General features: G+C 38.4%; 22 protein-coding genes, 1 non-coding gene and 1 pseudogene across 33 annotated transcripts; 8 read left to right on the top strand and 16 right to left on the bottom strand.

Annotated features, from left to right (window-relative positions):
* Positions 1 to 4,403: 4,403 nt before the first annotated feature.
* LOC137707820 (28 kDa ribonucleoprotein, chloroplastic-like) lies at positions 4,404 to 6,176 on the bottom strand. The gene is made up of 4 exons (XM_068446734.1): positions 5,664 to 6,176; positions 5,470 to 5,571; positions 4,946 to 5,227; positions 4,404 to 4,691 (listed from the first exon to the last, which is right to left on the bottom strand). The coding sequence occupies exons 1-4, from the start codon at positions 6,111 to 6,113 to the stop codon at positions 4,626 to 4,628; spliced, it is 900 nt and encodes a 299-aa protein (XP_068302835.1). The 5' UTR covers positions 6,114 to 6,176; the 3' UTR covers positions 4,404 to 4,625.
* Positions 6,177 to 6,807: 631 nt separating this feature from the next.
* LOC137749541 (proteasome subunit beta type-7-B-like) lies at positions 6,808 to 9,999 on the top strand. Its single transcript, XM_068489648.1, has 9 exons — positions 6,808 to 6,951; positions 8,007 to 8,178; positions 8,258 to 8,399; positions 8,482 to 8,578; positions 8,678 to 8,747; positions 8,851 to 8,955; positions 9,148 to 9,246; positions 9,350 to 9,437; positions 9,729 to 9,999. Exons 2-9 carry the CDS (start codon positions 8,038 to 8,040, stop codon positions 9,803 to 9,805), a joined length of 819 nt encoding a protein of 272 aa, XP_068345749.1. The 5' UTR covers positions 6,808 to 6,951; positions 8,007 to 8,037; the 3' UTR covers positions 9,806 to 9,999.
* Positions 10,000 to 13,752: 3,753 nt separating this feature from the next.
* On the top strand, positions 13,753 to 15,994 carry LOC137707430 (ras-related protein RABB1b). The gene is made up of 6 exons (XM_068446296.1): positions 13,753 to 13,874; positions 13,991 to 14,130; positions 14,682 to 14,764; positions 15,093 to 15,297; positions 15,414 to 15,482; positions 15,697 to 15,994. Exons 1-6 carry the CDS (start codon positions 13,829 to 13,831, stop codon positions 15,784 to 15,786), a joined length of 633 nt encoding a protein of 210 aa, XP_068302397.1. The 5' UTR covers positions 13,753 to 13,828; the 3' UTR covers positions 15,787 to 15,994.
* A 223-nt stretch (positions 15,995 to 16,217) lies between these two features.
* LOC137749594 (pre-rRNA-processing protein ESF2) lies at positions 16,218 to 17,854 on the bottom strand. The gene is made up of 6 exons (XM_068446295.1): positions 17,480 to 17,854; positions 17,313 to 17,380; positions 17,109 to 17,198; positions 16,891 to 17,021; positions 16,576 to 16,728; positions 16,218 to 16,428 (listed from the first exon to the last, which is right to left on the bottom strand). Exons 1-6 carry the CDS (start codon positions 17,713 to 17,715, stop codon positions 16,411 to 16,413), a joined length of 696 nt encoding a protein of 231 aa, XP_068302396.1. The 5' UTR covers positions 17,716 to 17,854; the 3' UTR covers positions 16,218 to 16,410.
* A 368-nt stretch (positions 17,855 to 18,222) lies between these two features.
* LOC137708344 (pentatricopeptide repeat-containing protein At4g35850, mitochondrial-like) lies at positions 18,223 to 21,820 on the bottom strand. Its single transcript, XM_068447401.1, has 12 exons — positions 21,625 to 21,820; positions 21,253 to 21,554; positions 21,095 to 21,160; positions 20,738 to 20,835; positions 20,519 to 20,636; positions 20,222 to 20,428; positions 19,693 to 19,769; positions 19,458 to 19,551; positions 19,124 to 19,189; positions 18,941 to 19,018; positions 18,703 to 18,804; positions 18,223 to 18,567 (listed from the first exon to the last, which is right to left on the bottom strand). Exons 1-12 carry the CDS (start codon positions 21,647 to 21,649, stop codon positions 18,469 to 18,471), a joined length of 1,332 nt encoding a protein of 443 aa, XP_068303502.1. The 5' UTR covers positions 21,650 to 21,820; the 3' UTR covers positions 18,223 to 18,468.
* Positions 21,821 to 26,346: 4,526 nt separating this feature from the next.
* LOC137749578 (E3 ubiquitin-protein ligase RGLG2) lies at positions 26,347 to 30,572 on the bottom strand. 3 transcript variants are annotated; one of them, XM_068489698.1, is made up of 12 exons: positions 30,189 to 30,572; positions 29,175 to 29,605; positions 28,975 to 29,059; positions 28,743 to 28,883; positions 28,540 to 28,650; positions 28,349 to 28,446; positions 27,810 to 27,889; positions 27,610 to 27,715; positions 27,375 to 27,502; positions 27,055 to 27,277; positions 26,907 to 26,963; positions 26,347 to 26,821 (listed from the first exon to the last, which is right to left on the bottom strand). In XM_068489698.1, the coding sequence occupies exons 2-12, from the start codon at positions 29,454 to 29,456 to the stop codon at positions 26,741 to 26,743; spliced, it is 1,392 nt and encodes a 463-aa protein (XP_068345799.1). In that variant the 5' UTR covers positions 29,457 to 29,605; positions 30,189 to 30,572; the 3' UTR covers positions 26,347 to 26,740. The 3 variants fall into 3 exon arrangements, with proteins under 3 accessions (XP_068345799.1, XP_068345801.1, XP_068345800.1); XM_068489700.1 differs by having other exon boundaries at positions 29,175 to 29,548; XM_068489699.1 differs by having other exon boundaries at positions 29,175 to 30,572.
* A 4,400-nt stretch (positions 30,573 to 34,972) lies between these two features.
* On the top strand, positions 34,973 to 38,539 carry LOC137707886 (probable methyltransferase PMT9). The gene is made up of 8 exons (XM_068446819.1): positions 34,973 to 35,371; positions 35,832 to 35,996; positions 36,081 to 36,263; positions 36,560 to 37,154; positions 37,246 to 37,358; positions 37,456 to 37,676; positions 37,784 to 38,117; positions 38,272 to 38,539. The coding sequence occupies exons 1-7, from the start codon at positions 35,111 to 35,113 to the stop codon at positions 38,097 to 38,099; spliced, it is 1,854 nt and encodes a 617-aa protein (XP_068302920.1). The 5' UTR covers positions 34,973 to 35,110; the 3' UTR covers positions 38,100 to 38,117; positions 38,272 to 38,539.
* Positions 38,540 to 39,060: 521 nt separating this feature from the next.
* On the bottom strand, positions 39,061 to 40,824 carry LOC137709361 (uncharacterized). Its single transcript, XM_068448451.1, has 5 exons — positions 40,542 to 40,824; positions 40,030 to 40,127; positions 39,617 to 39,931; positions 39,451 to 39,505; positions 39,061 to 39,341 (listed from the first exon to the last, which is right to left on the bottom strand). The coding sequence occupies exons 1-5, from the start codon at positions 40,781 to 40,783 to the stop codon at positions 39,254 to 39,256; spliced, it is 798 nt and encodes a 265-aa protein (XP_068304552.1). The 5' UTR covers positions 40,784 to 40,824; the 3' UTR covers positions 39,061 to 39,253.
* Positions 40,825 to 41,927: 1,103 nt separating this feature from the next.
* LOC137707610 (GDSL esterase/lipase At5g14450-like) lies at positions 41,928 to 43,755 on the top strand. Its single transcript, XM_068446517.1, has 5 exons — positions 41,928 to 42,285; positions 42,492 to 42,701; positions 42,787 to 42,959; positions 43,118 to 43,391; positions 43,467 to 43,755. The coding sequence occupies exons 1-5, from the start codon at positions 42,045 to 42,047 to the stop codon at positions 43,715 to 43,717; spliced, it is 1,149 nt and encodes a 382-aa protein (XP_068302618.1). The 5' UTR covers positions 41,928 to 42,044; the 3' UTR covers positions 43,718 to 43,755.
* A 1,495-nt stretch (positions 43,756 to 45,250) lies between these two features.
* LOC137709302 (elongation factor Tu, chloroplastic-like) lies at positions 45,251 to 46,510 on the bottom strand (annotated as a pseudogene).
* A 39-nt stretch (positions 46,511 to 46,549) lies between these two features.
* LOC137708564 (SAGA-associated factor 29 homolog A-like) lies at positions 46,550 to 49,566 on the bottom strand. 2 transcript variants are annotated; one of them, XM_068447671.1, is made up of 10 exons: positions 49,413 to 49,566; positions 48,722 to 48,892; positions 48,442 to 48,535; positions 48,139 to 48,215; positions 47,789 to 47,898; positions 47,591 to 47,682; positions 47,411 to 47,464; positions 47,081 to 47,234; positions 46,931 to 46,944; positions 46,550 to 46,832 (listed from the first exon to the last, which is right to left on the bottom strand). In XM_068447671.1, exons 2-10 carry the CDS (start codon positions 48,837 to 48,839, stop codon positions 46,730 to 46,732), a joined length of 816 nt encoding a protein of 271 aa, XP_068303772.1. In that variant the 5' UTR covers positions 48,840 to 48,892; positions 49,413 to 49,566; the 3' UTR covers positions 46,550 to 46,729. The 2 variants fall into 2 exon arrangements, with proteins under 2 accessions (XP_068303772.1, XP_068303773.1); XM_068447672.1 differs by having other exon boundaries at positions 48,722 to 48,883; positions 49,413 to 49,565.
* A 1,377-nt stretch (positions 49,567 to 50,943) lies between these two features.
* On the top strand, positions 50,944 to 54,583 carry LOC137708467 (uncharacterized). Of its 3 annotated transcripts, none has more exons than XM_068447550.1 (14): positions 50,944 to 51,134; positions 51,557 to 51,692; positions 51,813 to 51,924; positions 52,042 to 52,194; positions 52,490 to 52,594; positions 52,828 to 52,911; positions 52,982 to 53,097; positions 53,218 to 53,319; positions 53,409 to 53,522; positions 53,659 to 53,715; positions 53,808 to 53,874; positions 53,968 to 54,021; positions 54,122 to 54,196; positions 54,279 to 54,583. In XM_068447550.1, the coding sequence occupies exons 2-14, from the start codon at positions 51,673 to 51,675 to the stop codon at positions 54,426 to 54,428; spliced, it is 1,209 nt and encodes a 402-aa protein (XP_068303651.1). In that variant the 5' UTR covers positions 50,944 to 51,134; positions 51,557 to 51,672; the 3' UTR covers positions 54,429 to 54,583. The 3 variants fall into 3 exon arrangements, with proteins under 3 accessions (XP_068303651.1, XP_068303652.1, XP_068303653.1); XM_068447551.1 differs by having other exon boundaries at positions 51,521 to 51,692; XM_068447552.1 differs by having other exon boundaries at positions 50,944 to 51,138; positions 51,561 to 51,692.
* Positions 54,584 to 54,718: 135 nt separating this feature from the next.
* On the bottom strand, positions 54,719 to 58,133 carry LOC137708466 (uncharacterized). The gene is made up of 9 exons (XM_068447548.1): positions 57,146 to 58,133; positions 56,959 to 57,014; positions 56,800 to 56,882; positions 56,610 to 56,688; positions 56,242 to 56,352; positions 55,744 to 55,853; positions 55,401 to 55,484; positions 55,254 to 55,291; positions 54,719 to 54,982 (listed from the first exon to the last, which is right to left on the bottom strand). Exons 1-9 carry the CDS (start codon positions 58,098 to 58,100, stop codon positions 54,912 to 54,914), a joined length of 1,587 nt encoding a protein of 528 aa, XP_068303649.1. The 5' UTR covers positions 58,101 to 58,133; the 3' UTR covers positions 54,719 to 54,911.
* Positions 58,134 to 58,687: 554 nt separating this feature from the next.
* On the top strand, positions 58,688 to 60,078 carry LOC137708028 (uncharacterized). The gene is made up of 2 exons (XM_068446989.1): positions 58,688 to 59,193; positions 59,630 to 60,078. The coding sequence occupies exons 1-2, from the start codon at positions 58,759 to 58,761 to the stop codon at positions 59,783 to 59,785; spliced, it is 591 nt and encodes a 196-aa protein (XP_068303090.1). The 5' UTR covers positions 58,688 to 58,758; the 3' UTR covers positions 59,786 to 60,078.
* A 70-nt stretch (positions 60,079 to 60,148) lies between these two features.
* On the bottom strand, positions 60,149 to 62,171 carry LOC137708027 (glucuronokinase 1-like). Its single transcript, XM_068446988.1, has 6 exons — positions 61,796 to 62,171; positions 61,477 to 61,626; positions 61,180 to 61,368; positions 60,983 to 61,099; positions 60,728 to 60,888; positions 60,149 to 60,518 (listed from the first exon to the last, which is right to left on the bottom strand). The coding sequence occupies exons 1-6, from the start codon at positions 62,024 to 62,026 to the stop codon at positions 60,275 to 60,277; spliced, it is 1,092 nt and encodes a 363-aa protein (XP_068303089.1). The 5' UTR covers positions 62,027 to 62,171; the 3' UTR covers positions 60,149 to 60,274.
* Positions 62,172 to 75,474: 13,303 nt separating this feature from the next.
* On the bottom strand, positions 75,475 to 81,690 carry LOC137708580 (golgin candidate 6-like). 2 transcript variants are annotated; one of them, XM_068447694.1, is made up of 20 exons: positions 81,511 to 81,690; positions 81,362 to 81,426; positions 81,204 to 81,259; positions 80,935 to 81,062; positions 80,786 to 80,838; positions 80,342 to 80,488; positions 80,122 to 80,195; positions 79,964 to 80,033; positions 79,818 to 79,871; positions 79,464 to 79,559; positions 78,983 to 79,033; positions 78,804 to 78,890; positions 78,583 to 78,696; positions 78,425 to 78,496; positions 77,868 to 78,050; positions 77,643 to 77,746; positions 77,409 to 77,457; positions 77,262 to 77,327; positions 76,407 to 77,159; positions 75,475 to 76,275 (listed from the first exon to the last, which is right to left on the bottom strand). In XM_068447694.1, the coding sequence occupies exons 2-20, from the start codon at positions 81,383 to 81,385 to the stop codon at positions 75,730 to 75,732; spliced, it is 2,727 nt and encodes a 908-aa protein (XP_068303795.1). In that variant the 5' UTR covers positions 81,386 to 81,426; positions 81,511 to 81,690; the 3' UTR covers positions 75,475 to 75,729. The 2 variants fall into 2 exon arrangements, with proteins under 2 accessions (XP_068303795.1, XP_068303794.1); XM_068447693.1 differs by lacking the exon at positions 81,511 to 81,690 and having other exon boundaries at positions 81,362 to 81,503.
* A 6,205-nt stretch (positions 81,691 to 87,895) lies between these two features.
* On the top strand, positions 87,896 to 90,408 carry LOC137708406 (uncharacterized). Of its 2 annotated transcripts, none has more exons than XM_068447471.1 (2): positions 87,896 to 88,266; positions 88,722 to 90,408. In XM_068447471.1, exons 1-2 carry the CDS (start codon positions 88,204 to 88,206, stop codon positions 89,820 to 89,822), a joined length of 1,164 nt encoding a protein of 387 aa, XP_068303572.1. In that variant the 5' UTR covers positions 87,896 to 88,203; the 3' UTR covers positions 89,823 to 90,408. The 2 variants fall into 2 exon arrangements, with proteins under 2 accessions (XP_068303572.1, XP_068303573.1); XM_068447472.1 differs by having other exon boundaries at positions 87,897 to 88,266; positions 88,725 to 90,408.
* Positions 90,409 to 93,259: 2,851 nt separating this feature from the next.
* On the bottom strand, positions 93,260 to 96,634 carry LOC137708540 (CRM-domain containing factor CFM9, mitochondrial-like). The gene is made up of 4 exons (XM_068447641.1): positions 96,241 to 96,634; positions 95,574 to 95,859; positions 94,769 to 95,170; positions 93,260 to 94,663 (listed from the first exon to the last, which is right to left on the bottom strand). The coding sequence occupies exons 1-4, from the start codon at positions 96,312 to 96,314 to the stop codon at positions 93,404 to 93,406; spliced, it is 2,022 nt and encodes a 673-aa protein (XP_068303742.1). The 5' UTR covers positions 96,315 to 96,634; the 3' UTR covers positions 93,260 to 93,403.
* Positions 96,635 to 98,792: 2,158 nt separating this feature from the next.
* Positions 98,793 to 101,453, bottom strand: LOC137709301 (SUPPRESSOR OF GAMMA RESPONSE 1-like). Its single transcript, XM_068448387.1, has 6 exons — positions 101,446 to 101,453; positions 100,493 to 100,625; positions 100,178 to 100,364; positions 99,430 to 99,923; positions 98,934 to 99,221; positions 98,793 to 98,849 (listed from the first exon to the last, which is right to left on the bottom strand). The coding sequence occupies exons 1-6, from the start codon at positions 101,451 to 101,453 to the stop codon at positions 98,793 to 98,795; spliced, it is 1,167 nt and encodes a 388-aa protein (XP_068304488.1).
* A 605-nt stretch (positions 101,454 to 102,058) lies between these two features.
* TRNAD-GUC (transfer RNA aspartic acid (anticodon GUC)) lies at positions 102,059 to 102,130 on the top strand. Its single transcript has one exon. It is a non-coding gene; the product is annotated as a tRNA-Asp (tRNA).
* A 163-nt stretch (positions 102,131 to 102,293) lies between these two features.
* On the bottom strand, positions 102,294 to 105,079 carry LOC137708203 (serine/threonine-protein kinase STY13-like). The gene is made up of 6 exons (XM_068447224.1): positions 104,377 to 105,079; positions 103,935 to 104,067; positions 103,648 to 103,843; positions 103,202 to 103,326; positions 102,934 to 103,092; positions 102,294 to 102,844 (listed from the first exon to the last, which is right to left on the bottom strand). The coding sequence occupies exons 1-6, from the start codon at positions 104,505 to 104,507 to the stop codon at positions 102,527 to 102,529; spliced, it is 1,062 nt and encodes a 353-aa protein (XP_068303325.1). The 5' UTR covers positions 104,508 to 105,079; the 3' UTR covers positions 102,294 to 102,526.
* A 1,420-nt stretch (positions 105,080 to 106,499) lies between these two features.
* On the bottom strand, positions 106,500 to 107,744 carry LOC137709299 (F-box/kelch-repeat protein At3g23880-like). The gene has a single exon (XM_068448386.1). It carries the CDS (start codon positions 107,742 to 107,744, stop codon positions 106,500 to 106,502), a length of 1,245 nt encoding a protein of 414 aa, XP_068304487.1.
* Positions 107,745 to 108,712: 968 nt separating this feature from the next.
* LOC137708185 (ribosomal RNA-processing protein 8) lies at positions 108,713 to 111,451 on the bottom strand. 3 transcript variants are annotated; one of them, XM_068447200.1, is made up of 9 exons: positions 111,068 to 111,448; positions 110,921 to 110,982; positions 110,414 to 110,465; positions 110,179 to 110,293; positions 109,996 to 110,066; positions 109,618 to 109,724; positions 109,420 to 109,534; positions 109,291 to 109,335; positions 108,713 to 109,178 (listed from the first exon to the last, which is right to left on the bottom strand). In XM_068447200.1, exons 1-9 carry the CDS (start codon positions 111,287 to 111,289, stop codon positions 109,107 to 109,109), a joined length of 861 nt encoding a protein of 286 aa, XP_068303301.1. In that variant the 5' UTR covers positions 111,290 to 111,448; the 3' UTR covers positions 108,713 to 109,106. The 3 variants fall into 3 exon arrangements, with proteins under 3 accessions (XP_068303301.1, XP_068303300.1, XP_068303299.1); XM_068447199.1 differs by having other exon boundaries at positions 109,972 to 110,066; positions 111,068 to 111,447; XM_068447198.1 differs by having other exon boundaries at positions 109,291 to 109,534; positions 109,972 to 110,066; positions 111,068 to 111,451.
* Positions 111,452 to 111,544: 93 nt separating this feature from the next.
* LOC137708186 (putative glucose-6-phosphate 1-epimerase) lies at positions 111,545 to 119,691 on the bottom strand. Of its 2 annotated transcripts, XM_068447202.1 has the most exons (10): positions 119,527 to 119,691; positions 119,100 to 119,238; positions 118,716 to 118,790; positions 118,551 to 118,607; positions 118,293 to 118,450; positions 118,061 to 118,192; positions 117,626 to 117,728; positions 117,421 to 117,520; positions 117,070 to 117,310; positions 111,545 to 111,636 (listed from the first exon to the last, which is right to left on the bottom strand). In XM_068447202.1, exons 2-9 carry the CDS (start codon positions 119,175 to 119,177, stop codon positions 117,093 to 117,095), a joined length of 921 nt encoding a protein of 306 aa, XP_068303303.1. In that variant the 5' UTR covers positions 119,178 to 119,238; positions 119,527 to 119,691; the 3' UTR covers positions 111,545 to 111,636; positions 117,070 to 117,092. The 2 variants fall into 2 exon arrangements, with proteins under 2 accessions (XP_068303303.1, XP_068303302.1); XM_068447201.1 differs by lacking the exon at positions 111,545 to 111,636 and having other exon boundaries at positions 116,811 to 117,310; positions 119,527 to 119,690.
* Positions 119,692 to 121,896: the final 2,205 nt, after the last annotated feature.

The following is a 121,896-nucleotide window of genomic DNA, read 5'->3' as shown; positions in this document are numbered from 1 at the left end:
AATTTTCAAATTCTACTCCAAATTTGAGATTATGTATGGCAAGGTGGCCCAATAGTTTTTAGGGTGGTAATATTCAGACGTTCTTTTTACTTTCTACAGACATATTATTAATTTATATTATTTTGATTATTTTTCATCATTTGATCTGACAATAAAAAAATAAAAAGTATGAAAAGTAAAAAAGAGTTGTGGTTTGCACCACCCTAATTTAAAGCAGGTCTGATATGAGTCGATCAAAACCAAAGGAATGAGATCAACTTCAGATCTCTATGTCTAAAGCTCGCAGATCGAGAAATCCGGATCGTTCAAGTGTGAGAAAGAAGTATAAGCCATTGGGATGAGCTAATTGAGGCATGTAATTGAAATTGAGTGGTCTAGATCTTTTTATCAGCAGAGCTCGAACGCAAAAAATCGGAGTGGATCTAAATCCAACTTAGTAGACCCCAACAGTTGGAAGACATTTTGCCATTGGACCATATTAATAAGACATAATCGTCTTCAACCATACTAGATATTATTATATGATAATGTCCTTGTTTCGTGGAAAACATATATTCCAGATGAAGACCACACAAAAGAAAACATATATTATATTATTCCACACGAATAAAATATTCAATAAACCAATTCAGACATGCAAATTGAGATTTAGTGACAGTTTTTGCACTGGTTGGGAGCCAATATTTTGGACCACGTGAAATGTTTTGGGTGCCCAATTGGATAAAAATCTGAGCCCAATGGAACCCAATCAATTGTTGGCTTGGTTTGAATTGGGGACGAGCCTTTTTCTTTCATTTGGTGTGGTTTCTGTCTCTATTCAGTTGGCATTTGTTTGCTTTTGGTTTACGTTGCGAAAGGGCGGTGCTATCCAGCCTTTTCATTTTTTACACATTCTTCTTAATTTTTGATTGTTGGATCGAATGGATTAAAAAAAAAAATTAAAGGATGCAATTAACAAAGAATATGTGCGAGATAAAAAGGGTTGTGGATAGCACCGCCCTCTGTGAAAAATGTTGATAAAAAGTCGCACATCTATGGGAATCGTCACACAACCACAAACATATCAACATTGCTATTTACTTTTATTATAATGCGTTGATTAGTAATATTTTGTAGTAGTGTGACCGTAATAGTAAAAAATTTCTCCATAGAGAATAGCAACGTGACATAAAACCCAAGAGGTCAAAAGCTGTTGATGGCCGTGATACATAGAGATGGAGCACCAATCTCTTTCAGTTGCTTTTTAACCCTTCTAACGTTAAGAACTCCGAGAAGATTTTTAAAGGGTTGTGCTATTACACTTTTTATCTCTAACACACTTTATTGATTTTTGTGCATTGATTTTCTTTAATTATTTGATTCAACGATCGGAAATTGAGATAGATGCATGAGAGGTAAAAATATGCATGTGGATAGCACAACCCTAACAGAGCATTTTTGCTCACCACCATAAACTAAGGTATATGTTCACCATACACCTAATCAATTGACACGTGTCATTTCACTTAATCTTGGTCAAGTCATTATACCGAAGTTAACGCAACTTTTTGTGAGCCCGTCATTATTTAGGGACTAGATCCAAAGCAACTTTCTGAAGGCCCAGTCATTCAATATCCTTAAGTTGGAGCTAGCGCAACTTTTTGAAAGTCCAACTTAAGAAAGCGAATTCGAGCCCATTAAATCGGGCTTAGGACTTGTCGAAAAAATAGTTTGCCCTGATACCATAATAAACTTTGTAGCCCATGCAATTCCACCACCAACATCACCGATATTGTCCTAACTTAACCATTTATTATTAGGTGTTGGATTTTTATCATAAAAGGTCTCAATGATATTAAAAGTGGGAACTCCCATATATTGATTGTATATTATTTTATCATATGATTGATGTGGGATCTTATTCTTCTACGTTTATGTGTTCGCAATTTGTAAATGGTTGCATGTTAATTGCCTTACTTCTTGCGGTGCCTACTGCTACTATTTTGGAGAGAATTCTAACAAAAAAGAAAAGAAGAAATTCTTGAAAGCACGTCTGCAGGAAGTGCCTCTGCTAGAGGTGATTTTATTATAAACTAGTAAAAAAGTTTATTAAAAAAGTGCTTTGGAAGAGTACTTGGAAGTGCTTCTCCAGAAGACATTTTCTGTGGCACATAAGCACTTTCAATTTTTTTCCCACATGGTTTTTGGTTGTTAGAAAACAATTTTAGCTCCTCCAAAAACAGTCCCAAACAGGTCCCTAGTAAAGTTGGGAAAGTTTGAATAGTTAGTAGAGTTGTTTTTAAGATATCCTGATCAGTGTAATTTCCCACGCAGATATGAGTTGTTCGACTCAGAATCCTCGCATCTGAAAACCATCGTCGGAAATGGTGTGCACGCGTTGGTTACTTGTCGAAGAAGCAGATTTGCTCAAGAACAAGTGTTGGTTTGGCATAACTGGTAAGGAACTATGTCTGTCTTTTGAATTTTAAGCGTGTTTTGTTTCAGAATATGTCTCCATTTGACTAACGAGAGGGAAACAGTTTCATTAGCTCTTTTACCGACCAATGTTCTGATATATGTTGTATAAACGTAGTTTTTGTGTTGTGCAGCTGCAGTTTACTTTGGTTACTATACACGTTTAGTGACAGACCTGTTATCGAAGGAAGAAGATTTTCCGCCTTTTGCTTCTCAATCCTCGGGTCTATCTCAAAGCAGAAGTGTGGAGGTTAGAGGGAAAGATACGATTGAGCAAAGTTTTTGGTACTTCACTTGGTAACAGCGTAGGAACCGGGCTTTCAGATTTCAAAAAGGAAATATCGAAGTCGTTACTCAGGCAGGGTGTCAAGGTTCTTGCATGTTCACTTTTCGTAGGTATATATATTGCTATATTCAACATCTGTTGATTTGATTCCATGTGGTTTGCCTTTTGATGAATATGTTAGTCCAAGCCTGGGAAACGGAATCTGTACTTTGTTGTAACAGTATGTGTAAATGCATATGCTAGGACCTGTTGTAGGTATTAGCCGGTTAAAATCACAGCTGAAGAGCAAAAAACATCTATCGTCTGCTAGAGGTGCATCACCGGATGTTGATGCTAGGAATACTCCCTCTAAGAGACTAAAGAAATCTTCGTCGTTCTCTTCAACCAGCCTTCCTGCACTTTCTACTACTACCAATCCCGAGTCTAGCAGAGAGGTTATCATTGTTATCAGATTACAGATTTTCCATGCTGGTGTTCGTTTGTGTTGCAAAACTCAGGCTTTGCAGTCACTGGGTTTGTGCTGGTCCATGTCGTGTAGGAATTGATGGTTAAACTTTTCTAATGTTGTTTAGAACGGCGCTGAAGGCCACACAACAGAAACAGCTAGGTTTGTAGTTGGTGCTGAGGAGCCAAAGGTGACTAACATTCTCCTTATTGCCTTTCTATTCATTCTACCGTGTTACATTCACAAGTGTTTTGAGTGTCGTTTAGCGATATTTTCATGCTCTCTATAAGGCTCTGCAGACCCTTATAGAGAGCATAGCGGGCAGGTTGAGGAGACAGTGAAGAAATATTCTGATGAATTTTATGCAACGGTAATTATCTGAAATTCTTCCTTCTAGCACTGCAAAGCGTGATCAAACTCCCTTTTCTGAACTGAAGTGATGTCTGTTTTTCAGCTGGAGCACATGGAGCAGCAGCTCGAAAAACTTCTTGATACCGTGATGTCCTCGTGCGGTATTTTACAACATAACCCAAATTCCCATTTTGTTCCTTGAAATTGTGAAGAAGAACGAGAATTGGTTGGGGAAGTTATATGTTTACATGCAATTCCACATTCCGTCGAATTTACTGCAACTGTCAACTTGTTTTCCAGGCCTATGACCCTTGGTGGGAAACACAAGCTTGGAAAGCTGATTCAGAAGTTACCACCGAAAAATCTTTGACCAATGATCCTACATAGGAATGCAGATACATCATCCGATGAAAATCGTGTGGATCTTGAAAGACAGGTAACGCGATGCACAGTTATCTGGTTTACGACCTAATTGAAATCTCGACCTTTCTAAAGTTGTATATTTACTTGCAGAGTAATATAACACCTTGGAGAGTGTTATTATGTTGAAGCAGTCGGGAAAGTTAGAAAGCTCGCCAAGTACGAATCCAGTGGAAGAAGTTCACTGTATCAGGGCTGAATTTTTCGTTCGCTAAATGAAGATAGCAGTCATCACTTGGACTACGAAATTTTGGTAAAAGTACGCAGCATTTGCTCATATAACCTGCCCTGCGAGTATCGGTGACCATTTTTTTGTTTTTACAATTGTAATTGGCTTCATTTTCTGCACAGCTTAGGTAGGGCTCGTAGGTTGTACATATTTTACTGTATACTGACTAGAGAAAGTTATGAAATGTAGCAGACAAAGATATCCAGTAATCTTAATCAGATGAGAACGAGAATTGCATTGGATTGATAAGCGTGAGAACGATACAGGCAATACTGTTTTCGACATGAGAGAGATACAAAAGACAGAATGATAACCTATCTGTATAAACATCAACTCCCTAAAAAAAATTTCTCGTCAAAGAAGAAATACACACTGCCACAAGATCCTCTTCCGAAACTAAGCACCAATCTTGAAGAGCTTATATAATTATCTTCTTACATTTAAAACGAGCCACGCCTTGGTCGTTCTTCTGCAACGTTTACTCGGATTGATCTGCCATCCAAACTCTGCACAGCAAATGGAGAACGAAATCAGGGTCTTTGTTAACTAATCGAGAGGCATCACGATAACAAATACGCAATTAGTTGCAAGGTGACTTCATTTAAATCTATTTTATGAATTCCTAGGTCTGAGTAAACTCGGAATGCCCAATCAATCGCCTATTATCGTAACGTCCATGTAGTTCTCAGTTTCATGGTGTACTATACAATGGCGTAAACAGGAAATTTCAATACTCAATTAAACAGGGCAAGTCTATTACCTGTCCATCAAGGGCAGCAATGGCATCATCCACTTCTGTCTCGCTAGAGAATGTAACAAAACCAAACCCGCGTGAACGCCCTGATTCGCGGTCATAAACTACCCTGGCACTGACCACCTTTCCATGTTCACTGAAAACCTGCTCCAAACGAGAATCATCCACTTGCCATGGCAGATTACCAACATAGATTCTGAATGCAGGTTCATTCGTTCGAATAGGCCTTTCAGGGCGCGACCCTCTAGGCGCAGCCTTGTTTACAGTCAAAGCCCTCCCACCTATGTCCTGTGTATGAACAAATGAAAACAAGTTCATCCAGAATTATTTCAAAACTCATTCCTCGGCTTTATTTGCACGAAAACAAGTTTGATTACCGGGATTGAACCAATGTAATACCACTTTGTAATCGGAACCAAATATATCAACATACATGTTTTAGCTACATTTCTACTCTCTAAATTGAGCATTTTGAACATGATATAGTTCCTTTTCGATACACAAAACCGAAACAAAGATTTGGAACTTACGTAACGGTGGAACAACTCCACAGCCTTCTCAGCTTCTTCAACAGTGCTCATAGTCACAAACCCAAATCCTCTGCTCTGATCAGTTTCCCTATTGTAAATCACCTGGTCATTGCAACACAAGAAAACAGTAACTCTAATGGTGAAATTTTAACCGCGAAATCGCATAGAGAACGAAAAAAAGACACGAAATTTACCTCAGCAATCTCAACAACTCCAGCATCATTGAAAAGATTAGCAAGCTTTTCACTGTCAACATCATAAGGCAAATTACCCACATAGAGCTTGGCCTCCTCCGGCGGCTCGGGATAGTATTCCTCTTCGCCGACCGCCAAAACTCCGTCGCCGGAGCTCTCCTCTGCTCCCTCCTCCTCTGCGCTTTCAGCCTCTTCTTTTACTTCTTCCTCCTGAGCCCAGTCGGAGGTCTGAGCCACGCGGAGGAGAGTCAAAGACTTGTGCTTTAGAGAGAGAAACGAGGAGAGAGAGGGACTGAAGGAGCAGGAGATTTGTGCGAGCTTGGTGGGTTTTGAGAGGAAGGAGAGAACTGGGTATTGGTTTTTTTGCGCGAAGCGGGCGGGTGGCACGGCGGCGAGGCAGGTTTCTGAGATTGACAGTGGTTTCAGGAGAGCGGCGGTTGCAGAAGCCATGGCTAGAGAGAGAGAGGAGGGAGAGAAGAGAGAGAGAGGTGGAGGAGGGGATAAGGAATGAGAAAAAGGGTTGGTTTGCAGGTGAAGGTGGTTGCTTTATTTTTCTCGACGAAAACAAAGCCGCAAGGAAAGGGTTACGGAGAGAGGATTACTTTCCACCTAATCTACCGAGTATCGTTGAAATTTGATTTAATAACTACAAATAAAAGGTCTTTAAAAATGATAATAACTATAACAGTTTGATTAAATTTCAACAGCCCGGATCCCGATTTGCAGGTGAAGGTAGTTGATTTATTTTCTCGACGAAAACAAAGCTGTTAGGAAAGGGATCCGGAGAGGATTCATTTCCACCTAATCCACCTAGTTGGGATCTAAGCCGTTGAAATTTGATCTAACAATAACAAACAGAAGACCCTTTAAAGTGATAATAATTGTAACCATTTGATTAAATTTCAATGACTCAGATCTCAGACTAGGTGGATTAGGGATCCGGACCGTTGACCGAAATGTTTCAGTAGGTATTTACTGTTACTTTCACCAGCGAACGACATGTCGGTATATTCTCCCTCAAAATTAAGGCCCAATGGGCTACCTTCGAGTACCAAATGTTGGGCCGAATCACGAAAAAGGCCCAAAGTAATCACGACTTGTCGGACAAGTTTTCAGGTACCCCTTCTCTAAGGCGACCCACCTCACTTTCTTGCTTTCGCTTCGTTCCAATTTACAATTTCACAGTGCCAGTTCTTCTCCCACATAAACCCTTCGGATTCGAACCCCCAATTTTCTTCCCCATATTGCTTCTCTGCGGATCGAGAATTCAGCATCCGAACGCCATCAAGTAAGCAAAATTTCAAATTTATGGTTTTTTTTGGGTAAATTTTTTGCCCTTCTATTTTCCTATATATCGTAGAAGATTAGAGCTTTTTGGGAATTTCATGTGTTATTTAATCAAATGAGGAAGATCTGATTCTTTGAGGTATGTTTTTCTGTGGGTGTGGTGCTTGAAGGGGAGGTTTTGTTGAGAAAGTTTAGGGGTTCTGTTTGTGATGTTGCCTGCAATGTGTTTGATAAATGCGCGAGAGAAAGTGTTATGATTTGATTAGTTTGTGACTCGTAAAGGCGAAAGGAGGGTTTTTTGGTTTGATTCTGGATTTGGGTAGGATTTATAACCAACAACAACAAAGACTTATTTCACAATCTAGGTCCGCTGTATGAATCGTAGAACACTTTTTGCGCCAAGTCTTCTGTTAGCTACAAGCACTCTATGTCTTTTCTTAGAATCATTTTCCAAGTCTTCTAGGTCTTCCTTTACCCCTCTTGCCCTGAGCCTCTATCTCATAATTGCATCTTCTAATCAGAGCATCTATAGGTCTTTGGTTCACATATCCAAACCACCTTAACTGATTTTCTCTTATCTTATCTTCAATTGTGGGTAGGATTTGATTCTGAAAATTATGGGTTTTTTGTACTTTTATGAGTTGTTTGTTCGTCATTATCGTATTCTGCTGGTGCGTGGATTACATAGATTTGGTTCTCAATAGTTCAAAAAGTTAGGAATTGATTTGTTCTAGAGTCCTAACGTTGTATAAGACGTGTTTCTGTACATTTTTTTTCTCCCTCTCTTTGGGACGCATCTTCCTGTACCTAATGCAACAGATTTTGTGGAATCGGAGTCGTAATTTGCGTTATTGACAGGTTTTAAATTCTAAGTTCTGGTATGTGTTCTATCGTATGTGCTTTTCTCCATGAAATAATTTATGACTAGCCTTAGGGTGTGGAGCATTTGAACAGTTCTTTATTATTTTCTATGGGTAGATACATGTATATTAAGGAGAATTATAGAAATTGTAGGATAGTTTTAGAGTGAATTTTGATGTGATATTGATTTTTCAGGTTTAATTGGAACTAAAAAAGAAAACAGAAGATGTCTCAGGTGGCGGTAGATGTTCCCAAGGGGGGATTCAGTTTTGATCTTTGTCGAAGAAACGACATGCTTGCAAAGAAGGGAGTTCAGCAACCATCTTACAGGAAGACAGGAACCACCATTGTTGGTTTGATTTTTCAGGTACAAATGTTTTCCACTGTTTAATTAGCAATTGTTTCGCCACTTGTATAGTGGTTAATTTTTGTGATTCATTCTTTAGGATGGTGTCATTCTTGGAGCTGATACAAGGGCCACCGAAGGACCCATTGTTTGTGATAAGAACTGTGAAAAGATCCATTATATGGCACCCAATATCTACTGCTGCGGAGCTGGAACTGCTGCTGATACAGAGGCTGTAACAGGTAAAGTCAGGATTGTTGATTACTCTGGTAATGCTTGTGGCTGTCTGTGTTGTAGCTAATTTGTTGCTCTATTGAACTCTAGATATGGTGAGCTCACAGCTGCAACTGCATCGCTACCATACTGGTCGCGAATCCCGGGTTGTTACAGCCTTGACTTTGCTCAAGAAACACCTTTTCAAGTAAAGTGTTATCACTTCTCAGTTTAGAAATTGCAGGAATAACTTGTGTTCCTTAAATATAAGCATAGTTTAATTCTAACTCCCATCATTTTTATCCAGTTACCAAGGTCATGTGTCAGCTGCTTTGGTGCTTGGGGGGGTCGATGTCACTGGACCCCATCTGCACACTGTAAGTTCTTTCATTCTTCAGACTTTGGATGTGACAATGTATTTTTCATTTTTTTGGGCCTTGCATGGTGATTTGATGCCAACACCAATGCTTGAAATTGTAGATATATCCCCATGGATCGACCGATACACTGCCATTTGCTACAATGGGTTCTGGTTCTCTTGCTGCGATGGCCATGTTCGAGTCTAAATACAAGGAAGGCATGACTGTAAGTTAGCATCATATGAATTGAAAATTTAACTTCTTTGAATGTTACTATGAATCTGTGGATAGTGGACACAGATAATGGACAACCTTAATTACTGTTCACTCCTAATTAGTATTCTATTATACGATTAGTAGTAGCAAGTCATTGACATCCTCATTTGGATTTCTCGTTCATGTGTTTACTTTGATGCAGAGGGATGAAGGCATAAAGCTTGTAACTGAAGCAATATGCTCTGGAATTTTCAATGACTTGGGAAGTGGAAGCAATGTTGATGTTTGTGTGATAACTAAGGTTTGCTGTTTCTCATCAGTATTCACCATTTTCAATGGAAAAAAGGCAGAGAGTATTAATTTTGTATTAATACAAATTATTTGGTACATTTTTGTTGGCTCAGGGACACAAGGAATACCTGAGGAACCACTTGGTGCCCACCCCTCGTACCTATGTCAGTGCAGAAGGCTATAAGTTTACCAAGAAGACTGGTAAGAAACACACTTCTTTCACTTGGCTTTCTAATCATTCAACCACACATTGTCGCTCAGCGTTACACGATGCTTGTCTTGCATAACATAAACTTGGCATCATTCAATTTTTCTGTCATATATGAGAAATTTCATACCTCCATGAACAGTGCATTATAAAAGTTTTGGTTTGCAGCTGCTATGTGATGTGAGCGGGCCCGCACACACATACATAGATAATTATTTTTAGTCAATCTGCATATCAAGTGAGTGAAACGTTTTTTGAATCTGTCGTGTTTTCTTTTGTGACAGAGGTTCTCTTCACAAAGATCACTCCGTTGACCGAGAAGGTGGTAGTGTTAGAAGGAGGCGATGCAATGGAAGAATGAAACCACCACTTCACAAGGAGCATGTGAATGTTCATGTAGTATTCAGTTTCCAGGGTAACACCTACGTGACTTGATCCCAACTTGTTATATGTGGATTGATCTCGTTATACAGATTCAAATTATTGGCATTTTCGAGACTCTCAGATATTATAACTTCTCATGCTTTTAGCTTATCTTTGACGAGAAGAATGCAAGCAATTTTCTCGTTTGGACCTTCTCATTCCCTATTTCATTTCCTTTTACGGCCTTACTAGTTTTCTTGATTATCCGAACTGATTAAAAAGCCGGTATGAGAGAGTGGCATTGGTCCTAGGAAAAATCCGTTTACGTTTGAAGAAAATGTTTTCGTCTCAGAAGCCTTAATTAGAAGGGAGAAATCTAGGCACCATTTGTTTGAGGCATATTAAATTTCATACAACTCAAATGTGAATCTTTTTATGAAAGATGTTTGCACATAGTTCACAAAAGTTTCAGAATTGCATTTTTACACCTAAGATGCAATTTGGATGGAGTTCTGTCCCTCGTGAGACTCTCTCTGAGAGTCCCTTCTCACCGGTTGTGTGGGTGTACCCAATCTTGACCAATTCTCGAGCCGCCGTTCCTAGCTATGGCTGGGGGCGATGGCAGTCCCTTCCTCGTGCCCTTTGTCTCCTCTTTTCTTCCCTGATTTTGCTTTTTCCCTCTGCTCCTTTCCCTGATTTGGCTTGTCCCTCACACCACAATGGCGTTCGTCATCTTCGACCATCTCCACTTCGATTTGCAATCATTGCTTACCATGATCTGTTGCGGCTCCCTGGGAGAGTGTGTCAAGCTTCGATGTTCTCATCGGCTCAGGTGTTCCTAACACCACCACTTTCTCACTGGTAGCTGCCATTGTTGGCAGTGTTGCTTGGGTATTACCACAAGCTTCTTCTACTTTGTGATTTATTTTTTCCTTTGTGGCTACATTCGAAAAGTTGCTTGCAGCTGGCTGATGTGATTGGAGAGGCGTTTGTTGGTTGGAGGCGTGAAAGCTTGCAGATCGTGTTGGTTCCTTGTAGGAGAGGCAGTGGAAGCAAAAGACTAGGGTTTCTTTTGCTCTTTTGGGTTCTTTTTTCTTTTAACTTTCTTGGCCCGCTTATGCTTGTACTCAGTTGGCTTTGGGCTTTGGTTTGAGGTCTAATTTTGCTTTGTGTTAATCTTGTAACTGGGCCTTTTGTGTATTTGCTCTTTGTACTTTGTAGCTTTTATCTTAGAATATTATTTGCAGTTTACCAAAGTAAATAAATAAATCACAATTCCTAAACAAGTTGTGTCGAAATTTGTAGAGCTAGGATCCAAGTTCGACTAGGTATTCTTCAACTACTTAAAAATATTTTATATTCTAATAATTAAATTCTTAACAATTAAGAAATTTAATTCGTTTAGAAATAATATTTTAATTAAGACTTTTAACTTTGAAGAATCAAATTTGAAAATGGAAACAATTTTCTATAATTCATTTCTATTCAAAATAAGATTTTTTTTTAAATTTATTTAACTATTACATAAAATTAAGAAATCTAATATAATATGAAATTATATTCCAAATAGAACTCTAGTTCCAATTAAATTTATAATCTAATTGAAATCATAATTATTATTTTTTTCGAAAGAAAGATTTTATTAAATCCGAATAGAAACTTTACACCAGAAACCAAAGTGTTGAACAACTACTCTGCTCAAACGAATCCCACGTATGAAATCCTCCCATACTTAACACAAAAGACGCCACTAGATGTGCTCCTTGATTATAGACTTGGGGAGCAAAAATAAAAGCTACTGACCTCAATTGCATTTGTATACACTTAATATCAAATAAAAGATCTTCAATTACAACGTTTAGTTGAGCGATTCCGCTAATCATATGCAGAAGTTCATTTGAATCCGATTCCACCTGGAAACATCAAACCCTTAATCCACGCATGCCACCAATGCTGCTCGTAATGCCTCCGCTAAACTTACCCTCGGTCTTTTATGAAATTTTGGGTCCTTGCAATGGAATCCACTACTTCATAAGGCTTGATGACGAATTCGTTTTGGATCTTATTGCACTGGCAAATGTTTCACTCAGAGAATTCAAGGTTGTTTCAGACTTCTGCATCCTCACGCCCAACGCCAACGCGTCAATCAATGGGGATTTGGTTTTGGTCGTAAAACCAATGACTACAAGTTGGTTTTAATTCTCAGTTACGCAGACGGAGAAACGGGGATCGAATTCAATCATAAGACAGTGGCACCAATGTCAACGGGAATTCTCACTGGTTGGCCACTCCCAGGTTCGCCAACAATGATCTTCGTTATGCAGTTCTTTATTTTGACATGGTTGATGAAGTAATTCCGACTGATTTCCCTTCCAAAGTTACGGGATTTTGCGCCGGGCAGTGATACCTATGTCAATATGTTGTACAATGATTCTCTTTCCGTGGTTGTTCGTCCAAAGAGTTACATCCCTGACCAGACTCGTGAAGTATGGATTTTACAAGACTACAGTAACGATGAATCTTGGACTACTGGTTACGATAGGGACAATTGAAGGCATTGCAAGGTCATTGCATCTGTCGGGATTTTGGCCAAATGGCGAGCTTCTTTTCGGATATGGCCAAAAACAAGCCATCTCGTACAACCCAAACACTCAGAACATTACTCAGCAATTTCGAGTTTATGGACCATTGCGACCTTACTCAAGGGAGATTGGTTTCAATCATAGGAGATCAACGCGACGACCAAAGTACGTTGTTTGATATAGTTAAGGAAAGTGATGATCCAACTCTTCAACAACCTCTCATCTTCATGAGGATCGTTTAGTTCGTGTTCAAATTTATTGACTCGTTGATTTGTTTTGTTGTTAGGTTGCCGGATTGCCGGATTGCCAAAGAAATTGCAATACCTTCTTTTGTTTTGTTGATATAGAATTTGACTTGGGCTTTTTTTCAGCAGAATACTTGCTTGATATTTCGAATTATATGGTATGGTTCTTACCTACTGGGACCAAAACATTAGCATGTATTTTTATCTTTTAACTAATACAACGGTGTGTTTGCAATAAAGAGCATCGAATTTGAACTAGGAGACACAATAAACTTGGATAATAATTTAGTATCGAACTTACCTAATACATCTCACATGTTTCTTTGACTAAAACTTTTGATGCTTCAATCCATTTGCCTCGAACCTGAAATCTGATTCACACATCCTCATTGTTTTCTTCAAGTTTAAGAAATGCAAAAGTGATGTATTTTACTTTCTAATAAAGACATTGGTAATTCAATTAAAATGAGGGTTTTTGGCTAGTGGATATTAGAGCCGGCAAATCAATGTATTACGTTGTTAACGGGTGATCATTCACATTCAAATAATTTAATTTTACCATAATATGATAGTGACATTGGTAATGATGATGATGGACCGGTTTAATGTGGTAGCTCACCACCTCCCCTTTAGTGTAGATAATATCGTTTGTCCAAAAACAAAAAAAAAAAACATAAATTTAAAACAAGAACTCAATGACATCACATCATATGAATCAAAGAAGCCGATCATGGACTTAAGTCGATTAAATTGCGAGCCACGCAATTTAATCGAAAGGTCTATGCAGATGATTTTTTGTTAATTTTCCCATCTTCGGATAAAATTAAACAGCCATAAATTAAAAATCATCATGCATTCATCGCTAGCCCGATTGGGGCCGTGCCTTTCCTCCTCTTCGTTTTCTTGGGATCGCCTTCAAAGTCTTCCTTCTCCGCTAGCTATCCTAAACCTATGCATCATATTAAATCCAACGAAAAAGGGTTTCCGTTGGCGTGTGGGTGATTTATACGTTTCAAGCCCTCATTAAGTTATCTTAATTATAAAAATAAATAAATAATAATTTAGAAGAGTACAAAACAGTAATCAGGCGGGCGAAAACAGCAATACAAAGACAGCGAGGCCCCTTCTTCCACTTCTTCTCCTTCTTCTCCTTCTTCTTCCTCGTTCTCCCTCCGATACGACGTCGCTCTAACCATGTCGTACGACTACCTCTTCAAGTACATCATCATCGGCGACACAGGTCCCCCAATTCCTCCAATCCCTAACTTTCTGATTTTTTTTATTTTTTTATTTGTTTGTTTGAGAATTGAGGTTTTAGGACAATTGGGTTTTGGGTTTTTGATTTGGACTGTGTAGGTGTTGGAAAATCTTGCTTGCTGTTGCAATTCACGGATAAGAGGTTCCAGCCGGTGCATGATCTCACCATTGGTGTCGAGTTCGGAGCTCGGATGGTCACCATCGACGGTCGTCCTATCAAGCTCCAGATTTGGGACACCGTGAGTTTCTTTTACTTCCGGCCTTGTTTTCTGTTTGGTTGGTGGGAAAATTGAGAATTGGGTTTATGATTTTGCACTGCTCTTAATTGTTAATTTGCCATTTTGTAAGTTTTAGTTGTATATGCCTGTAACATGAGAACAAGTCGAAGATTTTGAATTTTCGATTGACCCGGTGTTATTCGTGTTTGTGATAATGGAAAAAGTTCCATCTTTTTACTGCTTTGGACATCAAAAGTAAATTTAGTTGATTCTGGCTTGTTGGGTAGGCATAGAACTGATGCTTTATGTATGTTTTCGGCTTTAGTTTTGTTGTTTGCATTATGTTGGTAATTCTCGGGTGAAGTTGTGTATTCTAAGACGTATTCGAGCAGTTGCGCTTAATGTATTTAATTCCAGACTTGGCGGAAAACCGAGTGCGTTCTAGGATTCATACAGCCAACCCAATTAATGGGATAAGGCTTGGTTGTTGTTGTTGTATTTGTTGCTGTTTCTTAGTAGTGCTATGAATATTCTTAACTTCTGAAGCAAGGATCCTTGATTTTGCATTTCAGGCTGGGCAAGAATCTTTCCGATCAATCACTAGGTCTTACTACAGAGGAGCAGCTGGAGCACTTCTGGTCTATGACATAACCAGGTGGGCGGGTGTAAATTGTGTGCGTTTGTAACTTATGTCAGAAATGCATGTGAATCACATACTGAACTTACGGTTGTTTCAGCTTGGTACCCAATATTTTGCATTGCGTCCTTTTTCTATTTAACGTTGTGCATACGATATTATGAAATTTGTGTGGTACATATTTATAAGTTGTTGCGAAGACATTTGGAAGTGACATTTTTTAAGCAACAGTTTGAAGCTCTGTTTAATGGGGAGCCCTGCGGATGCATGTGTCTATTTTCCACAATTCTGTATATATTACTCAACTAAAGACAGGAAAGCTAATAGAGTTTGTTTTGTTCTCCAGGAGAGAGACATTTAATCATCTTGCGAGCTGGCTAGAGGATGCCCGGCAGCATGCAAATCCTAATATGACAATCATGCTCATAGGGAACAAGTGTGATCTGTCTCACAGAAGGGCTGTCAGCAAAGAGGAAGGAGAGCAATTTGCAAAGGAGAATGGGCTTTTGTTCTTGGAGGCATCTGCAAGAACGGCACAAAACGTCGAGGAGGTGATGTACCCTCAACCAATTCAAACCAGTACTCTAATTCAGTGCATTGTATTTGTTACTTGTGATTGACATGCATAATTTAGAATGTTTAAGCTGATCAAGTAACATATTTTCAGGCCTTCATAAAGACTGCTGCAAAGATTCTTCAGAATATTCAGGAAGGCGTATTTGACGTATCTAATGAGGTAACTGTCCATTCATTTGTCGTGGGAAATTATAGGTTATGAGAGTTGGGACGTAATGCATAATTTTTCTTTTAATTACGTCCTGAGAAGGGATGAGTCTGCTTTCTTTGATCTCGTTAACCATAACCAACTTACTGTATCAATCGATCGTATAAATTTGACCTTGTAGCTTCCATCTAAAGCATGAAAATTAAGTTTTTAGTGATGTTTGCAGTCATCTGGCATCAAGGTTGGATATGGACGCCCCCAAGGTCAATCAGGCACGGGTGGAACGGTTGCTCAGGGAGGCGGATGTTGCAGCTGATTAGAACCGGCTCTGTATTATGTTCTTTGGACATACTCTCGCAACTGTCATGCTGCTACTTTGTGAAAACATTGAATGTACAGATCTAAGTGCTTGGATAGATTTCATCTTCTCTTCAGGGATTCAACCGTTTTAAATGTTGAAATATTTCCTAACAGTGGCAATCCCACGTTGGAAACATCGGTTAAAGTTGTGTAACTGTTCTTTCTTTGCCTGTCTAATTTCCATAAATGAACGTGATGGCGTGGTTTATTTTTCGTTATGATCCCCGATGTAATGCAATGTGAGGTCGCTGGAATGGCCGGAGGCAGTCGGTGCCGGTATTTGTACGTTAAAATTGCCTTGTTGATTCGTCGTTTCAACCTTGAAAAGATTTAGCTCCTAAAATGTTTGAAATGTTGAGGAGAGTTTTCCAACTTAAGGCTCATGCGCAAAAATAAACCGTATGTGTTGATCACGTAGAACTCGAAAAGTATCGATTTGAAACCTTACAATCCAAGAAACAATGCAAAGAGAACAAGATTCAACCATAAAAGGTCCGTTACATAATTTGACTCCAAATGTCGTCCTACAAGTTTACAGCTCCTCCAGTTGAGGTATGCCAATCCATGAAAATTTTGAGCACTATGAATCGCCAAATACCTGCAAACGGATCGTGAAATAACATACAGTAGTCAACCAACAAATAACATACGGTAATCAACCAGGAAATAACGTATTATACGGGCAAGTATTGAGTGACGGATCAAGAAATAACATACGGTCGTCAACCAACAAAACGATGCTTACCGCTGACAGTACATCTTTAGAGAGCTGAGGTTTGGTTTTGGCAGCATTATTTGCAACAGGTTTCTTCTGTCTAAACCGGCGAATTACCTCATGTTCCGGCTGGCTATTAGGGAGATCGGGATTGCCCCCTGAATCTTCTTCGACCCTTTGCCTCTGTTAGAGAAGATGAAACCGATTATGTGTAACGGACTAGCAATAGAGACTTAAGAGAGGAAGGCAAAATGTCAATACAAATTGGTAACAGCTGCACTAAAACATATTCCTCTCCTACTTTTTCCATCAAATGAACACTCTGCATAGAATATACGAAACTACCTTCTTCAATCTTTCATCTATGGCGCTCAAAGCACGGGACTTCTCGACTTTAGTGAGATAGAAATCACGCTCCTTCTTGGCAGCAGAAATTTCCAAGGCTAGTTTTTGCTCCCGAGTGGCTTTCTTGTAAGCTGCAATCAAACATTGCCGAATCAAGAACCAAGTAACGATAACGAAGCACAATGACAAACAAAAACCCAATCGTTAAGAGTCCGTACCGATCTCTTCAGTAAGATTATCCCACTTGAATTTACTCAAATACTTGATGTTCCAAAGATCGTAGTAGAAAGATGATCTCTTCTTCCCACCTAAACATAACAAAACAACCAGACAGTAGAAATCTTTCAGAGAAGAACAATGGGAACACGCGCATCGATTGAACAAGCTGTAAGAAGTACAATCCTCTGACGAAAGATAATTACCTATCTGTTCACCATTTAACATATTAGCAACTCTCTTAGCAACCCTTTTGTCAGAAAATTCAACCCACCTGCATTTGCAAACAATTAGAGATTCTACGACATACCCATCTGAAAAATCAGATTCTTAATCGATAAAGAAAACCAATTTAATGCTTTTGAAGACATACCCTTCTGAAAAATTTTGCCTCTGAAATTTACCAGCTTTGATTTGAACGTGACCAGAAGAATCTTGAGGTGCAAGATAAAGCCTCTGTATCTCTCCGTACTGAGAGAGCATCTGGCGAAGCGTCGACGGATCCATGCGCGGCGGAATCCGACCCAAGTAGCAAACCCCTCGCTGATTCTTATCCTTCCCGCCTTCCTTCATCGATTTCTTCCTCTTGTTCTTTCTCTCGATTTCCATTCCCAATTTCCAGCCCTAATTCTGTTCCCTTAAACCCTAAAACGCCGAAGAAGAGCGCGGCGATTCGACGGCGGTGGAGCTCTTGCTCTGCTGCTCGGTCTCTGGCACTGCAACTCTCTCACTATCTTCCAAAGACGGCTTCCTTCTTTACGAGTTTACACATGACACGCACCGTTTTGTTTCTCCTTTATTTGACTGGGCTTTTACTGTTTTCCCGAAGGGCCCAAACGATAAGGTCAGGCTTTGCTCAAGGGGCCCAAAACATAAGGTTGGGCCCGTGCTCAAGGGATGAAACCGTGTGCTTCTACGGGAAAACCATAACTCAATTTTACTAATTCACGTATTATAATATGAACAAAAGATTGTTGCTATGCTTTTCTACCCCCGATATGTTACAAAGCTAAAGTGTGGATAACATTAACATATAGATACATGTATTGTAACACATATAACTACTGGTAGTGCGGTCGCCACACCGACAAATAGCTCGAATTCGTAGTTTCAAAATTTCAAAGAGAATTGAGCTTAAGATTGCAGGAAGAAAAAATTTCATTATTCACACCACCCTTCATGCATCCAGAAAAAAAAATTAACAATTAAACTTCAAAACGCGATGTACCCCGGCGTTTGGTAACCCTGAGCGTTCGATACCAGGACAAAACGATGCCTCGTTTCCTTTGAAACAACAATAATGTCACTAAAACAGTGAAAGTCCACGAAATCACTACTCCTCGGAGCAACTTTCGTCATTGTTTATCTAATAGGTCGTCCAGGCCCCCTTCTGTCGCGAAGGTCATTGTAAGTCTTCGTAACATGTTGCAGTCGTGGATCGTCTTCAGGAATCTCACGTTTCTGCCATTTCAGTGACAGAAATGAAGGAAAAAATTGTCAAAAACACGACAAAGATGACGCATTGTGTCCAATTACTAGGATTTTTTTGTTAATCAGAGATGTACAAACTAATAAATCAGAAGACCAGAGACTCACTTTTAAGCCCTTGTAATATGCTTCTACGGAAAGAAATTGCGGAACTATTTTACGTGCATCCATCAGGTCCCATATATAGTTGGCAACGCTATAACCTCCGGTCTGCAAAAAAGAGCACGAAAGATTTATAGCAAGACAACCGAAACTAATGCAAAATACAGAGACCCAGAACAGATGAAGAATTCTGTCATTCTTTATAGCAATATAGCAACTAGAGATAACTCTTAAAGTTGTGCACCTCGTCACCAGCAGCTGCAAGGAGAAGATCACTCCCCATTTTCGGACTCAAGAAAAAGCTTCGGGAGTTCATATTCACCTGTGTTGGAACATGAAAATCATAAAATGATTTTAACTGAAGCCATGATCTGAAATATCAAAAACTTGATTTAAGAATTAGAAGTGTGCAATAGACCAACCATACCAGTGTTTCTTCGGCAATTTTCATTCCCTTGGGAGTATATCCAATCATGGCCCCCTCCACAAGCGTCTACAGAAACATAGTTTAGCGTAAATTAGGGTACACATCTGAATGATAAAAAGACTAAGAACACATTAAGTGAAAAATATATTAGTTTTGTTTGGCAGAAATGCTAAAACAAAACATCAGAACACGATAAGTTATGATAAGAAAAGACTAAGAACAAACAAAAGCTAGCCAGACAACACAAAATCAAAGGAACAGTGTCTATATATGAGGAAAGAAAGTGATGTTTCATGAGTCATGACACGAAAATTGTGTTTGTTGCCTAACGCACCGTATATAGTTCTACTACAGGAGGCTTTCCTGACTTCATATAGTCTTCAAAAGTTTGAACACCACGGTCAATGTCCCCTGAGTGTAGATAACACCTGAATAAAAAAAAATTAGCAGTGAAGACAAAACGGACACAGAATGAATTGAGGTTATATTAATGCACGAGCAAGACAATGCCATCTTACTAAAACATGTAGTGCATTCTGATCAAAATTTTGTAATAAAAAGCTACTTACCTCATTATTTGCAACACAATAAATAAATCAGGAACTTTTCCGTCCTTTGCTAGCATCTCCTGAAGAGCTTCCATCACCTAGCATAATTAACAGAAGTGAAGACATAAGAATAAACTTTTATGGCAAAGGGAAAAGAGAAGGGAATCTTATTAAGTAACTTAATTTATGATGGTATTTTTTATCTGGAAACTCAAAAATACTTGCAATAAGTGGATAAAAGAGGGTAGTTTCAAACCATACGGTATTTCTTCATATTTTGATTTGCTACATGATAAAAGAAGATAACTAAATAATGCTAGGAAGTATGAATCATGCGAGGCAACAAGCTTTGTCATAAAACTTAAAAACCATGTAGTGCAACATCCATGCATACAGTGTTATATCGCCAGGCATGGATATGGGTATTGCCCGATAACAAAAGAGCGAAAGTACAATATCAATAAACCAAGAAAAGAACCAGCAAGCAAACAAAATACACGTGGTTTCTTTAGTGGAGTTGAGCTGAGATAATCGAGATGTGAGATATTACCTCTACATTCCTGAGGTCTGCGCAAGCATGGAACGCAGCATGATACACGGTTAATTGCCTATTCAGAAACCCACCCCTATGAGAATATTCAGCAGTTGGCATATTATACAACTCTTCTTCCGTTACACCCATCATCACATTTTCAGCAGTCATACTTGATCCGTCAACTGATGACCACTCTTTTGACCGCTCAACAAACTCTACAATCTTTGTGCAAAAGGAGAATATAAGAGAACTTTGAACAGAAACAAAATGAAAGAATACTTCAAAGCAGAGGGAAAACGATTAAATATTTACTTTGGTGCCGAAATCATCTGGTAAAGGGGTCTTGTTCCTAAGTGCAGTTACAAGTCCAGCGTAGCAGAACCTGTTTAGCCCAAGACCAGCAGCAGTCATGTCACGGACAATTGCATACCTGCATCAACAACACAAAGCACATTAACCACATGAGGAAAAATCAACCATTGGAATAACGAAACAAGCACGGAAAACCAGAGCATAAAAGAAGAAGCATACACTCGATCTAATCTGCCAGTAGCTGCACACGCATTGAGCAGACACATGTAGGTCTGTACCTTGGGCGACACTTTATAGTTCTTCATGTCTTCCAAAATCTATTAAAATATATCACATCAAGACATACCCACATTCCCTTGTTAATGATCAGACAGGCTAATCAACAGCGAAAATCCTAAAGCACATCACTTTATGGCATACAATAAGCAAAAGGAAATCAATTTGACGATCAGATATTCGGTTAACAATCCAACAGAATTTAGCGGGTGGGATCTAAGCCGCTTAAAATGCAATGTATACTATGCATCGATGTACAATATAGCAGTAATCTTATAAGTAGGCAGTAAAAAGCCGTACCTGAATCGCTTGATCAGAGTGCTTGCACTTCCCACACAGTGTGATCAGAATGTTGTACATATTAACCTACGACAATCCAATCGAATCAACAACCAAACACTCGCATTTCCGATATAACAAAACGAAAACGCTGATACAAATTTAAACAAATGACATACATCAGGGGCCAAGCCCATGGATTTCATCTGGTCAGCGAAGAAGAAAGCGTCCTGCAAGCTCGAACCTTTGAGGGTGCCCAGTATGAGCGACCGGAAGGTGTCCTGATCGGGCTGGACGCCGTCGAGCATCATATCCTCATACGCATCCCTCAGCAGGAAATGCTTCCTCTGAGCGGTGAGGGAATTGAAGACGCTGTTATACTCCGACAAGTTGTTGGCGTAGTTCCTCTTCGCGTATTCCTCCGTCGTCGCCGCCGCCAAGTACCTCCGTCCCAGGGCTCGCAGCGCCGGGCGGCATTGACCTGCAGCAGCGTGATTTAGTATTAACATTCAAATCTTAAGGTCTCTGGCTATGGAGGAGATGGACTGTACCAGTAATGGATTGAAGGAGTCTCATGGTTTGCCGTTCTGACTCGCTGTGTGACTCGGTGAGTGAGTCAGCGAGCGAGCGAGTCGAGTTACTCTGTTTCTAAAACCCCCCAAATGCACAAACCCTCTGCCCTTTCTGCCTCCGTCGTTTCTTTCGGTCGCTGGCGTCAACAGCTAAACGCACCGTTTTTCAGCGACGTGGGATTCTTCTGGACTACATTGAAATGGGCCTGTGTATTAGAGCTCCTGATGTTATCGTGGTCTATGAAGCTCAAATTAGGCCCGTTTGGTAGTTGGGAAAGGACATAATTAGGGTTTGGTTCCGTCTAGTGCCTAAATCGTCAGTAATGACGTTTTTATACAACGATATATTTACATTAAATCATCGATAGTCATTTAATCAAACTGATAGTAACCAAATACCATTGGTTTAGATCTTAAACTACCTAACAGAGAATTTGAATTTTAGTGCAAAGTTTGAATCATGTGCTCATCTCATTAGCTCGCCTCACCAAAACATAGCCATTGAATGGCCAGATCTTTCTTTCTCTTGAATAATTAAAATTTTTGAATCCTTTGACTACGATGGAGAGATCCAGAAAAGATCTCAATTCATAATAGATATAGGTTTATGAATTGATTGATGAACTTCAACATTGTCATTACTCATTGCCCTACATAGTTAGCAATAAGCATATATTTATTTATAGGACATAACATGCAACTCCCTGCTGCCAAATCCCTTTCATATTTATTTGTGTTTGGTACAAACTCCAAACTATACAAACAGTGCATGTGCATGTGCATGATAAAATCTTGATTTTTTTATTCATTTAATCGAAGAGTTGGTTGTGATTAAATTCCAATTGCAAATTGCGACGTGCCAATGTCCCATCTTGTCGAGAAATTTTACAGTGTGCCCAAAAAAAAGGCTGGATACACCAACAAATTTCTTCATTTTGTCCTATAATATTAAGGGTAATATTAGCGAGATAAATTTTTTTTTTTAGTACAACAGTATATTTTACACTAAAGAGAGGGAGGAGTTCGGCTAAGCCACATAATGAACAATCTAATTTGGTATCGAATTCGCCACCTATGAAATTCGAACCTAAAACGTCTCACTTACAAGTGAAGAGGAATACCACCACGGAGACAAAAAAAAATGGAACCAATTTGTGTATATCAAATGATGTGGTTGTTGATGATTGTATTATTAATCAAGTGTTGATTAACGTGTTTATTTCTTATTTATGACATATCATTTTGTTTGCAAATTTGGTTTAAAAATTTGATATTCCTAACATTATTCTAATATTAAAAGAACTTACATAATCACTTGTTTAATGCATATTTGGTGTGATAATCTTTGTATTTAACCATTAATAGTGTACCGGAAATACAAGGCAGTACACAACTTGTTGTAATATAAGTAAAAGAGACATTGAAAAATATAACTATATCGCCTATAAAAATTTCTCATAAATTGTTGAGAGTCATTTCCCTTGGAGGACCCTCTAAAATTCAATTGACAATAAGCTTACAACTAAAATCCAAGTGATCAAATAAACACGATATTCTAAATTACGTAATACACGATTCAATCTTAAATAGAAGTAAAGGAGTGAGCACGCTCTTATGATTAGCTAGCATAACTCAAATCTGCACAATATGCAGGATTTTTTTATATATTATTATGTGCTTATGAACATTATACATATAAAAAAATAAAATAAAAACAAATATTAAAAAACAATGCCAGCCCTGAAGGAGTGCAGGTGGTGCCATTATCGGTCCTAAAGGATGAAGGTGGTCCCATCTCCGACCCTGAGGGGGAGAAGGTGGTGCCATCGTTGGACTCGAGGGGCGTGGATGGTGCCAACGCACAGACCTCGACCTACGCCCCAATTTTGATTTAAAGAACACAGATATAATCTAATAAGTACTCTTTGATGCAGGACCGAATGGATTAAGCAATGTTGTTGCTTGTGAGGGCATGGGGTTTGTTGAATTGAAGGGAGTGATGAGTAGGAGTGCCCTTGTTGTGAAGGGTCTTCAACGAGGAAGGGTTGATCTGCAAGAACAAATAGTTTCCAGCAAAAAGATCACCAAAGTGTGACTGCCCTTCTTTAAATCTCCTCACCACCTTTGCACACAGAGCAGAAACCACCTTCACCTTCCTCCTCAAGAACAACAACCTCCTCAGGCTCGGAACTTTGAGCTTGAACGATTTCCTCCGAATGTGAGCCCTTCTGAACGATCTGAACCTGCACCAACTAGTAGTAGTATTGTTTGTCCTTGATCTCACCACCACTCGGTTCTTTTCGAAATCGAACTCCTCGTCGTCGAGATCGTCGTCATGTCTGAGTCTTTGGTAAGCAGGGAGCTTGGTGGAAGAAGAAGATGAGATCATTGGAGAAAACTTCAAATGTTGTTTGGATTTGGATAGGAATTGTGAGGGATATGAGGTAATGGTGTTTGTGTTGAGTAGTTGGTTTTTTTCTTTGGGTTAGGGATAATAATGTGATGGACAAAGAAATAGGTGGTTCGAAGAATGCATTCAATGAAAAAACAAAGTGGCCAGTTATTTTGAATTTGCATCCTCTTCGGAATTGACTATCCGGAGCTTAAGAACCAGAAAATTTGGACTGTTCAAGAAAGAGAGATTCGAGGCCTTGGCTTGTGTGAGGTGAATTAGCGAAATAGTTAATGAAAACCGTCGAATACAATTTAAGTGGTCAGATTTCCTGCTTCTTAACCTCACGATAGTGAAATCCAGGGAGGATCTTTGGCCAATTATTTTTTGGTAACAAACAAGCAAAGCATTTGAGGTGGTGAGGTGAAGTTAATGCTTTAATCAAATACCAACCGTTTCATGTATTGGTATAGCAACTAGAGAATCGACCAGTTGGTTCACTCAACTTCAACCATCGCCACACGTTCTCCACATCTGAAAGGATTCAATGCCCAACAACTGACTCCTCCCGGAATTGCGTTACGATTTGAGCTGACCGGCTCATAAATGGTCGTCGTGTAATTGGTGCACATCATATCAAATTTACTTCCTAATTAATACCTCGTTCACTCATGTTATAACATTAATACTTATATTATAGTTTGTTACACATAAATTAGTAACAACAATAAAACGAGATATGATGATATAGAGATAAAGAGATAAAGACAACCTAACTTTAACAATACGAGTGTCACCGATTTGAAGAGACGTGACACCTCATCTACTCTTTCTCTTTCAAGCTTCAATCCACCACCGATGGAGAAAGAAAATGACCATACCAAACGCATGAACGGTGAACCCCTAATTTCCACAACTTAGTCATACGTGTCGACTACCTACAATCTGCCTTTTTTTTCCTTTATCTTTTATGAAAGAAAAAATAAAAGTGCCTCAAATAATTGTATAAAATCCTTGAGCCACGGGTATGTAAAACTATAAGGCCTCGTTTGGTAAGTTGATCTTTACAGAACTAGATTAGACATCGAGGATTGGGGCAAAGATCGAACTTTGAGTCATAGACCTTTTGACCCATGTCTAAGTTAATTCAATTTGCATTATCCAAGTCGATTCCGTGGGCCTAATCAGGAGATACCCAACGAGCCATTTGAAGGAAACCTCTCTTAAAAGTATAGCAACTAACCTATGCTGATTTTGACGGACTGTGCTCCACCATAGTGACCTCCTGTATTTTGGTCCTACTCAACGCCATAATAGTCCGACAAGTTTGAGAACTCTCCTAGTGATGCAACTGTCAGAAACACAGTTCAGTACATACAATTGGTTGAATCTTTTTTTTTTCAAGTTTCCAACCAATTGTTTTATTACACTTAGGTTAGGTTTGTGATTGCTTAATTTAAATAAATAAATTAAAAAAAAAAAGCTGCTATGAAAAAAAGCTAGAGTGTAAAATGTGTTCGGTAATAATATTAAATATAAATGGTAGACGTTTGGGACCAGGTTACTATTATTTCTTTTTCTGCTTTTGTGTCAAGTGTATTTATTTTTCTTAATAAATGATTTGCTACAAAAGGATTTTTTTTTGGTAAACGTGACAATTAATTACTCATATTTTTGTTTTTATTTATTTTTTGTAAAGACGAAGAAACAAATTCTATTTTCTCGCCTATCTACTACGGTGACGAAGAATCAAATTATCACTATATTTATTCCTTTTTCTACTTCTTCTTCCAAGTGCCCATGGATTAAGCAGCAGTTCAAAAGTTTAACCTATTCGGAAATCTCCAAATTTATGTTTATTTTCAACTCCCTGAAGCATTTCATCACTTACTACGTCCTTCCTCGTCCTTGGATGCTTAGGTATCCACCGTAAGCCTTTCCTCGTTTGAACCTCGCCTTAAGTGCTTTTTTTCAAATCTCGGGTCAAAATAAGCAGAAAAGTGGAAGCAGCAAAATGCGGCTTCCTAAAACCCGCTTTTTTTAAAAGCATCAGATGAACAGTAAATTTTAAAGAAAGTTTCTCAACCTAAATAATACCCTCTCCGTTTCTCCATCTCCCTCCCTCCAATCGCATCTGGGCTGATGCCGCATCAGATTGGGGGAGCCTAGAAGGGAAGATTGGGTGCTTCGAATCCCCATCACTGAAAGTGAACTTTTTAGCTTTGGTATAAAAAGAGATTGTGTAAAGTGGAAGCACAGCTACAGTTTTATTTTACAGCAGTTTATTCTTACAGCACATCAGAAACAACTTTTTCAAAAAAACACAGTAATACCAAACTAGCCCTTAATGTATCGAACTGTGTTCCCAACACATTGAAAATCTCTCATCCATCCACAAGAAAGTCCACCTCCATGAAAAAAAACTAAGACCGGCATCTACAGAGCAACAATCAAATTACAAAAATGTAGAGACGGCAGCACTTCACTTCGTTTTCATTTTTTTTTTTTTTAAAACAACCAAAAAAATCACCAGAGTATTCACTCACATCTGGATCATCATCATCATACGCTGGATTCGACCAACCAATTACCAAACCTACCAACCTCCTGACCACCTAAAGCAATGGATTACAAAGAATGTGATTGAAAAAATAAACAAATACACACAACGTCAGCCAACTCCGGCATGAAAGCACGTCGTCGTTAATACAGTTTTATCCGGGTTTGGATTGCGCTTCGGCATATTGGGCACGACTGAAGATCTTGTCCGCATTCGCAACATGTCTGCACCGAAAACATAACACTAAGAACACGGTACTAAAAATATGATCGTCTCAACTCATCTTGAAACTATAGTTCAAAAATGTACCTGATGCCCGCAACCAAAGGCCATGTCTTTCGGATTCGTAAGGCAAATGGGGCAAACCTGTTCAACACCATATAAAATGTTAACCTGCGAGAGTGCTACAAACGCATCAAAACAGGATTTAGAGGTGGCTGCTGAGAAGTTTGCATACCTGATTATCATAGGTAGAACTGGGAGCAGGTGGAGCTGTACCGACGGAACTGCTGTCTCCATAATAAGGAGGAACACTTGGCTCGTAACTGGTATGGGAAGGTTTCGTGAAAGATGGCGAACTGAAACTGGTAGCACGGGAAGCCTTTGAGCTGCTGAAAGATGACGCTCCATACACTGGAGGGGGGAGAGGAACCTTCTGGGGAATATTTCCCTTCCGACCACTGCCCATTTCAAGAAGAAGAAATTTTGTAAAAAAATTACGGAAACACAGGTTTTCGAAAAGGGTTTAGAGATGAGAAATAAGGACTGCATTGTTACCCCAATATATTGAGCTCTATTGTTGCTTTATACTGAGCAGGAATTTCCATCAAGGCTGCTAGAGCAAATTCAGTCTCTTTTCTTGACGGTGGCACATTCTTTGACATAATTTGCGTAAAATTCACAAACTACAAACAACAAAACAAATGTGCTTCGGTTAAGTATTTTCCAATAATCATAAACAAAGGATCATGAGTCACATAAACAAAATTGTATTATTATGCTGAGAACTTACTTGGAAATTATCAAATGCCCGAGCAGGAATATTGTCATCAAATTCCTTCATCATGTCCCATGGCCCATCTCCAACACCAACTAGAATAATTGATAGAGGGAGCTTACTGTGATAAAATAAGCGTAGAAGATAAGTAGGGGCCAGTCAAAAAACAACATATATTTAGAGAAAGAGGAAGGGGGGTTGGGGGAATATCACACCTTGCAGCAACAATGGCATTAACCGTGTTCTGTTCCTGAGGGCTCAGCCTGCCATTCTCAGTATCAACGCTTCTAGTTACCTAAGGCAAAACATCACAGTACGTCAAAAAAAAAAAAAAAAATAAATAAATAAATAAAATAAAAAAAAAGGGAAACTTGGGATTACAATAGAATATTTCCACTTGCAAGCCATCGTAAAACAAGAGAGCAGGGATAAGCAAAGCTCGTTACACAACTTATGATCTAAGAAGTAGCTAGTGCAGCCACCAGTAAAAGATCTAGAGAAGATGCTATTATTATTGCATAACCCGCATGTCTGACCGACCTCGTAACTGATAAAGTTTTTCATGATTCATTTAGAGCAGTGACCATTAGTGTGCTTTGAAACTAAAAATACAAAGCCCACTCCTGAACTGTGCTAGACTCTAAAACCAAAAGGCAAAGAATTTTGTGTAGATGAAACAAGATTATATCATGGGCGCATGTCTGACCCTCTAATTGCATACTTCACTAAGCACAACAAGAATAAGGCAAGTTACCTGGCCATCTGCAATTATCAACAGGACATGGTATTGGCCAGCACTCTCCTCAACAATGGTCATGGCCTGTTCAATTACAGGTGCAAATGAAGTCGGTCCTGCCAAACATAATGATAATAATGTAAGATGACTGATTAGACGATATAAATGACCACGTCAAGAAATAAGCACTTGGGAAGCAAGAGTTAAACCTGCAAGCCGTAGCTTGGGAACAATTTCCTTGTAGCGAGCCAATACTTCCTCAAATCCATTGCAATATCTATCATCATAGAAACTAAACACATCTTGATCATGAGTTGTCGCTGCAAAATGAAAAAGTAATGATTAATATTCCATGTTTGAAAGAACAAAATCTTAGACAAACAAATCGACATTATTATGAATAAAACCTTACCATCCCCAAAGCCGAAACAGGGAATGAGGTTATCCTCATCAAAAGCAGCCAAGGTTTTTCCAATAATGGATATCGCATGTTCGTAGGGATTTGGCCCGTTCCCAATGTGATGCAAGCTTTTTCGGTTAAATGACCTCGCACCTGTTTACACAACCAATTTCAGTATCCTCCACATCAACAACTACAACATACAATAAATTATTATATGAGATTAGATATTAAAGCGCTGAACCTGTCCATTCATTGCTCTTTGTGAAATCAATACCAACGATAAGATTGGAAGACTCGAGACCAGCACGCGCAAGAGCCTCTGTCACCTGAATACAAGTACAGTTGAGTCGACATAATTAAAAATCGTAGGCAATTAATAAAACTTTAACCAAAAACAGGGTAAGCTTGCAGAAGTTTCTGCCGCTGCAGCGATAATCTTACTTCCTCCAGGGAATGGTAATTATCAGCAATTCTGGAATATCTCCTATCAAACGTCTTCTCCTGAGCCCGAGGGGCCACAGGAGCACTGTACACGGGGGCATAGTAAGGCTGTGCTGATTGATAGGATTCCTGGGGTGGTGGTGGATAACTCTGACTTCCTTGACCATATGGAGGTTGAGCATATGACGTTGATTGACCTCCTGGATGCCCGCCCCATGAGGAGCTCGAACGAGAAGATGAATTTTGCCTATAGCTCCCCTCTTTTGAACTTCTCCCACCCATTTACTCAACTCGGAAGAAAACCCCAAAATCTAAAAGGAATCCTCTTTCCCTTCCTTCACAATGCAATCAACCAAACGACTCGAAATCCGCACCTACAAAGCAGCCACAACAAAACCCAGAAAACAAAAACTTGGAACTCCAATCAGCACCTACAAAGCAGCCAAGAAAACCCAGAAAAACGAAAACTTTGGATTCAAAATCCGCACTTGCAAGGCAGCCAAAACAAAACCCAGAAAACGAAAACTTTGAAATCAATCCTGGCAGGCGTATATATATACGCAGAAACAGAATTCGGAATAGGTAAGGATTGGGAAGTCTCTAAGAAAGTTCGTATCCAGTTTTGCAAATCTGAAGGGGGTTCTGGAAGGCTCCAGGAAACGAAGTTGGACACGACTCGTTCGCGCAAAATCGAATTCACAACCGACTCAAACGAAAGAAGCCCTACTCTGCTAAGTTTTCCACGTTTGCCGAAAATTAGGCGCCAAGTGTCGCCTTCCACCGCAAGCCACAAAAATGTCAAAAAGGAAAGACCTTGATTTCTCACCCACCAACCCAAAAACTCCCCAAATCAAAACGTATCGACTTCAATTACTTATCACAATCCAAAAACGGAAATTCATAAATTCTCAAAAATTAAATCTAAAATTCAAGAACAACAGGAAACACTGAACCGTCCCCAGGAGAATCAGAGCGACATTGTCGAACAGACTTAGAGATCTCGATCGTACGTACCTGAGGAAGAAGGAGGGCTCTGAAACATGGCGAGCAGTCGCCAATGGAAGACTTGCAGTGGTGAGAGAGAGAGAGACTGAGTTGGGTTTAATTAGTAGAATAATGGGGTGTTGGTGGATCTAATTATTGGATTATAAAATATGATTAGAAAAGTGGGAAGCTTTAACTCTACTTTTCTGGGTTCCCTTTTGAATATTTGAATATTCGAGAAATCGGAACCAGAGGAAAATCGGGGGATGGGCACATGGAAGTTTCGCCGAAGTGGGTACCGCAATAATGGCCGTTACTGTTTTTGGATTCCGTTTTTTGAAAACGGAAAATGGAAAGCCTTTCGGGTCCTGTTTTTGAAATAACTGTGATTTGAGTCCACGGAAGGGATGGGGATGATGATGAGATGCGTGGTTTTGTTTGGCTGCGACTGTGACCTCACAATCACGTCCACCGGACCCCCTACTCTCATCTTGTATTCTCAAAAGGATAATATTTTTTGTTTTGGTGTGTGTCGTGTTGTCTATTCAGTTGTGATTAACGTGTCTCGTTCCGCCTATTATGTCAAAATTGAAATCATTTTATATCGTATGTTTGTTCGAAAAAATGAATGATTGTGACAACAATTAACATATTTTAATAAATGAATCTTTATCGCAAATAGTTCTTGAAATTAACCTTCATCATCAAGATGATATTTGAAATTGAAAATTAATAAATGTAGTTCTTGAAAATAGGTGTCGCGAATCAATATGGTCATTTCGTCACAATTCTGTTAAATTTTTTTTTTTTAAGTGTTGATGTGCCACATAAATGGCCCTCATATATCTTTTTTTTATTTTTTTTTTATAAATGGTTCTTGAAATTGACCCACGACGTTAAAATGATCCCTAAAATTGAAAATTGATTAATGTAGTCCCGCAAGTAAGTGTCTCAAATCTATGTAATCATTCCGTCACAATTCTGTTAAGAATTCTGTTATATACTGATGTGACACATAAATGGGTCACACAAGTCTAATTAAATTTTAAAAATCACAAATAGGCTTAATAATTTAATAGTTAATAAAAAAATTGTCAATCTAAAAACTCAATCTTGCAATCACCTCCTATCTCAGTCTACATTTCTCTAGCTCATTCGCTCTCTATTCTCTAAAAAAATCTCAAATACACCTATCATTACACACTTCAACATCCTTCATCGAATTGAACCTAGATCGAGATCACCTTTGGTGAGGGCTTGGCCCATTAGCAACGACTATTGAGACATCACCATTAACATTTAGGCGATCAACATCCTCACAACCGTGTGTCCATTTTTGGTTGAAAACTATTTTCAAACCCTCTCTTAAGCCTTGGTTAAGCCTTGTGCCTTTAAGAATTTATGGAAGGGATCTATCTTTGGAGCAGACCCTACTATAAGAAAAAAAAAATTCCATTGTACAAAAAGGTATTTAGACAACTTTTTTAATTAATTATTAAACCACGCATCAGTACATAACAATTTTTTTTAATAGAATTGTGGCGGAATGATCGTATTGATTTGCGACACCTATTTTCAATGCTTACATTGATTGATTTTCAAATTCATAAACCATATTGATGGTGTGGGTCAATTCCAGAGACCATCTTAATGGTGTGGGTCAATTCCAGGGACTAGTTATGTGTCACATCAGTATTTAACAAAAATTTTAACAGAATTGTGACGGAATGACCAAATTTATTTGCAACACATATTTTTAGGAACTGCATTTATTGATTTTTAATTTCAGATATCATCTCAATGATGAGGGGCAATTTCAGAGACCATTTATGATAAAACATTCTAATAAATTAACTCAATTGAATAAGAACATAAACCGACTCAATTCTGTATTTATAACTTTCGAATACGTTAGTCATGGGTGGCTGGATAAGTAGATAAAACTATATTTGCATCTATCCATAGATGCACCTTCTTGTCCACACTCTTAACAATAACGTATTTTTAACGTACAAATTTTATAATCAAAATTGTTTATGTTCTTAATCGTCCTCAAAAGATTCTATGTGCGAAAAAACAAATCAGATAAATATAATATAGTTATCTGTGTGTACAAAATAAGTGGACACTTGTCATGTAAATGTTAGTTGCTACCAAAATAAACTAAATTTAACTTAATGGAATTTTTATACAAATAAATAAGAAATGATGATTAATAAATACGGTAATAAAATGCACGACTGCAATTATAAAATTTATATGAGAAAAATACATTAATCGCAAGTTGGTGGACAAGGTGGTCCATTCACGAGAAAGATTAACATGAAACAAGTTCATCGCTGCTAAAGAATTCCAGTTCATTAAGACGATATCATGTTTATAATTTTCTCTACATAATCAAGTATTTATACACCCAAGTTGTGACGATAGCCTATTTCATAAAAGTCTCTCTCATATGCCTTTAAAATAAAAGGAAAACTAATGAAAATAGTTTGAAAACTTTAAGTTTTAACGAAAATAACAAAAATATGTTGTAAGCGAATAATACCAGGACTGACTTTTTAGAGTAAAAATATGATTTTTCGTTAAAATGAATAGTACCGGAAGTGTTTCGTTAAAATTTCGTATAAATAAATGCAAATATTTTCAAATAAACGCACTCTAGACGTGGACACAAGTATTTTCTTAAATTTGTATCATTCCGTCAACACCATCCATTTCCTTTGGAACCCGAACGGAAAATCCTTCCATAAGATTTTTGTGCGTCAAGGACAGACACAGTCACGGCAAATTGTCAAAGACGGACGGCCACGGCAAATTGAGAAAGACTTAAATATTTATGTGGTGGGCATTTAAAAGGACTTTAACCATTTTCTTTTATTTTTTATGATAATATTTTATTTTACATGAAAATGACTTTTGCAATATTAATAATTTTAATTGTAATGACTTGTATAGTCGTATACGAATCGATGTTGATCGGAAATAACTTGCAAGAAGACATCATAGGATGCTGACACGAGGAAATGAATAAATGTGGCTGATTACTAGTTGTCCTCATTTTAAAATTAAATTAAAAAAAAAAAAAACACAACTTGTAACACTGAATAAAATTATAGTTGACTTTTATTGATTACTATCTTTTAACAATGTATTCAAAATCACATCTACTGGCTCATCAAATTTAAGTTAAAAAATAAATAAATAAAACATTAAAACATGAAACAATTTTCTTCAAATATTTATTTGATCCGCCAAATTTTTTTTATTTTTTTTAATTTGTTTTCAAATGATCTTTGTTAAATTGAATGTTAGATTTGGACGTCGTCAGGATTCGAACCCACACCGTGGTACAAAAGCAATACTCTTCTTCATCATTATGGAAGATGACTACTTGCATTGATCTAGCAGTTTAAAATTAAGAGAGTATATTTTACATTGTTGTATACACCGAGCTTATTGTCGTAGACGAATGAGGATTCTCTCCTGATCCTTTAATCATGTCCGTTCATTGTTCATCGTGCGATCATAAATTATTGTAAATTTTTTAATTTAAAATTGAATATAAACATTACTTGGCAAAAAACAGATCTCATCATACACGATAAATGAACGTGATTAGAGGATTATCGAGATTCTCATAAAAATGATCATGAGAGGATCCTCATACGTTGTGGACTTGAAATCTCCTGTAGGCTTTGGGCCATAGAATGGGCCTCACACAACACAACGTTCCAAATATGGCCGAAAAAACCAATGGACTTCTGAAGCAGGCCCATCCTATTGGCTGCACACAAGATACGATATTTTTTAATGTTTATAAAATACGGGTGATTCGACATATGTTATTACATAATTGAAATTTTTTTTTTTTTAAATATCTCCACTTATATAATTGTATATAACGTAAGTATCCGTATTACAACGATTGACAAATCTCTCGCTGCACCCGCAATTCACCTCAGTGGACCCTATAAACCCAAAATTCAATTACACCCAAGTCGCACATGATTCTCCCCTCAACCAAATGACCTTATTAACCCCAAAGATTCCCATCCAATTAGGAAAAGTTATAACATACCCCTGAATTATCGGTTTTGCTGTATTTGCCTTCGAGATTATTTTAAGTTTTCTTGAGTGAAATTCTAGATTTTTAATTTAGTTACGAGTTCCTTAACTTTTTATTTGTGCCGGTATTTGTTTTGATTCTATTTCACATTTATTCCACATTTATTTATTTTTTTCGGACTAATCGAAAATTGCATTTTATTTGTGATTACAATCAAACAAAATCACAAATTACAAAGTAACGAACCCAATATCTTCCATTTTTTCTTTAGCATCACGAGCTCAAACTTTATGGGCATAATTGAATTAAAAGTTGGGAATGCAAAGTAAACTAAGTTTAAAAGTTTAGACAATATTACTAATCTAAACTACATATTAATATAATTATTTTTATCAACCAAAATAAGATGAAAAAAACTATTCAGTTTTTCAGCACAACAAAAAAGTTAAGAACAATAACGTAATTTCACAAAACAAACTTTTGTTGTATTTTTTTGTTTAAGCCTCACGTGATTTTGACATCTCTAATTTAATAATAGAAAGAAAAAACCTCTCTCCCTCTCTCCTCACTCTTACGTTTTCTCTAATTCTCTTCCTCTCTCCTTCAATGAAAAAACAAAAATAAAAATTTTCAAGGACGTATACTCATTTTTTTAAATAAACAAATAGAAGGGTACTTTAGGTATATCAAAGTCATCTACTTGATGCTCACGTAGTCTCGACCGCACTCTAGCATCCCCATCCCTTTCTCTCTCCCGCGAAAAGGGCCGCGTGAATCTCCGCTACTTCTACGCCGCTGATCTCACTCTCTCACTCTCTCCGGAAGAACTCGAGTCGGACCCATCGGCCTTGACGGCGAGCCCGAACCCGAATAGCGTACGGAGATGAAGCACAAGAGCGAGCTCAGCTCTTTCCCCACGGCGAACAAGCTGCTGAAGTTCGCTCTGATCGGTCTCATTGGGTGCCTGGGCTTGCTCTGTTTGTACTACGGGTGGTCTTTCGGGCCGGGCTCCCGGAGATCCGACGAGGAGGCTTCTGGGTCCGATGGAGTCGACCCGCTTTTCGGCGGGTTCGTTCTCCATCACGATTTGGATGATTTGCATGACGACCAGGAGCACAACTCTGAGGTCCCCAAAAGCTTGCCTGTAAGTAACGCAGCAATTAATGGTTTATTTTTTTTGGTGATTAGTGTAATTGTTGCTAATTAATCAAAGATTAATGCATATTTCAATCCAGTTAACTCTTTGTAGCAGTTAAATTAAAACTGAATTACTTGTTAATTTGGTGTTGGTGCAACGGAAAGTTGCTCCTTTGTAACCAATTTGTGACCTAACGGTCACAAGTTCGAGTCGTGGAAACAGTCTCTTTGCAAAGCAAGAGCAAAGCAGCGTATGATAGACGTTTCTCCCTGATCCTCGCAAAGCAGGAGGGCTTGGGGTGGGCCTTTATTTGGGAAGAAGAAATTGCCCTTTTGTATAACCGATTGTTTTATCTGGATCTTGTCGAATGCTGTTATTTATAATTCATAAATATTAAACTTTTTGTTCCAAAATTAGTAGAATGTGCTCATTTTGCTCAAGTTGATGGCTTTTAGTGTTTTTGCAGATATGCGATTTACGGTTTTCGGAGTTGATACCTTGTCTGGATAGAAACCTTATTTACCAACTGAGATTAAAGCCGAATTTGACGTTAATGGAGCATTACGAACGGCACTGCCCGCCTCCAGAGCGGCGTTATAATTGCTTGATACCGCCCCCACTTGGTTATAAGGTAGGTTGTCATTGCTTCTGTGAGTTTTACTTTGCTTGATTTCGCCTAGTTTTGATTCCGACGAAATCGTTTCTAGAATTTCAGATACCTATAAGATGGCCGGCAAGTAGAGATGAAGTATGGAAGGCCAACATTCCCCACACCCATCTTGCTCAAGAGAAGTCAGATCAGAATTGGATGGTTGTGAATGGGGACAAGATCAATTTTCCGGGTGGTGGGACACATTTCCATGATGGAGCTGATAAGTACATTGTTGCTCTTTCCAGGGTACTTAAACCTTGACTCACTTCTCAATTCCTATTTATATTTGTCTAATAGTATATAAGGTATAGTAAGTAGAAAGGAAAAACGAAACCTTCGATATAGATATTTGGCTGAATTAGGCTTGCGCCAGTGAAGGTTGTTTCCTCCTGTTTCACATAATGGGATTTTTATATTGAAAATTTTAATTATGCTGTTTCTTTTCGTAGTTTCAATTGCTTCACTGGTGAATAATGCCCCATAGATTGAAATAGCATAGCTCTTTTCTTTCTTCTGTAATGGTATGCTTATTATTTGTGCAGATGCTTAAATTTCCTGGTGATAAATTCAATAATGGTGGAAATATCCGTAATGTTCTCGATGTGGGTTGTGGAGTTGCGAGTTTTGGGGCATATCTTCTTTCTCATGACGTCATAGCTCTGTCCCTTGCTCCAAATGATGTGCATGAGAATCAAATACAATTTGCACTAGAGAGGGGCATTCCCTCTACTCTTGGTATCTTGGGTACAAAAAGACTTACTTATCCAAGCAGATCATTTGAGCTGGCTCATTGCTCTCGGTGTCGAATAGATTGGCTTCAAAGAGATGGAATCCTGTTATTAGAGCTGGACAGATTACTAAGACCTGGAGGGTATTTTGTGTACACTTCTCCTGAAGCATATGCAAATGATCCGGAAAATCGGAGGATCTGGAATGCTATGTATGATCTTCTGAAAAGAATGTGCTGGAGAGTTGTAACAAAGAAAGAGCAGAGTGTTGTATGGGCCAAGCCACTGACTAATAGTTGTTACTTAAAGAGAGATTCTAGGACCCGGCCCCCTCTCTGCGATTCCAAGGATGACCCTGATGCAAGTTGGAATGTGAGCATGAAGGCGTGCATTTCTCGATACTCTTCAAGTAAGTAGCATTGCTATACTTTCATTGTTAATATTTTGGGCTTCCACCTCCTAATCTTATTATCTTATCATTTTCTAAAATTGTAAAACAGAGATGCACAAGGAAAGAGGAAGTGGGCTAGCTCCTTGGCCACGGAGGCTTACCGCTGCACCGCCTCGCCTGGAAGAAATTGGTGTCAGTCCTGAAGAATTCCAAGAGGACACTGTAAGTTTCCTGTTTACAAGCTAACTGTTCACATTGATGTTTGCCTACTAACCTATATTGTTCTATTTAATGAGAGACGGAAATCCATGTGATGCAGAGCATATGGCACTTCAGAGTGATTGAGTACTGGAAGCAGATGAAGTCTGTCATACAGAAAAATTCAATTAGAAATGTCATGGATATGAACTCATACCTTGGTGGATTTGCTGCTGCCCTGAATGAAAAAGACGTCTGGGTGATGAATGTTGCTCCTGTCCATGTATCTGCCAGACTCAAGATCATCTATGATCGGGGCTTAATTGGAACTGTTCATGACTGGTATGCATTTTGATCCAATTATTCTCAGCAGTTACAAATTATAATATCCTGATACATATTATTGGTTTATAGTCAGTTGAATATTCATACTCAATATATTTGTATAGGTGTGAAGCATTTTCTACGTATCCACGTACATATGACCTTCTACATGCGTGGGAAGTATTCTCAGAGATTGATGAGCGCGGGTGCAGTACAGAGGATCTATTGATTGAAATGGATAGGATACTCAGACCATATGGGTTTGTCATCATAAGAGACAAACCTGCCGTTATAAACCATATTCGAAAGTTTCTGACTGCCTTGAAATGGGATGGCTGGTTATCAGAAGTAGAACCACGGGTCGATGCTCTTTCCTCAAGGGATGAAAGAGTTTTGATTGCTAGAAAGAAGTTGTGGGACGAGGGGACTTCAGTAATGTGATTCTGCTTTGATTTTCAGGTATATGACCTAATTTATGTGAGTTCTTCATTTCTAGTTATTACTGCATTTACGTATATTGTACGAAGAGTTCCATATGTATTGATATTTACTTGTTAATTTGTGCAAACTCTCACTTTGCGGAAATTTGACGTTGTTTTTCTCCTCGTTCAAGATATGCTAGATGCGGTATTGGTGCATAGCCCTGCCAGGTCGAAGAGTGCATAGAAAGAGGAATTTCTTCAGTTACCGATCGAGGCCATGGTGCGCGTTGTTTCGTGAGAGTGAGACGGTAGCGGTACACAGGGATAGAGATATAGATATGTAGTTAGAAAATGTGTGAAGTTATGGTAGGAGAAGGGGGCAACCTCAATTGAAGAAAAACTTGAATAACTAGGAGCTGTTTTCTATTGGGATATATTATAGTAATTGGAAATTGGTTACATGAACTCAATAAATACACTCTTATGCTGCCTCTTATGCAAGTTTCCCAAACACTAGCATAACTTTGACGTACCGGTTACATTTAAGTTATTCTCGTATGTTTCATATCTTACATGAAACTAATACGCGAATGTGGGGTATTCAAAATCAATCACGCAATGATGTAGGGACAAGTTAAAACATATGGTTACATGTAAGTTATTCTCATATGTTTCTTAACTTGTATGCAACCAGGATGCTAAAGTGGTGGTCTCTAAAACCAATTACAGGATGACACCTAAACAAGTTCAAATACATGACAATGCTCTAATAGACTCGGGATACCGCCCATCTTTGACTTGGTATACAAGCCTACAACCTCGGCTTTTGTGGCCGAAAGGTTTAATTTTTTTTCCGGCGAGGTGGTCAGAATGTTCAAATTTTGCCGGCTAGGTGGTCGAAAGGTTGATTTTGATAATTACGAGCCTCAACGCCAACAAATGGGAATAATCCATTAACACATAACCCAGCTCAGTCGGTCAAACATCAATCAATTCAATAGTCATGGGCAAAAATCTTGATTAATTTACACTTAACAAAATGTTTTGGCCTAATAACATCACTAGAGCAAAAAATACAACCTTCAAAAGAGCTTCGAACCGGAACCGAAATCACCCCTTACCAAATACTTCAAAAATTGCTAGGAGCAGTTAATCTTTATCACAGTTCTTTCTTCAAGTCTTTAATTTCGTGCTCTTTTTACTCTTCTTCTTCCTTGAAGCAAAGCTGCTCGGTCCAATTTCTATGGACATTCTTTTCGTCCTGCAAAGCATAAGAACAATAATTGAGTACTTTCAGCAGAACATCAATGGCGTTCATTGTAAACAAAATAGAGACCGGAGAGCAAACAGAAATTAAGAAGCACTCATACCGCTTGGAGAGCTCTTCTGACTCCTCGTCGCCATCTTCAAATGCACCATCTGAAACTAAAGATATGATAAAATTGAAGATCAGCTGAAAGATCCAACAATAACACATGCAAAATACCAAATGCTGGATCAACATTATACTTTTGTTGTTCATGACTAAAGACATACCAGCTCCATCAATCTCGTCATCCTCGTTCTCTGACTCTGAACCGGAACCCCACCTGTCACCTCCATCGTCAAAGTCCCAACGTTCTCCCACTGGAGGCATCCAAAAGTCAGTTTCTTCTGTATCGCCTTCCTCATCAGAAGCCTTACTTTTTCCAGACATAATCTCATCAACTCCATCATCCTTCTTCTTCTTCTTCTTTTTCTTCTTCTTCTTTCTGTCTCCGTCCTCTTCTTGGTCAGATACTATTTCCGGGTTCTGATCATCCACCTCTGCTACCACTCCCTTGGCTTTTAGCTTCTCTTCTTCCTTCTCTTCTGTTTATATAACCGACACGAACATCACCATTAAACACATTGGAGTCCGGAAGCCAATCCATACACAAATTTGAAAAAGAACGAAACAATATACGAACCGAGCTTGTTGAGGAAGCGTTTCCCATTTATATGCTTCCAAATGTGCTCCTCTGACTTATTGATAGTATCCCCTGTTAGTTTACAAACCGACTTTGAACTGCACAAGGAAAGCAAATGAACCAGGTTTCAGCATAAACCCGAAATCTCTGCTTGGTTTGCAGTAAAACTCAAAAGCTTTTCGTATATCAATTCGCAACATGGCAAATATAAACAAACGTAAATTCAACATTGGCCTGTTTCCGACCAACAAATGCGATTTTGATTATCTTTGGGAAAACACCAGAAGGTAAAAGCGATTTCTGCAGAAGCACCTACTCAGGAAGTACTTCCAAGTATTTTTCCAGAAAGCACTTTAATTTTAATGAAAATTTCGACATGTTTCTAGGAAGCACAAGTGCTTTTGATCAGAAGTGCTTAGCGATCAAACCCAGCTGAATTCCAATGTAAATTATGCAAAAATTAATCAAAGTTTAAATCTTTATGTAACCGAAGCGAAAGAAAATGAAATTACCGGGAAAGAGGATCCTGCTTGAACATGTTGAGAGGAGCTTTCTTATGGGAAAGGGCATATTCGATTAGGCCCAAACGGCACCGTTTGCTATGAGAGTACACTTCCTTGTCTTTGGCCACCAATTCGTGGCCTGTCTCGACGCACTGGAAGCGGCCATTTTCGAGCTCCTTGAAGGTCGGCGAGCCCAGTAGGTTGCTCCCTTCCTTCTCCTCCTCCTCCGCCTTCTTCTCAGTCGTCGCCATTGCTGAGTAGCCTGAGTTTCTCAAGTTGCCGCGCAGAGAGATGGAGAGCTAGCGAAGACACAATGTTTTGGGCCCCCAGACCTAGTTATAAGCCCGCCTCGTCTGGTCCTGGACTCCTAAGCCTTTTGGGCCTATTTTTTTGGATCCGAGTGTGTAAATGTGAGACCATTTCTATTTTGGGCCTTCTCTTTTGCTATTCCCAGTGAATAGAGAGAGACCAATACGTAGCTGGAACGTCAAAATGATGTTGTCTCAAATCCATAAAGTGTCACAATGAATTTAATAATTAAAATTTTTTTAAGTTGCTGGTAGTTTTGGCAGAAACGGTGATGCTGAGGGCTACCAATTCATATTATGTCACATCAGATTTGATTTTAGTTCTGATTTAGATATTTTGACATCTCTTTTAAAAATTCTCTTAATTGTCCCTTATGACCATCGCTCACTTGTAACACTTATAAAACATGGTCACACGAGGAATGTTATAGGTAAAAAATAATAAATGAACATTTAAAAGACTTAAGGCTTGTTTGAATGTACTTTTAAAATGACTAAGAGCGCTTTTAGAGAAAATATTTTTGGGTTTTAAAAATACTTAAAGTGCTTTCTGCAAGAATCACCGGTTTTGTACTTCTTCCATGAAGCACTTTAAGTGTTTTTTTTTTTTTTTAAGAATTTACTTTCATCTTTACTAATAATTGGTTCTAAAAATATTTCACTAAAAACGCTTTCGATCATTTCAAAAGCGCATCCAAACGTATCGTTTCTCCGAAACACCCATGCAATAATAGATCTGTCATGCTGTTCATGAGTTTATGGCATATAGAGACAACCATGGTCCAGTGTTAATGAACTTATGTACGGTACACACTGAGCCTTACACGAGAGTCACAAACCTCGCATCTACAAAAAAAAGATTTAGTGTGTTGGGTCGATACACCAAATTTTATAATACAAACATTTAGAAATTTTGCTTTTTCAATTATCAACTATTTGTATTATAAAATTTTCGATATTGATATTCCGACACACTGAAAATCTCTCCGCATCCACCGACTACATTCTAACTTTATTCTCCTTTTTTCGGCGCCTAGTAAATTCAACAGCACATGCCTGTGAATCTCTCTAATGCATATCTTTGTCCCCACGTATAATAAAGTAGGATAACTTTATCCTATCCAAACCAGTCCCTTCCTATACAGGTTTCACATTTTCAAATGCTGCATGATTAGCCTCACTACCATCAGCCAAACGGTGGAAAATGGAGTTTTGGAAACTGCTTCTGGCATCCGGGTTCTTCTTGGCTTCGTGGGTTTTGGCAATGGGAGGCCAGAACTTACCACCCTGTTCTTTTCCGGCAATTTACAACTTCGGGGACTCAAATTCCGACACCGGCGGCATATCCGCTGCATTTGAGCCAATCAAACCTCCTAACGGCGAAGCATTCTTCCATAAGCCGGCCGGGAGGGCCGCCGATGGCCGCCTTGTCATAGACTTCATAGGTAACAATTATATCAAGGGAAATACTTACTTTCCTAATCACAGTTTGATATGACGTGCATATTATTTATTTTTGTGTTTTTGTTATTATGGATGTGCACTGAACTGTGATTTGCAAAAATGAGAAGTGTCGTTGTCCTAAAATATTCAGGCTGGTTTTATTATTTAGTTAGTGTGCTGATTGAGTTGAATGGTAATTTTTGTGCAGCTGAGCGCCTAAAGCTGCCGTACTTGAGTGCATATTTGAACTCACTTGGAACAAATTACCGGCACGGTGCGAATTTCGCCACCGGCGGATCCACCGTCAGAAGGCCGAACGAAACCATCTTTGAGAACGGCATTAGTCCTTTCTCCCTCGACATGCAGACGGCGCAATTCCTGCAGTTCAAGGCCCGCACCGCCGATCTCTACCGCCAAGGTTCGATCTTTTTAGTGCCGAAAACTGCTTCAAGTTTCAATCTTTGTTAGCTGTTTAACTGTGAACTGTTTGCGATGTTCTCCAGCCAAGAACCCTTCTCAGAGAAGCGCTCTGCCGAATCCTCAAGATTTCGCAAAGGCTCTCTACACGTTTGATATCGGGCAAAATGATCTATCCGCGGGTTTTCGGAAGCTAAGTTTCGACCAGCTACGTGCACAGCTGCCGGACATTGTCAACCAGTTAGCCATAGCAGTCCATGTAAGTAGCACCATAACAATTGCTTAAAACCAAGAACCTTAAGTAGGTCAATTTCGAATTGCTTATGTAGGAAGCACTCCTACTAGAAGCGCTCATTGGAGGCACAAAAAAAATCTTCATGTTTCTAATATCGGTTGCGATTGATTGACAAACTTCAGCGGATATATGAAGAAGGAGGGAGGACATTTTGGATACACAACACAGGTCCTGTTGGTTGCTTGCCTATACAGTTATTCTACAATCTGAATCCGCCGCCCGGTTTTCTTGACAACCACGGCTGCGTCAAGGCCCAAAACGATATCGCCGTAGAGTTCAACAGGCAGCTAAGGGACAGAGTCACCAAACTCAGAACCGAGCTCCCACAAGCTGCGATCACGTATGTCGATGTCTTTGCCGCCAAGTATGGACTCATCGGCACAGCAAAGACCGAAGGTACCCAATTTCTTCAACTTCATTACCACGAATTATCTTGTTCGATACTGATCAACGTTACAATTTTGTTTACAGGATTTGCCGAACCAATGAAGGTTTGCTGCGGGTATCATGTGAAATACGACCATGTCTGGTGCGGGAATAAAGGAAGTGCGAGCGGAAGGGAAGTGTACGGTGATTCATGTCAAAACCCGTCGGCTTTTATCAGCTGGGATGGAATTCACTACACTCAGGGTGCGAACCAGTGGGTTGCTAATCGTATACTCAATGGCTCGCCTTCGTCAATCCCGGCAATTCCGATTACTAAAGCTTGTCATAGGCATTGAGAGTTCGACAGTAATAATATACATTCAATCTTTTCCTATTACATCTTCCTATTGTTTTTACTTTTCCATTTCACATCAATGCTTGGTATGATATACAATTCCGTCATCCTCCATCGGAGGCTAACAGAGGACAGAAAGCTCGCCGACCTCTTTTTAGTTCCGGTGGACAGGCATTTGGAACCGTTGTCGCTGGAGATTGAACTTGGTGCTAGGCTTCCGCTTTGGGTCCGGCCCAGGTGATGAAACTGAACGTACTTTGGTTAGTCATTCTGCTTGTATCGACTTCCGTCTGTCCCTCTGTCCCTGATCCTTTCAAGCATAGAATGAAGCGAGTGGGGATTTCCAGGTTTCAGCTGCTTTCTCTGCTCTTAGGTTCGGACATGAGAGCAACTTCTAGGGCATGGGACGCCACGCTGACGGTATTCCCATGCCATAGGAGTATTTTTCATAAAATTTTGATTCGAGTGTGACAAACAAAATACAATCGTCGTGGTGGTGCAAACAAACCTAACAAAGGTGGTGGGCTGATGCAATTCTGAGAAAACACAACACTCGGCTACAAGCCTCCAAATGAATCATGGACCATTAAACTTCGATTTGATCGTGGCAACCAACCAAACATGTACTGTAACATTCAGAATGCTAACAAACAGATGCCAACTTACTTCACTTTCAATCGATCGCATTCGTATCCATCTCAGTTCCTCTTCCACTTCCCACTCAACAAAGAGCCAAAACTCAGAACACAACACAAACTTCACATGCCAGCAGGCATTCCTCTGCTTCAGACACTAACAAAAAGTACGAACTCGTTCTAAAATCCTTTGTCGCTCACCCTTGGATTCGATATCAAGAGTTGAGAATCGAACATTAAAAGCACATCCGTTTATTTTTCGCCCCTGATATCAACTTAGGTCAATACCGACTAACTCCAAGGCAACAACAATTCTAACACTCACTGACCCTTCCATAACACACAAAATGTTGATCGACCAAACCCTAATTCAAACATATGTATGTAAGTTGTGAGTGTCAAAGAACATGTGCTCACTGTTTCTTGACATACAGGTAACTTGGTCAATCTGAGTTAATAGTTGAGAAAATTATGGAGTCATATTTGGTTAGGTTTAGGTGTCCTTATTTAGTGCAATTAATCATGAAAACCTTAATTAGTTGACAAAGAATTTGTTATCATTTAGGACTATAATGAAATCCTAATTGATTTGGAATATCCCTTTAATCAGTTAATAGGCCGGATCAAAAGGGATGAGCGTCTATATATTAGGAGGTCCCTGCACTCACAGTTATATTTGATAGCAAGGACTCTCAGCTGCTTGAGTGTGTAAGACTCCTTTTGAAACCCTAGCAGTCATGGCATCTTCTTCCTCTGCTTTGGAAGATAAGTTTATTTCCCTTAATTATTTGATTGGTTTATTGTAATTATTTATGTTTTATCTGTGATCCTAGTAACTTGTTTTTCAATTACCTCTTACAATGTATTGACTTCAAATGAAAAAACCGAAGGCGAAAACCACAATGAATGAGATCGAGCTATCAACGAAACTATGATCACCACAAGTAATTAGTAAGTTGTCTATAGTTCCAATCATATGTAGATAAACAAAGATTACCCTAACTAACAATTTCGCTATCAACTCACTCGATGATGGACTGGATGACACCAGCTCCAACAGTCTTGCCACCTTCCCTGATAGCAAACCTCATTCCTTGCTCGCAAGCCACCGGCATTATAAGCTCCACCACCATCTTCACCCGGTCTCCCGGCATCACCATCTTCGACTCCTCATCCTTGTCATTCTTAACTCCAGTCACCTTCCCTGTCACATCCGTCGTCCTCATGTAAAACTGTGGCCTGTATCCTGCAAAGAATGGGGAATGCCTCCCGCCCTCCTCCTTCTTCAACACATACATAATCGCCTCAAACTTCGTGTGAGGCTAGTTGCCCGGCTTCGACACCACCATCCCTCTCTGGATATCCCCCTTCTGAATTCCCCTCAGCAGAAGCCCCACATTGTCACCGGCCATTGCCTCATCGAGTGTTTTCTGAAACATCTCCACCCGTCACCGTTGTGCTCCTAGTCTCTCTCAATCCCACCATGTCCACACTGTCCCCAACCTTCACTTTACCCCTCTCTACCCTTCCCGTCGCCAATGTAACTATCCACAGCATCGATCAAAGCATAAATCTTGTCCGCCCACTCGTTCTCCCCTCTCTTGATTTTCGGGTTAGCCATTAACGCCTCCAGAGCCAGCAATGCCGGGCCGGAAACCACCGGCACATCGTCTCCCGGAAACTCGTACGACGACAGGAGCTCCCGGACCTCCAATTCCACCAGCTCAAGCAGCTCCTCGTCGTCCACCTGATCCTGCTTGTTCAGGAAAACGACCACATTGGGCACGCCGACTTGTTTGGCCAGCAACACGTGCTCTTTGGTCTGGGGCATGGGGACGTCGGCGCCGGAGGCGACGAGGATGGCGCCGTCCATTTGGGCTGTGCCGGTGATCATGTTCTTGACACAGTCAGCGTGACCGGGCAGTCCACGTGGGCTTAGTGGCGGGTTTCGGGTCTCGTACGTCACCACTTAACAGTTAACTAGATGATCAATTTTGAAGGGAAAGAGCATCTCTAAGACTAAGAGTAGCTCTAACTTTTTTAACATTTAGTCTCTTTAAGACGAGGTTTTTGGATTTAGATTTCTAAAATAGAATTTTAGTGATTTTATAGCTTCAATTTATGCATGCTTTAAAATAAATAAAAAATTAAAACCTCATGATTCATTTTGACGCCAAATGGTGTGAAACAAACGTTCCTTAAAACTAAACGAGTCACTTTACATATAATATAAAGCCACATAATAGTAACATTCCCAATCCCCGAGTTTTTGAAAAGTGTGGTTTTACTGTGGGACAAGAAAAGTAGAAAATTACACCATACGATCTAGAGGGCAATTAACTTTAATTTATACACAACCTATAAACAGCAACAAAGAATCACTGGCGATGGCCTTCCGGCAGGGCAACCACCTTATGGAAGGGCACTGTTCTCTGAGGCAAGGATCCGTCTTCCTCGTCGTCATCGAATTCCAACAAATAACTGCCCAAATTCAAACATTGAAACATCATATCACGCATGTAACAAGGAAACGACTAAATTAAGATGCCTAAAACAAAATCCATAGAGAGGTAACTTACTCATCTGTCTTCCTCTGATGGTTGAGAAACCGACAGAAGCGTGCAAAGCATGATCAGGGGTTAGTTTAGTTCCACGGCATAATCAAAACGATACTAAAAACACAAATCTACAAAGAAAAGTGCATCAAAGTGGATGGATGGAATCGTCACCTTGCGATGGCCATTCACCACAGTTGCCTTGTATAGTGCAGTTGTTCCTGGATATACAGCCAAAACGGGTCTTCCAGTAGGGAAATCTTTAGCACTGGTAGGATCGTTTCTCTTCGGGAAAGGGATAATAGCGCTCATAGGTAACTTGTACTTTCTGAGAGCAGCAACAACAAAGAAGCAAAATGGTGAATGTCCCAAAACGTGAGAAACTAATTAGATGCAGCTAAATCGAAGAAAAATTCATCTGTGGTAAGCTGAAATAAAAAGATCATGAAAAAGAAAGTTAAGCATCCAAAAAGAACCAAATTGTTAAAACAGAAAAAGCAATACCTTTGGACACCACCCTCTTCATCATCACCCGGCTCCTCATCTAGTACTTCAAATCTGCACAATTCTAACTAGCATCACACAATTTCTGAAACAAACAAACCAAGCTGGCAGATATCGACTGTGCTAAAAAATTATACAAATTAAAACGAATCGTCACATAGTAAGTTAAACTAGACTTACTCTCTTGTATCCTTGTCAAAATGTATCACTTTTACAACAAACCACTCATCCTTGTCAGCATCTTCTTGAGTGACTGTAACCCTAGCTGCTACCTAAAAGTGACAAGTTAATGTCAACAAACCGAAATTCAAAGAGAAGAATTAACTGAAGGATTACATCATAACCAAGAGCAACAGAGCGGCCTTTGCAAACGCATACCTGTTCCCCTTTCAGACTAGCACAAGCCTCGAGTTCACTTCGCACGGAAGGGGAAATCCTTGAAATGTCTGAATCAGTCTTCATTCTCTTCCTTTTCTGCTCATTACCTTCTGCAGTATATGCAATATCAGCTAAATGAAGAAATTATAGTGTTTTCCAAAACGCACCTGAATCTCAATGGAATATTAGCCACTACATCTAATGTCATATACGTATTTATTTATTTTTTGGTTAAGCATAATAATGGCATCTGACAATTAACATAAACTGTGAAATATTTATGTAAAACTAAAAGCCAATGGAAATATGTAAATGTTTAAAGGGAATGCTTATAGCTCCTGATTCCATACCCATCCTTCTTCGCGGCTGCCCTGGAGGTCCAGAAGGCAATAGAGCATCGAGTTGACTCAACAACAAATTGGATACACTGCAACAAAATACAATAAACTAACCTGAACAGCTTATCAATAAACTAAAGCTAACTTGCACAAAAAAGAGGTTGAGACAAGCATGAGCTTCAACAACATATTTCTTTAATCTTCAGCCAAATAACCGAAAAAAGACAATATGTAAGCTTCCTAGGAGTTTTTAACCCTTTTTCTTTTCAGTTCCATGGAAGTGTTTAACTTGAAGAGAGATAAAAAGAAACATACGTTACTTCACTTTCAGAAAGATCTTTGGCATGCACATATAAATTCTTCAGCTTCGACAATGAATTATCCCCAGGCTTCTCAACCACTTCAGGAGCTGCGTATTAACATGCCGAGAAAGATTAAAAAAGAAACCAATATTATTAAACATATTGGTCATTCCTCACTTCTAAACTGAATGTTAACTATCTACTATATCGAAAAACAGAAAAAAAATATTCATCAAAACATCCAATTATAAAAGATTAACAGAATATTTCCAAAGACTAACAAAGTGACTTACTAGTTTGGAGCTTCTTATGCATCTTGTTTATCTCGATGAGCACCTCTTCTTGCTCTTTCCTTAATTGATCGAGCTCTTTCGACTTTTCCAGTATTCCTGCAATGTCCGGCGCTGACATTGTTCCGTCCCAAAATTTCACTCCCACCAAATTCTGAGCTCAATCTTTTCCCCCTAAAATTCCAACTCAATCATCAGCAATGCACAAGCATACGAAAACTAAAATGAGGTTTCTTTCACTTGCATAAATTATACATACCTAATTCTAAAACTCGAGAACCATACGAGTTAAAATTCTGGATTAAAAATTTCTTTATGGGTAAAAAATGGGTGATACTATCCACACATCCCTTTTTACCGCTCAGACACTCTGTCAATTTCTGTCCTTTAATTTTCTTCAATTCATTCAATCTGACAAATGAAAGCTAAGATAACTGGATATAATCAAATTAAAGTAAACTGGATTCATGTTCTTCCTCATTCCTCAATTTACAAATATATTCACTAATCAATGATTAAATTTTACACAGAGAAAAAAATCATAGAAAGTAATTAAGCAACATTAACCTACAAAAATTCCAATTAAAGCAGATATTCCGAATTCCGAGACAAACCAGATTATGAACAATGAATATTTCCCCAAATCAAAATACTGAGAATTGGAAACCCTAAAAGCTCAGAGTAAGAGGAGCACCTGTGAGTAAGAATGCGGGTGAGGAGCGAGAGAATCACCGGCGGGTGAGACTAGAGCGTGGAAACCGTGGAGGGCTCGAATGGAAATTCAGAGATTTCTTCGTAGACTCTTTGGCCGATTTACTGAGCATTGGATATTACAAATTTGCACTGCGATTAAACATTTTTGTTTTCATAATTTATGGAGAAAAAAAAAAAAAAGGTAAAATACCCAAAATGACACCAATACCATTTTCAATTATTTTTTTAAAAAGCAAATGTATTAGTGAAAAGACCTAATTGCCCTCCCTTTACCCGATTGTGAAATAGGATTTGACACTCAACGGAAAGTCTCACCTTAATTTTCAAACTTCACAGTGAGGTGAAGGTGAAAATACATACATTGAATCATTTTTGTGCATTTTTGTTAATTTTTCTTTTATTTCTCTTACCACCACAACAAACTATCATATTCATGTTCTTCAAACTAATTTTTTCGTGTGCGGAGCCCAACTTGTTTTCTGGGCACCCGGGGGTTTACCTCGTTCTGCATGTGAGGTGTTCGCATCGATTTGTGTGCAAGAAGCCCATCCATTTTTGCGTCCATGGAGCCGACGTCATTTTGGGATGCATGAAACTAGCCTCATTTTCCATGTGCAAGGTTGGCCTTAATTTGTGCGACGTGTCCCACCTCGTTTTGCATGCCAGAAGCCCGCCTAGTTTGATGTGGGCAGAACCTACCTAGTTTTGCTTGCCATGATTTGCCTTGTTTTGCGTGAGCTGAGTCTGATTCATGTTGCTTGTGTGATGCCCGCCTAACACCCACGTTTTTTGACAAAAATGCAAATTTTTTATTTTCGCAAAATATTTTTCCTGAGCGTTAAGTTAAACTCTTTAAGGAATTTGAAAGCAGTTTTACAGTTTATTAAGCAACAAATGTATATTTAGTCAAATATTTGAGCCAAAAACTAAAAAAATAAGTGGAAAAACATAGTAGTGAGCCCCAGAACATTATCAAGGCCAAAACGGGTTTTGTTGACATATTATCGACACGTTATTCACTTTTGACTCCCTCCTTAATATGATCGAAGCGTTCAAACAAAGGGTAATGGTGTATTTTTTGCAAAAATAAAGCGTTTAACTTCGTAAGATGCGAGTTCAGATCTCGAAACAAGAATATGTCTTTTTCTAAAGTAAGTAATTAAATAGAATCTTGTTGGAAGCGTGAGTTTAAACTAAGAAATTCCTAAAAATGAAGATCTATTTAACTAGAGCAATGTACTCACTCTTGCACTACCAAATCACAACCATCATTTCCTAATCATTTGAAATTCACGGATATCTTTGTTTCTTCTTAGCCACTGCGCAGGCGCACCCTAAGACTTCCGCACTTCGGTCAACGGCCGGATTTCCACCCGTTCACGCGGGTCCCACAAATCCCCTTATCCAACGGCGGGGGCTACATCCTCTGGTTCAAAACTTCCCATCACGAGCGCCGCACGTGATTAGAGAAAAGTCCAAACGGAATCATGAAGCTCGTTTACAAAAGGCGTTACAGAAATGGAATCCGTCGGGGAATTCAAATTTCAGCAGTTCCTCGTAGGTGCCATTTTCAAAAGCCCAATCGGTTTCGGAGAAACAGGGAAACGGAACTGGAACGCCGGCCTTGCCGGACAACGGAGCTGGGCCGCGTCCGGTTGTGCTCCGCCGCGTTGACGATTTTTTTTACGGCAAAGTCACCTCCGTACGTTTTTACCTTCTCGTTAGATACTAATTACTTTCCTTAATCCCAGTAAATATTTCCGGATTTGATGCTTTTAACTGAGTTTAACTTCATGCCAATAAATTTAATGAATTTAGAAACTCCCGCTGAATTTTCCGCATTAAATTTCATGCCATTTTAACGTAAATATAATCTCCCTTAATTGGTTGCTAAGCTATGAATTTTGATGTAATTAGAATTTGGATCAGCTGATGAGTGGTGTAAACAAAGCCAGTGAGCTATTGTGGTGAAATTAATTTGATGTTTTAAAATTAATTTGATGTTTTGAAATTAATTTGATGGTTTACAATTAATTTGATGTTTTGAAATTAATTTGATGGTTTAAGCTAAGTAATTTATCTTCTCAGGGTTTTGGATTAATGGTTAATTTTCCATGAGGGCAGGCAGTTCACTGATGAACCTGTAGAGTCTGCCGATTTTCGCATGTATGGAACTCCTGCTGCTTGCTAGAATTCAACCTGTATCTTTGTGACTCTGAAATCGTAGTAATTTCAGTAATATGGTGTCTCCCATACGCATGTACGAATCTTTGACTTTTGTTTTTGGTTTGGTCATTCTTTAATCTTTACGTTCGTTGATGTTATAACGGGACTCAGAGTTTGCATCATTTGTGTAATGTGAACCTCTTTTGAGCTGCAGCGGAAATTTGAGAAACCCTAATGAGACAATGAGGCTTGTGGTGACGATCTTTGTTGGTGTTGTAATCGGATTCTTTGTAGGAGTATCTTTTCCAACACTTTCGTTAACTAAGGTGCGCGAATTATCATTTTATCGTTTTTCTGTATGGTTGTGTTTCACATTAATTTGGTTCCGAATCCAGATCATATACAGAGAACATGGACTTACGAATTGTGTTTGAATGTGGTAGATGAATCTTCCTTCCACCCTTTTCCCTTCGATTGATCTTTCGTACATAGAGGAAAAGTACTATGGGTTTTCAACCCAAGCACTGTTGAATGCCTGGTCTTCTTTGAAGGGAAACGAAGTGCGCACTGAAAAATATGTATCTCAGGAGACAAAGGTATGTTTAAATTATACTTGTGCAGCACAAATGGATTTAGGCCTTCTCCTAGGCTAATTATTGTAATACTTTTGAGCAGAAATTGCTTGCTTGCTAGTAACGGAAATTAAGATACTTCTCTGAGTGCACACGCCCGTATAGTTTTTTCTAGGGGCAAAGTTAAAGGATTCAGTGAAAGGTTATCTTTTTCTTCGGGCTGTTTTGATGTTGTAATTGTTACAGGAAATTTGGTGCAATCTACTGTTCTGAAGTTTATGTGCTGGCACTGACTTCTATCCATTTGCCTACAATGCAGATTTGGGTTCCAACTAATCCTCGAGGGGCTGAAAGCCTACCGCCTGGTATCGTTGCATCTGAATCGGATTTCTATCTTCGCCGACTATGGGGCCTGCCCAGTGAGGTGTGCATCTGCTATTATAAGTTTAGTATGAATGACACGTCTGACCTCTAGATTCCTCTCTTATATGAAGTCATTAAGTTTGATGCCTGTGCGGTGATAGTAATGAAATACACCATGAAAGAGTGATATTCAGTTACCTTGCCTCTCTTTAGAGGATTACTAAAAATTTCACTCAGTCCCTAGGAGACCTGTTCTCTAATCTTAGCCCTTTCTTTTGGAGGTGGAACTTGCAGGACTTACTTGTCAAGCCAAAGTATCTTGTAACCTTTACCGTAGGTTATGCTCAGAAAAAAAATGTTGATGCAGCTGTTAAAAAGGTCAGTTCTCTCAACCAATTTTATTGTGCATTTATTTATCTCTCTTTCTCTTACTAACGTAAATTTACAGTTTTCAGAGAATTTCACCATACTCTTGTTTCACTATGATGGTTTGACAAGTGAATGGGATGAATTTGAATGGTCGAAGCGGGCTATCCACGTGAGCATACAGAAGCAAACTAAATGGTTAGAAAGAAATGAGCTCCTTTGTATATTTAAAGTTTGTCCTAATAGTTCTGCAACGGACTTATGTTAAATCCCACAAGAGTTATGTTTTCACATAAGATTCCTGGAAACTGCTTCCAGGTGGTATGCCAAGCGGTTTTTGCATCCTGACATTGTGGCACCCTACGAATACATATTTATTTGGGATGAGGATCTCGGTTTGGAGCACTTTAATGCAGAGAAGTGAGCGTTGGGAATTAACTGTGGTGTTTTAATTGAAAACTACTACTTGTATGAACTATATATTAAGGCATCAATCTTCTTTGAACCAGATACATAAAGTTGGTCAAGAAACATGGTTTGGAAATATCACAGCCTGGTTTAGAACCAAATAGCGGGCTAACATGGCAGATGACAAAGCGGAGAGGTGATAGTGAAGTTCACATGTAAGATTGGCTGATTTTCCTATCTTTCTTTGTCTTTCGCTCATTGATAATATATCACTTTATTTTGGGTTCACCGGATTCAAGTGATGACTCAAATTGCTGCTTTACCTATGTTTTCTTGTACCTCTTCATACAGGCAGACAGAGGAGAAACCTGGTTGGTGCAACGATCCGCATTTGCCACCATGTGCAGCGTATGTATATATATATCTTCATCACCGCTGTGGAAACTTTGGAATGTGTTCGGACTTCTAATGCATTATACCTTGAACACCAAATCATGCAGGTTTGTTGAAATTATGGCACCTGTGTTTTCTCGCGACGCATGGCGTTGTGTTTGGCATATGATTCAGGTATTCATTATTGTCTTTCACCGTTAAAACTATTGCGAACCTTGAGTGATTACTCTTATTACTAACTTTTAAAACCTTTCCATGCTATTGCAGAATGACCTGGTCCATGGCTGGGGTCTGGATTTTGCTCTTAGACATTGTGTAGCGGTTCGAAACAACTTCTCTCTTTCTACCTTAATTATATTACTCCTTCCTGTTTGTGATTGTAATTATAATCTTCAACCTTTTCATCTTTGCTCGGAAACAGCCTGCACATAAGAAAATAGGAGTCGTGGATGCGCAGTGGATTGTCCATCAAGGCGTTCCTTCACTCGGGAACCAAGTAAACCCGAACTTTTGATCTCAACTGATTTGCTTATTATATCTGTAGGAAACTGTAGTCACCGATCTTTTCCTCCCGACAGGGGAAAGCGGACGGTGGAAGAGCGCCATGGGAAGGGGTAAGGGAGAGGTGCAGAAGAGAATGGACGATGTTTCAAGCACGAATGGCGAGCGCCGAGAAAGCATATTTTGAGGAAATGGGAATTGATCCTCCAAGTTCAACAGCTCATTAGAGGGTTGAAAATAATGGCGAAAGGAACTTGTACACATACACGTCAACTGTACTTACACAAAGTTACATTCGATTTGGCTGTATCGTTGCTACCGTCAATAATAGTGATTTTTTTTGTGGGTATACTCGTATCATACGGTTAATGGAATTCATAAATGATGATGGGCTAGTCAAGCTTACCAATAATACGATGCAACGGTCTTAAAAGCTCAAACAGTTAAGAGCATTTGGCGCCTGAGGTTGTGTTCCATCTCAAACGCGGAACTCTGAAACTAACATTTTCACAATGTAAATTCTTCAATTAATACAAAAAAATTGCTATGTTTTACATTAACAGATGAAGAAAAAAATGAAGAAACAATCTCAATATCTAGGGTTACAAATTATGAGCTCGAAAATGAATTGTTCGATGATCGATCCTCTTGTGTTGTTTTGTGAAGGCTTCAAAACTTGCGAGGTAAAGAATTAGATTTGCAATCACTAATTAGAAATAAGTTTTGGTAATTGCCTCTTCCAGCTCTTTGAAGTCCCATGCATTGTCTGCAGAGTATTCACCTGCCAAGCAGAAGGGTAACGCCGAGCTAACGGTATTATTTTCTTGAAAGTAAGAAACAAATTCCATGTATTGTGGTTGTAATTTTCGTCAAATATCTTCTGTTCCTTTTTGAGATTGTTAGAACTTGGAATTAAATCCGCACAAGGTCGCTAAAAGTATTTCTACAGAAAACCCTTCATATAATAATACGCTATGGATGGTAAAAGTTTCAGAAAATCAAGGGCAAATTAACACAACTAATCAGCAGTTATTAAGAACAAAAGATCTTACCGATTGAATCTCTTCGAAGAGCAGTTAAATGGGCACAGCTGCAAATGAAGACATTGAAGAGATTCAATGAAACAAAATATATATGGAGTCGCACTTATTCAAAGGGAGAGACTTTGGAGTAAAGAATGAGTCTTCTAAATTCAATACCTTCCGAGAGCCTTCCCCAAGTCTGCACAAAGCGACCGAATATATGTCCCTTTGGAGCAAATAACCCGGAAGATCAAATTTTGTCTGCAAAAATTACAATAAGCATACATCAGATTATTAGAGGACATAAGAGCTCACAACTTATAAACAATCAGATTATTAGAGGACATAAGAGCTCACAACTTATAAACAATCATAAATAGCTAAATTCTAACTCCGTGGCTTTGACCTTTAACCCAAGGGTAGCAGGATGCACCAGATACAATTTAGCCACGAGATGGTGTTAGACGAATTTATTAATTACAAAGGCAACAGTAAACAAAAGCCAATGAAAATAGGGTACCTGTCATCTAAGCTGCGCTCAATGTCAAACTGGAAGATTGATATACGTCTAGGTGAGAGCTCAATGCTTTCTCCTCTTCTTGCTTTCTCATACATCTTTTCACCTCCAACCTATTGCAAGATTAGTGAAACTTGTCAACAAATAAATTATAAGCCTCAAGGTCGACTAAACCTGTTACAATCTACAAAATATGTAAATTTAGAAGATAAAAAAAGGGTAAACTTATATTTTCCACAGAGTTGCTATGTCACGGGAAAAATGTTTTAAACAAATATCAGAGTTTTGAGTCTGCCAATAAGTTAGCTGAAGCCTTTGCTACACCTACCATGAACATTTTGTTTGTGTCGCGATTTGTATTGAAACACATGGAGAGCCAAATTGAGACAAAAGTTTATGTACCATACATGCATTTGAAATTTTAAATTCATGGACTCAGCTACGTGGTTGCTAATACTTCTCTTAGAGTAATCATTGTATATAGAGAGAAGAAATGCTTACTTTGATGGCAGAAAACATGGGAGGTACTTGCCAGATCTCCCCAGAAAAGGATGCAACAGCTTTCTTTATGTCTTCATCTTTTATATGCTCCCAGGGCTCGCGCTGAATGACCTGCACACGAGTGACGTGCAAGAAAAATTAGACCATGTTAAGTTTGCACTAAAATAAAAAAAACAAAAAGGGGTAACAACAGTAGCTCTTACAGACTACGTCAAAAAAGGTCATCCATCCGTCAAAATGTGGATAACTATGCAATATGGTTTTAGTTCTCACTTCTCATGATCTCGGAGTTAAGAGTATGAGTATACGTACAAGCATATAACTTTAGTATAAGATGAAACTGGCATTCGTCAGAAAAGATAACACACCGGTGAATCAGCATCCCAAGTTGAAGTAGCCTCCCCCAAACGGAAAACTCCACTGTACCCCTTGATCATACCTTGGTATCTGCAGTAAGTACAAAAATTTCGATTGACTATTTTAACAACCTAGGCACAGTATCTCATGAGGCCTAATGGCAACTGAACTATATAAATTGCATAGCATTAAAAAACCTACCCGTCTACCAACTTAGTGGCTTTACCAACACATACAATTAACAAACCAGTTGCCATAGGATCAAGAGTTCCAGCATGCCCTACCTGTAATCCACCCGAAAATAAGTTACATGAGCATTTATTTACACGGCAAGGTATAACACTACAGCTAGAAAGACACCTTTTTCACTTTCACCAGGCGACGCAGCTTTCCGCAAACTGTAAAAGAAGTCCATCCTGTATTGCAAATTGCATTATGATTCCTCTATAAATAAACAAGCAAATAAGATGCGAGGAAAAATTACAGGAACAAATTTTAACTCCAAACCGGATAAATGGAAACGGGCACAAGAAACCGAAGGCCTCACCTTTCGGTTTGTTCACCAAAACCACAGTTCCATAAGGACCGTCCCATCTCGGAGGAAGCTCAGTATTCCTTGTCAAAAGATATGGCTCCCCATTACCATTGCCAGCATCTTCATTGGGGACTTTCTTCAAACACTTAAAGAAGTCCTCCACCTTCTTCTCTGTCACATCTTTACTACTCACATTCTTCACCAATTCTCTCTCCTTCTTCTCCTCCCTCTCCGCCTGCTCAAAGAACACCAATCCCTTATCACCTTCCCTGTCTTTCGTTTTCTTTGGCTTCGCCTTCCCCTTCAAATCGCTACCGCCATTGACACCGGAATTTGACTCCCCTGGTTCAAGAAACGCCTTTTCGAGACACTGGTCAGGATAGTACTTCTTCTCCAGCTGGTACACCATCTTGTAATGCTTCTCCTTTTCCCATGGATACGCAAACGTGTCGTAAAAGTACAATTCCTCCTCCCTCTTATGCAGCGTGTTGAACTCAACCACCTCCGGCTTGAGCTCCACCAAGCTCTCCTCCTCCTCCCGCCGCCTGTCCTCCTCCTCCGAATCCGTCCCGTACATCCTCTTCCTCCTCTTATTGTAGTACTTTCGCTTCGACTTGTCCATCTCCGCCGACGCCAGCTTCTCGTCGAGCCAGTTCTCGAACCCCAATTCCGACGCCGACGTGGGTTTTTCCGGTAAGTCGGGTTCGGACTCGAGGGAGGTTTCGGAGTCCGGTCTGCTGACTCCGGCGGGTCGGCGGCGATTGTGATCAAGCGAGGACTGAGTAGGGCGGTTGACGATCATGTCGTACTGAAGTGGGTAGGGAGTGGAGGTGGTTGAGAACGACGGCGTCTTGGGGGACCATGATCGGCGGAGTACAGTGCGGAGGTTGGGGTGCGGTTGCAGTAAGCGAGAGAGTGTGAGTGTTGGACGGAGGAAGAGGAGAGACAGAGAGACTGGTTTAGCCATTGGAGCCCTCAGGACAGGGGAGATAGCTCGAGAGGATTTGGTGTCGTTTGTTATAAAACGGAGAAGAGAAAACGGCGTTGCGTTTTATTTTGAGAAAGTTGTTGAAATGGTCCATCAATTTTACTAAATTGAAGTAATGATTTCTCAATTAAAAATACATCATTTTTAGTCCTTTAAATCATCAAAATGTGCAATTATTATTATTTTTGTCAACTTCGTCAAAATTTAGACAAAATGAGTCATATTAGAATAATCATTGCTACAATTGGATTCAAGTTGAATAACCATTACTTCAATTTATTTCATTTGGTTCTTATATTTGTTTTTTGATTCAGTCTCATGTATGTGACACATAATCATTTTGAGAAGAGTCCTAACGAAATTAACAAAAATGACTATAGGTGCACGTCTTAATGCATTAAGGAACTAATCGTCACCAATTTTTAGTCAAAAAATCATTATTTCAATTAGATTAAAGTTTCAGTTATGCAATTTCGTCTTTTATTGTTGAATAACCCTAAACGACAACGTTTAAATGTTGTATTATCACACAGAAAGTCCACGCGAGGCATCTGGGGCAAGCAAAAATCATTTCACTTGAAAGTTTCACTAAAATTCTCAAAGTTTTCAATTTTCCCGCTCGGGGCTTCCTGCAATAATGGAGTCTGCGGCAGCCTGGGTGGACGCCCAAGAGTGGGAGGTCTGCAACGACGACGGCTTCGTCTTCAAGCGGAGGAAGAGGCGCCGGGTCGACCCAGATGCCGACTCGTCGGCTTCCGCTCCACCGTCCTCGTCCGCCGCGGATCTACGGGAAGATCCCGAGAAACTCCGGAGAGAGCGGAGGAGGAAGTTTCTTCTTAAGCTCAGAGATAAGTACCAGGCAGAGATCGACCAGTGGGAACTTTTGTCGAGCACGTTGCGCGCAATGGAGGATAGAGCGCGGCAGCTTCAACGGCAACGAGAGGAGGAGCAGCAACAGCGAACGGAAGAGGAAGAGCGACAGAAAACGGCGTCGTCGGATGGGCCTAGTGCGTTAGAGATTCAGGGGTCGGAGTCCGGTTGTGGGTCGTTGGTGGATGAGCTTCTCTTGCAGGTGAATTGGGGGTTTCTTTCTTTTCGTTTTGGGATTGTTTTGTTGGTGGCAATTTTTGAAAATTGAAAGATTTTGGGGATTAGGGTTTATGCAAAGGTCGGAAATTTGAGCTCGTGACACCAATTTGGGGCTCAGCTGAGCTGATTTTCTATGTCATTACTCTGATTTGTCAGTAACCAAACATCAATTGAGCTTTTAGGGTTTCTGTTCTTGTCTTCTTAATTGATTTTGTCATTCTAGCACTTATAATCTGTGGAGAAATTGAAAATTTTGATTCAATACGTTCTTACATATCTCTGATTTCTCAGTAATCAAACATCAATTGAACTTTTCGGGTTTATGTTTTTGTTTTCCTAGCATTCCTTAATTGACCCTAAACTTGTAAGCAATCATTCACCTGCTAAGTACATTTCTTCATCCTCCTTTATCTATGCAGGTAGACGCACACGCAGCGATCATTCGTGATGTTTCGAGTCTCTGTGACACAGCGGACGCTCTATATAACGAAGAAGAGGAACAGATTAGTCCGCTTTTCTTCGATATTCCGATCTGCAGTTCACCGAGGGAGCTCATGAGATCGTTGCAATGGTAGCCTGTATTCATCAAATTCCCAAGAGGTAGGAAGTAGGAGGAGATAATTTCGGGTTTAGGAAGTAGGAGGAGATATCTTCTTTCGTTGTGATTTGGTATGAGCGAGCGATGTAGCCTACTAACCACAAGAGGTGAACGAGGCCTAGAAACTGGAAAGTGTGTTCCATGCTGATTAGTGTGTGTGTGTGTGTGTATGTTGTATATGTTCTATTGATTATATTTTGATTTCGGTCCATGCTTTCGCATACTTGTAGCGATCGCTTTGCATTTAGTTTCGCATATACTCTGTTTCGAAACATTTGTGTTTGGAAAGACTTGCATCGATATCAAGTACTCGAACAAAACAATCAGCAATCCATAGATCGTTTCAATTCGTAGTTTTCTCGACAGATAAAAGACCAGGATTGATAGTTCTCACTGTACCAATACAAGGGAGTAAAAACTGTGTTCCTAAACAAGAGAACTAAATTGAAAGACACCAACTCATTGCCTATTTTGACAAGGTTTGTAGGTCAACCTCGTTTAGAAGAGAGGGAATGACTTCTATCTGTTCAAGTTTAAAGCCAGCCTTTCGACACTCATCCTCCAAGTGCTTCACTTGTAAAGGACCATCGGGGCAAAACACGACGACTGCCCCTCCGCTGCCTGTGAATTTGGATGCTGCACCCACCCTTCGGGCCACCTCCACCATTTCTATGTTTAAAGCACCTAGAGCATCGTCTCCGAACATGCTTCTGCCAACATCCACATACCAATATTGAGCATCAATAAAATGTACAAAGATAACAAATGCGAAGATGGTTCAAAATATACGATGTTAATCCAGCCTGGCTACTATGGTGTCATGATGACAACGTAACACATAAAGACGCATATAAAAGAGCTTCAAAGCTCAAAATAATCACATAACCGAACAATAAGTCAAAATCGGGCAATCTCAAACCTTCTAAGGTCAAAATTTCTGTTCATGAGAGAAGCTAATTTAGCGTAGTCCTTTTCAACTAAAGCCATCCTTCCTTCTAGTGCAATATCTGCAACTTCTGTCATTGATGATATTATAAACTCATCACCGTTGAGCCACCTTTGACGAACTGTACTATGTACCTGCCCTCACAAATAAACACACGTATCAATTCTCGTATAAATTGCCCAAAAAGTGAAAAGCAATAAGTAAAACTAACAAGAAGGCAATGCTAACCTTCCCAGAATCGCTTGGATTCTCGGCATAGATGAGATGAAGAGGCGGAAGAAGACTAACATCCATGGGTGTGTAAATTCCATGCCCCAATGTATCCATGTCTTCCTTGGCAAATTCCTAGGAACTCAAAAAGTTACCACATGTCATGGTTGAAATTTAAAAAGAATGCTGGTAAGGAATGGTTGAAATTCGAGTACCATGTAAACAAGGCCGCCATAAACCTGCGCCACACGATCTTGAAGACCGGCAACAATTCCAAGTTGCTTCTCGGCATTGAGGACGAGGCCGGGGCGGACCTCCACTTTGATTAAATGCCTAACCTTGTGGAAGTCAATAAGGCAGCTCAGGGCTGCACACACAATCGCACTAGACCCCGAAAGTCCTGCCTGAAATTGAAATCGGAATCTCAAATTCAAACTATCAAAATCACTACTCACTTGAATCGCTAAACTTTAATTACAAGTGTGATTAAAATTTAGTTAATTAAGATTTACCTGGCGAGGGATATTCGTATCATACGAGAGGGTGAAATTTCGAGCTTCCAATTCAATCTCATTTTCCTTGCAATAATCAAAGAACACTTTGCAAATCGCCATCAGCAATCGAACACCTCCATAATATCCCTCACTATCTAACCGATTCACCTGTTCGATTTCGATTTTCCAATTCAATCACATCTCAAATCTTCAATTCAATCACATTTCCAATTTTCAATTCAATCACAGCAAATGGAAAACTCGGTTTAATTGCAAAATTCAATTCAAAATTAGGACTAAAACGCAATTGCGAAATTGAAGTGGTGCGGCGACGAACCAGGTGATGGAGGGATCGGAAGACGACGTTGTCGTGGGTGGGGTGGGGCTGGATGACGAGATCATCGGACGGCTGCAACCGCACGGTGGCCCAGAAGTTACCGGCGGTGAACGAGATCGTGCGGCCGTAGTAGACGTCGCTCGGGTTCCCCAGCAGGCCCACCCTCGCGTACGCCCTGTGCTCAATCACCGCCGCTTCCGACGACGACGTCGTTTTGTGGTGGTCGTCCATTTCGACTTCAATTGTTCAGCTCACTGAAGTGATCCTCTCCAGCTGTGTGAAAGCGCAGTCGTTGGAGGCGGTGTTTGCTGGGCCTGGCGCGCTTCAATTCTTGTTTATCCAGCCACGTCACTAGTGACTAGGTAAATCTCACAGGGATCCCACTTCTTACAACTTTTACATTCTTTCTATTTAGGGGTGTGGCACGGTACGTTTGGCTCGGTTCCACCCTCAAAAAAGGAATTAGAATCTGAAAATTTCAACGGTTCGGTTCAGTGCAATTTCGTTTAAATTTATTACTAAAATTATACAGTTCCATTCATGATGGTTCCAGTTCGATTCATGTCGGTTTATGGTTCTAACCAAATATATATATATATATATATATATATATTTTTTTTTTTTTAATTTTCTACTTTTAATACCAAACACATATTTCAACCACAAATTTAAGTAAATTTGAGTTTCCACTACTATATCTACAAGATTGGTGACCGAAAGATAAAATGTGTGCATATAAATATAAATCAAAAGATTGAAATGCTCATATCAAGGTCAAAGTGTAGATATTAAATTAAAACTAAAGTGTACATAATGCATAATATACTGAAAAAGAATAGAGAAAAATAATGTAGGGAGAGAGAAGTGAAGAAAAATATTGGGCTTATGCACATGGTCTTCTTGAAAAAATGTCTTGCTTATATAAAAATAATAATAAAACAATAATTTAAATTAAACGCGGTTTGATTCGATTTCTCCGGTTCTTAATATTTCCAAACCAGAACCAGAACCGTTTGAAACGGTTCGATTCAGTTTTTGTTCCTGTTTTGACTTTTTTGGTCAATGCGGTTTTTTTTGTCACAGTTCGATTCGGTTTTCTGGTTTGGCGATTTTTATGCCCAACCCTATTTCTATTTGTTCCCTAAAAAAATGGTACCAATAAGTTTACCAACTTTAACTGAATTGGAGCAACAATCCATCAACTAAAAATCCGTAAAAATTGACCTCTTAACTCATTAAACGTGGGTTGAGAAAAATTAGAGTTCACAACTCTAACGAGAGTTGGAAAGACCAAACAAATAAACAAATTATTTGTATTACCTCTGTAAAATATTACAACACAAACTCTTCATAACCCACTTTAAAAATTATGATGCTCTCTTAGAGACACTCTAGATCGCTCACACCACTCTCACCTCTAAGTTAGTTTCTTGGTTTTCTTCTTCCTTCTTACTTCTTTGTTACTTTCTCAGTTTATACAAATGCACCCACCTTATATTTGTAGTCTTGCTCAACCGACTTAACTAGTCGGTGGAATTGGACTTCTTTCATTTAAGCCACAAGTTGTGATTATTCTAGATTTTTACACCACAAAAACAATTTGGGTAACGTACAAAAAACTACCTCAATTATTGGTGTCACGACACTTTCATACCTCATCTTTTAAATTTGACAATGTCATACCTCGTCTTTAGAATTTGGTCCAATGTTATACCTTCCGTTACTTGGCCGTTTATTTTTAAGTTAAATGCTGATGTGGCTTGATTCGGGATCCACTTTCTATTAAAAAATCATTAAAATATTATTAAAAACTAAAAAAATAATATTATTTAAATATTAAAATAATAATAAAAAGTTAAAAAAAAACCATCAGTTCGTCCCTCCCCCCTCCTCTCTCTTCTCCCCCATCTTCATTTCCTTCCCCACCTGCAAACCCAAAAAAAAAAAAAATTTGAAAACCCAACAACCCCCCCTGCGGAAGAACAAGAAATAGAAGGAGGAGGAGGAGGAGGAGGAGGAAGAAGAAGAATAAGAAGAGGAAAAAAAGGAGGAAGGAAAGAAAAAAAAAATTCACCCCCCCCCCCCCCCCGCCCCCATTGGCGCGGAAGAAGAAGAAGGGAGAAGGAGAAGGAGAAGGAGGAAGAAGAAGAAGAGGAAGAAAAAAAAAAATTTGAAAACCCATCAACAACCCCCCTGTGGAAGAAGAAGAAGAAGAAGGAGGAGAAGCAGAAGTTGGAAGAAGAAGAAGAAGAAGAAGAAGAGGAAAAAAAGAAGGAAGGAAAAAAAAATAAATAAATAAATTTTGAAAACCATCAACTCCCCTACGGAGGAAGAAGAAGAAGAGGGAAAAAAAAAAAAAATTTGAAAACCCATCAAACCCCAAATCCACCACTCTCATCCATTCTCCACATCCTCTTCTGCATCCATCCTCCACCTTCTCTGCCCACCCAAGATCCCACCGACGGGATCTGGGTTTTTTTTTTTTTCTGGGTTGCAGGAGGGAAAAGAGTGTGGGTGTAGGGGAAGACAAATTGGATTTTTTTTTTTTTTTTGTTGGGATTTGTAGGTTGGGGAAGAAGATGAAGATGGGGAGAGGAAGGCGGAGGGAGGAGGGAGGAGGGAGGAGGGGAGGGACAAAATGAGGGTTTTTTTTTTTTTTTTTTTAACTTTTTATTATTATTTTAATATTTAAAAAATATTAAATAATTGTTTTTTAGTTTTGAATAATTTTTAATAGAAAGTAGGTCCCAAATCAAGTCACATTAGCACTTAACAGAAAAATTGACGGAGGTATGACATTGTCACAAATTCGTAAGATGCGGTATGACATTGTCAATTTTAAAAGATGAGGTATGAAACTGTCGTGACCCTAATAATTAATGTAGTTTTTTGTACTTTACCCAAACAATTTTCTTTACTTTCCTGTCGGTGGACTTGGCTTTTGCCATCTTGTTGCTATACTTTGCTATAAATTTCTGGAATGATTTCATGCATGTTAGACTAGAACAATCTAATTCTTTTGTGCCGATTAAGCTTAATGGACTGGTGTTGATAATCAATAATGTGCAGCTATGATCCTTTTCGTGAATCCTATTAGAATTTTTGTCAAAATGAGTCATGGTAGAATGACCATTGCTACAATTTAATTAAAGTTAAGGGACCATTACTACAATTTTCTCATTTGATTTTTCATATTTACCCTTTAATTCAAACTCCTCATTTTGACGGAAGCTTTAACGAAGTTGATGAAAAAAGATCATAGCTACACATTTTGACGAGTAAAGTGACCAATAGCTATAGATTTTTAATTGAATAACTATTCATCCAATTCAGTTAAAGTTAAATAATCATTACTACAATTCCCTTTTTATAAAACAAAAAAAATGGGCAAAAGAGAGACCGATAAAATAGATGCACACACATGCACACACTTTTCGGGTTATCTTTCCAGCGTATACTTCCCGTGAAATAGCGAGCTATCTTTTGGCGGCGGGTTGTTCTTTTAAGTGTATTATCTTATATATAAAGCCAAGCACGCCAATCAACAGTGATTTTTGCGGTCACAAGCTTCACAAAAAATAAATAGATAGAAATGTTTTTCAAACAAAAAACTTCAAAAACAATCCAAAATAATACATTAAATGTGGCACGAGTATTTTCATCATTTTAATAGTGTTTTTATAATAATTAAATTTTTTTTGTACAGTTTTTTTTAAATTATTTTTTTTATAATTAGTACCTCACAATAAGTTAGCAATGATGTGAATTAATTAGTTGTTCATTAAATATTATTATCTATTTTTAAATACGTTCAAAACATTTTAAAAGACATGTAGTGCCGGTTATAAAAAACATAATAATGTAATTAAATTGGTTGTCAAATGATTTTTTTCTTTTTAACAAATCATATTATCTACACTGAGAAGGGGATGGGCTTAGCCTCATAATGAGCTAAGCCTCACAATGAGCTAACAATAATTGAAATTAGTTGTTTATTAAATATTATTTTCTCTTCTTAATGTAAATTTAATAGAGATCGATTTTATTATGTGGATTCAGCTGCTTTAATTTATTATTCATTTACTTTAAATACTTGACTTTCCTTTTGTCAATTTACGCACATAAATACATTTAAAACATGTAAATTGCGCGTAATACGGCGTGATTAAAAAAATACCTTCTGCATATGCGTGAGCGCGTGCATGAAGACTAGTGTATAGTAACAAGAAGCAATTGGATAAAAGTCGGCCTGAAAATTGACTATTTTAGACCATTTCAAAATGTCAATTACCATTCAAGACTCGTAAGATAAATAAAGCATAGAAAAAATGATATGAGAAGTTTAATTATACTTGACCTGCTTAGCCCTTTGGAACTCACTCCTCCAACAACTTCCGTCCATCGCCAAATTCTTCCATGTGCCAACCCCGTTCAAATTGTCCAGTCCTTTTCTCATAAATCATGGGCTTTATATTTTAATAGATTCCAGACTTTGGATTATGGAGGAAGATTACAAAACCGATTTCGAGTCGGAAAAGTGTCTTGACTAAACCATATAACCATTGCAGTATGCATGTTGTTTTTCCACTCCAACTTACACGATGATAGTATCTCATACCAGTCATAGTCCCTTAGCCTCAAACCTAGCCATATGATATCCGAGACAACTAAATTGTAGTTGTGATACATTAGTCTTGCAGAGCCCGACTTTTAGGTGGAGAGTAAGTCTATCCTTTCCGAATCACAATCCAGGAAACCAAAAGCTAGAATTTCCAACTCCTCCTTAATTGTAAGGATCGAGTAGACATAAAAGGATGTCTTCTGCCCGTGATTATGATACAAAAGGTTAGTCTCACACTCTCACTTCTCTGTGATTATCCTTTTTGACTGTCCTTTTATTTTTTATTATCCTTGCATGTGAAATTGGTTCAGTTTCTGGATGGATTTGTTTTAGTTTCTGGGATGGAGGAGGAGCCCTGCGGTACTAATTTGTATTGAGGAGGAATTGCGTTGTATGTGGTAAACACATTTAAAGCAGGACAACTAATTAATTTCTTCCACTAGATTAAGATAGGTTAAATTGTTGTAGTCTTGCTGTAAAAGATGGGAAAGTATTAGAAAAGGAATGGAGGTCTGAAATTCCTATTCCCCGAGCTATTCCCCGAGGAGGACCTCATAGGTCTGTTCTGTCTTATTCTTGGTGCATTTTTGTATCATTGGCCTAATGATCACATTAAGATTAAATCATAATTTTTTAACTTTTATACCAATGAGGATGATTGGCCTTCCAAATTTTGTATCGTTGGCCTTCCAGACTTTATATCATTGGCCTTCCAGAATGGCTGCAAGCTTTGTGTTCTTAGGAAATTTGTATGCTATTACAAAAAAAAAAAAAAAAACAAAAAAAAAAAACAAACTGAACCAAATACAAACCGATAGAAAACCGAACCGAAATTACTTTTCGATTTGATTTTCGGTTTTGGTAAAAAACCGAACCGAACCCACCCCTAATAGAAAGGTCTTGAGCCCCTACACGACGGCGTGAGTTCAAATCCAATGGTGACTAATTTAACATGTAATTTAACAAAATCTATCGTTTGACAAAATAAAGATTATAACATGAGAAAATATTGAAAGAAATTAATGACACATAAATCTAAATGAGAAAACATTGAAAATACAGTAAAACAAGAATGGGCTGGTAGTTACTATAATCCGGCCCAAACCCGAGTGTGGCTGGGTGTTGTAGTCCGATCAAAACCCTAGCAGCTCTGCATAAAACCTCATTTCGCCGTCCTCCTTGCTTCATTTTGCATTTGGCTGCAAATTTACCCTCTCTGTCCGCACTCCGCAGATCCAGAGCCCTCTCAAGTACTGATTAAATGTGTATTTGAGAGACTAATAGCCATTTTTACTGATTAAATTTGTGTTTGACAGGCAGAGATGAAGGTGGTCGCTGCATACTTGTTGGCTGTGTTGGGCGGCAAGACCACCCCCACCGCCGAAGACATCAAGGACATCCTTGGCTTCGGTAACTTTCCTTTTACCTTTTTGTGGTTCTTTTGCTCGTTCTGTTTATAACCCTAATTTATTAAGGTAATACACACCGTGCGTTGCCATGTAATCCTTGTCAAGAATATTTTGATAAATGATACCAAGTGAAGCATAAAGCTTACAGGACGGTGGTATCGCATGCCGTTCATAGTCGCTTGGTCTCAAGCCTAACCACAATATCTGGGACAACTAAATTGTAGTTGTCATACGCTAATTGCGCAGAACCCCACTTGTAGGTGGACAATATTTCTATCATATTCGGATTACAATCCACGAGACCAAAAGCTGGAATTTCCAACTACTCAAGATCGGGTAGGCATGCAAGGTCCGTGATTATGATACATAAATAATCTTCATGGAACCTTTGGGCCACAAATCTTTCAAAGATTGTATATTTTTTGAACCACCAAGATAAAACTAGCATCACTCCTTATCTTTTGAATTCGGTCAACAAAGGACGAGATGTTAATTCTGGTGCTAAGCTCTCAGTTTGTAATATCTGATGAATAGCATGCATGCACAAGAGTCGTATCTTTTGAATGTTGACTTATCAAGCAATGAGATTTTGATAAATAATACAAGTGTAGCAAAAACCTTGATAGATTCCGTTATGATATGGGATGCATTAAACATATGCCTTCCTTGTGCCACACGGCTTGCCTCTATCACATACTTTGCAGGCTTAAGTGATTGTCTTGGAATAAGGACAATCATGCGGCCTTGCAAGATGTTGGAAATATAGCTTTTGATTTTAACCAACATTTGAGAAAGGGGTAAAATTCTGGGCCTCGACGTACCGGTGGGCCTTTATGGGATAAGGTCCATTAAAGGTTGATTGTAGAAGTCCGATCCGAGCTCTGCAAGCATGTGACAGATGCTCAACATGGTTATGGAGACAAAAGTGTTGTGACCATCTGTGATCGTGACTGAGAGGTTACAAGTGATTGCATGACACGTCTAGGTCGCTATTGTCGGGGCATGGTCGTCTTCGATGTTTTCTTCTACTATATGGTCGTACACATCTAGGTCGCTATTACTATTGGCAAATTGGATGGACTTCTTGGAGACAGAATAGTCGGATCGCTTAAAAGATGGTCATCAGTTGATTCCGACATGAAATCATCGGTTTCATAATCTTCCGCCATAATCCAAAGTTTGGAATCGATAAAAATATAAAGAAGAAACTGTTTATTCACATAAATTCTTTATTTATTGAAATGCATGTGTGGCGAATAATAAAAATATAAATCTCGTCGAAAGGCAAAAGGGTGCCTTGGGAATTTGCAGATTCATAATAAAAATAGAAATAAAGAATTTATGTGAATGAACAGTTTCTTATTTATATTTCTATCGATTTCAAACTTTGGATTATGGCAGAAGATTATGAAACCAATGATTTCGTGTTGGAATCAACTAATGACCATCTTTTAAGGGATCTCGACTATTCTATCTCTAATGAGTCCATCAAATTTGCCAACAATGACAAGGACCTAGATGTGTACAACCATATAGTACAGGAAAACATCAAAGACAACCATGCCCTGACAGTAGAAGACCAAGGGGACAACATCCTTGGAGATGACACCACTGAACATCAGCTCCGACGTGTCATGCATTCACTTGTAGCCACCCTCAACGACATTCCCAGTCACGGTCACAACACTTAGTCCCCATGACCAAGTTGAGCATCCGTCGCATACTTGCAAAGCTTGAACCAGGCTTCCGCAACCAACCTTCAATGGACCTTATCCCCACAAGGGCCCATCGGTACGTCGAGGCCCAAAATTTTACCCATTCTTAAATGTTGGTTAAAATCAAGAGCTATCTTTCCAATGTCTTGCAAGGCCGCATGATTGCCCCTATGCCAAGATAATCACCTAAGCACGCAAAGTATGTGACAGAGGCGAGCCGTGTGGAAGGCATATGTTAATGCGTCCCATACTATCATGGAATTTACCAAGGTTTTGGCTGCACTTAGTATTATTTGTCAAAATCTCATTGACGGTGTTTACATAGCACCGCGCCGTTTGTATTACCTTGGTAAGTCAACTTTCAAAACATACGACTTGTGTTGACGTTATTCATCATATAGCATGCATGTTCGAATGCACTTGACGCTCTCTCAATATTAAGCCCGAGTCAAGGGGTATGGTCGTTGGTCCTCTGACCTATGAATACGAGGGTGTTATTACAAATTGCGAGCTTAGCATCGGAATTAACGTTCCATCCTTTGTTGACCGAATTCAAAACATAAGAATTGATGCTACTTGTTTCTTGGTGGTTGAAAAGAATACAATCTTTGAAAGATTGGTGGCCGAGAGGTTCCATGAAGATTATCTATATATCAGCCTTGTATGCCTACTCGATCTTTTCTCAAAAAAATCAAGGAGGAGTTGGAAATTCCAGCTTTCATGGGCTGTAATCCGAAAGGGATAGAAATATTGTCCACCTATAAGTAGGGTTATGCGCAACTGGCATATGACAACTACAATTTAGTTGTCCAGGATATTATGTGGCTAGGTTGGAGGCCAAGCGACTATGAACGGTATGCGATACCACCGTCGTCTAAGTTGGTGTGGAAAGACAACGTGCATACTGCAGAGGCGGAGCGTCTCTTGACAAAACAATACATTCAGGAGAAAGAGGAGTGGGTCAAGGAGATCAAGATAATGTTGGATCAAAAGCTACTTCTAGATTTGGACTGCTTGCCAGAGAAAGGACTCCATTTCATTTCAACAGTATTTCTTCTCGGACAAATCAGAAGAAAGGAATATATAGATAAAATCTTTTGTTCGTTGTGAACTCGATTATTCTGTGTTGTAGGCATGCTTATACTTGAGTTAATTTTATATTTTTGTGTCACAACTTACTACTTCAGTAGAAGAGGAAAGACTTAGGCACATGTTGTCTGACAAAGGATGTTTTCAGAATTGTTCTACTGCTTGTTCCGGGAAATGTTAATTATCAGTTTGCAATCCATTTTTTTTTTCCCTTTATCAATTCTTCTTGTTCCATTTTTTTCCCTTTATCAATTCTTCTTGCTACCCTGAAAATAATTGGATTTAGATGTTTTATGTGTTAGGATCAATTGAGCCACTCCATGTTGACACTTACTCATTGGGGCCTGTTCACATGTAACAGAAAGTTCTGGATAGACAAGTCCCAATTTTCACGATATGCCTGATTATTTTTCCGGCACATTGAAAATTTTCTTCTTTAAGTTGTGCAAATTACTTTGAAGCATTTATGTGTCCATTGCACGTGGGTATTACCGTTTTAACTGACGCTTTAATGTTGAATACTAGCCAACAGGATCCTCTTCTGATTCTCTCTGTGAGGATTCCGGAGATTCATGAATCGTGTATTTGCACATCGTGCGGTCAGTTTTCGTTAGATACTGTTTGTGTTCAATTTTAAATAAATAAAAAATCAAAATGATTCTGACCGCACAATACGTATGAACGGATATAATTCACAAATTCTCTAAATCCTCACAAAGAGGATCCGGATTCAAAGACTAGAATTGTTTTGAACTCTCTGTTGAGCAACTTCCGCAGAACGGAAAGGTTGACCAAAAAGAAGAGAAACTTACACCAGAGAGAGGCCTGCAGATGTTTTGGATCACATGCCCGCTAGTTCCCACTAACTTCCAAGTTTCCCACCAGAAAGAGAAACCTTACAAAATGAGATTTCTCCTCTGCCATAAACAAATATACACGATTTCCATGTGTCTATGTTGGAACGTAAAAATTTGGGTACTCCAATTCTTCACCAACAAGTAATCTTGAACATGTTGAGAAGTTGAGAGGCTTTATACACCATTTTTGCCTGCCATCAATGAGGGAGGACGACATACAATAAAACACTCTGACTGTCACGTCAGTATTTGATCAGGATGCATATAAAATATAGAACGATCTCAAACCTCTCTCCCCGCTAGTGTGATTATTGACCTTTTTATGGCGTAAAATGCTTGGGCTCCAAGTCCCACTCTCCTATTTCTCCATGTTCCACGTTCCATGGAGGTGTTTGATCACACTCCTTTGTTTTAGTCTCACTCCCCATGTTTAGCATGCAAGTGACTTGTATATTGAAGGGGTAATTTTTGGCTCCCACATTGCCCCCATTTTTTCTATGCAAACACAGCCTCATTTGGGAGCATAGATTGTATTGACTATTTCAGTCGGATAGGATAATCTGCCATCGGACTATATTGACTAAATTAGTCAGACGTTTGGTGCAGTATAGTACTAATGACCGTATTGTTTATAATGTATTTGGTACTGTACCGGACCAAATAAGAGATCATATTATATTATTTTTATGAAAAAAATTTGATGACTAATGAAAAAAAGGGATTTTTTTTTTTCGACAAAAATTTACAACAACCAAATGCATCAAATTAAGGAGTGGATCGGGCTCAGAGCCTTCGATGCGCGAAGGCCAGGTCTCGGGGTTCTTGTAGCAGAGGAAGATGTGGCGGCCGTAGGCGTTGATGGTGCCAGCAAGAATGACAACGGGGAGAACAAAGACAGCGAGAGGAGCAAGAGGAGGTGTCGTGGAGAACAAAGTGCGAGAGAGAGGGAACGGAATCAGACTAATAATCCTCTCCTTTTGGAAGGGTTTATTATGTAGGTGTATACCCTAGTAAATAAACAAACTGACTAAATTAATCTGATGACTATTTAATACGAGAGGACACCAAATGACCGGGTTTGTATTATTTGTCCTTTCCGGTCTCTTATACGGCCCACCAAACGAGGCCTTAGGGTGTTTAGGGAAAACGTTTCTTTAGCAAAAATTCATTCAACCTGAGATATCATCATGAGTTTAGCCTTCGGTCATCAACCATAAGTTTGCCCTTCAGCCACGGTCATATTGGTCTTCGACCATGAGTTTGGGTCTTCGACCTTCGGTCTTTAGCCTTCGGCTCTTATTTGGTCCAGGTCTTCAACCCACAGTCTCATGATCTTTGATTGCCAATGTATGTAGTAATAGCCTGCCCCCAAAGTAATTGATATCTGAACAACATAAATATTACTAACGACATGTGTAAAATAGAGACCCTTATCTGTTGGGCAATTTTGTTGTTGGCGAAGCAAATTAAGTGCATTTCCTTTGCTTACAAGCCTTGAATACATGTTGAATACGTAGGTTTTCGATCTTCTCCTTGTATAATCCCCTTTCTGATGATGTGGGAAGATGTCTCCGACAAATATCTCTGTGCTCTTATCAAACGTGATATTTGCCCACATTCTAAAAAGCATCATTTAAAGATTTTATCTTAATTATTAGGATCAAATCGCCCTCTATAAATAAGATTTTTATTTTTAAGTTGCTATTCCAAAATTCTTGCAGGAGGATTAGTCGAAAGGACTAACTTGTTGGTCCAAAAAAATAGTTTCTTATAGTTAATATACGTGGCGCGATAATATTGGATTAGTGGGACCATATCAGCATAGTAACAAAAAAATATTGACGAGACGGAATGACTAAATTGATGTGCGGTAGTGAAAGTCAGGAACCAAATTCATCGATTTTTGAAAGTCAGGAACCAAATTGAGTTTGATCAATGTCAAGAACCATTTGTGATATAAATCCTTATTTTGTGTAATCCACACATGTCACCATTTTATTGGGTTTGTGGGTCCCACATACAAACTAGCAGAATAGTTGACGGAATCTAAACGGAATGACCAAATTGATATGTGAATGTCAAGGACGTCATTGATTGGTTTTGAAAATGAGGGATTAAAATGATGAGTTTGATCAATCTCAAGAACCATTTGTGATAAGAAACCCTATAGAATATTGTATTGCAGAATGCAAATAATAAAGAAAATGGCCGCAGCCCCGTACGCGGTCCAGACATAACGCATTAACGTGTGCCTGGTTTGACTTGCCTCATTTTTGTAATCCTGCAAAAGTTTAGCATTCACATCTTTGATTCATACGTTTCAGACTCTCCTCTCAGTACAAATGTACAATAGTATGAAAGTTAGACATGCTGAAGCATACGACGTTTTACCGTAATGGTAAAAAGTAATTATATTTATGTATTTTGGTGTAGGTTCGTTTCCCACTTATCCCATTCCCCCTATGATGTAGGACAAATGACATAATGGATCGAATGAGGAAATTGACCGTCAGAAGACAAAATGACACAGTGAGAATTTAGCATATGACCTCCTATTTTGGCTCATCGTACCTTTTCAGAAAAGGAACGAGACCAATAGTCCAACTCACCACTTTGTTGTGGCATGCGATGGATTTTGGTCATCTAGAGTTGTTTCATCTTCCAAAACGATGTTTAAAGTTTCGTAAGTAAAACCGACTGTTCGTTGTCATCCAATTAGTGTTTAACTAATGTTGTTTTAATTCTTAGGAGTCGTTTGAGTTGTTCAAAGCAAAACAAAAACGAAAAAAGTTTGATCGATCCATCGATATTAATCAAGAATTAAATTGAATAAAAAAATAAATCGTAGATGAGGAGGAAGTTTCAGATGTCATCTTCTTTTCAGAGATTTCCATTTCCATTAATTTTGCTGCTTCTGCATCCGCCTTCTTCTTCCTCTCCACTTTCTTCCTCTCCTTCTCCCTCAGGGTGCGCACGACCGACGCGACCTCCCTCTCCACCCTCTCTCTGTGTAAGAAGTCGCTCTCCCGAGCCAGAAATGCCAGCGCCTTCTCCACAAACTCTAGGGGGTTCGACCGATCCAGTTTCGCGGAAAACAATGGCGCTTTAGGTGGCGGCTGGATATCGGAGATTGTCGCCATGGATTTTATAAAAGTTGGAGGATTTCGATTTCAAGTGTCTGGTGATTTCTAGGGTTCAACGTTTTCTGATTTGAGAGGGAACGTGGGGGAGTATATATAGTTGAATTTGAATTTGGTGTAGTCAAGTGGTCAAATTTGGGAAGATATCCTCCGGATCTCTCCCAAGTTTTAGGGATCCGGATCTTTGAAATTTAATTCAACGGTTACAATTATTATAACTTTTAAAGAGATCCTTTATTTATAGTCGTTGAATCAAATTTTAAGGACTCGGATAAGATTCGTAGTATTTTAAGGGATTTATATTTGAATTTTTGTAAGGGAGGTTTTTTTTTTCTTTGTATTTTTATTATTAAAAAGAAAAAGGGATGAAATTATAATAATTTAGAGAGCATAAGTTTTCAATTTGGAATGTATATAGGAAAACTCAATGTCTTCAAATCGATAACTTATGGAAATCCCACAATTTTTTAATACGCAAAGATTTGCATGGACGTTTAAAAATGTCAATTAAATTCCCAATTGATTATACATGAATTTGTATGAATTTGAAAAACTCTTTTCATTAATTTTTCTATTAAACAATAGTCAATCTGTATATACACCGGTTTAATTTGTATGTACATTTTCAATTGCCTAGATAATAATGAGTTCTCTTTTTCGACATCAAGGCAAATTTACCAACAAAGAATAGCAATTATAACCAATTTGATTCTTGAGTTTTCTGCATTTACTCCTTAAATTTTGTCTCCGTTTAATTTACTTACATACATTTTTAATTTTTTCCTTAAAACTTGTAATCAAATATCTCAAAAGCAAGAATCACATCGATTAGAATGACTAATTGATACAATTCCCTTTCTTTATTTCTCCTTTTTTTTTCAGTTCTCCAATTAATTTCTTGTTCCGTACGTGTCAAGTAAACATTCCCCAAATGGAATAAGCTGAATCAATCTTAGAACAATAACAAGAAATTATCAACTGTACAAATTCAACCAGAAATGTACACAAGGAGGAGATCACGTGCTGGATGATGAGATCACGTGATGAAATAAAAACATAAAAAGGGCAAAGCATCATCATCATCATCACCATCACCATCACCATCAGTCTTCATCCTCCTCGCCGTCTCCAGGCAACCCCACGTCATCTCCGATATCTTCAAGCAGCTTGTCGACGTCCTCTCCTAACTCCAACAACCTTGCACTTAGTTTTTCCACCTTGCTCTGTTCTTGACCAAGGCACACGAGAAGATCATTCAGTTCTGCCTCGCTCTCCTTCTGAGCTTCTTCCCTCGCCTCGGCTCTAATTGCATCCACATCGGGAATGGACGAAGACCCTCCTCCACCATTCTTAGCTCTGACCTCCTTCTCTAGATGGAAATTCGCCTGCTCAAGACTGTTGTAAGCATCGGATAAGCTCTTTAGATCAGATTCCATCTTTCCGGCTAAGTTTTTATACATGGATGCCTCAGATTCAAGCTTGGCTTTCTCTGCCTTGAGCAACTCCAACCGTTTAGATGCTTCTTGAAAATCTCGCCTGAGTGTCTCTACCTGGACTCTATCTGAGCCCGCACCCTGCTCAGACCTGGAACTTCCCCCACCGATCGTTGCCACATGCTCAGCCAAACTTGCATTGCGGCCGAGTAGGTCCTAAAAGACGAAAAAGAATATCAAACAAAATCAATTATACAATCAACATGCATACTGCGGCAACGATTTATTTGGGGGTGAATGAAACAAAGAAAATATTAAACCAATTGTTCTGCATTATAATTTTATACCTGTATCTCCGAGCATTGCTTCTCCACAAATGCTTTCAGCCGCTTTATATACTCTCCATCACTTTCCCCACTTCTCTGTTCCAGTTCTGCTGGCACCACTGCCACCTTGCTCTTCGGTTGACTGTACACCTCAACGATTTTTTCTCTGATGTTTGCCTCCAAACTCTTAACTAAGTTTAGAAATGGAGCATCAAAGATTGAGGAGAGAACCGGATGATACTCGGTTTTCTGATCAGAGAGATCGCTCTCATCAACATCTACCATACTAGCAGAAGCGGATCTGGTTAATTCTTTGCGGGGCTCAGCCGATTTTGAAGAGGTGAAAAGGAAGCTTTTCTGCATCTCATCGAACTTCAGAAAATATGACGTGAGCCTAACCTTCTGGCTGATGGAATCAACTATAGTAAAGGCGTCCTTCTCACTTTCAACTGATTTGTTGTAGATCACACACTCTCCCAGAAGAACAGCTGCCAACCCCTTTATGTACACTGTAGCAGTTGAATTGGTGACCAACTCAAGCAGATAAGTGACATGGGGACGTGAATCTAGGAAGCAATTCACAGCGCTAGGGCAATCAGCTAGCCAAGTGACAAGCAATTTCAAGATAACTGGTTGAACATATGAGTTTCCACTTGACTTTCCATCTTTGTTTTGCATGGAAGAGGTAATGGCTAAGTATTTTACCACACGGTGCATTAGAGGCTCTGGTGCACCTAGAGATGGAGTAGGTGCCTCAAGTTCAATACGCAACACCTGCAAGTTTTTTAGATGAGTAGAAGATATTAAGAGCGGTCACCTTTCAACACAAAAAAATTAGGTGAATCAGATATTAGATTAAGAATATAACTGCATTACCCTTTCCTTGCACTGGAGATTGTCCTTCATTACATGAGAAAGAACACTAGCAGCTCTGCAGCATGTCTGCACCTCAATATATTAGGTAACGGATCTGAGATATTCTAGTCTTTCAAAAACTCAAATGCTACTGGACTGTTACATTACCTCAAGATCACCATCTTTCTCACTGAAGTTAAGACCTTGTAATAGCATGCTGCAAAAGAATCAAAATCTTACAAGATCACATAATGTGAGTAGCTTTTGCAACCTTGCGAAATGAATAAAAAATAGATGATCAAGCTTTCGCTGATGCAACGAAGTTTTGATAATTCAACCTGAATAAATAACAAACAGAGAATTTAGAAGCATACAGTGAAACTGCACATACTATAAACAAACCTTCCAAAGGACATGTTCACATCCTCCTCAACGGGTGCATGAATCATGGAATGCGGTTGCGGAATCAATGTTGACGCTAACATAGTTTGGCCATCAACATTATTCTGATTTAAATGAGATGAAGAAATTTACAATAAAAGATTAGAAGTGAAAACTACACAATCAAGATGTAATTTGCATTTCTTGCATACTGGATGATATAAGAAGCATATACACAATGTCAACCTCACAAAATCTCTTAAAAACATAATCTGCTGCAACAAATTCTTGCATACTGGATGTCCGCAATATGATTCGAAGAATCGAGTTCAAAGCAGGTTCCTGTGGCCCCTCTCCAAGAAATTTGCTTGCAAGCGCATCAAGATTCTTGGGATGTCCAGCAATCAGAGTACCAATGCATTGCAGCGCCTGACAAAGTGAATAAACTTAGCGCCTGACAAGGGGAATAAACTTAATAATTCCAAATGGACTCAATGACTACAAGGCATTGAACGCACTATATAAACTTCATAACTCAAATAAACCAAACGTGTCTTACTTTATAAATCAGTATTCATTTTCTCACATAGTATGCGACATAAGTTTCAGGGAAAATGGCCCAGAGTTCATGTAATTAGTCAAAAAGTTATCTAAGGATAAGCTCGAAGATATAATTACATACAGGTAAAGTACTCTTTATGTCCTGCAGACGTTGATTGGTCATATACAATACAGTAATATACTATTGGACAGCGTTTGGTATGTGTGTTAGTGTTAGAGAAGAAAGTGAAGAAATATCTTACTGAACAACGGACAGCAACAGGAGCCCACTGGCTTTCCACACCCAGCATTAGAAGATGGTCCAAGACTTTTTTCTACACCCAGGAAATAAAAGAATTGAAACATCAGATTTCACCAAATTTATATTCTAGTGAGACGGTACTATAGAAGTTGAAAATACCTGAACGAGGGTGGTTCTATTTGTTAGCTTATTTGCATCTTTTCCAGGATCAGCCTCCGACCCTCCCATTATTAGTAAATTAAGAGTTTCCAACGCACTGAGTAGATTAATTGTCTACTGGCATGGCATTTATTTTGAAGTCAACAACAAATGACCAGTAAGGTTTGTGCCATAACAAATATAAGTAAACAGTACAAAATTATGAATTTCGAGTATCTAACCTTTTGTTGAGTGAAACTGTAAGTACTCCCTCGTAGCTTCAAAATTGACAATAAGGGGTCAAATCCCATTGTCTCCCTCAGTAGTATCTATACAACACATCTTTTAATTAGAAGAAAGAAGAAACAAAATATATAAATGACAACAGTTACAAGAATAAAAGCAAAAATTAAAACAAAACCTGATTAGATGCAGTGTTCCGAATAAGATTGTTCAACAATTCAATACAGTCCTGCAGAAGTGTATTACATTAGAAACATTTTCAAAAGCAATTGATTTCTCAAATGCTTTTAGTGGTATTAGAAATTGATTTAGTAAATAAAGGCATTTTATCTTCCAACACAAAGTATGCCAAATAGCAATCTCCCCCATATTCAAGGCAGTGGAACATGACCAAAATTAAGTGTTTTTACAATTTTTGTGTAAGAAACAAATGTTTGCATACTTTAAAGTGCGGTAAAACTTTCAATTCCTATAATCGTTGGTGCATAATTGGTATAATTATAAAGCTGAAATTTACCTATGAGAAAAAGGCTTTCAGATTACGTTATTTTCAGAAAATTGATCCATACAATGATGCCTCACAGGTGGTTTACCAGCAATGAAGCTTAAACAAGATGTATAAACAATCAATTATCAACAAAGTTATAACAAAGAATTACCTGCACAACAACACCACCATCTGAATCACCTTCCTCTTTGATGATGCTGAAAATCTTTTCAAACGCACCTTCAAAGACCACAATTTTTTGAATTTCCTGAAATCATAAGAATCTACAAGTTAATACAAAAGTCAAAACACACTTTCAGCTGTGATGGTTTAGTGATTGATAGCTTTTATGTTAAGTGTTCTGTTGGACTTTTGGAGTGGTAAACTTGCCACCGGTTTGTAATTTAGTTGTTTACAGCAACAAAAGTTTTAGTATTTTTTTCTCAAAAAGTAAAGTATACACTTTTCATGACAGGTTCGCCAAATAATTAAATAAAGATATAAGGCAAAGGATAGAAAACCTCACCTCAGCTTCGCGAGTCAAGTAAGTAAGAAGTAATAAGGCCTCATTTCGTATAACCTAGAAGGAAGGCACCACAGTTTCGTAAGACTGGACAGCAAGACAATAGAGTTAAATGCGAAAATGATAAAACATCATTCAACAAATTGTACCTCACGATCCATAAGCATATCCATTAAACGAGTTATACCACGAGGTATGGTCAGAATGGCTTCCTGTAACCTGAAGAAAGCACTCAGAAGAAATTCTTTCTAAAATAATCCAAAATTTTTAGACAAAAGAGAAAGAAAAAATAGCTCAAAACTAATACCTATTTCGAGAATTCGTGAGAAGAGCTGTCAAAAGTTGAAGAGTGTAATATCGTACATAGAAATCCTCCTCTGACTGCAAAAACAACAAAAGTATAAAAAAAACATATATATTTATGTTGTGAAACTATATGAATGAACCACTAAAAATATTGCATATATCAAGCACCTTAGAATAAAATTAACAGCAGTATTTTCTAAATATTACTAGAGAACTCTCACCAACAAACTTAGAAGAAGCGAAATGCTGTCTGCTTCCCTGGAAAGCAAATCAGTGTTCATTATAGCTGGTTGAATCTCATTCTTTGGGCCTTTTGCATGGTCAATAGGAGTCAAGGCACTTACAAGAGTTTCTAGGGCACCTCGGACCTGCATTTGTGGAATAAATAAGCAAGTCTTTATCCATGAGTATGAATTGAAAGAAAGCATCACATTCGATGTACAATTCATAAAAATACTGGTACAGGGGAAACCAAAGAATGCACTGAAAGCGAAATATCTATACTGGAAACAACAAAGCTCACATCCCAAGTTAACAAATTTCTAGTGGCACCAAAACAGTTTCGATAATCACCATTACCGACTTTCCATCATGATCAGTTAATAACTCATAAATAAAACAATGAGATCATAGGAAAAGGAAAAAGAACAAGTAATCATAGCAACCATTTCAACATCATCCCGTTCTTCCTTTAATATGCCCATCATAACAGGAAATCCTGCAGAAGAAAAGAACAAAAAAAATGTCACATATGACAAGCATAAAACTAGAAAACAAAAGCAAAGTTGCAAACAAGAGGGAAGCAATCACCCACCCATTGCTCCAAATGCTAGTTGGGCAGCAGAGGTTTCTGCCACAACAGACTGAAGCTCGAGCATAGCGGTCCTCCTGTCCTCTGCCAGTTTACCATTGCTTATACAGTCGAGCAAACGTTCGACATAGCTATACATATCAAAAACAATGGCAGAGTAGATTGGTCACATACGAAACAAGCGTAAGCATAAATTGAAAGTGGGAAATTGGGAATTTGCGATGGGCAACAATGGGTGATGGAATATGACGAATGCAGAAGAAGAAAAGTACCTATCTTCATTCGAAGAACCCGATTTCTCGTTGCCGAAAACAAGCCCCACAACTCCCTGCACGAGGAGCCATCACATACCAATTGAGTTCAAAGAGCGAGAGAGAGAGAGAGAGAGAGAGAGAGAGAGAGAGAGAGAGAGAGAGAGAGGTGAGGTGACCTTGTAACCAGAGACCAAATCCATTTTTCGCTGATTTCCCAGGTCGCAATTCGACTCGAGAAATCCTGAAGCCAAACACCCAAACAAAATTCAGTCAAATTTCACCCGAAATTTCAATTGGAAAAGCCGCAAAAAAGATTGAAACTTGCCTGCTCGAGAAAGCGGGAAGACGATCGATGAAGCTGTCGAATCAGAGATGGAGTACTCAATCGATCAAATCTCAGAGACCTTCGACTTCGACAGCGATCGATTTTATTTATTTTTTATTTTTTATTTATAAAATCCCGATCAAAACACGCAGCACACACCTTAACACTCTTCTCTCTCTCCCTCTCAATCGAATGAGAGGTTTTTTGACCGTCACGTCACGTGGTAGATTATGTGTTTTTATATAAATGATGAGATATATGTGTTAGAGGTTAATAACTTAAAAATTAAAAAAATTCATCATTTATATAAAAATACGTAATGTATTATCCGTGTGCCCGTCATAACTAAAAATTTCTCCACTTAAAGAAGACGAATTAATTACAGGTGGCAATTTACTTTTTCGGAAGGGTTTCGGGTCTTCGGGTTGTTGGGCCTTCAAGGCCCCGTACCTAGTTATATGGTTTGGGAAAGTGAATATTTGGATATAAAAAAACTAAACCCATTAAGAAAATAGAGTTGGCCCGGCCCAATATTGGCTTTGGGCCTATACAATGCTTCACTCTCTTCAAGGCAGAAGATTTTAGTGGTAGGTGTTGCCATGTAAAATTTTAATTTTAAACGTCAAATCCCCAATCCCCAATCAAGCTTGAGGGATGTTGCTCATACTTAATGGTTGATAGTGAACTTCGAAAGAATTTCCATTGATTATAGCCTTCATAAAAGAAAATATTTTCATATCACAATGTGCAATGTTTTTTTATATGTATCTATTTCCTCACATGATTGCTTACGTGAGGAAATTCTTCGAGGAAGGAACAGTGCAATTTGAAAATTGGATAGAGAAGCTTCTCTTCTTCACCAATTCATCTTCTTTTTTTTCTCAATCCATCCACTTCTAACTTAATAACAGGTTCGGCCGAGTCTTGTAACGTGAACTTGTAACTAAGTAGGGCATTAAAATAATTACTTATATGCTGATTTGAATCAAGAAGGATGAGAGATTCATTATCACTCATAAAGAGGTTACATAAGCACGCCTCGAGCCCTTGGGTCAATAGAGCATACCCACCTCTAATAAGTGTGTAGCAAACTAGAATTCTTGTCTCAAGTTAAAAATAAAAAAAAATAAAAAAATTAAAAAAAAAAAATCTAATAACATGTATTGATAACTTGATACCTTTATGTTTAATTTATTATTTAATTAGGTCGGTCTCTTTGATGTTATGAATTTATGTTAAAAAGGCAATAAAGGTCAAAAAGTTTAGGACATGAATCCCCGCGCCATGGGCTATGTGCTCTATATGCATGTGTTGTGTTGCTGCATGCAATTTGCTTAATTATCATTAATTAACAAATGCAATTACCAGTTAATTAATTTGTTTAAAATTAAAGAGATTTGGAAAAACTGTAAAAGTTGGAGGTGGATCCAAACAAGCCCTTCCAATATGGTAGGTAATGAAAGGTTGTATCCTAGTGAAAGATCTACATTTGAAAGTCTTAGGGTGGGATGCCTAAGACTCTGATGAGCCTTTTTGGATATGTGGGTTGTGAAATTTCCACTTGGCATTCACACCCCAAAAGTAGTAAGAATTTCATCAACATTTCAAAGCAAAGCCTAACATTTCTATGAGTGGGTGGTCGATATTAAGTCAGGCATACGAATCGTGTTTGTCGTGTTTGTCACATATACATCGTAACGGGTTGTATCGTGTTAAATTTCTTATCTTAACGAATTCTTAATTAGTAACTCGTTAATGACCTAATTCATTAACGAGTCGTGTCAGATTAATAGGTCATGCAAGAAATTGTCATGTTTAATGTTTACATTTGGCAAAGATATCTTATCGGGTGACCCGATAACCACCCGACTCATTAACGAGTTCTTAACGTGTGACATGGTAACAACCCGACTCATTATTAGGTTGACCTTAATACCTGTTATTTTTGTTTCGTTTATTGTCGGGCCAACAGATTTTGCAAGAAATTGTCAAGACTGAGTATACCTTTTAGGTTGTAAGTATAAATGTTTCCAAGTCAATCAAGTATAGAACAATGTCACAGGCAGTCATACATACATACTTATGTTAAAAATTGGACTATTGATGTATCACTATCCTCGTTTCACAAGAATCTGTTGCGATAAAGATCAGTTTGCAAGCAAGCGTCTAAAGTTAGCATTGATCGACATTTAAGTTAAAGACTCCAACAATGTACCTTTAAACTTTTACCTTTGGAATATAAAAACTGCAAAGTTATCTATTAGAATTTAGAAACATAGTTTTTTCCATAACAAAGGTTGTGTCGTGCAAAGCAAGCATAAAAGTGGGTATAATCAAAAGTGTAAAGAAGGAATCGATATTCTATCCGAATGTCTGTGTCTAAAGCTCAATGATCCAAAGACTCAAACAACTGAAAAAAGAGAGTGAGATTCGAACCCTTGATTTGTGTGAGGTAAATCAATAGAATCAGCTAATGAGCTCCCTAAAATTGAAATTAATAGTCCGAATCTCTTTGTCTCCGAATCTCAATTTACCAAAAAGAATATTTACTTGACTTTTATTGAAAGACGAGTAAAAGTTTAGAACATCCACTTGTTCAAGTAGTGGTAAACAAGTTACTTACCAATTGAGGATGCAATTTACCAAATCACGCAGAATTTTACCAATAAGGGCAGTAAGCTAAATTATAGAAACATTTGTTTAGTATTAATCTTTTTAATTAATAGTTAAAAGCATCTCTATCATCAAAATATCCAACAGGTTTGCCGTCAAACAGAGAATATGCTCAGGATTTTGGCCTGGAAAAGGCAACAAATTCCGATATTTCCAAATATTTGTGTATAACTTTCTACCAAGTTACGTATTATAAAACCCCACATTCACAATTCCAGTCCCAATCAAATGTGCTGTCAATTTCATCGATACGGAATTGGATCTGTTCTAGATTTTAGTGTACGAAGTCTAAGAATCAACAGATATAAACTATTGATCAATGTGTAAAAGAAATTAGAGTTATTGATTTGTGTGTGGTAGACCAACAAAATGAGTTAATGAAAACCATTGGATTCATTTGTGTGGCCCAAATATGTTGATCTCTAGAATCCAGACACTAAGATCCATAGCGGATCCAATTCCCACCAAGACACATGTTTCTTATTTTTTTTTCCTCTTTTTTGCCCTAAAATATAAATATTAACCCAAATGCCAAATTCAATGTTATTAAGGACTCGTTTGGAACTTTATTTAAAATCGTTAAAAGCCCTTTTCAAGAAAATATTTTTAAAATCAATTTTTAGTAAAAATGCAAATGAATCTAAAGAAAACACTTTAAATGCTTTTGGAACCCATAAACATTTTTTTTCTAAAAGTACTTTCAATCCTTTTAAAAACACTTCCAAACGAGTTCTAAGTTGATGAATACATTTTTGCCATAAACAAAAAACTATAAAGTTGATTTCTCCTTTCATCGATCGTTCACGTCTATTATTTGCAACTTAATATGCTAATATGTTTTTTTTTTACTTTTTTTGGACAACATGGTATTAATTCGATGTTATTTACGAATGATGTATAAAAGAATAAATTGTCACATGCGTGAGTGCGTGTGGCAAGAGACTATTATTTAGTTAAAACTTGAAACATGTTAAAATTATCATTTTACTTCCCACTCTAGAAATCCTTGTAGATGTAGTTGTCTCCGGTTAGTTCAATACGATAGATTATCATTGTGAGCTGCAGCTAATTCGCTGTAGTGGCATAATTATATTGCAAGTGTACATAACTCTAACGCAAGCTATGATAACGTTATTTATTTATTAAAATAGATTTTGATTAACCCTCTACCACTACGTGATTACGATCTCAATAAATTTCAGCTTAAAACGTAAAATTGGCAAGTACACTACTTTAAGAACTAACCTAATTTACAATTGCACAAAAATATCTTCTCTTAACATGTACAATCCACCTCATCGTCACTTTCAAGAGTCAATAGATTCACACGACGTAAGCATGAGATATTTGGGTACCACTGAAAACTACAACTTTAGAATATCTACCTTGATTTAACTTGTTAAAATCGCAAAATTGTGTTTTATTACTTAGCAAAAATAAAAGTAAAGGAACACTACTTGGCTGCTGAAAATTTAACCGCAGCTCTTGCTTCTACCCAATTACAAATGGACACGTATCCAAATAATTAAAATTGTAAACATAGACTAGACACATGTCTATCTGTAACAGATAGAAGCAAGAGCTGTTGCTGAATTTGCAGTAGCCAAGTAGTGTTTAAGATAAAGCATGGATTCGTTATTCTACATCACCCAATCAAGCCAATGCACACATAACACAATATTACAAATTAAAAATAATAATAATAATAATCAACTATTTTCATTTTTTCGCTCCACTCGTATTGGAAACGTGACGTTATTATTCCACTTAAATTATATACTATGTTTTAAAAATGTGACATCAATCATATCGTCAACCTTTTACAATAAAATAATATACCACATAATTTATGTTTCGCTATCAAATAAAATTTCTCTAATGGAACTTATGGCAATATATAAACAAAGAGCCAAAGAGGAGTGGGATTCCCATCGCAAGTGAACTTAGCTATCAAAAATATTGGTCCAAAACTTCACAAATTTGTGTGTACCAAGTGGTAGAAAAACGAAGAGATCTTTTAGTGTGTTTAGAACACTAGACAATACACTACATATCATTAAATAATTGGAGAGAATTAGGAAAAAAAATTCCTCCACTTTTATATTGACATACAAGGTATTGTCTCGTATTCTGAGCACACTAACACTTATCACCAGAAAATACCTATTTACAACACTTAAACACGTAGTGACATAGCATATTTACGCGAAGAAAATGATGAGAATATTTCTATTTTTCTGTGATCCTCGTAACATACATGAATCCCCACGAAGCTTTTCTTTTGTTAATTTCATTTTCTTTTTCAATGGTGATATGAAGTTATCTTCATTCCTCATCACAAATTTTGGATGGTTCAAGTTTAAATTAATATCTATCATTCAATTTCCAAGTAGAATGAATGAACATTCATTATCAATGATGAATTGACGTATTTTTTTTGTCGATTCTTAGTTATTATTGTGTTTGATGATTATCTAAGAGCGAACATATTTATTCCAAAATTTTTAAATTTATAAGAAATGCACCTCATTCGTCGACTTTGTACGATATTAATATTACTATTAAGCATAAGTTTTATTACAAATCATCAATGTATTTCTAGGTTTCAAAAAACAATTTCGTATAAATCACATACTTAGCGATTCCGAGTTTAAATCTCCTCTCCTCACGTTCATTTACGAAAAATATAAAACAATGATTTTGATTTACCAGAAAAAAATATTATGAATAAAAAAATATTTTGGCCTTTTGAATTTAGTTTTTGGGTTTAAAAAGTTTATTTTTATTTTTGAGAAAAAAATAGGGAACAGAAAGGGCAAATTAACGGACGTTCTCCGCCGAAAAACCACGTAGGATGACAAGACAATGTCAAATCACTATTCTACCCTCCCCTCCGTGTGGAAACCCATAAAAACCAACCAGCAACAGGTATTGAAGTCACTGAGAAGTCAAGGCCAAATTTGGAAACACAGCGTATTAACATTAACAAAACGATGGCTCCTTGTAATATTTTCAGTAATCAATCATCCGCGGTTCAACAACAAAGGATAATATCATGGAGCATACCTTTATCAAGATAAATGTTAAAGAGACTCTCGCAAAAGTGAAATTCTCTATAAATTATCTGTTATCTCACAGTTTAACATTAATTTTTAAATAATTACAACAGTTGATTTTTTAAGACGTAAACATAATCATATTGATTAAAGCGAATATACACTCTAATACAACAGAGTTTGAATTACTCTCTGTAATTTAAAATCGATAATTTTTTATTTATTAAAAACTACTTAAAATTTTCATGAGAAATAAATTTAAACAAAATAGATTGAATTTATAAGTGTGATTTTCTTTTTGCATTCAAGTTTAAGAGCTATTTTGGAAGTGCTTTCAAATGATTGAAATGCTGAAAGCGCTGTTGATGAAATTGATTATGGGTTCTAAAATCATTGTAAGAATTAATTTTCAAAGTATTTTTACTAAAAACGCTTTCAATCATTTCAAAAACTAATTATAACCGAATTCTAGATGTACATAACACCTGAGTATCACATTGAAATGACCGCGGGATGGCATACCCTGTGGGCCGCAACAACCTACCCCAAGCCATTATTTGTGGAAATTACATTTTTTTTTAATTTTTTTGGTTAAATTAAGGATGTGAGATTTTATATATTTTTATTTAGTTCTCTATCTCTGTCACTGCCAGTTTTTTGGAATAGGAGGGAGGGTGTATCTGGCGATAGAGCAAAATAACCACCAAACGGCTATAATTGGCGTTGCAGATTTTCAGAGGACGAGAGAGAGAGAGAGAGAGAGAGAGAGAGGAGGGAGAGAGGGGTTCTATAAAATATCGTCGCCTTCTCTTTCCCTGCTGCCGAATTTTCCCCAATAAAATTTGGCCGTCTGGGTTCGATTTGGGTCGCGAGGATCTGATGTTGCAGAGTTTGTGAGAGAGACGGCGAAGCTACTGGAGCGTGGGTCTTATTGGGCATTTCCTTTTTGCCTTCAATTTTCACCATGGCTGATGGGTATTACAGTTCGAAGAAGACTGACGATGTCTGCGACGACGTTTGTGGACAGGTATTTTTTTTTCATTTTTTTTTTATCTCGAATTGAATTTTGGGTATCTATAAATTCGCCATTTTCTCTGTTTGAAGTTAAATTTGGATTTTTGATTGTATTTGGTAGTGGCTGTGGTGGGTTTTCAATTTCATGTTACTGGGATTGTATTTTGTATCTTTTATTTTTCAATTAGTAATAAAACTATTAATATTTTGATTAATGTATTCATTTAGTTTTATAATTGTTTTGTGGTGTTGAAATTAAAGTTGTGGAATTTGTATTGGGGGCCTTTAATTTCCAGTTGCGGTTATGGCGATTGTTTAATTGCGTAATGGGATTACTTAAGATGTTTTATATATTCACTTAATGTTTATGGTTGTTTTTAGAATTGCTTTACTGCATCCACAGTGTTACTAGATTTTTTTTGTATATGGAATCCGGTTATCTTAGAAAGTTTTTGGTTTCGTGCACAGCAGGGATCGCAAGCGGCGTTGAGCATGTCTAGACTGCGGTGCATTTTGCGGGGCTTGGATTTGAAGATTTACATTTTCCTGTTTGCGGTTGTTCCATTAGGCGTATTTGGGATATATTTACATGGGCAGAAGATCTCGTATTTCCTAAGACCTCTTTGGGAAAAACCTCCGAAGCCTTTCATTGATATTCCACACTACTATAATCAGAATGTGTCCATGGAAACTCTTTGCAGGCTTCACGGATGGAAGATTCGGGAATCACCTAGACGAGTCTATGATGCAGTTCTTTTCAGCAATGAAGTAGACATGCTTACAATCCGATGGAATGAATTGTATCCTTTCGTGACACAGTTTGTTCTCCTCGAATCAAACTCAACGTTTACTGGCTTGCCAAAGCCATTGATTTTTGGAAAAAACCGGGAGAAGTTTAAGTTTGTTGAAAACCGGCTTACTTATGTTACGACAGGAGGAAGATTTCAGAAAGGTGTAAACCCATTTTATGAGGAGGCGTATCAAAGAGTGGCACTTGACCAGATTCTTAGAGTTGCTGGTATAGAAGATGATGACCTGCTGATCATGTCCGATGTTGATGAGATTCCTAGTGCCCACACAATTGATCTCTTGAGGTGGTGTGATGACACCCCGCCTGTTGTTCATCTTGGGCTGAGGGATTACTTGTACTCTTTTGAATATTATGTGGATGACAAGAGCTGGAGAGCATCCGTTCACAGGTACCAGACTGGTAATACTACCTATGCACACTTCAGACAGAGCGACTACCTTTTGCCAGATGCAGGTTGGCATTGCAGCTTTTGTTTCCGCCATATCAGCGAGTTCATATTCAAGATGAAAGCTTACAGCCACAATGATCGGGTGAGGTTCTCTCATTATCTGAACCCTCGAAGGATCCAAGATGTAATATGTAAAGGGGCTGATCTATTTGACATGCTTCCCGAGGAGTACACATTTAAGGAGATTATTGGAAAGATGGGACCTATTCCTAGATCTCATTCAGCGGTTCATCTCCCTGCATATTTGTTGAACAATGCTGAGAAGTATAAATACCTATTGCCCGGAAACTGCAAGAGGGAAAATGGCTAAGTCTTGAAGACGAAGGTGCCTGTTCAATCAGTTGGACAGGTAAATTGATGATTAAACTCTTGTGAATATGACCAGATAGTAGTCTATTGGAAAATTGATGGCTGTGGTGTGGCAGCGACACAAATACACCTTTTTTCCGAAAGATTCTAGGTCATTCTCGTAGAGCAACTGGGAAGAACAGGGATGGCGTCCTGCAAATTATCGGGAGATTATGTACATTTCCTTTTTCTTAGGCTTCTTCCCTCGTAGATGGCATATCAATTCAATTTGCGATTGAGGATTTTTCCATGAGCGGAAGCTTTCGAATGTACCCACCACTTGTTGATGTAGCTTAGTTCCAAATGCATGAGAGTACAACTGACGTTTCCCAGGATTTTCTTTGATGGGAACTGTTATTTCTTAGAGTAAATTATATTTCGTCATCTGATTTCCCTTCGATTTTCGATTGTCTACATACGATTACTGCGGAGGTTTACCTTTCTAGTTTACCGTCGTTTTGTCTTTTCGTTTCTTTTCGAATCTGTTTCATTTAGGTGCACTGATGTGAACTTTTTCGGGTGCTCTTAAAATCTGGAAAGTATGGTTTACTTGCTTGATGACTTGTAAATTTGACGTGGTGGTTGGTTTGTTCAGGACATCCCGCAACTTAAGCAAAACACTCTGTTTTGTTATGTGCTTTGACTCGTATTTTGCTTGTCTGTTGTCATGTGCTGCTGCTGACTGCTGAATGAGTCAATTTTTTGTTATTCCATTGTGTTGGGTTAAGAGATTTCGATGAGGCCGGCGTGAATTATGACAGTTGGTCATGACAATATATTCGCCCCTTACAACCGAGGTCAAAATTTCTATCGTAGGTTAGAGTTGGTTTAGAATGTTCTGAAGTGGATCCTTTGTACAGAGCAAACAACTTTCATGGGCTAACACAACAACTCAGCTAAAACCGTAGTTCATGGGAACAGATGCTGATGAAATTACAAGTCAGAAATTTTAAGGAAACTTTAACAAAAAATTCCTGGTACTGTTAATTTTAACGAAAAATCACATTTTTACATTAAAAAATCAATTTTGATACTATTCACTTTACCATTTATTTTGTCATTATCGTTAAAACTCAAAGTTTTCAAACTCTTTTCATTAGTTTTCCTAAATTTTAATCCCCATATAACGTGAGATTCTTACATGTTATCGGCAATATACAAAGAGATGAAAAAGAGAGAATGAGATCAATATGTCTTTGATTACTTTTTGAAATTATTTCGATGAGGTTGATATTTTTGTAAATATCGGAATAAAAGAAAAGAAAAGATAAGTGATGTGAAGTCGAAAGTTCATCCAATATCTGAGAAACTCTTAAACTTTAGTTAAAATTGATAGTTTTCGTCGATATTTTCGACACATCGCTTTTAATATAGATAAACTACCATATAATATTATTTAAAGTTTCATTTTAAATTTTTACATTTTTAAACAAATTTTATCATTTCATCGCAAACAACCAATATCGATATATTCATCGATATTTCAACAAATTTGCATGTCAATATTTCTACCGACAGCAATACCTACGCTTTAGTTTTATTGGTTGCGAAAAGAGAGGCTACCGAGTCACTTCCTTGGTCAAGCAATTTATATCCAACACTAATGAGCGGTTGGACTCCCAAAACATGTCTGGTGGCTGAGAAGAAATCCACTCATTCACTTGACTTGTCTTGTTTATATTAAAAAAAAAATCAAAGGTTTTATCCACGTACTATATAGTATTATCCACACAAATTACCTACCCAGGTAAGCATAGGCAACAAAATACTCTAACCTACATTCTCTGTTAGGTAATTGGAGCACATGGTTGTTGAACACATTGCAGTGATAGCATCATTTGGGGAATTTCCTAGAAAGTTCTGATATTTTGGTCCACTGTGTATACATTTATAATTCATTTTACAGTACGAAATTTATAGCTCAAGTGATTAAAATATTTATCTTTGCAAGCGAAATATTATGTTCGATTCCCTACGAAGATGGATCCATACTTTGGGCTGCATGGGCTATATAGCTCATCTCAAACTTCATTTTTCTCCTAAAAATAGCATATAGTATGAAGGCTTTGCTTATTCCAGAATTTAACATATCTCACCCCTTTGTCTATCCAATTTACACATATCGTCGAGTTTTCTAGTAAGTTTCTATGCAAAATAAATTTAGTCTTTTTATTTTTTTATTTTTTTATTTTTTTTTTAATTCTAAGCCCGTCTCTTTTTTCCTCTATAGTATCGCTTGTAGCAAAAATTAATCTTAATTTGTCAATATCAAAATGGCAAAGACTTTTCATTTTTGGAAAATACAGGTTGTATTTGTTGAACCAAAAAAATAAAAAAAAATAAATTCAAAAACTAAACGCAACCCTTCAAACATGGACAGAGATGGACAGTTGAGAAGTATAAACTAGTTCCAAATACTTATGTACAAATGTTCTTTTGACTTTCAATCAATCTTCCAAATTACTTTCTTACCAATAGTTGCACCACATTGGTGGGGTGGATCATGAGTTTACTTGGCGTGCAAGCAAACTTCACATTAACTCGACTTGATCACTTGGGCAAGTCAACAATTTTATTTTTATGAAACACATCAATTTTTTGAGATATTTTTTAGAGCGGTCTGATACAATAAATGTTATAATACAAGTATTGGGTATGACTTATTAATACGTTCCATAAAACCCTACTTGAATACATTCGATTTTTTTACCTTTACTGACAAAAACCTAGCTCAAAAACTATTTATTTTGAGCATGAGTTTTCTGGTCCAAGTTTATCTTGTTTTTACCATGAATAATTTTCCTTGGTTAACACTAGTTGTAGTTTTGCCAATATTACTGGGTTCCTTAGTTTTCTTTCTCCCTCATAGAGGGAATAAGATAATTGGATGGTATATTGTAGGTATATCATATATGCATAATAGAACTCCTTCTAACAATCTATACATTCAGTTAGGAAAAAAAAAAAATCTAACAATTTGAATTATAACACTTTATATATTGGGCCGTGTTTTTTAGGATATTGAAAAATTTCTCCAGTTTCTTTTGAGAATTCTTCTTTCGTTTTTATGTGTTGGAGATGTAGACCCTTGGTTGTGAGATGACAAATATAGATTAAACGAAATCATCTAATTTAAGATCGTTGCAACTGGACATGATACTATTCCCGGTTGAAATGTAATAAAATGTTGTCACGGAAGTTTCAATAAATTTGGTGTTATGGAACTTCGTGTGCATCGATCACTAAACCTTGATAACAAAGTTGATGGAAATTACATGCAAATAAGTTTTCAATTAGAGATAGAATCTCCGGTTGCATGATAGAATCTCTCATGTCATGGACTTTCGTGAACATCCACCACCGGGCCTAATGAGAAACATTTATAATATATATTTTTTGAATTTAAATTTTTATTAAATAACTAAAAAAATAAAATAAAATGTAGACATAATATATGGTTTGGGTCCTACAGCGACTTTCCAATGGGCTTCTTACAATAACAGGCTGGGCCATTATATATTTTGGGCTTCAAATGCAAAAGCCCTAATCACTGTCCCAATCCTCATCCAAGTCTTTTCTTGTTCTTGTGCTTTTATTGCCATTTCCTTTCTTCTCTTCCCTCCTCACTTGATAATCCTCTTCGTCGCTGCTGTTGTAATCGATTCTCCCTGTCGTTGATGCTCCAGAGTCGCTGGCAGCGTTTAATTCCCATATTTCGTTTTCAGAATCACCGGAGATATCCTTGGACTTGACATCCTCCTCAACCGGCTTTCTTCTTGTGCTAACATCAGCATTTCTTTTGAAATACTCACTGTTGCCCCTGCCAATCCTCCTATCATGTTTCCCCTCTGCAACTCTTGATGCCTCAAACTTGCCACGAGCTTTGTTGGAATAACCAGTGTTGCTTTCGGAATCATTTACCCACTCCTTTCCTCCCTTTGTGTATGTTAAGTCCTCTTCTTCATCACTGCTACTTCGGAAATCATAGTTCGCAGCTCTTGATGCTGTTGAGTCGTGCTCTTCCTCAGAATTGAATTTCCACATTGCAGTATCAAGATCGCTCAGCACATTTTCTGATTCAGTGCCATCGTCCACCATAATCTTTCTATTATCAGCCTTTCTATTGTTAGCTTCAGAATTTCTATAAAAGTGTTCATCATTCTTCGCCCTGCCAATCTTATCCTGCCTCCCCCTGTCTCTTGGAGATATCTTGAACTTCTCAGGCGTTCCATCAGAATCATCAGCATCACTGTCGAGAACACTAGAGCCCACAACATTATTAGAACGCCATTCCTCATCGTCATCTTCGTAATCACCATTAGGCCTCTGCTTGCCATGTGTTTGCCTCCAATCCCTTACCCTTGGGATCTCATCATCAGAATCATCATTTTCAGGTTCTTCAGATCTTCTAAATCTCCCACCATACTCTTCTCTGTTCCAATACCTCATTCTGGTGAACTCCTCTTTCTCAGCTGCTTCCTCCGCAGCCCACTCTCGTTCCGCTGCATCCTCAATTTCAGCTATGAATTTGTCCAACTCCTCCTCCTCTTCCTCATCAGGAGGCTCTGGATGTTTAAATTTATTATCAGGCTCTGCTACAGACGGTTTGTCCCCATGGAAGACATAAGGACTTCCGTCCTTCTGATCAATTGCATTAAAGAATGAGGAAGCTACTCTCTGGATGCTTGCAATGGCAACTGGATCCTCAGGATTAATACCACTTCGGCGGAGCTGCTGTTCTATCTTCTTTATGTTTAGCTTCTGAGATTCGAGGGCTTGTTCAAATCTTGCCTTGAATAATGCCTGCACGTAAAGATGCAGAAGTTAACACTCCATTGCAAATGTTCTCGATTAATGCAAAGCCAAAACAATCGAATATTAGAATGGGACACCCTTATGTTTACTCACCTTCCTTTTTGTAAGGGTATTGAAAGGTATTAAATTTTTGGGCTGCCGGTAATTTCTTCCACGAAACATGATGATTGTTTTAGTATTGTGTATGTTTACCACTATACCACCACTCAGTCTTGCAATCATAGAGGCCATTTCCTTGATCTTTTCTTTGGGGAAGTTATCACAACAAACTTGTACAGTCTCGTGAAACTTCCAGTGTAGATGCATATTCTGGACAACTCCTCCGAAGACCCCACGAACACCGACAGGAACATAATTTTTATTTTTGAAGCCAATCTTCTTCAATGCCTGAAGCTGCTCGAGGGTTACTAGCTCAGGATCATGACGGGGTGAGGGCAGATCTGGAAGCTCGTACTTTTTCAGCTTTTGTAGCAGTAATGCTACTTTCCTCTTGGCCTGAATAAGTCATATAGTCCAAATGGTTATCTGATGAATTCAATACGTCAAAAAGAAGACATTGTAGGCCAGGAATACAGGAGGGAAAACTTCAATACTACTTAAAAGAAACAAAATTGTGGAAGTAATCCTAAAGTTTTCAAAACAGTTATCGGCTATTAAAGCTTGAAATATTTGGCAAAACGTCATTGTTTTCATTTAGCTTACGAAGAGCTTCTTTTATATCTATGGAAAAAAAAGAAACCACCCAAGAACTAGTCAGTCACACGCGTACTTGCATTTTTCTGTTAGTAATACTTTAGTTTAGACCAATTGGCGTGACCATGCAAAGCTGCGCAGATAAAATTTGGAAACCAGGTATCATTAAGAAGCTAGTAGCTGCAAAGCAGAATTTGAAACATACTCTTTTGAGGTTGTAAATGAGCCTCTCATTTTCGGTCATCAGCTTCTTTTGAAGCTTTTTCGCTCTGCGAACCTCTCTCAGAGTCTTACCAGACTCCTTTTGCATCCGCTTAGCGACTTTGCTCCTCATGCTACTACTCCCTCTAGATGTCGACATTGACCTAGACCACCTATCGAAGGGATTGGCTGGTCTCGATGAAGAAGAGAAACAATCGTCACTCGGCTTACTTGGCTGAACTACATTGCTTGATAAAACCTTCGCCGAGACATCTCTTAACAAGGCATTTCTGCAACAAATTCAAAAGATAAACCAAACTAAACTCACTTATTCGGATCGAATGCTGAGAATTCTCGGAGAAATAAACCATCTCTATGAATGATTGATGGTAAGCACTAAAACAAAGCATTCAAAATTTCGATATTATAACAAATACGATATCGCCCAACTAAAAAAGACTTGTTCTTTCCACATGAAAATCACATTGAGTAAATGGGTCAAACCAGATAAATGATACGGAGGTAGAAATTCTGTTTGGTTGCTGAGAAAATGTCACTAATGAAAAGGCAAAAAGCAAAAATTGGCAGCATAGACGTTGACTAGACTGCACGCAACTATTCATTCACTTTCTCAGCAACCAAACAGAGGGTAATTAGGACAGAGAGAGTACTTGGAGGGATTGAATTGGAGGAGAGAAGAGGCGGACTTGAAGCTGTGGCTGTTGAGCTTCCTCGCAGCGAACATTGATGGCTGGCTTCAATCGAACGGCGACGGGCCTCAATCGCGAATCGAGTGCTTTGCTCTGTTCATTCCCTTCTTCCCTCCCCACTTCAATGGCACTGAGATTTTTCAGGGTTTTAGGTTTTGGGTTTGGTTTTGGCATTTGGGTCTGTTTGACTAAGGGGAGTAGTGAAATGAGGATTGTAGAGTATTTTAAAAGAATTTAGAATGATGGTGTAGTCAATTAAAATTTTAAATGATTTTAAAATAATCCATTCAAATATATGGTAATCGATTAAAGGATTTTAAAGGACTTTAGAATCCTGGTATAGCCAACTAGAATTTTTATAGAGTCCATACAAATTTATAGGTATTAAAAAATTCATAGATTTTGAAGAATTTCTTTCCGTAAAAGATTTTGTAGTATTTGAAAATGGATTATAGACATAACAAAATCCTACATCCACCCCTAAAATTTCTTTTCAACCCCCTTGCTCTTTCTCTTTCTTCATTATGCAACTTGATCTTTCTTTCTCACTCTTCATTTTCTTCCAAACATAGAAACTACCAACCTGATTTCCCTTCACGTTCATCCGTCACCATCCCAGTTGCAAATTTGAATTTTTTGAAAATTTTATTTCCTTTATTTTGGATTGTGTAAAAGTAATTTATTGTAATGCTTTGATGGGAATTGTTAATGGCTACTAGCAGTTCTTGTAATGATTATGCGTTCTACCTGAAAGTGCTAATTTTTAACCATATTAATTGAACTCTTGAAAATTACTACTACGAATCTTATTGCCAATTCAAGTTTTCTGTTCTTTTTTGTGTAATCATGTTAGCGCAAGGGTGCTAGCATCTTCCAAAGCCTATTTATATTGGTGGCTGTACTTAACTGAACAACACATTATGAACTAATCGATTGTTGAGGAAAAAGGGTTAATTTTGAGACATTGATTTAAGAAGCACTGTTTGTTTTGGTTAGTTAAAATTATTTTTCTTAAAGAAATCACAATTGAAATGAGAAAGGAAAAGAAAAGACATGTTTGATTGGTTTATATTTCCATATCAATATTAATATGTTTATTGTTGTGAACTTTCCTAGTTTAAGTGTAATTGTGTAAATGCTAGATTAGATTTGATTCTAGTTATTCTTTCCTATATGAACTTGTATTAACATATATCCTAAACACAATTGTTAGATAATATAGGCTACAACATTTATGTCTTTTTCATTTTGTGCACTGAGAAAAGAATTTATGTTGTAGGAGTCAAAAAAGAAATCCTACGAAATCCATGAAAAAAAATCTTTACAAATTCATAGAAATCCATAATAATCTATTAAAATCCATATAGAATTGTAGAATCTATTAAAATCTTTTGAAATCTGTCACTTAAAAAAGTCCATTAAAATTTTCTGAAATCCAAATCGACTACACCCCTAAATTAGGTCTTTTTGCCGGGCTTATTTTCTGTAAATAAGAAATAATATTGATTTTTAATTGGAGGTGTAATTTGTGATTAAACTAACTTCACCACGTGTTTTAACATTTTTCATGGCAGCAATTGATAATTTTAGCTTTTTGGGGCGTTATCACCTTGGTGTCTCGGTCATCATTCTCGCAATTCAAAATTTGGCATCCGATTCCTTGTTCTTATATCGACTTGGGCCGATATTAAGTATGGTATCTAATTAATAAAACATTTTTACGAAGAGAAATAAAAAAAGCAACGGGTACATGACCATTTAAACCGGCGTTACGGTCTAATAATATTTCTCTTTATTTGTAAATGAAAGATCTTAAGTTTCAATTCTTGTCAAAAACGAATTTGAACCACATTATTACTAGCTCCTTGTAAGGGTAAACTCATCCCTTTCCCTCTTAGTATATTAGTACAATCTTCACTTTGTTGACACATGTAATTCGTTTAAATCTCAAAGATAACAATTGCTGATAAAAATAAATAAATAATAAAACAAACCATTGATTATACAGCAAGCATTTGTCAAGAAGCAATAAGTTCCAAATTACACAACGCAACAACAAATGTAGAATGGCACATAACTGCTATTGCCAACAATGTATGAGCATCCCACAAGATGCTTTGATCTGCCATACACTGGTTGCAAAAACAGTCTCACTTGTTCACAAGCACACAATGCCAATACTAAAAATACAACGATCACCTGAATTTGGCACATAGGAGAAGCCAAGGCCAAGGGCGGAACATAAAATCATCCTTGCTAATTTTTGGTTGAACATTCTGAGTTCTGAATACTAATCTAAGTAGTCGACAGCTGAGTGATAGGAATCTATATCTCCGTGGCTACATGCCTACGCACTTCATATGCTCGGAGAAGTTGCAAAGGGCAAGGGGAAACTCCATGCGTATCTTAAAGCGCTGAAGTTGCCTCGTTGCCCTCGAAGAGCATGCAGAAAAAGAGGCCATTCGAATGGATTCTACGATTGCACAATGTCATTCCTGGAAGCTTTTTCATCGTCAGTTAAACCTGTCTAGCCAATTAAGTAAACTGTCTTGGGAAGAAAACTGCAAATCCTGCATTATGAAAGTGAATTTTAGTACAATATTTCTTGAAAAATCTAACAAAGCAGAAGAAGAAGGGGTAAGCAGGAAGCTTACAGGTAGCTGGAAATCTGGAGGAGAATCAAGTCCAATATTCTCAAGGTCACGAAGTCCACACGACGTGCTGCAGTTTCCATTCACCTCGTAAGTATTGTTATTGAAGTCAGTGTTAGATATGAGATTCGGTGCTGGACCAAAGATCTCCTTGCATAACAAAGTTTCATCCAAGCTATGCAAATCGTCAGCCTGAGATTCGCCTGCCAGCCAGGTAGGCTCCCCAATATTGTCTTCAAACCGAGTATCAGGTTGAGGGACATGATATGCTTCCTGGGCAAGCTCCGGTTCCTATTCCACAAAATATAGTTCAGTAAGAATCCAACACACTATATGATTTTCGGAATCAAAGCAAAAATTCTAGAGTTTCGTCCATGGGATACTGAGTATGTATGTCAAGTTCCGAAGACATAACAATTTCAAAATTCCATTTTCTCTTTTCTATTTACAGCAGTGTAGCTTTTTAACTAATGAGGTATACAAAACACAGACCGCCTACCTTGACAGATGAGCGGAGCATAGCTTCATCAGGAACATCCTCAAACCAAACAGATTTCCCTGGTCTGGGTGGAATTGGAGGATTGGATACGGGGGTCCTGGGGCTAGTTCGAAGTGCATTGACGTCAGAATCTTCAGCGACCACATTGTTGTCGTTCCTTTCTGACTGCTTATGCTGCTGGTAGAATATCTTTGACACCACATAGTCGCCTTCTCTCTCATCCTCTTCAGCTCCCAGGTGATACTGATGCATCACCCAGTTAACCTTTTCTGGCTTGGTACCTTTCTTCGAACTTTTGTAAAGGACCATGATCTTCTTCCAGCCCTTAACTCCATTTTCTAATATAGCCTTGGTCTTACCCGTTTTGTGCCAGCGGACATCCTCTGAAGCCACGCTACGTTGACTATCAACCTTGCGGCGCTTCCTCTGACCAGTAGCATATGCATTCATTGTTTTATGGAAGAAGTGGATGCTGCTTCCATCTTTCGTTGCACCTGAAACAAAACAAAGTACAATGACCTAACCACAATTCAATAATCCTAAACCTACAGATCGAGATTTGAAAGTAATGAGAGGAAGCACATTGTACAGACACGAGAACAAAGAGAGCAGCTAAGCTAATCTCATTAAGTTGCGTCCTTCGACACCAAAAAAGGGGAAAAAAGTTCCAAGTATCATTTACAAGCACGAGTAGATGATGCACGATGAACACGTGGAATCAGAAATATGAAGTATGGGAGCTACTTACCAGGAAGGTTTTTGGGATGATCATAGCAAATTCCATTATCCCCCTCAAGTGTAGGGATGAACTCATCGATAAGCAAGTGTGGCTGTGAGTTTCCGACACCACACTTAGCCGCTAAGTGTACTAAGAGTTCACCATCAGATGGATCAAACTTCACACCAACCGGTAAGCCAGGCCATTCCGATAAAACCTACACAAGTGGATTTGCAGAAGCAATTAAAAGCATAAAAAGCTTACATGTTTGCAGAAAGTAGAGTTTTTTTGTTTTGGAGAACATATAAATAATTGCATATGAACACAACTAAAAATCCAGCTTACATCGCTGTTATCTATAACAAAATGGCAATTCGGGCATTCACGATTTGCCCCGCACTCTTTGATTGGACAAGCGGTCGACCGAGCAGCATTCTTCACTTTGCTTGCAAGTCCTCTACTGTTGATCAGCCAAGCCCTACAAGAACATTACACTATAAGCCACAAAATTTTATCACAAAACCAATTTTTAGCTAGAACCCCTAAAGAAGCTGTGACCAACAGAGAAAACACCTGAAACCAAAGCTGTGACCACTCATGCAACGCAAAATTAAGCTAGAGGACGAGAGAAACAAATATGAGAGTTCATGGGCAAAAACTAAACATGAGATAAAGTTGAAAGACCTTTGCTACCACGCACCCTTATTTCTCAATCGTAAAAGCTTTCATTCATCCATTCTACATTCCCCGTACAATCGAAAAGGTGAAAACAGACATGAGTTTCTGAGAAAAACCCCAAATTCACAAGAAAATTAACAAGGCCACTGAATCAATCAAACATCTGTACGTCATGTTTCATTCAACATTAAGGAAGTTTCCTTTTTTAACCAAACATTACTAAAATAGAAGCCCTGACAACATCTGAACATTTATTCCAAATCAGGAAACTCCCATATAAATTAAAAATCTTTACACATCAAAGAGCTAGATTGAATCTTGCAGTTTAAAGGGCTTCCCACAAAATCCCCAAAAAATCAAAATTTAAATCCAAATCCAGCATCTCAACACTTACAAAGCAAACATTTCGAAACTGTCTGTTCATCCGGAAAAAAAAAAAAAAAAAAACCCAGAAACCAAAACAAAACAAGAAAAATTTACATGGGTTGAAGAAGCTGGGAAATTTTTGTATCCAATCAAAACAAGCTTTCCAGAAATGCTTTTATTTGTTTATTAATTTATTTATGCATTTATATATTGTCCGGCCATATTTTCCACTGATGAGTGTGGCGGTTTCTCACCTTGCCATTTCTTCGAAGTAGGAGACCGCGTTCGACGAAGCGCGTCCCAACTTATATGGAGTTTTAGAGAGAGAAAGAGGAGAGAGAGAGAGAGCTCGACCCTTTCTCCACTGGACTAAGTTAAAGCAGAGGGGGAGAGTGTCTGTGTGAGCGGGAAAATCCAGCTTCGGACCAGACGAGCGTTTGCCTTCGGGCCTCAGGTTTGGACTCAGAATCTTTGGTCGTCGAGGAGGCGGACCCGCCTCCAGGCTTTCACAGTGGGGCCCGGAGGTTGACGAAACCTGTGTCCGAGGCTGAGGTTCGGAGCGAACGAAGCTGTCCTGTCGAGCTTTTGTGGGGGCTCGAAAACCTAGTAAGTGCCATTATGGTAATTTACTGTCGGACTTGATGAGGTGGCTACCGTGCTCCCCAAGCTACATGCGGAAACGTTCTGTGGACTTTTGTGGATTATCGATTTTACCCCTGCAATTCCCCGCAATTGCGGCCCTTCTGCCCGTTTGACGTGACTGATTGTCTTGGGCAGCAAGTACCAGCCAGTAGCCAGCTGGGGCAGCTTGTTAAATATTAATATGTTGAATTAAATATATTTTGGACAAGAAGCTGGCATCAAAATGTCGTTGTAGTATAGTGGTAAGTATTCCCGCCTGTCACGCGGGTGACCCGGGTTCGATCCCCGGCAACGGCGATTTTTTGTCCCTTGTTTTCGTAGTTACTGGACTCTAGAAACCCAAAGATTTGGACCTCTTCCCAGTTACTTTTTTCTCATCTCGAAATTCGATGTTCAAATTAAATTTCAGCGTAAAAGAATGAAGATTCGAACTTAAGTAGAAGGTGGCGAGATTATGGCATACTCAGAAGAGATTTTATTGAATAGGAGCATAGGCTTTTGGATGAACCCTTATTTTTACAATGTCAGTACATCACAGCAACCCCAACTCCACTACTCTAAAAAATTCCTTTCGATTTGATCCCAATCAGACCAAACTAAACCTAAACACCATCTGAATTTCGACAGTAACATCAGACCGTAGGCCGCTAAATGAAAATTATCGTTGTTTTCCTAAGATTACAGCTTTCAGTATCAATAACACTGTCTAAAGCAGGAGAAAAAACCTCCAGTTTTATCTTCCATGTCCGTGTTGGTTTTAGTGGTTTCACCGGAGTTGTGTGTAGCCATCAATGAACTAGTACCGGGTGACTCTGGTGGGAGTACAGCATTCTCAGATTTGAATATCCGTTGGGGGATAGCGGGTGCTGGTGCCGAAATAGTAGAGAGGTAATGCAGCAGCATCTGTATAATTTGGGTGAAGTCGGGCCGGTCATTGGGATCCTCTTTCCAACATGAAGTGACGATCAGAGCCAAATCCTCAGGTAGGCTTTCGGCACTGGGCCTAACATTCTGAAACAATTCGTATAACCTCAGATTGCAATGCCAAACAAGCACCAAGCTATGAGTAACAGAATAAGACTATTTCGGTATTTTCTTACCTTAAAAGCGGCTGCATACGCTGCTTGTAAATTTGACATGCCTTCGAAAGGCAGCTTGTTATGGATGAGTTCCCACAATACAATTGCAAAGCTGTAAGCATCCACCTTATGATTGTAATGCTTCTTCTCTCCATGTCGTAATGTAACTGTGCTGTAAAGCTGCCACCAAATACAAACGTGGATAATTAGTTTGCTGATATAAAACACTCTCACAAGCCATACGAGAAACATAATTTCAACTTTTAAATGATCAAGTTAAGCACCGTACCTCAGGAGCCATCCACCGGTATGTCCCAGTTTCAGCCGTCATCATCTCTGTCAACGACTCTTCCCTTGCTAAGCCAAAATCCGCAAGTTTGACGGTTTTATGGTCGGCGGTCAAGATCAAATTCTCTGGGAAAAGGACAGGACAACAGTGTGAGATTGTGGAACAATCCCTGTTTTCGGAAATAAACTTTGCCCTAACAATAGTTACATCCCTAAGCAGAAGAAATGAGAGTTAAGTGAAATAAAGCAATTCGTTTTTGTGATCCTGAAGTTAATTCTGCTACAAAAGTACGGAAGTCTTCAATCACGTTGAATACCAAATTATCAGCTACCTATGCTAATAACAATTCTTCGGATTTCCACATTCAAGGCATGCTCACAGATATACTTCACTAATTCTTCTCAAAGGTCAAGCTTTTATGTTAAACAATCAATTAAATCACATACCAGGTTTCAGGTCCCGGTGAATGATTCCATGGGAGTGTAAGCACTCCATAGCACGAGCAATATCAAGTGCAAACCCAACTGCCACACATGTGTCCAAGCACCTTGGCCGCATATTGAACAAGTATTTGCGCAAAGTCCCGCCTAGAAGAAGCTCAGTCACTATGACCATTACAGGTTCTTTGCAGGCACCAATGAACTGGTAATACACAGGTAACAAAATACCCATCAGATATTGCAAGTACGCCGAGTATTAATCACAACTACTTAACAAAAATTAGACAAACAACCTTCACTAAGTTCTTGTGCTGCACTTTCGACATCATTGCCACTTCCCTCGCAAACCGACCTTCTCTCTTGGCAATCTCCTCTGGGGTTTCTCCTCTAGGAACAATTTTTACAGCAACATTTTGATTCTTATATCTAGAACAAACAAAACACAACACCAAACAGATTAAGAACACAAAACACAACAGAACATCATCGTTGTAAGTCGACACGAAAAACACATATTCGGCCTCATAAACACCACAATTGCACAACACCAGACCTGGGATTGATCAGAAAACTGAAGTGTTTCGATCTTTGATTAGTTCTGCTAAAACCCAACTTAACTTTGCATTTATATTTAACAAGATCTAAGACAAAATTATAAATTGCTAAACCTGAGAGACCAGAAATTCAGAATCTAAGACAAAACAAACAGAGAGGTTGTACTGAGGTTTGACTTACTTTCCCTCGTACACTTTGGCATGCGCGCCTTCCCCAATCCTCGGACCAACAAAAAGTTGCTTTGGATCGATCAGCCACTTGCCATCCAAATCAAAATTCCCAACTGAATAAACCCCATTTCCAGATCCCATAGTTTTCTCTCTCTAAAATTCTAAAACAAAAACAACATACACGGACTGATTAACCAAAACAAGGGGCACCCTTTATTTGTAGGACTACATTTGAAGTAAAGATAGAAGCTTTGGTCAAAATAAAAATGGAATAAAGGTAATAGTAATAAAGGAAGGAGATTTTGTACGATTGAAGAGGGAGAGAGATGAAGACTTTCTATTATAAAAGCACATGCTTGGTACCGTAGGTTTCAGAAAACAGACCCATCCCCAGAATCACGGTTGAGGATCCTATAAATCTAGGGTGTGCCTTCTGTTTGGGGGGCAAAGAATAAAAACCCAGAGGCTTATTTGGGGGGGGGGGGGGGGGGGAGAGGGAGAGAGAGAGAGCAAAACAGTAGAAGAGGAAAGCAGATAAAGTTGAGGGCGGCAGAGGAGGATGAAACTGAGAGGACTTAGGTGGGGAGATTTGGGAGTTTGGTGGAGGCGTCGGTGGCGGCGGTGGTGGTGGGTGTGAAGTGAGTGCAGTTGCGATTAATTTATTAGGTCTTCTCCGCGTGTGGAATTTTTTGTCTTCTGGATCCAGAGATAAACTTGAGTCTCTGTCAGTGTCAGGGAATAGCGTGCTTCCCTTGTTTTAATGTTTTTCATCCTTTCCCCTTAATTTTTAATTAAAACATAAAATAAAATAATTACTAAATAAATAGTATATATATCCACATATAATCCAGCAATCTTTTAATTAATACAATTAAATTATTGAGCCTGGAACATTTAAACGCATAAACACATTATTTTAATCAAAGGGTAATGTTAGGGAGATTAAATTTGAAAACTAAATTATGTGTCATCAATAATAATTAGTACGTTATCAACGTTTAAATAATAAACCAATTATCAACTTTCATATTATTTAATTTCCAACATTTAGTTTACAAATTCATTCTCTATATTATTACCCTTTAATCAAATTACCTACATGCGTGCAACAGAATGTATTTTGAACCAAGATGGAAAATACGCGACTATATTCATATCATCGATTCTACGATTGATAAAAAGATGTTTCGAGATCTGTACAAATACATAAATGCACTGCTCTAAGTAAATTAGTTAAATACAGTTTTGAACAAAAATACATATTACAATCAAGTGAAAGATATGTGACTTATTTATTTAATTGGCTCTATGAATGATACAATAAACTCTGTTTACGGAAGTTTATCTTACATACTTTGTCTATGTAAGTTTATCTTATGATAACAAAGGAGGAAGAGGGTGTCAAATAGTCGACAACCGGCACTTCATTTTCACGTTGAATCTCTATGATAATGAATTTTAAAAAGCTACTATAAAACTTGACTTAAAACCGAACGCAATAATGTTTTAAGATTCATTCAACCGATTTCACGTAATAGAGACATGACTTTGTTGTTGTTTTGTTTGTGTATGTTTAGAAAATGCTTACGAAGATAAGAAAGGTAAAATGGACGGACAGAAGAATACAATACAACTGTAAAATGGGAGCTTCTGGAATGTACCGTTTTGGTATCCACTACCCAAAAACCCATCACAAAAATTGAATTATCAACGTCTTATTAGAAAGTAATAAAGTACATTAATTTGGCTTTCAGGTTGGAGGCAAATAAGCCAAATCTAATTCACCCATCACAAATATGACATAAAGAAAATGTGGATTTGTGAATTATATTTCAGGTTGGAGGCAAATGGATTGAAGTGTCAAAGATTAAGGTAAATAAATTAAATTATTATGACATGTTTATTGTGTCTTTTAGTTCAAATCCGCTGCTGTTTATTGCAAATACATCGTTGTGCATATTAAATACAAAAAGACATGCTAAACTTCGAAATATCAAGCAAGTATTCCGCTATCCAAAACCAAATATTATATCAACAAAACAAAAGAAGGTATTTCAATTCCTTTGGCGATCCGGCAACCTAACAACAAAAAAAATCAACGAGTAAATTATATAAACACGAACTAAATTATCATTACGAAGATGTGGGTTGTTGAAGAGTTGGATCATCACTTTCCTTAACAATATCAAACAACATATTTTGGTCGTCCAGTTGATCTCCTATGATTGAAACCAAGCTCTCTGTGTAAGCTCGCAACGATCCGCAAACTCGGAATTTCTGGGAGATCTTCTGAGTGTTTGGGTTGTATGAGATCACTTGTTCTTCGTCATATTCGAAAAGAAACTCTCCATTGTGCCAAAATCCCAACAGCTTCAGTGACCTTGCAATGCCTTCAATTTGCCCTATCGTAACTAGTTTGGTCCAAGATTCATCGTCACCGTAGTCGTGCATGATCCATACTTCACAAGTCTTGTCAGGGATATAAGACTTCGGAAGAACAACCACGGAAAGAGAATCAGTGTACAACGCATTAATATTGACATCCATGTCACCGTCGGAGGAAAACTCCGGTAACTTCGGAAGCGAAATCCGTCGGAACACTTCATCAGCCATGTCAAAATAACGAATCATATAACGAATAACATTGTTGGCCAACCAATGAGCGGTATCACTGACCAACCAGTGAGAATTCCCGTTGACATAGGTGCCACTGTCACTCGTCAAAAGGTAAGGCCAATAGCTAATTTTAAAATACGGAGAAGGCCAATGGGTAACTTCAGCATACGGAAAAGTACGATCTAATTCTCTCCATGAATTAGAACGCAAGCTATATACAACCTCCTTACAATCGAATTCGATGCCCTTTGTATCTGTGCAACTGAGAATTAAAACCAACTTGTAATCATTGGTTTTACGATCAAATCCAAATCCATAGAGTTTGACGCTTTGACGTTCGCTGTGAGGATGTGCGATGCTCAAGTCTGGAACAACCTTGAATTCTCTGAGTGAAACATTTGCCAGTGCAATAAGATCCAGTTCGAATTCAACATTAAGCCTTATGAAGCAGTAGATTCCATTGCAAGGGCCCAGAATTTCAGAAAAGACCGAGGGTAAGTTTAGCCGATGCCGAGAAAGAAGCGATATTTCGTCCAAACAAAGCAAGGAGACATGACCATAACGTGCACCTTTCTGAAGAAGAAAATGTTGATTCACGTTTTTGGAATGATGGAGGTGTTGGATGGTGAAACTCGGGTCTTTGATGAGATCATACCAGGATTTGCATACGCATTCGAACCGCTTCAGAGATTTCACAGGCAGCCTGAAAAGAATGTTTGCCAACACGCCGGAGGGAATGCATTTGTATTTTGCGGTCTTCATTCGGCAGACCGAGCAGCAAATTTAGGAGGAGCAGGAGGAGGGAGGGTATCCTAGTCCTAGTTGCAGCGCAGAAAAAGAATATCGGCAACTTATGTGTTTCATTGATAAAATGTGAATAAATACAACTAGTCTACAATAAGGAATCCTATAATCTAGAGATATAATAGAATCACGTATCTATACAGTATCAATTACATGAAAGACATCCTATCTAATACGCACTTTCTTGTAAACAGGTGAGTGTCAATGAATATGATTTACAGATATCTTGGAAATCAATTAACTTGGCCAACGAGTTAATTGGAGTTGAGGAAGTTATGGAATCTTGTTTTAATTAAGATTTGGAGTCCTTGTTCTATGCAACTAATTAAGATTTGGAGTCCCATTATTACTGGAACACTTCTGCTTGTTGGAAAGTAGAAGACTCTTTTAGAAACCCTAGCAACCATGGCTTCTTCTTCTCCCCCTTGGGCAGATAAGTTTAATTTTTTTTTTTTTTCATGTCAATTTGGTTGATCGTATTCGTGATTCTAATGTCTTGTTCTTATGATTTCAAAGTATGTCTTACATTTCCTACACTTCCCGTTAAATTGGAGAGTGAATATACTTATCCAAACGCTCCTAAACTAAAAATATTATTGTTCATGAAAATTTTGGTGCAAATACTAAACACCATTTGAGGATCGAGAATGGTAAACAAAATAAGGGAAAAGAAAACGGAATGAGCTAAAAACTACTGGAAAAGAAAACGTTGATTTGCGTATCGTTGATTTCATGAACAGCGTTGAGTTTGAATTGACAGAAGAGAAGGCCGAAGGGGTTGTGTAACGTCATACAACTAACGGCAAAAGAAAACGGACTGGACTACAAACTTCGGGCATCCTGTTGGTCCTCCACGCGTATGACTGAAAACAGGCTCTCTCAACTGTGTAAATAGAGGCTTTAAATGGCTAAACCGTCCACCAACATGATGGTTCAAAATCTTCAGAGAGAGGTAATATCACTACAACAACTGCGCAGAACGTGGTAAATACATTGTATATCCTACAAATCATCGATGGATACAGCGGGAAAACAATTTCAGTAGCAATCCACAAAATTAACCGCACGAAAACATATATGAGTTCGTTTGAGATACAGATGAAACCAATACAAAATTTATGACCGAAAGAAAAAACAAGTAGAACTGTATTTCTTTTGGTACAAAAATAGAAATATACTGATCAGCAGTACTTAGAAACTAAAGCGGCTGAAAGAATTGTCATTTCTAACGTACAGGCAACCGGTGTACAACTTCATCTTTGACCGAAAAAGTGAGTAATGAAGACGATGAACTTGTCACAAACACCAGTGGCTTCCCTCTCAGCGGCGCTTATACAAACAAGGTTTCAGCTCAGGCCATTCAATATCCTTTTTCTTTGAATCTTGCTCCTCCTAGAGAATAACAGATGTAGAGATTGTTAATAACAGTGGAACCTTACGAGATCCAGAAACATGTAACTGATGTGTAAATCATATGACTGAGTTTATTCCACCAATGTCTAACCTTTTTCTTGAAGTAAAACAACATAAACATTTTGTTTGAGAAATCCTGCAAGCAATGCACGTACAATACAATTAGCACAAAAAAAATTATCTTAAGCCGTCCGAGGAAATGAGAGGAACATATAGATACCTTCGACACAGAGGTAAATCCTAGATCGCATACGGCTTTTGTAAATGTCTTTGGATCGGCTCCTCCAGTAGTTGAGTCAAATCTGCTCTTCACTTCTGCTATCAAAAGCCAACCACTATGAAAAAACCAACCCGTCAGTTGGATAAGAACTCAGTAGGATAAGTGAATCAAGAGTACAAAAGAATATGGCACACAGACCGTGGCTTAAGTATTCTGTGTGCTTCATTCAGGTAATTTGGGAAATTTGTCCCCATCAACGAAAGGCAGAAGACAGCAACATCTACAGATGTAGAGCCGAGGGGTGTCTGCAAACATGTGGAAGGAATGAATTCTCAATAGAATACGCAAGAAAAAACAGGAGATAAATTTTTAACAGCACATACATGACAGTAACAATTTTGCTTAAATATTAACATACGCAGCTTGGTTGCTTCAAGTATATAAATACTATCCTCTGCAAATTAGCAAAGAGCCAAAAAAAATTTCTATAAATCTATGCATAAGTATAAGAAATTTTATGATTCAACCTAAAATCCAAATGAAAGCACATACATTTGCCATATCACAGGATATTACTGAAGGATCGTTGGATATGAGATCAAAGGAGAAGACTTTATTCTTCACATTTTTTGCTAGGCGTGCATCCCCTGTAAAACAACAGAACAAAATTACTAAATGTAGTCACCAAATGAATGTCGACATGTGAGAGTAAACAAACAACCAGCAAACTACGAAAAATGGAGTTAGCTAAACTCTAACCGCATCCAAAATCAGCCACGACCAGAGAAGGGCTATGCTCTTTAAGCCATTTGATGATTATATCAACTGGCAGCTCAGGCCAATGTGACATTTGCTCTTGATATCCTGTGTGGTACTGGCCAAGCAAGTAAATAAAGCACGTCAACTCTCAAAGTAAAACTCCACAATCTCATATGAGAGAATGCACAGCAGATATGGTGGTCGAAACGAGTTCTTTATAAAGAAGAAATCTTACTGTATCAAACAATGTCGGGTCGTCATTGAAATACTCAAGCGCCTCTTTTCCACTAAAAATAGGGGAATCAAATTAAAGTGAATCCGCAAAGGCGAAATTTCTTTTCACATAGGAAATTAAGCCAAACATTCACTGATCGAAGCAATGTAACAAACATTAAAACTTATACATATATACACATTCAAGGCGAAATTTCATTATCATTAAAACTTATACATATACACATTCGAGGCGAAATTTCATCATCATTACACAACTAGAAAACAATCGAAAACTTTTTAATCCCAACTTATGTTTCACAATTCAACATAAAAACACGGGTGCTCATTTGGAAGAATAATGGAACGCGTTTTTGGTGAAAATGTTTTTGGAACCAATCCTTAATAAAAATGAAAAAGCACTTGAAGAGAAGCACCAAAGTGCTTAAAAAAAAATTGGCCTTGAATTCCCATTAACTAAAGTAAACAAATTAGAACGAACAATAAGAAATGGGCAGTAAAATATTACGTGCAAGTGTAGAGCTTCTCGTTAATCATCCGAAAATGGCCTCCCGATAGCTTTGCTTTCATCTGCAACCAAGACCCACAACTCCACTCAACAATTTCCGTCAATTAATTTCACATAAAGTTAAATTCTTTCGATAAAAACACGCACCTTATCGAGAAAGCTTGACGAATTTGAGAGCTTTCCCTGCGATTTTAAGCGCTTAGCAGACGCAGAAGCAGAGGCTTTTGGCTTCTCTGTTGCTTCTTCATTGATTCTTTCAGCTTTTGGGGAAGTGCTTTCTCTTTCGGTGGAAAGCTTGAGCTTTTGGGTGTGAGATTTATTGCGACGCCCCGCTCTCTTCCGCTTTTTGCTCGATTCGTTATCGGCCATTGCTTTTCGTTGCGCCTCTAAAACCCTTCTTCTTCTTCGTCGTCTGCAAAAACCCTTGCTCTGCAAATTTGTGGTTTCGCGCTTTCTTCTGGGCTCATAAGGGAGAATTTATTGTCGCAGGCCTGTGTTCGATGGGCTTTGCTTGGGCCCGTCGCTGGCACGGCCTGATAAAAATTGGGAACTATTACCCACGATTTTTAGTCGATTTTACGAAGTTTAACGAAATAATCAAAAGGGAAGTGAAAAAAATACAAACCCTTTTAACCATTTCGTTCTCCAATCTGCAGGGATTTATGCAGACAACGAGAAGCTGAGAGACCTTCTCAAGTAAAAAATTGGGAAAGCGCCTGCAAAACCCACGAAGGAAATGTATCAGCTGCTGATTGACAGTGACGCCGGAATGCTGGTGAGGTTGGTGATCGTGTTTTCAAACCTCACCATGAACATGGTGAGAAAGAATTTCGACGAAGGCCTTGGAGCTTCGATCAAGAAACTGTTGAAGTAGTCAAAGTTAGGGTTCCTTTGTTCTAGGGTTTACACCTGGACGTGCTAATAACCCTCCTATACTTGAGGGACAAGTTGTTTCTTTTGATTTCAATCTAGTCAGTTACCACGATTTTAGGATCTGTACAATCGTGGATAGTTATCTCTTTTTCTTGTTTGTTGTAAGGCTATTTAAGAGCCAAGTTATTTTACTTCAATAATATATCCATTCTCCCAGTTTTCTAGTGCAGTTAGGTTTTCACGTTCACAAAACCTTCGACTATCTCAGTTAGTTCCAACATCTGGTATCAGAGCCCCACCACGGGGCCTGATCAAACCTGCAACAAAGTAACTAGCGTGAAGGAACAAAGCCATGACATCTGAAAGCAGTTTTGTGCAACCTGCCATTCCGAGGTTTGATGGACATTATGATCACTGGAGTATGCTAATGGAAAACTTTCTACGTTCCAAGGAGTATTGGAACTTGGTGGAGACAGGAATCACTGCAGTAGCAGAAGGAGCCGAGTCAAGCGAATCACAGAAAAAGGTAATCGAAGATCAAAAGCTGAAAGACTTGAAGTGCAAGAACTACTTGTTTCAGGCTATTGACCGTTCGATCTTAGAGACAATTTTGAAGAAGGACACCTCGAAGGATATCTGGGACTCTTTGAAACAGAAATACCAAGGAACAGCACGTGTAAAACGTGCCCAATTGCAGGCTCTTCGAAAAGAATTTGAAGTACTGCACATGAAGGCTGGAGAGTCGGTCAACGAGTATTTTGGAAGAACCCTCATCATTGCTAACAAGATGAGGATTCATGGAGAGCACATGCAAGATGTGATGATCATTGAGAAGATCTTGAGATCTATGGTTCCAAAATATGACTACGTCGTATGTTCTATTGAGGAATCCAATGATTTGGATACTTTGTCCATCGATGAGCTTCAAAGCAGTCTCTTGGTGCATGAACAAAGAATTAGCCGTCATGTAGTTGTGGAGGAACAAGCATTGCAAGTCACTTATGGAGCCCAACCAGGAGGAAGAGGTGGAGGACGAAGCAACTACCGTGGAAGAGGAAGAGGAAGGGGCAGATTAGGGTTTGACAAAGCAACCCTAGAATGTTATAACTGTCATGAACTCGGGCATTTTCAGTGGGAGTGCCCAAAGAAAGCAAAGGATCAACATGCAAATTATGCAGAGACGAAAGAAGAGATGCTATTGATGGCATATGTTGATTACACAAAAGCTGAAACTGAGCACATTTGGTTCCTCGATTCTGGGTGCAGCAACCATATGTGTAGCAAGAGGGACTTATTTATTGATTTCGACAACAGTTTCAAAGAATCAGTCAAGATGGGAAATGATTCAAGTCTTATTGTGCAAGGCAAAGGAACAGTCCGAGTAGAGGTGAATGGGATAATTCACGTAATCACCAGTGTTTTCTTTATGCCAGAACTGAAGAACAATCTGCTAAGTATTGGGCAGCTGCAAGAAAAGGGGCTCACTGTGCTTATTCAACAAGGAAAATGCAAGATTTTTCATCCTGAGAAAGGTCTGATCATTGAAACTAAAATGACTCAGAATAGAATGTTTGTTGTGTTAGCTCACTGCCCACCATCAAGAGAGACAAAGTGCTTCTCTTCTCTGACCACAGATCAGGCAACTCTTTGGCATCGACGATATGGGCACCTCAGCTGGAATGGACTCAAAATACTCCAGCAAAAGAAGATGGTTGAAGGGTTACCACAATTCAAAGCCATTCAACAAGTTTGTGAGGGTTGTCTGGTAGGAAGACAGCACCGTGATCCATTCCCAAAGGAAAGCACTTGGAGGGCTTCTAAAAGACTTCAGTTGGTGCATGCTGACATTTGTGGACCGATTAATCCAATCTCAAACAGCAACAAAAGGTATCTCATCACCTTCATTGATGATTTTAGCAGAAAAACTTGGGTTTATTTCTTGGCAGAGAAGTCAGAAGCTTTTGCTACTTTCAAAACCTACAAAGCTAGGGTGGAAAAAGCAACTGGGGTCTTCATTCAAAGTCTAAGAACCGATCGAGGTGGTGAGTTCACATCACAAGAATTCACAAGCTTCTGCAATGAAAATGGGATACACAGACAGTTGACTGCTGCATACACTCCCCAGCAAAACGGTGTCGCAGAGAGGAAAAATCGCACCATTATGAATATGGTACGAAGTATGTTGTCAGAGAAGCACATCCCTAAAACCTTTTGGCCTGAAGCCGTGAATTGGACCGTGCATGTGCTGAACAGAAGTCCTACTCTTGCTGTGAGGAGCAAGACACCTGAAGAGGCATGGAACGAAAGAAGACCCTCAGTGGAGCATTTCAGAGTATTTGGATGTATATCACATGTCCACGTACCAGACAATAAGCGAGTGAAGCTCGATTCAAAAAGTTTCAAGTGCATTTTCCTTGGGGTCAGCGAAGAGTCAAAAACCTATAGACTGTTCGATCCTATTTCAAAGAAGATAATTATCAGTAGAGATGTGGTCTTTGAAGAAGATCAAGAATGGAGTTGGGATGATAACCATCAGCAGACCATATTAGCTGACTTAGAATGGGAAGTCGATGAAGAAGCAAGTTTAGAAGAAGAAAGCAATGAAGATGAATCTGACGTGATTGAAGAACTAGAAGGAAATAGGGTTGGCAGCAGCAATATTTCTGAAGGAGATGCCTCAAATGTCGATGTCTCAAACGTCGATAACTCACTTCCAGATGGACGAACACGAAGACCACCTGCATGGATGAGTGACTATGAGACTGGTCAAGGTCTCTCTGACGAAGAAGAGGTGAATATAGCTCATCTAGCGTTACTTATTCATAGTGATCCAATGACATATGAAGAGGCAGTGAAAAGTGAGAAATGGAGGCATGCAATGGACCAAGAAATTGAGGCGATAGAGAGGAACGAGACATGGGAACTAACTGATCTGCCAGCAGGAGGAAGAACGGTTGGAGTTAAATGGATTTTCAAAACGAAACTCAATGAGCATGGGAAGGTAGACAAGTATAAAGCGCGACTAGTTGCTAAGGGGTACAGTCAACAATATGGAGTGGATTATGCAGAAGTCTTTGCACCAGTGGCTCGCCTGGACACAATTCGTATAGTGCTCTCTCTTGCTGCACAGAAAAGTTGGTCAATCTATCAACTTGACGTTAAATCAGCCTTTCTCCATAGAGATATTACAGAAGAAGTGTTTGTTGATCAACCTACAGGTTATGAACAAAAGGGAGAAGAATCCAAAGTCTATCGACTCAAGAAAGCATTGTATGGACTCAAGCAAGCTCCCCGAGCTTGGTACAATCGCATAGAATCATACTTTGTCAAGGAAGGCTTCAACAAATGCCCCTACGAGCACACTTTGTTCACTAAAACAACAAATGGAGGTAAAATATTGATTGTGTGTTTGTACGTAGATGATCTTATATTTACGGGTAATGATGAAGCTATGATTCTACAATTTAAGAAGTCTATGATGGTCGAATTCGACATGACTGATCTTGGCAAAATGAGATACTTTCTGGGAATTAAAGTGCTGCAGAAGGAAGATGGAATTTTCATAAGTCAACGAAAGTATGCTCAAGAAGTTCTTGAAAGATTCAACATGGGACAGTGCAACTTGGTGCAAAATCCAATGATTCCTGGTTTCAAGCTTACAAAGGATGAAGAAGGAGTAAGGGTCGATGATACTTTTTACAAGCAGATGGTAGGAAGTCTCATGTATCTAACAGCCACTCGGCCTGATTTGATGTTTGTTGTAAGTCTCATCAGTAGGTACATGGAACGTCCCACTGAGTCTCATATGATGGCATCTAAAAGGATTCTAAGATATGTGAAGGGAACAACTAGTTTTGGAATGTTTTATAGGAAGGGAGGAGATGAAGAACTCTTTGGTTACACGGACAGCGACTATGCCGGGGATCAGGATGACAGAAAGAGTACTTCAGGTTATGTCTTTATGATAAATTCAAGTGCAGTGTCGTGGTCTTCTAAGAAACAGCCAGTGGTTACCCTCTCTACCACAGAGGCTGAGTTTATCGCTGCTGCATCAAGTGCTTGTCAGGTTGTTTGGCTAAGGAGAATTCTGAAAAGTTTAAGTCATGCGCAGAATGATTCTACGGTGGTGTATTGTGACAACATTTCAACTATCAAACTCTCGAAGAATCCAGTAATGCATGGTCGCAGCAAGCACATAAACATTCGTTTTCATTTTCTTCGTGATCTGGTCAATGATGGAGTGGTGGAACTGAAACAGTGCTCTACCCAGGAGCAAATCGCAGATATCATGACTAAACCAATGAAGTTCGAAGCTTTTGCAAGGATTCGAGAAGCAATGGGAGTATGCGAACACCCTGGATTAAGCTGAATTTCACTGGTATTCAGCTTAAGGGAGGATGTTGAAGTAGTCAAAGTTAGGGTTCCTTTGTTCTAGGGTTTACACCTGGACGTGCTAATAACCCTCCTATACTTGAGGGACAAGTTGTTTCTTTTGATTTCAATCTAGTCAGTTACCACGATTTTAGGATCTGTACAATCGTGGATAGTTATCTCTTTTTCTTGTTTGTTGTAAGGCTATTTAAGAGCCAAGTTATTTTACTTCAATAATATATCCATTCTCCCAGTTTTCTAGTGCAGTTAGGTTTTCACGTTCACAAAACCTTCGACTATCTCAGTTAGTTCCAACAGAAACTAACTGGTGGCAAGATGAACGAGGAGCTTCGATCAAGAGCCTATGTCCACATGTATCTGGTAGACGATCCCTTCGACAAGGATGCGAAGGAGAAGTTTGGAACATTCGCTCTTCTAAGCACGAAAAAACATCTAAAAGTCAACCGCCTAGGGGCGGAGCAATTACTCCATAAGGAAAGAATTGAGATTGTGTTCTTGTTTTCTTGTTTTTGTTTACCGACTTGGTTATGCACTTAATAACATAATTAGAGCTTAATGATTCAAAATTGTTCCTTTCGACATCTGCTATTACGGTTTCTGGTGAAGCAGAAGGGGATTAATGAAATGAAACACGCCAAGGCATCATGTAACTCATTCACTAAACAACATTCAAATACAGAACATGTATTCTTAACCCTTATACAGCGGCCTTTCTGTTGCCGATCTGCGACAGTGCAATCCTGCAAATGTTATTCTCACATTTTACACGCAGCTAACGTTGTTTCGCTTCAAGAAAATCCTAAGTACCACAAGAAGGATAATACTTGAACAACTAGAGGATGTCTCAGGTACATCAAATAAGGGGGCTTAAATTACAACAAGACCTCCGTTTACGCCACTGGTTTTGTCAGTAAAGGCCATGAAGAACCATGCGAGGATCCAACTGCCCACTGCAATAGCTTGATGAAACGGTAGAGAGTTCTTGACGGCCCTTCCACTCTTCGGAAGGCTTCAAGAAAATTGGGGTTTCAATGGCCGCAGAATCTACACATAACATGGTTTTGTAGTCCTCATCTCCCAAATCAGGGATGGTCTTGGCCTTTTTATCCCAAGGGTTCCACACAACTGCAGATCACACGATTTTCTAGCATAAAGTGAGAAACTTCGTATAACTAGGATCATATCAACAAAAGGGAAAATAATAATTTACAAAACTAATCCAAGATAATAAGAACCTGCATCCCGCATGCCATCCTTCCGCAGAACAAAGGTTCTCTTCCTCTCGTGGTCTATCATGGCTATCTTTGTAGGCGTGCCCAAATACACTCGGTTGACCTAACGAGAACAAGAATTTGAGAAAACAGAAACAACTTAATGAGTTACCACCAGTTCATACAAAAAGACGGCTTTTAAAACGAGAGAAATCGAAGGTAGTTGTACCTCCTCATCAAAGGTAATAGCATCTGCCTGCTCTGTGAACCTTTCTCTGCGCATCAGATTGTCGAGATAATCAAGCGTCTCCAAGCCCTCCACGCGCACTTCACTGCAAATTAAACAGCATCATGCAACGTCTCTGAAAAGGATGAAATACACTTTCTTCCCGCCTCAGCGGCTAATAAAATACTCGACATAGAATTTTCTTTTAACGGGAAATGAAATTCATACACCCTTTTTCTCCATCTGCACACCCCTGATAATTTATGTCCGTTGATTCTCCTTTGGTTTTCAATCCAAAGGCTAGAAAAAGAGCGGGTGTGTAGGGGGAGAATGTGACAATCATTTCCCTCTTCAATAACATCAACAATAAATTTGAGAACTTGCGAACGTCATACAGGTAACGATCTTAAACGTCACAAAAATAGTTACAAGGCGCACCTGATATCTGATACATATAAGTAGTTAATCAGGGCAAATGTAAAGGAGAAGGCCTTGCTATCCGTATTCCTAACACGGGGAATCAAAGTGAGCTTGCCAGCATTGAGAGAAACACGAAGCCGGAGCTCAAAGCTTAAACAAACCACAGAGAAAGATTCACAGGATTAGACAAGTGGTGATGCCCTTCAGCAGTAATCACATCCATTGAAATGATTAGATTCCGAGAGCATACCTACGCGGCCATGTCTTTAGATCCTCTTCTGTAGACTTCAAGATCAAATCCACTGACGTCTGATTGTTAGTTGGAGCCAAAGGCGAAGGGTTACTATCAACAGACCACAATCTGTTCTTTGCAAACCCATGCTGCTCCAGCGAACCAAGATTTCCGAACTACAACAAGCAGGATGAAGAATGCTCAATCAGAATTCAGAACAGGAACATAAAGCCTTTTAACATGCTTGTCAATTGTAATAATATCTCACTCTCCAACCTGAGGAAAGCAGACGGGTATGCCTCCCCTGATCGCTTTAGGCGGTTTCCAAGTAGCCTACACAAGAGTAGAAAACAGCCCCATAATTAATCAAGTACAAAGGGAATTAAAACAATCTCAAATTCTAAATCAAGCATACGCTGGAAGAATGTTTAATCTTCATACTTTGCTACTCATAAAGAGCAATTCTTCGCGTCTTTCGTTCTTCCACGAAACAACCTGCCCTCCATATAGAAGCACCTGAAACAATTTGCACCATATCAAACAGCTGGTGACCACAACTTGCACATTAATTTACCCATCATCATATGAATCATGGATCACTGATCGAGTTGTCAACTTTTTTTCAGTTCGAGCGATATGAACCTAAACAATCTAATCTAAAACTAGTACTGGGGAAGAAAGGAATTTGAACTCGGGTGCATAGAGTGTTAACTGCTCTATCCAACTTGGCTACGCCAAGGTCTACGATCATGTTGTTAACTCTGGGCCATCATATCAATATTAGCAAACAGGAGAGAACATGATTAATTGAAATTTGAAACCAACCTCTGCTGAAGAACCAGTTGGCTCGGTGAGTATGATTCGGGGAAATCCATCACCCTTATTCACTATATTCAACGGCATCGTTCTGAGCCTGGATCTCCCTCTTGTTTCTGTTCACAATTGGCTTCACTCCAGCTCCAATCTGCATTGCATTCAACCCCAAACAGATACATAACCCAAAAACAAAAAGTTACATTCTTTTTCTACAAAGCGATATTCTAAATTACTTTAATCTCTAGAGACGGGATAGAACTAGCGTGCAACATGGCACGCTGACGCAACCAACTTGCCTAACCTACATCTCTTGAAAAAGATTACATCTTTGACAATATATAACAACATCAGAAAAATGAAATCTTTCAAAGGAAAAAATGATGAACAAGAACGAAGAAGCAAAATTTGTAAAAAGACACGAGATGGGTAAGCTTACGTTGATTTGATCATGAAATGTTATCGGTTTCGACTTGGAGCTCGAAGCAGAAGAACTGAGACATCCCAACTTTCTCTGGGTTTGTGAAAAATCTATGTTGCAAACTTGCAATGCAGTGTTTTATATCCGAGAGAGAGAGAGAGAGAGAGAGAGAAGGATATCCAAGGAAAACCATTTGTCATCGGATGCTCTGCCTCTTCCCTCTGTCCCTTTCGGTTATTTAGCTGCACTCGTGTGTTTTGCACCTCAGCTTATCCACGTAGACCTTCGTTGCCCTATAGCTATAGGTGCATCGTCAAACAACGTAAGATCGAATGTCAAAAAGACACGATTCAAATAAGTTAATTAATGAATTGATTTTCGGGTATATAAATTATTCGAACTTGATTGTGACCGTTTACAGATGTTCTTCAACAATTAAAAGCAGTTAGATTTTAGAAAAACAAAGTATTCGTCTGCATAGATTCTCAAAAAATAATAATAATAATAATAATAATAAACATAATTGTCTCTGATATTGGCATTTTTTTTTTTAACCATGTGGATTGGAAATTGATAGAAGTAGTCATTGAATTTATCCATTGTAAAATCATTTTGGTCCATCTGTGAAAAATCTATCAACATCGTCATTAAATTGTCAGGTGAGCAACCATGTTACCACTTTTTAAGGTTATTTTTGTCAAACCAACCTCTTTTAGCCAAAATAGTCCATGAGATTGACATAACTTCTTATTTTGGTCTCTGATAATGAAAATCAATAAAAGTGGTCGTTGAGTTTGTCAATTGTAAATTATTTTGGTCATTTTGTGAAAAATTTGTTAATTTCCTCGTTGAGCAACCGCTTGACAGCCTTTTAAGGGTATTATGTGAAACCAACCCCTCCACTTAACAAGGATATTGACATATTTTCTTAATAAAACTTTTTAGTTTTGTTTCTTTTGTGAAAAATATATCAATATCCACGTTAAGTGGAGGATTTGTTTTGACAAAATATCCTTAAAAGGGTAGTCACGTGGTCGCTCACGTGAATATTTAACGAGGATATCAATAAATTTTTCACGAAATGACCAAAATGATATACAATGGACAAACTCAAGGATCACGTCGATTTTCATTTTCAAAAACCAAAATGAGTAGTAATATTAATCTCACAGACCATTTTGACTAAAAAGTCTTCTCATAAGATAATTTTTTTGATTGAAAAAGGGGCAGAAACCTCAAAAAGAAACTTGCTCAGAAAATACTGGACCAACAATAAAATTCTTTTTCAAGATAAATATGTTTGAATTTTACAAGACCAAATTTGATGCCTAATAACACGACAATTCGAAACTAATTAAACTTCCTAAAGATGTTTATTCACTTTTACAGTTAAAAAACATTTGCATTACAAGTGAAAAATCCAATTCTATCATAATCTTCTCCATTCTCATAAATAATAATTGTTAGAAGACAATCCCTTTTGCGTTTTGGTTCTACTCTTGTATGATATCTTTACATTTGGATCAATGAAATGTGCCAGGTGGATTTGATGGGAAGCATTATATTATTAGGGTTGTGACCAAAAAAAAAAAAAAAAAAAAAAAAAAAAAAAAAAGAAGAAGAAGAAGAAGAAGAAGAAGATAAATATGTCTTATTAAATAGATGCCTAAGAGTAGCCACATAGGCCGGTTAGGTTGACGCATGTTCGAGTGGGCAAAATGGAAAAGAAAAAGTAAGAAAGAAATAACGTGAGCTTTTGGCTAACCTTTAACTCGGAGAACGATTTACATTGATCAGTATATCGTCATGTAACGTTTTAATAGTGTATGCATATTTGGAGTGAGAATGCACGTGACTGATTCTTTTGATTTAAAAGCTTTGAAAACCATTTCATGGAATGGAAAAGAGAAAATTGTAGCAATGATCATCAACTTTAACTAAATTTGAGTAATAATCATTCATCTAAAAATTCATGATCATTGGTCCCTTAAGTCATCAAAACGTGTAATTATGATCATTTTCGTCAACTCTGTCCGAACTTCTGTCAAAATGGGTCTCGTGCAACGTACGTTAGGCTGAGTCAACGGGCAACTATGAAAACCCAAACGAGAAAATTGTATCAATGATCCTTCAACTTTAACCCAATTGAAGTAATAATCTCTCAACTTTAACCCAATTGAAGCAATGGTCCCCCAACTTTAACTCATTTGTTTCAATAGTCCTTCCACCATGACTCATTTTGATGGAAGTTCTGATGAAGTTGACGAAGGGACTATAGCTGCACGTTTTGATGAGTTAAAGTATCAATGGTCACATATTTAACCCAATTGAAGTAATGGTCCTTCAACTTCAACTCAGTTGTTTCAATAGTCCTTCCACCAATGCTCA

This window comes from Pyrus communis, chromosome 11 (genome assembly GCF_963583255.1).
Source record: "Pyrus communis chromosome 11, drPyrComm1.1, whole genome shotgun sequence".
Classification (NCBI taxonomy): Eukaryota; Viridiplantae; Streptophyta; class Magnoliopsida; order Rosales; family Rosaceae; genus Pyrus; species Pyrus communis.
Note: the sequence above shows the minus strand (reverse complement) of the source record. Positions and strands in the feature narration are given on the sequence as shown.

Excerpts from the sequence above, each read along its gene's own strand:
- LOC137707820 (XM_068446734.1), bottom strand. The coding sequence starts at position 6,113 with ATGGCTTCTGCAACCGCCGCTCTCCTGAAACCACTGTCAATCTCAGAA. Across the intron at positions 5,572-5,663 it reads GAGTTGTTGAGATTGCTGAG|GTGATTTACAATAGGGAAAC; the intron begins GTAAATTTCGTG and ends TGCAATGACCAG. Across the intron at positions 4,692-4,945 it reads TTGCTGCCCTTGATGGACAG|AGTTTGGATGGCAGATCAAT; the intron begins GTAATAGACTTG and ends TTTGCTGTGCAG.
- LOC137749541 (XM_068489648.1), top strand. The coding sequence starts at position 8,038 with ATGTCTCAGGTGGCGGTAGATGTTCCCAAGGGGGGATTCAGTTTTGAT. Across the intron at positions 8,179-8,257 it reads TTGTTGGTTTGATTTTTCAG|GATGGTGTCATTCTTGGAGC; the intron begins GTACAAATGTTT and ends TTCATTCTTTAG. Across the intron at positions 8,956-9,147 it reads AATACAAGGAAGGCATGACT|AGGGATGAAGGCATAAAGCT; the intron begins GTAAGTTAGCAT and ends ACTTTGATGCAG.
- LOC137707430 (XM_068446296.1), top strand. The coding sequence starts at position 13,829 with ATGTCGTACGACTACCTCTTCAAGTACATCATCATCGGCGACACAG. Across the intron at positions 14,131-14,681 it reads AGCTCCAGATTTGGGACACC|GCTGGGCAAGAATCTTTCCG; the intron begins GTGAGTTTCTTT and ends TTTGCATTTCAG. Across the intron at positions 14,765-15,092 it reads CTGGTCTATGACATAACCAG|GAGAGAGACATTTAATCATC; the intron begins GTGGGCGGGTGT and ends TTTGTTCTCCAG.
- LOC137749594 (XM_068446295.1), bottom strand. The coding sequence starts at position 17,715 with ATGGAAATCGAGAGAAAGAACAAGAGGAAGAAATCGATGAAGGAAGGC. Across the intron at positions 17,199-17,312 it reads GTTAAATGGTGAACAGATAG|GTGGGAAGAAGAGATCATCT; the intron begins GTAATTATCTTT and ends TGTTATGTTTAG. Across the intron at positions 16,729-16,890 it reads TAGATGAAAGATTGAAGAAG|AGGCAAAGGGTCGAAGAAGA; the intron begins GTAGTTTCGTAT and ends CTTCTCTAACAG.
- LOC137708344 (XM_068447401.1), bottom strand. The coding sequence starts at position 21,649 with ATGAGACTCCTTCAATCCATTACTG. Across the intron at positions 21,161-21,252 it reads CCATGGGCTTGGCCCCTGAT|GTTAATATGTACAACATTCT; the intron begins GTATGTCATTTG and ends GGATTGTCGTAG. Across the intron at positions 20,429-20,518 it reads CAGATGATTTCGGCACCAAA|ATTGTAGAGTTTGTTGAGCG; the intron begins GTAAATATTTAA and ends TTTTGCACAAAG.
- LOC137749578 (XM_068489699.1), bottom strand. The coding sequence starts at position 29,456 with ATGGGTGGGAGAAGTTCAAAAGAGGGGAGCTATAGGCAAAATTCATCT. Across the intron at positions 27,716-27,809 it reads AATGCCATTGTTGCTGCAAG|TAAGCTCCCTCTATCAATTA; the intron begins GTGTGATATTCC and ends ATTTTATCACAG. Across the intron at positions 26,964-27,054 it reads GTTCTACCTATGATAATCAG|GTTTGCCCCATTTGCCTTAC; the intron begins GTATGCAAACTT and ends GGTGTTGAACAG.
- LOC137707886 (XM_068446819.1), top strand. The coding sequence starts at position 35,111 with ATGAAGCACAAGAGCGAGCTCAGCTCTTTCCCCACGGCGAACAAGCTG. Across the intron at positions 35,372-35,831 it reads AGGTCCCCAAAAGCTTGCCT|ATATGCGATTTACGGTTTTC; the intron begins GTAAGTAACGCA and ends GTGTTTTTGCAG. Across the intron at positions 37,677-37,783 it reads ATTGGAACTGTTCATGACTG|GTGTGAAGCATTTTCTACGT; the intron begins GTATGCATTTTG and ends ATATTTGTATAG.
- LOC137709361 (XM_068448451.1), bottom strand. The coding sequence starts at position 40,783 with ATGGCGACGACTGAGAAGAAGGCGGAGGAGGAGGAGAAGGAAGGGAGC. Across the intron at positions 40,128-40,541 it reads AAGCAGGATCCTCTTTCCCG|TTCAAAGTCGGTTTGTAAAC; the intron begins GTAATTTCATTT and ends TTCCTTGTGCAG. Across the intron at positions 39,342-39,450 it reads TCAGAAGAGCTCTCCAAGCG|GACGAAAAGAATGTCCATAG; the intron begins GTATGAGTGCTT and ends TATGCTTTGCAG.
- LOC137707610 (XM_068446517.1), top strand. The coding sequence starts at position 42,045 with ATGGAGTTTTGGAAACTGCTTCTGGCATCCGGGTTCTTCTTGGCTTCG. Across the intron at positions 42,286-42,491 it reads CCTTGTCATAGACTTCATAG|CTGAGCGCCTAAAGCTGCCG; the intron begins GTAACAATTATA and ends ATTTTTGTGCAG. Across the intron at positions 42,960-43,117 it reads AGTTAGCCATAGCAGTCCAT|CGGATATATGAAGAAGGAGG; the intron begins GTAAGTAGCACC and ends GACAAACTTCAG.
- LOC137708564 (XM_068447671.1), bottom strand. The coding sequence starts at position 48,839 with ATGTCAGCGCCGGACATTGCAGGAATACTGGAAAAGTCGAAAGAGCTC. Across the intron at positions 48,216-48,441 it reads CTTTCTGAAAGTGAAGTAAC|TGTATCCAATTTGTTGTTGA; the intron begins GTATGTTTCTTT and ends ATTTTGTTGCAG. Across the intron at positions 47,235-47,410 it reads GAAGAGGGTGGTGTCCAAAG|AAAGTACAAGTTACCTATGA; the intron begins GTATTGCTTTTT and ends TGCTGCTCTCAG.
- LOC137708467 (XM_068447550.1), top strand. The coding sequence starts at position 51,673 with ATGGTGTCTCCCATACGCAT. Across the intron at positions 52,195-52,489 it reads ATGTATCTCAGGAGACAAAG|ATTTGGGTTCCAACTAATCC; the intron begins GTATGTTTAAAT and ends CCTACAATGCAG. Across the intron at positions 54,197-54,278 it reads TTCCTTCACTCGGGAACCAA|GGGAAAGCGGACGGTGGAAG; the intron begins GTAAACCCGAAC and ends TCCTCCCGACAG.
- LOC137708466 (XM_068447548.1), bottom strand. The coding sequence starts at position 58,100 with ATGGCTAAACCAGTCTCTCTGTCTCTCCTCTTCCTCCGTCCAACACTC. Across the intron at positions 55,292-55,400 it reads TTGGGGAAGGCTCTCGGAAG|CTGTGCCCATTTAACTGCTC; the intron begins GTATTGAATTTA and ends CTTCATTTGCAG. Across the intron at positions 54,983-55,253 it reads TCTTCGAAGAGATTCAATCG|GTGAATACTCTGCAGACAAT; the intron begins GTAAGATCTTTT and ends TCTGCTTGGCAG.
- LOC137708028 (XM_068446989.1), top strand. The coding sequence starts at position 58,759 with ATGGAGTCTGCGGCAGCCTGGGTGGACGCCCAAGAGTGGGAGGTCTGC. Across the intron at positions 59,194-59,629 it reads TGGATGAGCTTCTCTTGCAG|GTAGACGCACACGCAGCGAT; the intron begins GTGAATTGGGGG and ends TTATCTATGCAG.
- LOC137708027 (XM_068446988.1), bottom strand. The coding sequence starts at position 62,026 with ATGGACGACCACCACAAAACGACGTCGTCGTCGGAAGCGGCGGTGATT. Across the intron at positions 61,627-61,795 it reads TCCGATCCCTCCATCACCTG|GTGAATCGGTTAGATAGTGA; the intron begins GTTCGTCGCCGC and ends GAAATCGAACAG. Across the intron at positions 61,100-61,179 it reads ATGGCGGCCTTGTTTACATG|GAATTTGCCAAGGAAGACAT; the intron begins GTACTCGAATTT and ends TTGAGTTCCTAG.
- LOC137708580 (XM_068447694.1), bottom strand. The coding sequence starts at position 81,385 with ATGGATTTGGTCTCTGGTTACAAG. Across the intron at positions 80,489-80,785 it reads AACGGGATGATGTTGAAATG|GTCCGAGGTGCCCTAGAAAC; the intron begins GTTGCTATGATT and ends CCACAAATGCAG. Across the intron at positions 79,560-79,817 it reads ACTTGACTCGCGAAGCTGAG|GAAATTCAAAAAATTGTGGT; the intron begins GTGAGGTTTTCT and ends TTATGATTTCAG.
- LOC137708406 (XM_068447471.1), top strand. The coding sequence starts at position 88,204 with ATGGCTGATGGGTATTACAGTTCGAAGAAGACTGACGATGTCTGCGAC. Across the intron at positions 88,267-88,721 it reads GCGACGACGTTTGTGGACAG|CAGGGATCGCAAGCGGCGTT; the intron begins GTATTTTTTTTT and ends TTTCGTGCACAG.
- LOC137708540 (XM_068447641.1), bottom strand. The coding sequence starts at position 96,314 with ATGTTCGCTGCGAGGAAGCTCAACAGCCACAGCTTCAAGTCCGCCTCT. Across the intron at positions 95,860-96,240 it reads CTCCAATTCAATCCCTCCAA|AAATGCCTTGTTAAGAGATG; the intron begins GTACTCTCTCTG and ends AATTTGTTGCAG. Across the intron at positions 94,664-94,768 it reads ATACCCTTACAAAAAGGAAG|GCATTATTCAAGGCAAGATT; the intron begins GTGAGTAAACAT and ends CTTTACGTGCAG.
- LOC137709301 (XM_068448387.1), bottom strand. Across the intron at positions 100,365-100,492 it reads TTGTTATAGATAACAGCGAT|GTTTTATCGGAATGGCCTGG; the intron begins GTAAGCTGGATT and ends CCACTTGTGTAG. Across the intron at positions 98,850-98,933 it reads CTCCAGATTTCCAGCTACCT|GATTTGCAGTTTTCTTCCCA; the intron begins GTAAGCTTCCTG and ends TTCATAATGCAG.
- LOC137708203 (XM_068447224.1), bottom strand. The coding sequence starts at position 104,507 with ATGGGATCTGGAAATGGGGTTTATTCAGTTGGGAATTTTGATTTGGAT. Across the intron at positions 103,844-103,934 it reads AGCACAAGAACTTAGTGAAG|TTCATTGGTGCCTGCAAAGA; the intron begins GTTGTTTGTCTA and ends GTGTATTACCAG. Across the intron at positions 103,093-103,201 it reads ACCGGTGGATGGCTCCTGAG|CTTTACAGCACAGTTACATT; the intron begins GTACGGTGCTTA and ends ATTTGGTGGCAG.
- LOC137709299 (XM_068448386.1), bottom strand. The coding sequence starts at position 107,744 with ATGAAGACCGCAAAATACAAATGCATTCCCTCCGGCGTGTTGGCAAAC.
- LOC137708185 (XM_068447198.1), bottom strand. The coding sequence starts at position 111,289 with ATGGCCGATAACGAATCGAGCAAAAAGCGGAAGAGAGCGGGGCGTCGC. Across the intron at positions 110,983-111,067 it reads CGTCAAGCTTTCTCGATAAG|ATGAAAGCAAAGCTATCGGG; the intron begins GTGCGTGTTTTT and ends TCTTGGTTGCAG. Across the intron at positions 109,179-109,290 it reads TGTTTTACTTCAAGAAAAAG|GAGGAGCAAGATTCAAAGAA; the intron begins GTTAGACATTGG and ends GTTATTCTCTAG.
- LOC137708186 (XM_068447202.1), bottom strand. The coding sequence starts at position 119,177 with ATGCCGTTGAATATAGTGAATAAGGGTGATGGATTTCCCCGAATCATA. Across the intron at positions 118,791-119,099 it reads CAACTGGTTCTTCAGCAGAG|GTGCTTCTATATGGAGGGCA; the intron begins GTTGGTTTCAAA and ends AAATTGTTTCAG. Across the intron at positions 118,451-118,550 it reads TACCCGTCTGCTTTCCTCAG|TTCGGAAATCTTGGTTCGCT; the intron begins GTTGGAGAGTGA and ends TGCTTGTTGTAG.